Source organism: Choloepus didactylus, chromosome 6 (genome assembly GCF_015220235.1).
Source record: "Choloepus didactylus isolate mChoDid1 chromosome 6, mChoDid1.pri, whole genome shotgun sequence".
Taxonomy (NCBI): Eukaryota; Metazoa; Chordata; class Mammalia; order Pilosa; family Megalonychidae; genus Choloepus; species Choloepus didactylus.
Window position 1 is genome coordinate 137,268,842 of NC_051312.1, and position 144,179 is coordinate 137,413,020.

A 144,179-nucleotide genomic window follows, 5' to 3' on the forward strand; every position below is an offset into this window, starting at 1 on the left:
TCCTTCTTGGTGCCCCCATCCCTCTGCCGAATCTAATCTGACTGTTCTATTTATAATTCTTGAACAAGATGAATCTAGTCTTTGTGTTTCTTTCTGAGCTACAGCCTCCCCTCCCTAGGACTTGAGCCATTTAACCTCTGCAAGAATCTCTTTAATTTCTCTGCAGATTGCCAGAAAGCAGGCTGCTGAAACCCTATCAGGTCCTGGATCATATCAGACCTGCTTTAAACTGGCACACTCCTCTATCCCCCCCACCTCCTGGGAGCCGATTGAGGAACAGGGCTGTGCAGAGCAATTCCCAGCAGCACTTTGGTGACGCCAGGGCAGTCTGGGAAGTCTGACGGGGAGGGGCTCACTCTCTGGAGCACAGAGAGGCTCTAAGGTGGAAACTGCCCATTTTTAACTATGCCCTCGTTCTTCCCATATCCTTTGACACTTATGTATACATTACGCACTGTTTACCTTTAAACTTAGACTCATCAAATTATTTTTTCCCAGAATCTAGCCCAAACCTCTTGTTTTACAGGAAAGAAAATGGAGACTAAAAGAAGGGAACTGGCTGACCGAAAGTCACAAAGCTAGTTATTTCAAGAGTTTAGACTTTCGTGTAGGTATATTACCTTCTACCTCCATGAACTTGTGAAGGCATTATTTTAATCTCATGTAGCTTCTTATATGTTCCCTTCTTCTGTTTCCTCTCTTGGTTCCCTGTTTCCTCTACTTCATTTCTTCCCAGTTCTCTCTCCTATGCCCATTATAGCTCTCTCTGTTCTCAGGGGCTCTTAACAGACCTGTTGGAATATAACTTCTACAGCCTGGATTGAGAAAATAGGTGACAAACCTCTGAATCCCAGATCTAGAGCTGGCAGGTCATTGTCTAGAGCTCTGCAGGGGCTTTGTCATGTCATGTGGCATGTGCATTCTCTACCCAAAGTTCCTTCTGGCTCTGAGTGGTTCCTGGTTCTGACCTCGGTGTGGAACATCTATCCATTTAGACGGTTCTTTTTAATTGGGGCTCATCCTGACCAACCTGACTTCTAGTCTCCCATTCGTTTGTAATAGGATATTCCGTCATACTCTTAAATTAGACCACATTTTGACCTCATTCCTCATGAGCTTCCCTGTACAATTAAAAAAGAAGGCAACAAAGTAATAACTTTGACCTCGTATAACATAATTGGTCTTCTTTTCTAGCAGGATAGACTAAGATGTACTTATAAGTTCTTAAGAACCAGGAATCATTGTGTCCCATTGAATATATAGAAGCACTTTTGCACCTTAAAACTACTGAGACCCATTTGACCATAACGGGATGGTACTTTACACCAAACTTAATTATATTTAATCCATCCTGAGATCCAGGTGGAGGGAGGGCTGTAACCAATGTCTTCCAAAGCTTATAACTTTCTTGGTATCCCTGCTTCCCTCTTTCCATAACATACCTTTTGCTGTTGGGTTTAAGTTCTTTGAGGGGCATGTGGTTGTTTTTTTTTTAATAATCTTGGCCTCCTTTATTTTATTTTTTTATTTTTTATTATTATTCAGTTTTATTGAGATATATTCACATACCACACAGTTATCCATGGTGTACAATCAACTGTTTACAGTACCATCATACAGCTGTGCATTCATCACCCCAATCTATTTTTTAACATTTTCCTTATGCCAGAAAGAATCAGAATAAGAATAAAAAATAAAAAAAGAACACCCAAATCATCCCCCCCATCCCACCCTATTTTTCATTTAGTTTTTGTCCCCATTTTTCTACTCATCCATCTATACACTGTTCACACTGTCACCCCTTGTAATCTATATTGTTAGACAATCGTCTTCAAAAGTCAAGGCTACTGGGTTGGAGTTTGGCTAGTTTCAGGTATTTACTTCTAGCTATTCCAATACATTAAACCTAAAAAAATTTATCTATATAGTGTGTAAGAATGTCCACCAGAGTGACCTCTCAACTCCATTTAAAATCTCTCAGCCACTGAAACTTTATTTTGTTTCATTTTGCATCCCCCTTTTGGTCGAGAAGATGCAGAACATTCTTTTTAAAAACTTGGACAGTCCCAGGCAAACTGGGACTTTTGGTCACCTTAGAAGAAGGCTTTATTTTTAAAAAGGGAATGTACTCTACTTGAGTCCAATCATAGCTGGATAATAATAAAAATAACTATCTCTACTTACCAAGCATTTTCTATGTACCAGACACTGTGTAAGTACTTTAAATACATTTTCTTATTTAATTTCTAAGGTAATTTTATGATAGGCATTTTATCCCCATAATAGAGATCAAGAAATACCTGATACCAATAGAGTTAAGAAACTTTGAGGGGCATGTGGTTTTAATTTGTATTTCCTTATTGACTGATTATGTTGAGCATCTTTTCTTTTGCTTAGTCATTCACATAACTTTGTGGGTGAAGTGTCTGTTCAAATCATTTGCTCATTAAAAAATTTTGTCTTCTTTATTTATGAGTTATAAGAGTTCTTTATAAATTCTTTTTTTTTTCTTTAGGGAAATGTAGGTTTACAGAACAATCATTCATAAAATACAGAATTCCCAAATACCACCCTATTATTAACAAAAACCTTAAAATGGTGTGGTACATTTGTTGCAGTTGATGAAAGCACATTTTTATAATTGTATTATTAACTATAGTCCATGGTTTAACTTAGGTTCATTGTGTTGTGAGGGTCCATGAATTTTTTTTTTTAAGTTTTATTCTCATATCATTATATACAAAATAAAAGTTCTTCTTTTAACCATGTTCAAATATATAATTCATTGCTGTTATTCACGTTCATGATGTTGTGCTACTATCACCACCAACCATTACTAAAACTTTCCTGTTGTCTCAAATTAAAAATCTGTATATTTTAAGCCTTAACCCCCTATTTCCTACCACCATACCACCACCCTGTCTCCTGGTAACTTGTATTCTGAATTCTGACTCTATAAGTTAGCTTATTCTAATTATTTCATATGATGAAGTCATATAATATTTGTCCATTTGTGTCTGGCTTATTTCACTCAACACGATGTCTTCAAGGTTCATCCATGTTGTCACATGTATCAGAAATTCATTCATTTTTTACAGCTGAATAATATTCCATAGATTCTTGATTCAAGTACCTTTTCAAATATTTGATTTGCAAATATTTTTAGCAGTCCATGGCTTGTAGTTCAACTTTCTTAATGGTGCCTCTTTAAGAGCAAAGGTTTTCAATTTTGATGACGTCCAATTCATCAGTTTTTAGTGGATCATGATTTTGGTGTCATATCTAAAAAATTTTTGTCCAACCCAAGGTCACAAAGATTTTCTCCTATGTTTTCTTTTAGAAGTTTTGTAGTTTTATTTCTTACATTTAAGCCTACGACCCATTTTGAGTTAATTTTTGAATATTTTTATATGTTTTGTAAAGTTCATTGTTTTGCATATGGATATCAAATTGTTCACAGAACCATTTGTTGAAATAGCTATTTTTCCTCATTGAGTACCTTGACAACTTTGTCAGAAATCAATTGACCATAAACTTATGGGTATTATTTTGAGATTCCTATTTCATTTTATTGATTTATCTGTCCATCTTCATGCCAGTACTATGCTCTACTGATTAATGTAGCTTTATGGTACATTTTGAAATTGAGTAGTGTAAGTCCTCCAACTTTGTTCTTATTTTTCAGAATTGTTTTGGTTCTTCCAGATCTTTGCATTTCCATATAAATTTAGGTGGACCAACTTGTCAACTTTTACAAAAGAAGTCTGCTGAGGTTTTGATAGGGATTTTATTGAAGATACAGGTCCATTTGCAGAGACATACATTTTAATGATATCAAGTGGTCTGATCCATGAACATAGGATATCATTCCACTTTTTTCAGATCTTTAATTTTGCACAGCAATATATTATAGTTTTCAGTGTTCAAGTGTTATACATTTTAAAGTCTAATTTATTAGTAAGATTTTTTTTTTCTATTTGATATTGTGAATGGAATAGTTTTATGTAATTTCATTTTTGGATTGTTTGTGCTAGTATATAGAAATACAATTTATTTTTTTTATATTGAGCTTGTATTCTGTGACCTTGATAAACTCATTTGTTAGTTCTAGTAGCTTTTGTGTAAATGCCTTAGGATTTTCTATATTCAGGATTATGTCTTCTGTGAATAAAGACAGTTTTACCTCTTTTTAATCTCTTTGCCTTTACTTTCTTTTTTCCCTTATTGTACTGGTTAGTTTGTTGATTCATTGTCATCATATTTTCCTTTAATTCCTTGAACATATTTAATACCTTCCTTGAAGTCTGTCTTTTTCCTCTCTATACAACATTTAGGTCCTCTCAGAGTTAGTTTCTATTGACTAACTTTTTAGTTCATGACTACTTTTTTTTTCCCTAAGTATGTATCACACTTTTCTATTTCTTTGCAAGTCTCTATTTTTGAAAGTGATCATTTTAGATAATATATTAGCAACTTTAGATTCTTTTGTTTTTTTTTCCCCCGAAGTCATTGTTACCTTTAGCAATTTCCTTGTACCAAAACTTGAATCTGTTTCCTTGAGATGTGTAGCCATTGATGAATCTGCTCAAGGTTTTTATTTATATTTTAATTTTTAGCCTGTTTTCCTAGAGCTCACCCCTGTGTCTGCATAGTTTAGTGGTTAGCTGTTGATTTAGGCAGAGATTATGCTTGAGACGGAAAGACTTTTACCCTCTGCTGATTGATCTGTGTGAGTTCAGTCTTGCACTCACAAGCCACTGTTGGCTTTTACTTTTCTGCAGTGTCTCTTGGGCCTGCCTCATGCATGTGTGTAGTTTCCCAGTCTGGAAAAGGTTTGTCTGAAGAGTTTACTTCAGTTCTTCTCTGGCTTTCCTGTTTCTAAGAATCTCCTCATTGAATTTCTGTCTGGTCTACTTACTCACCACTATTGGCATTGCAATCTTGGATAATAAGTGTTTGGGCTTTTTTCTCATTTATTTCCTACAGAATTCATCACATTTAGCTGGAAACACCCCAGGTTTTTGTCCTTCCTTCCCCAGAAATTAAGTCAGCTCTCTCTGGCAACAAAGCTTCTGATTTTGCAGCTAGCCCACTTCCCAGGCAAGAAGACCACAGACCCCCACTGTCATTACCACAATTTCTAGTAGTTTTTTGAAAATAAATGCTTCCCATTTTCTTGTCTGCCTTTGGTTGATTTCCTGAGCCACAAAGTGCTTGTTTTTGACAATTTTTCCCAGTCTTCTACTTGTTTATTTGGAGAGGATTTGCTGGCCTCTTCATCCTTTCATAATCAAAATCCCTCCAATGATGTCTATTTTGACAGATATTTTAATTTTAATGCAGTAAAATTGATCATTCTTTTCCTTTAATAGATGTTATGCTTTGAGTCTTAAAGGGATTCTTCCCCATCTCAAAATCTTAAGTATATTCTCCTATAATTACTTCCAAAATTTTTAATGTTTGTATTTTTGTTTCTATTGTAAATTGTTGTTAATGGGTGTGGAATGAGGTAGGGGTCTTTTCAATTATATGGATAATGGTTATCTTAGCATCAGATATTGCATAACCCATCATTTCCCCATGATGAGCAATGTTTTCTTGATTGTACATGAAGTTTACTCATACACACAGATCTGTTTTTGAGCTTTCTTGTCTATTGATTTTTCTATTTGTCAATCCCTTTTCCAATCTGACAGCATTATTATTCTTGAAATCTGTTAGGAAAAGTCATTTTTTGAGTGTGTCTTGGCCATCCCTTGACTCTTTACTCTCATAAAATTATAGAATTAAGCTATTAAAGTTCCATGAAAAATTCTGTTAGGATTTTGATTGGAATTTATTTGAATGTATAGATTCATTTGGGAAGACTTGACATATTTAACATATGGAGTCTTCTTATCTATGAACTTGGTACATTTTTCTATTTGTTTAGGTCTTTTTAATATTTTTCAATGATGTTTTATAATTTTCTCCCTAAATGTTATTTGTACATTTTCTGTGAGATTAATTATTTGGTACCTTATATTTGGTGTTGTTCATGATATTTAAAATTACATATACTTTTTTTGTTTGTTGTATAAAGGAATGCAATTAATTTTTGTATATTGATGCTATGTCCAGCAATCTCATTGAATACTCTAATTCTAATATGTTTTCTGCATATTCTTTTTTGTTCCATTTTCATATCATCTGCAAACAATGACCTTTTTTTTTTTTTTTTTAACAATTATGCCTGCTGTTTCTTTGATGTGTTTTTATTTTACTGTTCAGGACCTCTATTATAAATAAGAAGTACCAATAGTGGAAATTTCTGTATCTTTCCTATATGCTTTTAATAGATGATCATTAAAATGTCTCAGAGAAATTTTTGGTAGATATTAAAAATTCCCTTCTATTCTTTATTTTCTAAGTTTTTCTTTTTAGACCATAAATTGGTGTTGAGTTTTATCAATTTTAATGTTTTTTCTTGCATCTGTGGATCTATGGGTATTAGTATATAGATTTTATCATTTAATGTTCCTGTAATGAATTATATTAATCAAATTTATAATGTTATCCATATATGTAAACCTGGTGTAAACCCAACTTTATCATGATATGTTTTTTAATTCAGTTTTTGATTTGGATTGCTAATATTTTATTTAGTATCACTTTTACTAGTTCTTTTTCTGTACCATTGTCTGTTTCAACTTTCAGAATGATGACACATGATTTTTTTGATTATTGAATGAGTGATACTCTTCAACAACTTTATTAGGGTGGAAGCAGTAGAATTGGGGGCTTATGCAGAAGATAATAAAAAGGAAAAAGAGAAGAAATTTATTGAATATTAGATTTAGGAAGCAAGAACTTCAGTATGAATGCCATCAAAAACTCAGTGAGGAGGGGTGTAAATCTCCCTGGCAACACAAGATATGACTCCCAGGGATGAATCTGGACCTGGCATTGTGGGATTGAGAACATCTTCTTGACCAAAAGGGGGATGCAAAATGAAATGAAATAAAGCTTCAGTGGCTGAGAGATTTCAAATGGAGTCAAGCGGTCACTCTCTGACTGACCTGGTGGACATTCTTATGCATTATATGCATAACACTTTTTAGGTTTTAATGTACTGGAATAGCTAGAAGTAAATACCTGAAACTACCAAACTCCAACCCAGTAGCCGTGACTTTTGAAGATGATTGTATAACAATGTAGATTACAAGGCCTGACAGTGTGATTGTGAAAGCCTTGTGGATCACACTCCCTTTATCCAGTGTATGGATGGATGAGTAGAAAAATGGGGACACAAACTAAATGAAAAATAGGGTGGGATAGGGGGATGATTTGGGTGTTCTTTTTTATTTTTATTTTTTATTCTTATTCTGATTCTTTCTGGCATAGGGAAAATGTTCAAAAATAGATTGGGGTGATGAATGTACAACTATATGATGATACTATGAACAGTTGACTATCCACCATGGATGACTGTATGGTATGTGAATATATCTTAATAAAACTGAATTAAAAAAAAAAACTCAATGAGGAAAGTAAGGATCTGAAGAGGAGATTATGGTAAATAAGACTAGTAAAAAAAAGTGAAGATCTATTTTAGATATGGTTTTGAGATGTTGAGCTATCTAGTGGAACCATCCACTGGGCAGTTAGGATTTTTCATTTACATATTGAGAGGCTGTGGCTGGAAATACTGCATGGGAGGCACTGCACATAATCAGAGCTACGGAGGTGTGTGCAATCATCATGCAAGATGAGTACACAGGCAATAGGATAGAGGATGGAACCTTAGAGGTTGACCACAATGAGAGGATGGAGTGGAGGGCAGAGACAGCTAGTGAAGAAAAGAGCGAGAAGGAAAAAAAGGGAAGAATTTTCTGAGCCAGGGGTTAAAATAAAAAAGTGATAACAGATAGGGTCTTAGGGTCTTATACATCCTCATTTAGTAAACATACTTGAGAAAAGGGGACCATAGCATCTCTCAACAGAGTTTAGGAGGAAACTCTCTTAAAAACAGTGCCTGTATTCTTAGGCTCAAAGTTAACACAGAAAAATAGATCTCATGCCCCAGATCAAAGACAAACACATTCTATTATCTGCTGACCTAGAGCTTTTTTTTTTTAAACCATTTCAGTTTTCAGTCTAATCTTATGAAAAGTCAGTTCAAGTGTGACCTTGAAATCAGACAGTCAAATGTGTAATCAATCAAATGTGTAATCAAACAGGCCATCTTTTTTGGCACAAGTATCCTATAGGTTATAAGACCTTTTAGCCTTTTCTATATACATTGGCAGTACAGTCCATGTTTTCCTTTTTGAATGGATATTGTTGATGTACATCAATCGGCTAATGTAGGTACATAGAATTTCAAAGTTAAAAGTGGTGATGGAAAGCATCCCTCTAATTTCAGATGAGAACACTCAGGACCCAAGAGGTGCAATGACTTGACCCAGGTCACTTGTTGAGTTAGAGGCAGAACTTGAACTAGAACACAGATCTAACGTGTAGCCTTCATGCCTTACAAAGGGCAACACATGCATCAATCTTGCCTATGACAACACTCTGTTTTGAACAAATAATCTGATGATTTTATTGATGGTTGTTTCTTAGTTATGAGCTGTTAGTTTAATCAAGTGGTATTTGCTTGTGCCTACAAACACATTGTGATTGTATTCTAATTTTTCTAGAATTGTTTTCCCATGTTTAAAAAACGTGCTTTGGATATCTCGAGGGCTGATAATGGAGGGAGTTACATAAGCATGCCATTAGTTTGCAAACAGAGATGTCAACCAAGGCAGGATCCATTAATCTGTTGATAAGTGATTCACTGGGTGAGTGCTGCAGCATATTTACCAACCACCTTTAACTCATCCTTTCTAAAGCATGAATTGGGTTCTCAAAAACATATAAACTAATGTTTGTGCAGCATTCTGTATTTACTAAACTGAAAGCTCTTACTTCTACATTCTTTATCTCAGCAAGTAAGCCACATTGCCTACTGTGAGCTAGGCCCTTGAGATAGAACAGTGGGCAAGACGCACAAAGTCCTTGCCCTGGTGCAGCATGTACCGGTGGAGAGGCAGGCGATAATCATGTAGATGGATAAGTAATATATTTTTCAGGTGGTGACAGAGTAATGGGATATAGTGACCAGGGTAGGGATGGTTTTAAATTATCCAATATGACCAGGAAGGGCCCTGTTGCAGGTCAGATTCCCTGGGAAGTAGACTCAGAGATGGAAATTGGCACACAGAGAGTTCATTGCAGAGCGCTTTCAGGATCAGCATCCATGGGGGAGTTAAAAAGCAGTATTGGGCAGAGGGCAAAGTTGGGCAGTTATGTAGTCACAGCAAAGCCTCAGCTAACCCCACAGGGAGCTTTGGAGCTGGGGTATTCCTGCTAGAGCATCCTGAATTGGGGTTGGAGGGCTGGCCTTCTTACCTTCTTATTGGCCAGTGTTGCATGTAGGCTTCCTCTGGAATTGGGGGTGCGATCTTGGGTGAGGCAGGAAGCTGGGGGCCATCTCTGAAGGGGTGCTCAGCTGTAGAGTTGCCAGTTGTCAGCTCTTTCAGTGGCCAGGGGAATGGATGCTTCAGTACTGAATGAGGGGATCTGAGTGACACTCTATAGTATCCACTGTGGCACCTCTGAGCAGGGGAAATTTGATCTGAGACCTGAATGATGTGATTTTATTTAATCCTGAGGTTGATACTGTTATTCCTATTTTGCATCCACATTTGCCTTTCCGAAACTCAGAGATAAAGTGACTTGCTCCAAGTCACATAGCTATCAAGAAGCAATACTTTGTGCCTCCTAGTCCAGGGCTTCTTCCAGTGTGACCTTCCCTATATCTTGCTCCATTAATGCCTGTACTTGTGAAAGTGCCAACTGCACGAATTTCTGTAAACACTTTCGTAAATGGGCTTGGGTACATTGCCAGCAGAGTGGAGGATAAGGCTTTGTATACTTCACTATAAACTGTGGCGTCAGGGCAAAACCCTCAAGGTCATGTTTGCATCTTTGTTCAGACTAGTCATTAGATATCTCTCTGCAAAGTAGATCTTGAGCATTTAAAAACAGTTTTCTAATAATATGCTGACAACTTAGTTAAAAGAAAAAACAATGGAACTTATATCACTAGAAGTTACTGGTTCCAAAAGTCAAAAGGCTAACTACAGCCATGCCAAACATCTGCAAATGTTTTCAGCCTTCTAATCCCTAATTTCTCTTTGGCTTCAGGTATGAGTAGGGAGTACAGTGATACTACGGGTTTGCTGTCAATTGCTCAAGGTTTTCTCCTTGCCTGGCTTACAGCCTTTTCCCTTGTAGGCCCCTCGCCTGTCTGGACTGGGCTTCAGGCAGACAATGTCTTACCTTTCACGGTCCTTTGCAGTTTTCAAAGTGCTTTTACCTAAGTTGATTCATTCATTCCTGGCAAAAATGCTGGGAGGTATGAATCTTTACCCCCTTTCATTGATAGAGAAACCAAGAAGTTAACAAAGGTGTTAAGTGACACAAGTGCAAAACTTGAACTCAAGTCCTTTGATTACAAGATCACATTACTCATTGAGCTCTGAGCTGGGCTTCTTGGGGCTGGGAGGGCATGTAAGAGAATAAAGATACATAAGAATGAGGAGGAAATAGCAGATGATTGTTTTTATCTATCTGGGCAACTCATATAATTTCCTGAGGCCTCAGTTTTCTCATTGAAAAAGTGACAGAACTATGCTTGATGGCTGTCTAGGATTTTTCTCAGCTTTAAATTGCTTTGGTTTTTAAGGAAAGGGAGAGAGAGGAAAAAGACAAAATAAAATAACATGAAAGCAACAACAACAAAGAACCACCATGCTGCCCAGGTTTGTAGCCACCATTACGACTGTATCGTGACTCTTTCCTTTGGACTTACCCCATGACTGGGACGTCTTCATTTTGAACACTCCATTACTCAGGGAGCTGCTGGTTTCCTGGTACCAGTATCACTGTTTCAACATAATGGTGAACAGACTGAAGAGATCAAATTAAATCCATTTCCACTTTAGGATGGGAAATCTGTTTGGAACAATCAGGCGGATTTGGAGCAGCAAAGCATGGGTTTTTCAATTGCTATCAAATGGTAAATTGCTTCATGTCAATTGGCATTAAGTGGACCGATTTGTACCCAATTAATATACCATGGTTGGAAAGGAGGAAAACAATTTCATTAAGCTGGATTGCTTCTCTCTAGATTCTTCCTGCATGGAGCTCTGAGCAGTTTGCAGACGTTCTGTCTTGTTTCATCAATCCTCTACCTGTTTGAGTCACATCTTCTCTTGTGAATGACAGACTTGGAGAAGCTCCCTTGCATTTTTTCTGGGCCCCAGAGTGCCATTTAGGGAATGGCTACTGCAGTGCCGCAAATGAAACACAATAGTTTGTAAAAGAGTTAATGTGGCTTTCAGAAGCATTTCTTTTCCGACCGGAGCTCAGCTGTGGCCCTGGACAAAGCTGGCTTACTAGCCATTGGGCAGAATTATTGGGACAAGTCACTCCCATCATCTGCCAGGAAGACTCCTGCTGGGGAATGCAAGGGATCAATGCTGGGGTGACACGTCAGAGGCTCCAAGACCTCAGTGGGTCCTTAAGATCCCGAAAGGCCCCCAACACTGACAAACAACTACAGAGGAAACACAGAGCACCCGATCTCTGCCAGCCAAAATGCTGGCACACATCAGCTCAGCTGAATCCATGCTCGAGAGACTCCCCAAATGAGAGAAAACCATGAGAGCCCCCACTGGCCAATAGGAGCCAGATCAGGGGAGATAGTAGCCTCATTTTCACATCCATAGATTTTATGCTCCCTTTGGTTGTAATTTACATTTATATAGAACTCTTTCAAACTCTGGGCTCTAAAATGGCTTTGCTGGTTTATATGTATAGGGCATCCTTTGTATAAGCAGTTGGTTCTGTATACATAAACAAAACCTGGCCATCTGTATTTAAATAAAGCATGTGGCTTTCATTTAAATAATAAATTTCACTTGGTCATTTTAAGCCATACCATACCTCAGTGAACTTCTCTGAAAAATTTTAAGGGCATATAAATAGGCTGTATTGCGCTACCCGATGGACTCTTTAATTTGACTCCGTTTTGGTGCAAGGCGGCTTTGTAGCTGTGCTTTCTCCATGATTTATATATGGCAAAAATACAGGCAATGATGCTTTCCTTCCTTTAATATAAATCCAGAGTATATCTTCCACATCTTTTCATGCACTTGCCAAAAGAAATAATGAAGGAGGAAAAGGATGTACATATAACATCATGTTGTAAATTGTAAAGCTCTTTAAGGTATCTGTTGTTGCTGTGAGAGAAGCAGCTTCTTGCAGTAGAAAGGATTCTGTATTTCGAATCAGAAGGCCTGGACTTGAGCCAAAAAGACAGTGCACGTTAGAAGCAGTGAGATCTTAGGCATGTCACTATACCTCAGTTATTTATATTAGCAGCATCCTTGGCTTCTACCCACTATATGCCAGTAGTACCCTCTCCTAGTCGTGACATTCAAAACTGTCTCCAGATATTGCCAAATGCTCCCTGGGTGGTGATGGGGGACAAAATTTTCCCTGGTTGAGACCCCCTGATTTAGACTTTAAGTTCCATGAAAGCAAGTTTTAGCTATTTATTTTTTAAGCTATGTCCTTGCACCAATTAACATTAGTAGGCTCTCAATAAAAAGTGGTTGGGTGGAATTAAATTAAACAGCAAACTTTCACTTTGGTATAAAATCTACCTCCTGCCAATTTTTAAGCCTCAGTTAGAGGCCAAATTGAAAAGCAGACGAAGCATGTTGTAGCTGTTAAGCAGGCCCCAGGCTCAGTGGGGAAACACTTGTCAGCAAAGAATATATGTTCACAGCCTTACCTGATGCAGATTTAGAAGAGGTAGTTGAAACTATCCCAGATTGCCTCAGGGTGCCAGAGCACTCTGGTATTGAGAGAACTGGGGATTCATTTGCACCTGTCTGCAGGTTTTCATGTCCCGCCCCACCCCCTTCCTTTTCTCCATCCTCCTCAGGCCAGAGGGTTGCTCATAATATAATTTTCCTATCAGTTTTGTGCTCTTGGACTTTTCAAATCTCAGATTTCTTACAGGTTTTCTGTGCCTGCAGACCAGGCAGGAGGAGAAGATGGTTACAGTAAGCATTGGTGTTTTGTCATTCTAACTGACAAGGGGCTATTGACTTGAGGTCTTCCAGGGAAGCTGTATCTTTTGTGATTTTAGTGGGTAGATGGAGCAGCAATTGGAGGTTCTCAACCACATGCATATCTTCTAGCCTTTGGAGCATCTGTGCACAGTCGAGGCTGCACTCAGAGAAGGCAATGAGTCCTCTTCTGTAGGGGTTCTTCAGCTAAAGCAGAGAAGGGCAGGGTTTTTTAAGCCAGCATCCCTTTCCCTGCTCTCCTCTACAGCAAAATGACTTGAAAGAGTGGATGATATTAGCTGCACCAATTCCCTCTATACCACTTGCCCTTGAACCTACCATAGTTGGAATTGTACCCTCATCAACCTACAGAAAGTTGCTCTTGTCAAGGTCACAGTGACCTGCCCATTGCAAGCACAGTGGTCAACTTGCATCCTCATCTTTCTTGATCTATCAGTAGCTTTTAACTTGGGTTGTTACCTTTGAAACACTTCCTGCACTTGGGTCTCAAGACACCATACTCCCCTGGTTCTCCTCCTGCCTCACAAGGTCATTCCTTCTCTAAGATCATTGCTGCCCTTGTCTCATCTCCCACCACACTAGGTCTCTATTCTTTAATCCTCTCCTTGACTGTCCTCTCCTCTCTTCTGTGCACTAGTCTCATGACTTTAAATACTATTTGTTGCCAACTCATAAATTTATATATTATACCTGAACTTCTTCTCTGAACTCCAATTCCATCTAAGATGCCTTCTTAGCATCTCTACTAAGTATCTCAAACTTAACCCATCCAAAACCAAACTCCTAATCTCCCTCACCCCCAAACCAATTCCCATAATCTACTTCAGCTAAGTAATGGTGACTTTATTCTTCCAGTTTCTCACCCCAAGAAACTTGGAGTCTCTTTATCTCACATTTCATATTCCATCCTTTAGCAAAGCCTGGAGTGCTGTCTTCAATATATTCAGAACCCAATCACTTCTCACCACCTTTACCACTAAGCACCCTAATTCAAGCCACCAGCATCCTGGATTATTACAATAGCCCCAAACTGGCTTCATTGTCTCCAGTCTTGCCCACCATTCCTACTACCTCCAAGTCTATTTTCAACATAGCTAGAGGGATGCTTTTGAAATGTAGGTCATTTCCATTTTCCATGTTAAGTGAATGTCGCACTTTAGTACCACATCCTCCAGCAAGAGCATTCCTCTTACAGAAAAATCCGAAAGTCTTACCATTGCCTGCAAGTCCTTATATCTCTCCCACTGCTAATTTGCTTACCTCAACTCTTGCCACTCACCCTTATCCTGTCTCTTCTCACTCCTCTCCTACAACAATGACGTCCTTGTTATTTTGTTCCCCAGACACACCAAGCATTTTCCTGTCTCAGAGCCTTTGCAAATGCTGTTCCTTTTGTCTGGAATGCTTGTCCCTCATATGTTTGTATCAGTCACTCACTCAGTCCTTCATGTCAAAAAATTGTCTCCTCCAAAAAGCCTTCCCTGACCATCCTATCTAAAATATAAATTGCCCATTACCTTTGATATCATCACCCTGATTTATTTTCTTTATATTACTGAAACCATATTTATTATTTGTTTACTTTCTTACCTGTTTCCTTCTCTAGTATATGACCTCCTTGAATTTAAGAACCTTGCCTTTTTCCATTGATGCAATCTCAGAAACTTTGATAGCTCTTACTTGGACTATAGTTGTTGTTCATGCTCAGTAAATGTTTTTTGAATGAATGAATGAATCTATACCTACAGCTACAAAGATTCAACGTAACAAAAGGGTCTTTGTCAACAAATTCCTGAAAAATTATAAGATAGTGATGCTTCTTTATTAAAGTAAAACATCTGAGATTCAGAGTGAGATTGCACATACTCCTGTTCCCCTTCTGAATGTAAAATTTTTTTTTTTCAGCTCAAAAATGAGAGACTTAAGTTTGGAGATCATTTCCAACTCTGCTAATGTGGTAATGCAACAAGGTGTCAGTTTAATTCAACAGCTGTTGATTGTTACCCATCATATACAAAGTTCTGTGCTGGGAGACAGATAAGCAGATTACTTAGACACGATCCTGCCCTCAGATGCTCACAAATATTTGATGATAAGGAATATGGGCTATAATCTGTGCTTTCAAATTTAAAAACAAAAATTGAGAAACTATAAAATGTTTCAATTTGTATCAAGAGAGTTAAGTAGAATGAGAACATTAATTTCCTTGAGCAGATTATATATCCACCTTCCTCTGAGGGAAAGTGCCAGGATTGGATAGATTCATGTGGTCCAAAGAACACAGCCTTTGATAAATGCCTTAAGGAAGAGGAAAACAAAGTGCTATGGGAGTCAGAAATGGGAACAATCACTTCTTTGGGGGGATATCCCGGATGGCTCCATGAAAGAGACCACAGCTGAGCTTGGCCTTGACAATCAGGTAGCATTTTAATGGGCAGTAAAAGCAAGGAGTGCCTTTCAGACAGAGGGAAGAAGGACACGAGCACAGATATGCAGGTGGGAGACTCCAAGTCCTTTCCTAGAAGTGGTTACAGCCACTTGTGTTTAGGAGTATGGAGCAGAAACAGGTCAATAGATGGAAACAGGGCTTGAGAGGAAAGCCAAGTCACATTTGGTAGTATTATTTGCTTTGTTTTGTTTTGTTTTTCCAAAAGAACCAGGTTTGATAAACAAAAGCCCTTGGTTTTGCAACAAAGAACAAAAATGATATTCCAAATATGATAATTCTTGCCTGCTATGCAATGCCCTTTCAAAGGATTTTGGAATCTTCTGAGAAGATTAATTTATTTATAGCGTCTTTTTGGTGGATTTCCATGTTTCTTTAATTCTTTGAAAATCGATAAGTCCATGCAGCATCTATAAAGACTATATTAACCGGCCTCTTCTGCCAACCTATTTATAAAGACTGTCTATTTACCACCTACCAGAACAACCTATTGCCCTCCTCTGATGGATAACAGAGTTTACTGTAAATGCATTTTCACGATCATGATGGACTTTCCCTCATTCTTTCCCTTTTCCCATAAAGAGCACATCTGCTGACCTCCAGGGTTTGATAAAAGGTCTCTCTCATTAGCTCAAGCTCTGTCTGTACAGGATTCCAGTAAGGATGGCTGCAGAGTGAATAACTCAAATGCTTAAAGGAGCACAGCCTCTTGGTAGTAAGGCAGCAGGCATACCTAGAACTATTATAAAATATTATAGCCAAAAATGTAGATCGTTAGGACAATAATTCAGAGATCTGGCCTCCTTAAAAAACAGAGCTGACGTTTATGTGTATCCACAGTCCATTTTAGTAGATGTGGCTCACAAAGGGAGACATGAGTGGTCATTTGGTTCAATTATCAATGAGGAAATTGAGATCAGAAGAGGTTACAGCCTGCCAAAGAGCACCCAACTAGTTAAGAGCAGAACTTGAACCAGTACTTAAGAGGACAGTTATTTCCACAAGGGAAGGGACCTTCTGTAGGAGAGTTTCCTTGATGGCCAGGTTTTTGGATCCCATGTTCTTTGAGGGCCTCTATAACTCTCACCCTATACTGCTGTGCTCTGTCTTCACCGACTTTTTAGGTCTGTGCACTGTATAGGTGTTTAGCAGCAGCCAGAACCCTTAGGCTACAGGTAAACTCTAAGGGTGCAGGGACCTTGTCTGTTGAATTTTGGTGCCTAGTAGTTCCTTTCCTTTTTATTGCAAAATGTACTTGTTCAAGTGCATTGATGAGGTTGGGGAAGAGCATATAGGTTTTATGGTCACAAGTGATCATGTAAACCACCAAGTGTGAGAAGTTTGGAGAAGAAAGCAATTATCAGGTGGGGATGGGAGAGTAAATGGAAAGAAAGACAAAGGGTGGGAGAGAAAGTCAGGAAAAGATCACATTTAAAAGCATGAAACTAGTTTCTGTTTAAATGCAAAAGTGTGTTCAGAGTGTGTCACAATGTGTTCTGCCTGTGCAGGTGATTATGCACATTAATTAAAAAGGGGAGGGGAGGATGTGTCCAAGGGGAAGTGCTCCCCAAAAGCCCTCAGGATGCCTTCTCCCCCAACAGTATTTTGAGAAGCATATTCCATTTGTGCTGGTGCTTTAAAAAAGAGAAGGTATTAGCTAGCCCTGAGTAGTCACAGGGAGACTGTTTTTTTCACGGTGGGGCCACATGGGGTGTCTCACCCACACAATGCAGGTAGGGTCAGCTCCCATGGTACATGTATTAGCCCAGCAGGTGTCCAGGGGGCTTGAGTCACAGCTGCTCCCTCATTTGCCTGGAGACCTCTGGAAAGTCCAAGCCACCCGTGGGGCTCAGGCTGCTCTAGCAAGCCGTGGGGCAGAGTGCAGTCTGACTTCCCGTCTTCAGCTGGTGTTCCAGAGGGAGTCGGAGAGCAGGTAAATCTTGACTATAAGTTGGGGGGTGGAGGTGCCCTCTTGGCTGCGGCAGCCACCTCTGCTGAGTCTTTGTCCTTGCTCCCCAAGCACGGCCCTGTCGAACCTGGACAAGTTGGGGCCGGGGCCCAGACACCGGCAATGCTTGCGGAGTGTACCCCTCCGAGTCCCTGGCACCAGGCCAGTCCAGAGCAGCCTGCTGTGTGCAGGAAATATTGAACATTCTGAGTCTTAAAAGAGGGATCTTGGAACAGTTCCAAGATTACACTTAATACATCTGCTGGGAGCTGCAGCAAAGGGAGAGCAGGGGAAGCTGCAAAAATAACCCTTGCAGGGCCAGGAGAGCACATGGCAGCAATGTGGCATGAGTAAGGACTGAGAATAAGACTCATCCCTTACCCGAGGTGACACATGCTGTTTCCAAAGCTCATTCACACGTATGATCTCTTTGTTCTTCCTTAGGATTCCGGGAGCAGGGCAGGGCAGGCAGGGAACATGATTTTAAGCAAACTACTAGATTATGCATCTATATGCCTCCCATAGCACCTAACCTTGTTGGTTGTCCAGTAAACTGTGAGTAAATAAGTGGATGAGCAAGTGGAAGGCTTCTATTTTATAGCTTAGGAAACTGATTTGAAATGGTTAAGGTGATTGAAAAGCATCTAATAACTTTACGGAGTTGGACTCTGGTAAGACAGGGTGCCTTCACCTGACGAGCACGCAGAGAGTGGGACAGGCCAGAAACAAGTACCTAATAAGTAATTATGCAACCCGAGAAGTACTGTATTTGCGACAGTTACAAAAGGCTATGAGACAGAGCAGAGAGAGACAGATTCCAAGCAAGAAGACGTAAGAGTGACTTTGCCTGACTTCGTCAGAAGTGGCACTGAGGCTGCTATTCAGGAGTTCAGATGTCTTTCTTTTTTCTTTTCCCTGACCAGGAAAGCCAGAGAGTTTCTATCCTATTCCACTAGCCCCCAAATCTACCCTTGACTCATTTCTTGTTGACTTCTGAAGTTCTACCATTATCAGGACATTATCTTCAGCTTTAGGCTGTAATAGCTGTCTAAATGAAAATATTTCTTGGAAAGGACATTTATGTGAATTACGGTTAAGAGAGCAAGATTTAATGGGGGTGGAGGAGGATACAGAGATGGGGGGCTTGAGGACTCAGTTCTCTGGGGGATTTTGTGAGATAAGAAGGTGATTTGGGAAGAGAAGAGAAAGAGAGAAGTAACTGGGGACTGCCAAAGGGAGGCACTGCCTTCACATTACAATTTTGTTTTCTCCTTCTAGTAGATTCCTCCATCATTGTAAATACACTACATACACCACACACAATCCACATACATATGCACCACACAGTCTTTAAACCTATCTGTCACCAAACTGGGATGCAAAGTTTTATCAGAGCTTCTTACACTAAGCAATACTGTAGTGACGTTTGACAGGTCTTTATGTGCATGAGGCTTCATATAGCTTGACAGCTGTGGGTTTCAAATTTTATTAAACTTCTGCCTTGTTCACAGTCTGATTTCTTTGGGCCACAGGGGTTACCAACTTGGCCGTGTACAAAGATATAAATTTCACCACATACCTGAGGCCGAGTAATAAACTAAGGTATAATAGCAAAGAACTTTGATGATCTGTGTCCTTGCAGAAGAAGACTAACTCATGAAAATAATGATTACCTGATCCATGCTTGCATTATTTACAAGGCACATGCATGTGCTCCTTTCAACAAAGGCTATTGGCCATTTGGATATAATCAGCAGAAATCCAGGTATTTCCAAATAGCTACATGTGTGCTGACATGTAGACCAAGAATCTGGGTTGTTGATTGAAAAATGTGATTTTCAGCAGACCATGGAGTACCAAGTGCCTGTAACTGAGGTGTGATAATCAGTTGCTTCTTCTGAGAAGGCTTCATGATTCTTCTGTCTGATTCAGCTGCCCACCCCCTTATGTCTCCAGAGTACTGTAAATGTGAATTTACTTGCTCATTTCTCCCCACAGCCATGGGAGCATCTTGAGGAAAGTGATGGGTTTTATTCATCTTTTGACTCCCAGATATAGTTGAATGAATGAATGAAGAGCCTACCATGCACTCATGCACCTATGAATCTGGTTTGGTAACTTGCACACAGCAGAAACCATAAATATTGAATGAACATCTATGTTTGTGGGTAGTGAGATTCAGATCAGCTGCGTAGCATTAGACAGTTTTGTGTTTAAATGTCTTGAAGCCTGCAAAGTCATTTTTACACTGCCTCCTCTAGCCCAAGGGGGAAAATAGATTAAAAAAAAATGCAGAAATTGAGGCACCAGGAGAGGGGGTATGAATTCCCTGTGTTCACTCCGGGAAATGAGGCACAGAGCCAAAGGTTTGGATTTCACTTCCCTCCACTCTTTCCCTCCTGCAAACGTGCCTCCCTTGGCCTTTCTCTCCCCATTAGAAATCTGCCGAGTATTTATGTATTCCAGGGCCTCTCTATGTAAATCCACATTCCATAAATCCCAAAGCTTTCCTTCTGTTTCAGAGCAAGAGGCTGAACAAGATATATGTTTTTTTTCTTTCTTTTTTTCTTTTTTTTTGGTAACCAGCAAATGGCTTTTTTATCGATCTACCTCTTCTAACAGCAGGTTTGTCTTCCTGCAGACCTTAGGACTCTGTGGGTCTCTCTCTCCTCTCTCTTCAGCATCCCCCTCCCTTAAGTTCAGAGAGACTAATTGTTTACTCTCCTTCATCTCTATCTTCCCACAGGTTTATCTGATCTCAGCTCTGTTCATAAAACACCAGTTTCTCCAGAGTCTTGTATTTCCCGCCTGCTGCGGCTGGAATTTTATGGCGCTAATCAGATTTTGCTGTTTTTCTTCACGCCGTGTTCCTTCAACATCTCTTCTGCCCTCTTGACTCTTATACCCCCCACCCTCACCTTCATGGTGCATGGGCCTATTAAATAGTGTCCAGTCCCATTTCTGGCACCCAATAAATCTAAATTTTCAAGCTTGGGAAGCCAGGCTCACCCACTGGCACCCAGATAAATGAGTCTTCCATGAGAAACCTACACTGGTCATTACTCAAGACTCCCCCGAATCCTCAGCACAGGATTTCCTGCCCGAGCAAGTCAAAGTCCCCCTTTCCTCCCTCACCCTCTGTAAAAGAAAATGCTCCCCAGCCTGGGGACTTAAGTCTCCATCTCGGTGCCCTCTCCCCTCGGTACAGAAGCTCAAACCAGTTGTGAGCTCCTGCTCCCAGCACCCAGCTGGCTCCCGTGTCATTCCGCCACAGCAGCATCTTTGAAATGAGACTTAATATCCAGCACACGCACGTGCACTGTTCAGCTCACCCGCGCTCCGAGTGTGGAGCTGAACAAAGAACTTCCAGGCGGAGGTTTCATTGTTCGCCTCAAGCACAACCAGGGAGGGCGTCTCTCACCAGCCTGTGGGGTGGCAACCATCTCTCCTAATTTGGGGAGTACAGTTTCAGCACCCTGAACCTTCCTCTTAAAAACCAGTTTTTCCATCCAAATGATAAACCCCTTAATATCGTCTCATATGGGAGGAGGATGAGACTGTTGGGACTGGGGGCATTTCAAACGAGGTGAGCTTCCTGGAAAACTAGTGGGAGCGGGGACCCCAGAGCCAGTGGTCGGGGGGAAATGGAGGTTAGGGTCTCTGCTCCATTCAGAGAGGCGAGACCTGGAGACAGTGATCTGCTCTTGGAAAGTTGAGGACTATTTGTATTTACTTATTTGTTATTTTGACTGGTGAAATTACCCCCTTTTGCTCTGCCAGCCTTCTGCCTCTGCACAATAAAAATTAATTACAATGAATTAGGACCTTTTGAAATCACCCTTAACAGTACAATGGCAAGGAGACAGCCCCTCCTCTGGCCTCTCACTGTGTGTACAGCTTAAAATTGGACCAGGAAATAATAACAATTCCAAAGATAAATGTCTGTAAAAGAAGACCTGCTTTTGGCTGCTATGGAATAAATCCAGGATCTAATTTAGTATTTAGAAATCCTATGCTGAATTTAAACTGTTCATTGGTAAGCACCCAGAGAGCAGGTTGACCCCTCTTATATGTCTTTATTTCCTAAGCACATAGCACAGTGCTCTGTACATGGTGGGAGCTTAATAAACATTTGTTGAAGTGAATGGGAACCCAAAGTGGTCCCATAATGCTCTCTGCAACTTCTGCTACTACACTTTCAGGTCAAGTGGAAATATTTGCTCCTTCTCCTCCACAGAGGACTAATCAGTCATACTTCAGAGTCCAGCTCTTCTCAGGACCTTCTTACAACATTGTCGATTACTGATCCCCCTCATCATTCTCTACATTTGAAAGCTGATGAATGAACCACATCCTCCCCCAAATCCTCACTGCAGGGGTTCAGGCATATAGCTTACTTTTGTCACCTCAACACTTTACATGGGAGTTGTTAGGTTTATGTTAGTTGTATTTTTCAGGCTTGGAATCTTAAAATGCCCCCCCCCCCCCCCCACCAACTCTTTCTCATTAGCTTGTGGACCTCTCAGGAAATCCCAGGCTCTGATGTCATGAAACATGCATCGCTGTTGGAATCAATTAGATCTAACTTGAGTCCTGGTTTTCATGCAAGTGTTGAGAACCTGGTGGAGCCATGTAATGTAACTTATCTGAGCCTCAGTTTCCTCATTAGTGAAATGGAGGTAAAATGCCTCATAGGAACATGTGAAGAATAAATGAAACAATTACCAAAAAGATTAGCACCAGTACACGTTTCTCCTAATGGAATACACTGTGGAACTATAAAATATAAAGCAGCTAAGAGAAGAGTTCCTCTGTTTGGCTTTAAGCAAACCCTCCCACTTGAGCACTAGAACACCTGCCCTCTGCCCTATTCAGCACTTCTCCTTCTGTCTCCTATGTCAACACTGAACGTTAATCTAGTAGATCATCCCTGCCGCCCTGAACATGATAGAATAGCCCCCGTCTTGAAACCAACCAGTCAACCAAACAAGCAAGAAAGAACATCTTCCTTGACCATATAACCTCCTGTAGTTACTACCCCATTTTTGTGCACAAAGACAGATTTACCTGTACTTTCTGTCTCCACAGGCTGTGTTCCTACTATTACACTCTTACTCTAGTTAAGGTCACAAAAGACTTTACCACTACAAGAAGTCAGGTTGATTCTCACTCACCATCTTGCTTGATCTATCAGCCATGTTGGCTGCAGTTGATCACACCTTCACCTCGAAGTACGTTGTTTACTAGTTGTTGGGGCACCTGTCTTGGTTCTCCTTCTCGCTCACTGGAAGTTCCTCCTCAATCTTTTTTTTTTTTTTTAAATTTCACTTGTTTTCTTTATTGGAGAAGTTGTAGGTTTACTGAACAATCATGCATAAAATACAGGATTTCCATATACCACCGTTTTATTAACACTTTGCATTGATGTGGGACATTTAACACAATTGGCGATAGCACATTTTTATAACTGTGTATTTTGTGCTGTTCTTCCTTATCTCTTTGACCTGTAAATTTTGGAGTCCCCAAAGCTCAGCTCTCAATCTACATACCATAAGTGGGGAAGAGGTTTCATGGTTTTAAATATCACACTTACACATTGATAACTGCCTAATTTATATACCCATTTATACACCCATTTATTGGTCCTCTGTCTCAAATGCCGGACTAATATAGCCAACTGCTTACTTATCATCTCTGTTTGGATGTTTAATGGCTGTCTCAAACTCACCATATCCAAAAATGAACTCCTGATTTTCCTCTGAATCTGCTATTCTAAGTTTTCTCCATTTCAATGAATGGCAAATCCGTTCTATAAGTTACTCATCCATATAACCTTGGAATCATCTTTGATACTTCTCATTTATTATCATTCCCTACATCCAGTGGTAAATGCTATAGGGTCTACCTTCAAAATATATAGAGAATCCAATCACTTCTTAGCCATTCTACTCCCTCTCTGAATGTAGTCCAATTCACCATCCTCTCACACACAGATTATTTTAATAGCCTCTTGTCTCCCTACTTCCGCCTCTGCTCAACTACAGCTTATTCTCAGCACAATATCCAGAAGGTGATTCTTTTAAAATATCGGTAATGTCACTTCTCTCCCCTGCTCAAAACCTTCCAACAGCTTCCCATCCCACTCAGAATAAAAGGCAAAGGTCCCAAATAATCTGTCTCTTAGCAAACTTTTTGAGCTTAATTTCTACTACTTTCCCTATTCAACCCTTAGTAGGATCACTCTGCTCCTTGCAGTTTCTCAAAGATGGTGAAAGATGCTCCTGCCTCAGGGCCTTTACAGATGCTGTTCCCCCCACTTGGAACATTTTTTCCTGGATATCCACATAAATCCTCCAGATATTCACATGGATCGTTCCCTCCCTTAAGTCTTTGATTAAAGAAGACCTTCCCAGAGATCTGAATCTGACACCCTCTATAAAAGCAAGCACTCTCCTCATCTCTTTATAGCCTCCTCAGCCCAGTTTATTTTTTATAGCATTCATCAATACCTGAAAAATTATAAATTCTTTCCTTTATTTATTTGTTATTTGTACCCTGACAATGTAAGTTCTATGACAACAAAGGCATCATCTCTTTTGTCCACTGTGTATTCACTGGCACCGAGTATGGTGCTTGACACATGGTAGATTCCTAATATCTATTTGTTGACTGACTGACTGACTGAATGAATGAATGAAGTTGACAAGCCAAGAGCCCCAGTCAGTGTAACCTCCACCCATTGTCTCAGAATCCATCCTCTGTAAAGCTATCCTGCTCTTTCTCCCAGATCTTTGCTTCTTCATGGTAAATGACTCTGGTTTTTTCCATGGTTCTTTAATTAAAATGGTGGATCTGACAGCATGTCTGAGTTTCTTTAGCACCCCACAACATGGTCTGGTTAGTGGTCTGGTTTTAGGCATTTGGACACCTCAAATAAATTCATTGTTTTCAGACAATTTTCTTATCCTCCTTGGACTTCATTCCATTACAGCCGTGCTGGTTCCACCCATTGATATTTGAAAATGGGAGTCTCTTGATGGAGAGCAGCAAGTTTGGGACTTTGAACTCACAAATAGTGCATTTAAATCTGAATCCTGTCAGTTTCCTCATCTGTAAATTTTGCTGAATAGATAACCTCGTGTGGCTAACGTGAGATTTATTGTCTATTAAGAGCTAACACAGTGCCGGGCACATAGCAAGCTCTTAATAAATGCCAAGGTTCCCTTGACCTTCTCTATCTGATGTCGAATTACATCTTTGCTTTCAAGCAGTGGATCTACGCTTTCCAGCTTCTTCTTGCTCCATGTGAAGCTTTGACAAAACTCTTCTTTTCTATACCCTGCGTAAGTTGGGCTTGTTGAAAAAAGTAAATAAATTTTCCAAAAGCACATGTATATAGAAGGAATGAAATTGCAGTAAGAGAGATTTGGGGGATGGAATTAAAGAAGGTCAAATGATAAAAATAACTTAAAAGCTTTGAAGCACGTATTACATGCTTTGGGTCAGTTGTTACTGTGCTTAAAGATTAAGATGAATTTGTATTTGGATGACTTAAGTGTAGTTTGATTAGAAGGAGGTGGCTAATAAAGAATCCCTCTAGAAACAGTTTATCACCCATGGAGAAGTTTATAGCCCATGCACACAATGGATGCAAAATTGTTTCCTAAAAGTCTATTTAAAACTTAACATGGTAGTGGTTACAGTGGTAGGGGTAGGGGCAGAGGACTGATAGCATATTCAGACGGGACAGTTGAGGAGAGTTTAATAAGGGACTATTTACAAAGGTGTGGAAGGGATTAAAATAAACCAACCTGGGACCAACCTGAATCAACCTGGGACAAGCCAGAGCAGGGAACTGTGACTTCATAATCCAGAAGAGACAAGGGTTGGCTGCCCGAGATGCAGCCCATGCCAAGGAAACCCAGCAGGGAAAGAGCATGGAATAAATACCCCACCTCACGCACTACCCTCCTGCTCTCTAATCTACAGCTAGTGCCTTCCTTCAGCAGAACCCACGTGGGTGTTAGAGAGCAATGGAACCCTTGACATAGTACATAAAGGTCATCCTTCTGGGGCACAGAGCAGAGTGGAGAGGGGGGCGAGCATGGATCAGAAGGAGTAGATGGGAAATACCCAGCAGGATTTGCTTGAAGGCTGACTACTGAAGAGGGGTGGAGATGAAGGCTTTTCTATAATGTCTGAAATATCTAACAGTGTGTATGTATTATTTTTAATAATTGTTCAAACTTTAAGAGGGATTTTCTTTGGGTGGTGGGCTTCTGGATTTACTGCTTTTGTTTTGCTTTTTTGTATTAAAAATAATGCATACTGTTATTTCAAAAGCAATATACGCCTGTATGATACCAGTCTACAGAAATCAGCACAGTGGTTCCCTCTTGGAAAGGGGATGGGTGTTGACTGGTAAGGGACACAGGAAACCTTTCTGGGATATGTTCTGTATCTTGAATTGTGTGGCGATTACATGGGTGTATATAGGTTAAAAAAAAAAAAGGTAAAAAAATCATTGAACGACACACTAAACGTTTATGTATTTCACTGAATGTAAATTACACCTTGATAAAAAAGAAAAAGAAAACTGTATGGCTATATCCTTGGAAGTGCAATGTTTGCATGCAATATTTTTATATGTTTATATTACTTGCATGCACATTTGTAGGCCAGATCTGCATTGTCTTATCTGCTCTCTGTACACTTGTAACCAGCACTCAGTTTTTCAAGGGGCATAGGTAGGGGTGGGGTGTAGACTAGTCTCAGAGAAAGCTACAGACAATTACCCTCCGTTGAAAATAAACATAATAAAACTATAGAAGTCTAATTTTTGCAACTTGAGAGGGTTTTCTCTGCTGCTATTCACTTCTAATAACTCTCACCTAATAAATGAATAGAATAGCTAATGTGATTAGACTAATTCACTATTCATCAAGAATATTAAATGAATAGAATATTTTGCATTTCACCAGTCACACATCTTGAGTATTTACCTGATATTACAATCAGACATGTGTTAGATTTTCACTCCGCTTCTGGGCCATAGCTCATGGATAATTATAGTGTTTAATTAGCCCCACACAGCACTTGGCTCTCCTGTGTGGATGGAAATTACAGGATGTAGAAAGAACAAATCAAAGGCTGTAAAAGAAAGTAGCCCTTTGCTGTATTCCCGCAGAAGCATTAGCTGGGGCCGTGGGCAGTGCAGGATGAATTGTGTTCTTCCACTTGAATAGAGAAAAAGTTGTTTTTCATAAAGATTTTTAAAGTACATTTTCTTTTTGAAAAGCAGGTAATGAACATGAAATGGAAAATAGGTAGTGGGTTTAATCTACTCATAAATAGGATTTTTTTTCCTAACCATCCTTGACTGCCCCTTAAATTTGACAAATTCGTAGATTCCTTGGTTGATTGGGAGCTTCCCCTAAGCAAGCTGCACAGGGGACTGTAGTCTCAGGCCATTGAGCCTTCCTGAGGCTCAGGTGACTGCTGCTCAGTCCCATGGTCTGAAAGTGCAACAAAGCAGTGCACTGGCTAAATGCTCAGTTTCCCGATTAAATGCAGTAATTCAGATTAATCGAATCCCATCTCTCAAAAATTTAATGAGACTCTTCTCCATGTAAGACATGGTGCTAAATGCTTTAGAGGATAGAAAGATAAATAAGACAAAACCATACCCTCTGAGGTTGGGAAGGGTGGGGTGGGGTGGGGGGAGGTAGAGGTAAGAAAGTATGCAGGGATTGCCACACAGGATAGGACCCTTGTAGGAGGTCAAAGGCAGATGTGGTCACCCATGGTATGGGAGAATCAATAAATATTTGGCAATGAAGATGGTCTTTCAGATGGATCTTGAAGGATGGGTAGGATTTTGAGAAGTTGAAGTGACAGGACAGGTGGAGAGTGCGACAGGAACAAAGATGTGGAAGTGGTGATCTAATTTGGCTTGTGGACGAACAGGTAGGGAGGCAAAACATCTGGTTTCCATCAAGGCTGAATACACTTGACCCAAACTTACTCTATAGCCCCTGCGAAGAAAGAAAATTATATAGTACGTTTGAATATCTCTCCTCTATCATGGCCTTCCTTTGACCTCGCCTCAATGTTGCCTGACTTTGCTTATGCTCCGAGGAGAGTGATGAGGTTATCTGAACCCTCTCTTCTTCAGTCTGTTTTTCCAGTAAAAAAATGCCATGTGGAGAAAATCATGCATGGACAGTGAAATTAATTTGACATTTTCCACTAGTTATTCATTCAACAGATATTCATTGGATGCTTATTTTGTTCCTGGCACTGTTAATCTAGGCTCTGGGCACATGGCAGTGAACCAGCGAAGTCCCTTCCGTCATGGAGCTAACGTTTTAATATGGGAGATGGGAAATAAATACATATAATTTAATATTTCATATATCAGGGAGTGATAAGTGTAACAAGTAAAACAGGGTGGGGGGATAGAGAGTCCCAAGGGTGGTGTCATGGAAATTTCCTCTGATAAGATGATGTTTTGAGCAGGGAGAGGCAGGAAGTGAGGACATGAGCCTGCTGGGTGATTGGAAGAAGAGCACTATGGGCAGTAGAGAAAGCATGTGTAAAGGCCCTGGGGGAGGACCACGCTGGGCATGTAATGGGGGCACTGAGGAGGATATTGTGGTTGAAGTGGAGTGAGCAGAGCAGGGTTGGAGATGAGCAGCATGACTGGAGATGGGATCAGAGGAGGAGCAGGTGTCAGGTCACCAAGTAAACACCTGGCATTTTCTCGAGGTGAAATGGGAAGATGTCAGAGAGTTTTTGGCAGAGAGAAGGCATGGTATAGTTTATGTTTTAAAAGGATCACTCTAGCTGATGTGTAGAGAATCAGTTGGAACAAGGGATAAAGGTGGAAAGAAATATGTAGGGAAGTTAGGTGTCTGCTCCAAAAACCCAGGCAAGGTACGGTGGTGGCTTGTTAACAGTAGAGGTGACCGATGGCCAGATTCTGTATGTATTTTGAAGGTAGAGACAACAGGCACTGCTGATAGATTGGTGGGGAAGAGGGGTTAAAGAAGAATCCAGGGTTAGTGGCCTGAAAATTGGTAGAACAGAGGAGTTGACATTTTCTGAGTTGGGGAGGATTTGGAGAGGGACAGCTTGGTCAGAATCATGTCTATTTTTGAAAATGTTAAGTCTGCAATTCTCCTGGATAGCAAGTAGAGATACCAAGGAAGCAATTGACTATGGTAGTCAGGAGATGGGGGGAGAGGCCTGGGTGTGCTGGTTTGGATGTATTATGTCCCCCAGACGCCATTATCTTTGATGCGGTCTTGTGCGGGCAGAAAACGTATTGGTGTTGATTGGGTTGGAGACTTTTGATTGGATGTTTCTGTGGAGATGTGATCACTCAACTTGGGTGAGATCTTTCATTGGATAATTTCCATGGAGGTGTGGCCCCGCCCATTCAGCATGGGCCTTGATTAGTTTACTGGAGCTCTATATAAGCTCAGACAGAAGGAGCAAGCTTGTTACAGCCAAGAGGGACACTTTGAAGAAAGCACAGGAGCTGAGAGAGGAGCTGCAGCTTACAGAGACATTTTGGAGACAGCCTTTGAAAGCAGACTTTTGCTCTGGAGAAGCTAAGAGAGGACAAATACCCCAAGAGCAACAGTGACATTTTGGAGAGAAGCTGCAGCCTAGAGAGAAACATCCTGGGAGAAAGCCATTTTGAAACCAGAACTCCGGAGCAGATGCCAGCTATGTGCCTTCCCAGCTAACAGAGATTTAGCCACTGGCCATCCTCCAGTGAAGGTACCCAATTGTTGATGTGTTACCTTGGACGATTTATGGCCTTAAGACTGTAACTTTGTAAGCAAATAAACCCTCTTTATAAAAGCCAATCCATTTCTGGTGTTTTGCATCCTGGCAGCATTAGCAAACCAGAACACTGGGCTAGAGAGAAAATTTGGTAGGAATCATGTATAGATAGTGCTTAAAACCCTGGAATTGGATGCCATCACTGGGGAATAATGTAAATAAAGAGAAGAGGTTGGAGTCAGGGGTGTGGTGGGAGCTGCAACACCTAGAGGTTGAGGGGATGAGGAGGAACCAATACAGCAGCTTAAGGAGGAGTGGCCAGGGAATTAGGGGAAGATCCAAAAAGAGTGGCTTCTCAGAGGACAAGTGAAGGGTTTCTTCAGTGGAAGGGAGAAATCATCTCTTGTAAGGAAATTTTCTAGTCCATACTATAACTATGCAAATGGAGTATGCTGTTGTCAGGTATGATAGGCAGAGTTCTCAGGTGGCCCCCCAAGATTTCCCAGCCCCCTGGTGAACACGCCCTGCATAATCCATGGGACTGTGAAGATGATGGGCTTTACTTTATTGATTAGATTGTGCTCTGTGACCTAGCTGACTTTAAGAGAGAGAGAGAGTATTCCTGTGGCCATCACCTAATCACATGAGCCTTTTAATAGCAGAGAGTTTTCTCCAGCTAATGGCAGAGGAGGAAGTCAGAGAGACACACACACTATAGCTGGCCTGGAAGAAATCAAACATCCATACTATGAACTGTCCTTGGAAGGGTGGGTAGGTAGGAGACCCACATAGCAAGGAACTGGGGCAACCTGTAGGAGTTGAAAGCAGTCCTTGGCCAACAGCTGGCACAAAAATGGGCACCTTTCTTCTGCCACCTCAAGGATATGAATTTTGCCAACAACCAGTGAACTTGGAAGAGGACCCAGATGAGAACTGCAGCCCCAGCCAGCACTTTGATTTCAGCCCAGCAAGACCCTGAACAGAGAATCCAGCCATGCCTTGCCTAGACTTCTGATCTACAGAAACTGTGAGATAACAAATTTGTGTAATTCTAAGTTGTTAATTTTGTGATAATTTTAAATGCAGCAATAGAAAACCAATACACCAAGCAAGCTTTAGAATTTAAAAGCCCATGATAAAGGGAGAGAGAGTGAAGTGGGGAGAAGAGGGAGGTAGGAGATGGGAGGGGAAAGAGAGAGGGGGAGGGAGAGGGAGAGAGGAGAGAGAGGAGAGATGATTATGAAATGCACCGACATGAACATTTTCAGGGAGCCATTAATCATATGGTAAATAACTCTCCTCATGCTCGATGCAGAGAAGGAATTTAGGAAAGGAAACAACGATTTATTACTGAATGCATCAGGGTTTCAAGTAAATGCTAGGCCAGACTAGCAGGGGACCTCTGCTTCCCTCTGTACAGTAAAGGCTTCAGGACTTTCTTCCTAAATAGTCAATGGCCTGGGTTGGGATTTCGAGGGTCATGATTTCCATTTTTGCTATCGTGAAGAATTGCCTCCACAAATCTTTACTTTTTCTCATGCACCCCTATCTGTGTCTTATTACTGACTTTTTCTTATGCACCCCTACCTGTGACTTATTACTGACTTTTTCTCATTCACCCCTACCTGTGATTTATTACTGATTTCCAAAGGGAAAGCCCTGCTGTTCATGGCACATTACAGGATTTTTTTGTTTTTTCTGGGCTATTTGGAACTAGTCAAGGATAGGCCATAGCTTCAGAAGAGCCGGACGTTTGTTTTGGCTCCATCATCTCTAGCTGTATGCTGGGCTTGTTGGCGTCTCAAGTCTCACCACTTGAAATTTTGGGAAGAGATCTGACTTGTTCCTACCACAGAGAATTGTGACGATGAAGTGAGAAACAGATGTGTAAGAGCCCTGAAAAATGTGGAGAGTCATACCAAGTATTATTACTATTTCAGCATTCACTGCAAGCTCAGTAGCTTAAAAGTTATTTTCATTCCAAAAGTTACACATTAAAGACTGTTAACATCCTAGTCACATAGGGCCTACACTTAAATATCACAATGTTAGGATGTTTCTTCCAGTAATTAGAGACATAGAGAATTGGGGAGTGAGATTGGTTACCACTGAAGATAAAGTTATCATAGAGGTAAAATTCCATCACAATGAATATTATTACAGTATTATGCTTCAATACTATCTTTTTTTTTTTTTTTTTTTTTTTTTTTTTTAATCATCATTTTATTGAGATATATTCACATACCACGCAGTCATACAAAACAAATTGTACTTTCGATTGTTTACAGTACCATTGCATAGTTGTACATTCATCACCTAAATCAATCCCTGACACCTTCATTAGCACACACACAAAAATAACAAGAATAATAATTAGAGTGAAAAAGAGCAATTGAAGTAAAAAAGAACACTGGGTACCTTGTCTGTTTGTTTCCTTCCCCTACTTTTCTACACATCCATCCATAAACTGGACAAAGTGGTGTTTGGTCCTTATGGCTTTCCCAATCCCATTGTCACCCCTCATAAGCTACATTTTTATACAATTGTCTTCGAGATTCATGGGTTCTGGGTTGTAGTTTGATAGTTTCAGGTATCCACCACCAGCTACCCCAATTCTTTAGAACCTAAAAAGGGTTGTCTAAAGTGTGCATAAGAGTGCCCACCAGAGTGACCTCTCGGCTCCTTTTGGAATCTCTCTGCCACTGAAGCTTATTTCATTTCCTTTCACATCCCCCTTTTGGTCAAGAAGATGTTCTCCGTCCCACGGTGCCAGGTCTACATTCCTCCCTGGGAGTCATATTCCACGTTGCCAGGGAGATTCACTTCCCTGGGTGTCTGATCCCACGTAGGGGGGAGGGCAGTGATTTCACCTTTCAAGTTGGCTTAGCCAGAGAGAGAGGGCCACATCTGAGCAACAAAGAGGCATTCAGGAGGAGACTCTTAGGCACAAATACAGGGAGGCCTAGCCTCTCCTTTGTAGCAACCGTCTTCCCAAGGGTAAAACTTATGGTAGAGGGCTCAACCCATCAAACCACCAGTCCCCTATGTCTGTGGTCATGTTAGCAACCATGGAGGTGGGGTAGGCGAATACCCCTGCATTCTCCACAGGCTCCTCAAGGGGGCACTACATCTTTTTTTTTTTTTTTTTTTTTTTCCCTTGTTTGTCTTTTTTCTTTTTTTTTTTTTTTTTTTTTTTAACTTTCCCTTCTTTTTTCAAATCACCTGTATGAAAAAAAAAGTTAAAAAGAAAACAAACATACAATAAAAGAGCATTTCAAAGAGACCATAGCAAGGGAGTAAGAAAAAGACAACTAACCTAAGATAACTGCTTAACTTCCAACATGTTCCTACTTTACCCCAAGAAAGTTACATAATATAGCAACATTTCAGTGAACTTGTTCCTACTACAACCATCAGAAATTAACAGACCATAGTCATTTCTGGGCATCCCCAGAACGTTAAATAGCTTATCTGTTCTTCCTGGATTATTGTTCCCCCTTCCTTAATTGCTCTCTACTGCTAGTTCCCCTACATTCTACATTATAAACCATTTGTTTTACATTTTTCAAAGTTCACATTAGTGGTAGCATATAATATTTCTCTTTTTGTGCCTGGCTTATTTCGCTCAGCATTATGTCTTCAAGGTTCATCCATGTTGTCATATGTTTCACCAGATCGTTCCTTCTTACTGCCGCGTAGTATTCCATCGTGTGTATATACCACATTTTATTTATCCACTCATCTGTTGAAGGACATTTGGGTTGTTTCCATCTCTTGGCAATTGTGAATAATGCTGCTATGAACATTGGCGTGCAGATATCTGTTCGTGTCACTGCTTTCCGATCTTCCGGGTATATACCGAGGAGTGCAATCGCTGGATCGAATGGTAGCTCTATATCTAGTTTTCTAAGGAACTGCCAGACTGACTTCCAGAGTGGCTGAACCATTATACAGTCCCACCAACAATGAATAAGAGTTCCAATTTCTCCACATCCCCTCCAGCATTTGTAGTTTCCTGTTTGTTTAATGGCAGCCATTCTAACCGGTGTTAGATGGTATCTCATTGTGGTCTTAATTTGCATCTCTCTAATAGCTAGTGAAGCTGAACATTTTTTCATGTGTTTCTTGGTCATTTGTATTTCCTCTTCAGAGAACTGTCTTTTCATATCTTTTGCCCATTTTATAATTGGGCTGTCTGTACTATTGTCATTGAGTTGTAGGATTTCTTTGTATATGCAAGATATCAGTCTTTTGTCAGATACATGGTTTCCAAAAATTTTTTCCCATTGAGTTGGCTGCCTCTTTACCTTTTTGAGAAATTCCTTTGAGGTGCAGAAACTTCTAAGCTTGAGGAGTTCCCATTTATCTATTTTCTCTTTTGTTGCTTGTGCTTTGGGTGTAAAGTCTAGGAAGTGGCCTCCTAATACAAGGTCTTGAAGATGTTTTCCTACATTATCTTCTAGGAGTTTTATGGTACTTTCTTTTATATTGAGATCTTTGGTCCATTTTGAGTTAATTTTTGTGTAGGGGGTGAGGTAGGGGTCCTCTTTCATTCTTTTGGATATGGATATCCAACTCTCCCAGCCCCATTTGTTGAAAAGACCATTATGGCTCAGTTCGGTGACTTTGGGGGCCTTATCAAAGATCAGTCGGCCATAGATCTGAGGGTCTATCTCTGAATTCTCAATTCGATTCCATTGATCTATATGTCTATCTTTGTGCCAGTACCATGCTGTCTTGGCAACTGTGGCTTTATAATAAGCTTCAAAGTCAGGGAGTGTAAGTCCTCCCACTTCGTTTTTCTTTTTTAGAGTGTCTTTAGCAATTCGAGGCATCTTCCCTTTCCAAATAAATTTGATAACTAGCTTTTCCAAGTCTGCAAAGTAGGTTGTTGGAATTTTGATTGGGATTGCATTGAATCTGTAGATGAGTTTGGGTAGAATTGACATCTTAATGACATTTAGTCTTCCTATCCATGAACATGGAATATTTTTCCATCTTTAAGGTCCCCTTCTATTTCTTTTAGTAGAGTTATGTAGTTTTCTTTGTATAGGTCTTTTACATCTTTGGTTAAGTTGATTCCTAGGTACTTGATTTTTTTAGTTGCTATTGAAAATGGTATCTTTTTCTTGAGTGTCTCTTCAGTTTGTTCATTTCTAGCATATAGAAACATTACTGACTTATGTGCATTAATCTTGTATCCCGCTACTTTGCTAAATTTGTTTATTAGCTCTAGTAGGTGTATCGTTGATTTCTCAGGGTTTTCTAGATATAAGATCATATCATCTGCAAACAATGACAGTTTTACTTCTTCTTTTCCAATTTGGATGCCTTTTATTTCTTTGTCTTGCCGGATTGCCCTGGCTAGCACTTCCAGCACCATGTTGAATAACAGTGGTGACAGCGGGCATCCTTGTCTTGTTCCTGATCTTAGAGGGAAGGCTTTCAGTCTCTCACCATTGAGTACTATGCTGGCTGTGGGTTTTTCATATATGCTCTTTATCATGTTGAGGAAGTTTCCTTCAATTCCTACCTTTTGAAGTGTTTTTATCAAAAAGGGATGTTGGATTTTGTCAAATGCTTTTTCAGCATCTATTGAGATGATCAATTGATTTTTCCCTTTCGAGTTTTTAATGTGTTGTAATACATTGATTGTTTTTCTGATGTTGAACCATCCTTGCATGCCTGGAATGAACCCCACTTGGTCATGGTGTATGATTTTTTTAATGTGTCTTTGGATTCGCTTTGCAAGTATTTTGTTGAGGATTTTTGCATCTATATTCATTAGGGAGATTGGCCGGTAGTTTTCCTTTTTTGTAGCATCTTTGCCTGGTTTTGGTATTAGATTGATGTTAGCTTCATAAAATGAGTTAGGTAGTGTTCCATTTTTTTCAATGTTTTGAAAGAGTTTGAGTAAGATTGGTGTCAGTTCTTTCTGGAAAGTTTGGTAGAATTCCCCTGTGAAGCCATCTGGCCCTGGGCATTTATTTGTGGGAAGATTTTTGATGACTGATTGGATCTCTTTGCTTGTGATGGGTTGGTTGAGGTCTTCTATTTCTTCTCTGGTCAGTCTAGGTTGTTCATATGTTTCCAGGAAATTGTCCATTTCTTCTACATTATCCAGTTTGTTGCCATACAGTTGTTCATAATATCCTCTTATAATTTTTTTAATTTCTTCAGGATCTGCAGTTATGTCACCTTTTTCATTCATTATTTTGTTTATATGGGTCTTCTCTCTTTTTGATTTTGTCAGTCTAGCTAGGGGCTTGTCAATCTTGTTGATCTTCTCAAAGAACCAACTTTTGGTGATATTTATCCTTTCTATTGTTTTTTTGTTCTCTATGTCATTTATTTCTGCTTTAATCCTTGTTATTTCTTTTCTTCTACTTGGTTTAGGATTGGTTTGCTGTTCATTTTCTAGCTTCTTCAGTTGATCCATTAGTTCTTTGATTTTGGCTCTTTCTTCCTTTTTAATATATGCGTTTAGTGCTATAAATTTCCCCCTTAGCACTGCTTTTGCTGCATCCCATAGGTTTTGGTATGTTGTGTTCTCATTTTCATTCGTCTCTATATATTTAGCAATTTCTCTTGCTATTTCTTCTTTAACCCACTGATTGTTTAGGAGTGTGTTGTTTAACCTCCAGGTATTTGTGACTTTTCTAAGTCTCTGATGGTTATTGACTTCTAATTGTATTCCATTGTGGTCAGAGAATGTGCTTTGAATAATTTCAATCTTTTTAAATTTATTGAGGCTTGTTTTATGTCCCAGCATATGATCTATTCTGGAGAAAGTTCCGTGAGCACTAGAAAAGTATGTGTATCCTGGTGATTTGGGATGTAAAGTCCTGTAGATGTCTGTTAAATCTAATTCATTTATCAGATTGTTTAGGTTTTCAATTTCCTTATTGGTCTTCTGTCTGGTTGATGTATCTATAGGAGAGAGTGATGTGTTGAAGTCTCCCACAATTATTGTGGAAACATCAATTGCTTCCTTTAGTTTTGCCAATGTTTCTCTCATGTATTTTGTGGCACCTTGATTGGGTGCATAGACATTTACGATTGTTATTTCTTCTTGCTGAATTGCCCCTTTTATTAGTATGTAGTGGCCTTCTTTGTCTCTCAAAACATCCCTGCATTTGAAGTCTATTTTATCTGAGATTAATATTGCTACACCTGCTTTCTTTTGGCTGTAGCTTGCATGAAATATTTTTTTCCATCCTTTCACTTTCAATTTCTTTGTGTCCCTGTGTCTAAGATGAGTCTCTTGTATGCAACATATTGATGGTTCATTTTTTTTGATCCATTCTGCGAATCTATATCTTTTAATTGGGGAGTTTAATCCATTTACATTCAACGTTAAAACCGTGAAGGCATTTCTTGAATCGGCCATCTTATCCTTTGGATTATGTTTGCCATATTTTTCCCTCTCTCTATTAATATCCTTTATTGTACCCATACTGAATCTCTTTAGTACTGAACCTTTCTCCAAGTCTCTCTGTCCTGTCTTTGTTTCTCTGTCTGTAGGGCTCCCTTTAGTATCTCCAGTAGGGCAGGTCTCTTGTTAGCAAATTCTCTCAGCATTTCTTTGTCTGTGAAAAATTTAAGCTCTCCCTCAAATTTGAAGGAGAGCTTTGCTGGATAAAGTATTCTTGGCTGGAAATTCCTCTCTCTCAGAATTTTAAATATATCGTGCCATTGCCTTCTCGCCTCCATGGTGGCTGCTGAGTAGTCACTACTTAGTCTTATGCTGTTTCCTTTGTATGTGGTGAATTGCTTTTCTCTTGCTGCTTTCAGAACTTGCTCCTTCTCTTCTATGTTTGACAGTGTGATCAGTATATGTCTCGGAGTGGGTTTTTTTGGATTTATTCTATTTGGAGTTCGCTGAGCATTTATGATTTGTGTATTTATGTTGTTTAGAAGATTTGGGAAGTTTTCCCCAACAATTTCTTTGAATACTCTTCCTAGACCTTTACCCTTTTCTTCCCCTTCTGGGACACCAATGAGTCTTATATTCGGACGTTTCATATTATCTATCATATCCCTGAGGTCCATTTCGAGTTTTTCAATTTTTTTCCCCATTCTTTCTTTTATGCTTTCATTTTCCATTCTGTCATCTTCCAGGTCACTGATTCGTTGTTCAACTTCCTCTAGTCTTGTACTATGAGTGTCCAGAATCTTTTTAATTTGGTCAACAGTTTCTTTAATTTCCATAAGATCATCCATTTTTTTATTTAGTCTTGCAATGTCTTCTTTATGCTCTTCTAGGGTCTTCTTGATTTCCTTCATATCCCGTACTAGGGTCTCATTGTTCATCTTTAGTTCTTTGAGTAGCTGCTCTAGGTGTGTCTCTTCTGGTCTTTTGATTTGGGTGCTTGGGCTTGGGTTATCCATATCGTCTGGTTTTTTCATATGCTTTATAATTTTCTGTTGTTTTTGGCCTCGTGGCATTTGCTGTCCTTGATAGGGTTCTTTTAGGGTTTGTAGACCAGTTGAAGTCCTTATCTCTAATTTATCAGATCTACAGCTTCGTGGAGTACACTTTCTCTAACTAACCAGCAGGTGGCGTCCACGAGCCACCTGTTCTCCACAAGCCAGATCTCCCCTGCTTAGCCTTTTTGGTGAGTGGGGGAGTGAGTCTTGTGGGGCCCAATTGGTGTCCCAAGCTTGCGTGTGTAGTTGGTGTTGCCTGCCCTGTATGTGGGGCGTGTTTTCTGGGCAGTCGGGGAGGGGGGGTGGCCCTAACAATCAAATCTCCCTGATGATCCTAGAGTTTTAAAGCTACTGCAATAGTCTAATCCTTCAGTTCAGTCCTGCCACAGTTTGTCTCTGCCACTGACCCACAAGTCTTTGGTATTGGCGTATGGCTCCTGAGACTTGCAAGTGGGCCCCTCTTCCAGGCTGTGCACCCCGGGTCCTCTGTTGAGGGATGACTGTGCTATGTCACAGGTGAGTGCCGTCCCCCCAGGGCAGTTCTGGGCTGCTGGGCTGTGTTGGGAGGCTCCCAGTCTGCTCAAATGATGGCTGAATGGGGCTCTGTCAATTCACACTGCTCCCCCTTCCCAGCTCTGGGACATTCAGCTGAGGTTGCAGGGAAGGCTAATGTCCACGCCCAGTTTTGTGGTGTGTGCCTGTTATTTGAAGCACTTCCGTCACACTGGGTTGTCTGGGGCAGCTCTGGGCTATGGGGCTGGCGATGGGCAGGAGTGTTTCCTGTCCACCAGGATGGTGGCTGTGAGCGGACACCCCCCTTTTCTTGGGAAGTTGTGTTGTTTAGTGAATTTTCTCAGCCACTGGATTATTGCCTTTTGTCTCAGAGCTCTCTTAGTTCTGCTCTTGACTTGACGTGCCCAAATTTCAATTCTTTGAAGCTTTCTGTATTGAGCTTCTTAGAGTAATTGTTTTAGAAAAAGCAAAAAGGATTTAAAAAAAAAAAAAAAAAAAAAAAAAAAACGGCCCTCCTCAGAGATCTAATGGGTTATTGAAATGCTAATAGACAAAGCAACCAGGGCCATTAAGGAAAGGTGCCCTGGGCAGAGAGATCAGCCTTGCTTCGGGATTTGCATATGCGCCTCAAGGCCTGATCTCCGCCCTTCCCCTTTCTGTGTTCACCAGAACTCCAAAAATCCTCTGCTTTTACTTTGGAGCTTCTCGTGTTGTTTTCCTTCTATGCCCGTCTCCTCTCTGCTGGGCTGGCTGCTCTCAGAGTCTCTGGTGTCTGGCCTCAGTCTATCTATGGTTGGAGTTTGAATCAGTAGAATGAGTTTCCGATGAGAGCAGCCACTGCAATTCTCCCTTCTCCTTCCTGGAGCTGACAGCCCCTCCTCCCCCGGGACTGAGCCTGGCAGGGAGGGGCGCGGGTCCCCTGGCCGCAAAAACTTACAGATTTCGCTGATCTCAGCAGTTCCACGTTTTCATGAGTGTTGTATGAAGTATGCCCAAAGACAGATTGCTCTGTGGTGTCCAGTCCACGCAGTTCCTGGCTTTTTACCTACTTTCCTGGAGGAGTAACTAAAACATACAGCTCACCAGTCTGCCATCTTGCCCCGCCTCCCAATACTATCTTAAAAAGAGTACTCTCTCCACCTAATTATCAAAACCAAAAAAAAAAAAAAAAAAAAGCCCATATAAGAGAGTGAATGGTCTTCCTTCATAATGAAAGTGTTTGATCCTGCTATAGACGAGGACAACCTGAATTGAGTTGTTTATACCTCTTTTGTCCTGCTGTGAGGTAAATATTAACCTTTAGGGTATCTTGGTTTCCCTCCTCCAGTATCACAGTGGCTGAAACAATATTTTACTTTAACTTCCAAACCACCCTACCAAAATCGAGTGGTGAAGAGGAGGAAAGCGAAAGAGGAGGTGGAGGTAGAATCACGACACCTTCCTCCCGGTCCGTGGAAAGCTCTCCTTTTAAGGTTTCAGTTCACTGAGGAGAGAATGGACACAGCTGAGTTTTCTCTCCAGCTCCTGCAAGTAGGAAAAGTAGCAATGTGCCATTCTAACAAAACCCCATGGCGTGCACGCACACACAAAGACATAAAAGAAAAAAAGAAAAGGCAATATCACAGCTTTTATCACAGAAGAACCCTTCTAGAACACAGCACTGTGTAAAAGGTTGATGAAATTATCTGATTCTTTAAGCAAAACTAAAGGAAAGGTAGGGACGAATTTGGTTTCTATGACTGTGTGTAGTGGTCAGGTTCATTTATTCAACAGATATTAGTTAAGCCTTGATAGCCCGCCCCGGGGATATAGCAGTGCATGATGCAGAAGCTTCCTGCTCTCATGGAGTTTACTTTCTAGTCAGGAGGACAGGACAGATGAATTAACAAATATGTAACATGTCAGGTGGTGACGGTGTAGATGTGACTGCCAGAGGGGTCATTGCTATTTATGTAGAGTGGGTAGTGAAGTTCATGCTCATAAGTGAACATTTGAGCCAAGAACTGAAAGAAGTGTTGAGGGAGCAAGCTATTTAACAATTTGGGGGAAAATCATTCTAGACAGAGGGGACAGAAAATGCAAACTCCCTGAGACAAGAGCTTACTTGGCCTTCAATCACATATTCATTGATTCATTCTTACATTCTCTCATTCCTTCATTCAACAATAATTACTAACATCAATTACTTACTCCTAGGGAGCACCTTTTTGTTAAATTTGTATTTCATTTTGGTAATGAAATGCATAGTCATTGAGTACCTAATATTTGCTAAGCATTGGAACAAAATAGAGATGACAGGCAAGACTCATGTTAAAAAAAGCACAGCCCAACCTAAGAGAAAGAAACATCAACACATAAACAAATAATTGTAGTATTCCATGAAGCTTCATGGTATTGGGAAAATAGCACGGACTTTGGAGACAGATGTCCTAGCCCAGCCATTTATAACACACCCATGGGCAGTTTGCTTTCTTCTTTGAGCTATAGAACATGTGACAAGCAATATCTACTATGTAGAAATCTTCTGAGGGTTAAATGTGATGACATATGGAAAGAATACAGCATAGAGTAGATGTTCAATTAAAGTAATTTCTCTTCCCCCTTTCTTATTATAGTGCTATGATATGGCTACTAGTTGAACACATACTATGAACCGTATATGTTCATAATCCTAGCACTTGGCACATTGTATTACGGTTAACTGATTCAGAAGATACCATATTAAGCCAAGATTTTCTTGAAGATAAGCAACATTTGTTGACAACAATTTGTTTCTGTTGGCCCCAGCTAAATGGTAAGCTATTCAATAAACGTTTATTGAGTAAGTCAGGTTAACGATTGATCAGAACAAGTGTTGTCGGGATCATTATCTGCCATAGATAAATACATGGAAATAGAGAAAGCTGAAGTTACTTATTCTTGATTATCCAGCAGTGGTCACAAGTTAAGTGTTATATATGGTTTAGGGCCTGGACCATTTAACTTACTTAAGATGCTTCTGAGTAGGAAATGTTTCAGAGGCCAACCTATACTTGCAACCAAACAGGGCTTTGTTTTACAATGTGTTTAAATAATAAAGAAATGGTAAGCTATTTATTCTTATGGTAATGGACACATAATTGGAACCAATGGTTGATACAGAAGACCATATTGTCCATTAGTTTCAACTTCTCCTAAGTGGACCTATTTAATTTCATTTTCTCCTCCTATTCTTGCTCACCTTGAGGCAGAAAAACTGATCAGCTTTGAATTATGCCAGGCACCCAGTGGACACTCTGTAAATATTTGTCCAATGAATGTACTCTTTTACCCACAATCACTTTGTATGACCTTTACTTTCAAGATCCTAACACACTAACCCTTCCATTTATCCATTTTACTGAATCCATGTCCCTGGCCAGATTCAACACATACTCATCGTCATCACTGCATACCTCACCCCCTCATTTCCTTATTCCTTTAGCCTGCTGTGGTGTTTGCCCAAACTGGGTCAATCCCAATTCAGCTCCTCAGTGGTGCAGCATCATTTGGGAAGGTCTCAAAATGCTGACGACCTGCACCATTACCCACTAGGCCATCTGACTTCACTGGGTCCTTGCTGGTAATCCTGTTGTTCACATCTTGCATATTTCCTGTTATTGTCTCCGCACAGATCTCCAAAGTTCTCCATGTTACTTAAGCCACAGTCTTATTTCCTCCCAGTTATTAGTCTCATTTGGTACTTAACTAGGAGTCTGGAAGCCAGCAGTGTCAACCTCAGCACAGCTCAGATCATATCTGCCACATGTGCCTTCTGATCTCTCCACTGACTTGCTTACTCATTTGTCTCTGCCCATCCCTGATCCTCCCTGAGCTGTCCTTGCATTGTGACTTTTCTTTCTGTTGATTGCTTGTAGAATTTGTCTTGCTCTTGGCTCTGCTTCTGCCTATGCTTGCAGTTCTCTCTTGCTGGATATCAAACTACCCTGCACCTTTAGAGGCTTTATACAACTGTACTTTATTTAACACAATTCTATGGGTCAGGTATTGGGGCAGGGCTTGGCTGCGTGGCAATAACTGGTTGCTTGGTGGTATTCAGCTGGTGGCTGGCCTGAAGAGTCCCATGTCTGGCACCTTGGAGAGGATGGCTGGAAGGTTCAGCTGGGTTCCTTGCCATATCCAAGTCGTCTCAGAGCCTCTCTGTGTGATCTTTCCAGCAGGGTAGTTGGACTTCTTATTTGACAGCTCAGGGCTCCCAGAGATCAAGGTGAAAGCTGACAGTTCTCTGGCTTACTGTCTCTTCTGACATACTCTAGAGATCAAACCAGTTGTAGGTCAGCCCAGTTTCAAAGGAAGGGGAAAGAGACTCCACCTCTGCAGGGGAGGTGTGTCAAAGAATTTGCTGCCATTTTAAATTTTTTATAGCCATATTGGGATTTGGAATTTCTCTTCTGTGGACCCCTTGGAGTCTGACTTTGGCCCAGATAGCCTGTGCTTGGCTTTGTTGCTCCCACATTGGCGCTCACATGGTGAAAAGACAACACTCTGCTCTGTGGCCTGTGTTATGAGATTTGACATGACTTTTTCTTCTATTTCTGTGTGGTAGACATGGAGATACACTGGCTAGATCCCTCTTTAAGGAAGGATTTACTGTCCATTTGTGGGAAATGCAGATAACAACTCCAGCTATGAGCATTGTCAGGGTCTGCCTCAGCTGTAGAAAGGTTCCTCCCTGGAGATCATGCCTTCCCCGGGCAGCCCACATCCAGGGACTGGACAAGGCAGGGCTATAAAGGCCTGACCATTTCAGTCCAGTTATTTCCACTGACATGAGACCACTAACTAGTGATACTCACTCCAGAGTGCTCTACTGGGTTGACTGAGGCTTTGTCAGGCCTGCACTGCAATTTTGCTTTTCCTTCTGACAAATGTGGCTTCCTTCCTGCCTTCTTTCACAGATGCTGATCCTCAATAAGCACCTTACTGCCAAACTCTCTCTGCTTCCAGAGTACCCAGCTTGAGACATGCCTCTTTACATAGTCACATATATTTACATATACACAGATACATACATGCACGTACATGCATACAAACACACATATGTTATATACTTTCACCCTCATCCCAGCATCATAAGAGGTGCCTCTGTTCCACTCCAGGGCTAACCAGGTCTAGTTGACATGGGTTGTTTCTGTCTTCCCAGTACATCGTTTCTCCCTAGTCTTGTGGTCAAAGTACCCTGCCATTTGTGGGGCAGTGAGAAAGAGATCCCCCTTCATCTACCCATATATTTCTAATGGGAACCAGCAGTTACAATACTCCATCTTCTCAGTCTTTCCCCAACCATAGGCTGGGCACAAAACTCAGTCTAAGCTGATCAGAATCCTCATGGCATGTAACTGGAGCTGGGGAGAAGCCCTTCTTTTCTGACAATAAAGTTGAAAAGATGTCCCAGGAGTGGCCTAAGGTATGGGTCTAGCCTGTGCTTGTCTTTCTAGAAGAGAATATAGAAATCACATAGAGAGAAGCAGAGATGACATGAAGGTCCTGGAAGCATCAAGCTTCTGGGTACAGGCAACTCCAGGTGTACCCCTACTCTGGCTGGTCATGTCAGCCAATATCTTCCTCTTTTGGCTTAAGTTAGTTCAGGAAATGTTCTGTCACTGCAGTCAAATGAGTCCTGATGACTAAGCCTCCCCAGTTTTGATTCTATTCTATGTCTTCCTGTCCCTTACAGGACCTTTCTTCCTCAATTAGCCCATCTCCTAGTATCTTTTCTTCTGTTTCTGTCTTCTGGCTATTTCATCGACAGTAGAGAGAAGACCTCCTGTTGAGCCCTCAGACTCTTTAGCTACATTTCTACTCTCATAGTTTGTTACATGGCTAAATTTCTTTTAATAATGGGCTGTACATACCCTTGAATCCTTACTACCATTCCCTTAACCTCCTATAATCTGTCTCTTGTTCTCACCTCTCTACCAAAACAACAATGTTGAAACCAGTTATATGCTAATGGCATAAAAACATTTCCTCTGTTCTCTTTATCTTGGATTTATTTCTGGCATTTGATGCTATTAATCACTGACAGTCTGCACCCTCTGGCGAAACATAGTCTTGAAGTCTGTTCTTGGAGGCCATACACTCCATTAGCATTCCTAAGGAGTGAGTTTCCGGTGGAGTCATGAGGGAATTGCTTTAGAGCACAGGGAAGGAACAGTGGATGGAAATTGACAGAAATCGGTTGGGTGATTTGGTTCTCAGTAAAGTAACAGTCAGGGCCATCTGCTGAAAGGGCAGAAGACTAGAGGAAATGTCAGTCTTGAAGAAAATGGATATGTTAATAGCCCACTATTAAAAGAAATTTAGCCATGTAGCAAACCAGCAGCAAGATCAGATAGATAGCTTGGATTCAATCAGCACAATTTCACAGCTTTTGTCAAAATTCATATTTAGGAAGACCAGTTAAGTGTCAATTGCAGGCTTAGGGGCATCATGGAAATGGCTGACCAGGGCTCAGGCTGGATGAAGGTGAGGCCAGAAGAGGCTCTAGACCTCTAGACCGTGGCAAATATTAGCCCAGCAAATTTGAAGGAATAGGAGAAGTGATGGAAAGGATTTGATCTGAGAAGGCAAAGCAGAGAGAACTTAGAGTAGAATAGTTCCAATTGATAATGTGGTCCATGGTGTGGCCATGCTTTGCAGCAGTGGTTCCCAAATTTTGGTGGCTCAGAATCCCTTGGAGGATCTGTTAAAAGCACAGACTGCTGGGTTCCACTCCTAGAGATTCTGATTCAATAGGTCTAGAATAGTTCCTGAGAATTAGCATTTCTAAAAGTTTCCAGGTGATGCTGATGCTGCTGGCCCAAAGACCATGCTTTGATAACCACCACCTTGGAATGAGAAACCTAGAGGAGAAGAAGATCTTTGCTGTTGAGGGGTTGAGATCCTGAGATGCTAAGGTCATCAATCATCAATACAAGTCTAGTGTGTTGATGGAGTCTAAGGTGAACAGATGCTCAGCGTGTTAAGGGTGTGCGAGTCAGAAGACACTACCAAGGAGTGAGGGAAGAGATATGTAAATGAGAGGGGTTCCTGTGCAATGGCTGCAGAACAATGCTCTGCAAGGGAGGTTAAGAGCAAGTGTGACCTTCCATGAGTTGAGGCAGGGGAAGAGCTTCTTAGGGAAAAGTGTTTGAGAACTATTGTATAATTTAGGGAAATTCATGTTTCAGTTTAGACAGAGGGGTGGAAAGAATGCTTGAGTAAGGGTTTGAGGCTCTGTGAGAGTTTGCTTATGAAAGAGATCAGGATTCCACAGGACTCTAAGAAGAGTCTAGTTGAGGAGATAGTATAGAATATGGGAGTGGATGGAAATTGGTTTGGATCTAAGTGAGGCTGAGTGAATGAGACAGTAAGGAGAAAAATGCAAGGTGGGAGAGATCTGTGGTCAGGCTAGAAGTATGGACACCAGGGCTGAAGGAAGACTAAGTTTGGGGCCAGAGTTAGCTTGAGGATTTGTGTTAGTCATCAAGGAAGGAGAGTGTTGACTGTACATTCTACCTTCATTGTGGGAATTTGGGTCATCCCGCTCTTGCATTATGTGAATATCTGTGAGGCTGTGCAGAACTTTGTCTGTATTTGCCTTAACAATATCTTCTTAGCTTCTTATGATGGGAGGGTGATTAGGTAGTAGGTAGGGAAAGGGGATTGTGAGGGAGGACAGGAAGCCAGGCTAAGGCTATGTCAGTATGGATTTTTTTTTTACCCTAAGAACTTTGTAGTATGTAGACACAAGTAGATATTTCTTGAATGAATGGATCCACACAATTGATACCTTTCTCTGTCATCATCCTTGCATGGTAGGGATTGTGTCTAATTGCATATGGCATTGGGTTGAGAACTGTAACAAGAGAATGCTAGACTCACTGCAGAAGTTTAGAACAAATATTTTGAAGCAGACATAGTATTGGCCACTCTGCTATACTGGAAAATGACTGAGCTGAGAATCAAGATTCTTATTTCCATTCTTTTTGTGACTTTGGTGGTTTTTGGCTCTATGGTTTCTGTAGTAGGTTGAATAGTACCCCAGCCCCCAATTTCATGTCCACATGGAACCTCAGAATGTGAACTTATTTGGAAATAGGAGTTTTTTTTTCTGTAATATGATTAGTTAAGATGAGATCATACTGAATCAGGGTGAACCCTAATCCAATTTCTCTTGTCCTTATAAAATGAGAAGAACATGTTGGAAGCAATGTAGTTATTTTAGGTTATTTATTTTTCTTATTCCTTTGTTTTGGTTTTGTTTGAAATGTCTTTTTATTGTTTATTTTTTAATTTTTTGATAAATAAAGTTAAAAAATTTTTTTAAAAAAGATGAGAAGACACACAGAGATGCACACAGAGAAGAAGGGCATGTGAAGTATAGGCAGAATGGATTTATTCCGCCACAAGTCAAAGAAAGCCTGGGGCCACCAGAAGCTGCAAGAGGAAGGGAAGGAACCTCCACTAGAGCTTTGAGAGGCAGCACGGGCCTACTGACGCCTTGATTTCAGACTCCGAGCCTCCAGAACTATGAAATAATAAATTTCTGTTGTTTTTAGCCACCTAGTGTGGGCCAATTGTTACAGCAGTTCTAGAAAGCTAATACAGTTTCTAAAGACCCTCACGGTTGGATACCGTATTATATAGTGGAAAGTAGGGTGCTCTAAAATTAGATAGATAGGATTATCCCAGCTGAGCCCCTTAGTCCTTTGAGAGGTTACCCAACCCCTCTGATCCTCAAAGTCCTCATCTTTAAATGAAGAAAAATAAAGATTGATATCTCGTGGGGTCATTGCAAAGATTACCTGAGAAAACATGTAAAAAGTTCTTAACACCTCCCTTCAACATGCGCAGTGCTCAATAGCATTACTTAGCTTTTTTCTTTCCTTCTGCAATCTTCTCTTTTAGTTTTATCATTCTATACTTTGTTTTCAGGGGAGTACAAGGTATAGATGAGCTAAACACCACCTGAAGTTCCTACTTCTCAACTGCTGTGGGAGTCATTTCCTTGTTTGGCAGGGAAGTCTCCTCCATACAATTAGTTCCTTTTTCATGCTGTATGTGCTTGTAAAGCAGGACTTGGATGTTCTGGAAAGGGAAAGCTCCTCAGTAAAAAAAAGTGAAACAGGAATTACATTTCCCTCTACATATATGTGAGTTTGAAATGAAGAGGAAAAGGCGTCTGCCAAGTCTGCATCGTGCTCGGACACTTGTGGACCTGAGAGTTTTGGCAGCTCTCACAGTGTGCACATCTGTTAATCTGTCCCTGGACGGGATGTACATTGGAAATTTATAGCTTATTTTACCAATGCTTCACCGTTATGCATTTCCCTGATGGTGTTTATTAGTAAAAAAGTGGAAGGGCTATATTTCCAATGTTCCCCATTCCATGGTGAAAGCAAGCTGGCAATAACTCTTTCTCTGACAGTGTGAATACTTTGAAACTTCATTTCTAAACAGGTTGAAGAGAACCCTATTTATAACGACCTATGTGTATACTCTGAGCCTCCCAGAAGAAACTTGAGTGAAAGTCACCAAAATGAACTGATAAGTGGGGAAGGCACAGTTTTGCTCTTTCTGTATTTTGTTCCTAGCTTGGGAACTTTGGGAGAAGAGTTACTCCCTGTGGAGTAAAAACTAGGGTGTCCTAAGGTTTTTTCACAGTATGTTGCTATGATAAAATGAAGACTCCAGAAGAAATCTTCTACACACATAAGAATCGAGTGAGCTAACATCCTCTTTCACTTAATATGTAGATGCCAGCACTGTCAGTGCGTGATTTACTTAGGCCTTTCTTATTTTGTTCCTGTCATAGAATGTTTCTCTTTTTAGATTCATTGAGTCAGATGCTGCAAATTGGGGAAAATAAATTTGCATTGCATGAAGGAGTCATCTGGGTGCTTTTCTTTCTTATAGAGTGAGTGCGTGTGTGTGTGTGTGTGTGTACATTTGCCAAAGGATATGACCCTGATTCTGGGGATTATTTTCTTTATGTTTTTGTGAGAAAGTGGGGGGAACAAAAAAGTTGGAAAAGTAGACTTTACTTTCTCTTCATGGAGTACACGTTGAAGAGAACACTTTGTCTTCATTCCTTCTCCAAAATGGTGTTTTGTCATAGTGCATCTTCACAACTGGCAGCCAGATTTTGCCATGTCTACAATACCCAGTATGATGCTTTGCTGGTTTTGATGTATTATGTCCCCCAAAACGCCATTATCTTTGATGCAGTCATGTGTGGGCAGACATATTAGTGTTGATTAGATTTTGGAATCCTTTGAGTGTTTCCATGGAGATGTGATTCAATCAATTGTGGACAAGACTTTTGGTTGGATAATGTCCATGGAGGTGTTGCCCTGCCCATTCAGGGTGGGTTTGAATTAAATTACAGGGTCATTATATAGACAGAAGGAGCAAGCTTGCTACAGCCAAGAGGGACACTTTGAAGAATGCACAGGAGCTGAGATTGGAACTGCAGTTTACAGAGACATTTTGGAGATGGCCTTTGAAAGCAGACTTTTGATCTGGAGAAGCTAAGAGAGGACAAATGCCCCAAGAGCAACTGCGAGTGACATTTTGGAGAGAAGCTGAAGCCTAGATAGGAACATCCTGGGAGAAAGCCATTTTGAAACCAGAACTCTAGAACAGATGCCAGCCATGTGCCTTCCCAGCTAACAGATTTTCCAGACACCACTGGCCGTTCTCCAGTGAAGGTACCCAATTGTTGATGCATTACCTTGGACACTTTATGGCCTTAGGACTATAACTGTGTAACCAAATAAACCCCCTTTTATAAAAGCCGATCCATTTCTGGTGTTTTGCATTCTGGCAGCATTAGCAAACTAGAATAGATGCTTTGTGTTCTTAAGAGAAAAATCTAAAGGAACAACAAAAACCCCACGGTGTATAGGGTTAGATGTGTAAGGTAGGAGTAGAACCATTTGAGGCATTAGGAAGGAGGCTTCATGTAAAACGGGAACAAAGTTCAGGATAAGCAGCCTCACTCCGGGCTATTTGCATCCTGCCTTTATCATTGAGCTGCTCTTGTCCTTGCCATTTGCTTCTTGGCTGGTTTCTGGAGCCCCTGCACACGCTTGTCCCCACAGACTGAGGAGAAGCTCGTATTTGCTTAGTGAGTCTTGTCTTATTTCTATAATCTCCATTCCCAGACAGGTGGCCTCGATCACGTTCCTCCATTCAAGGAGTACCAAAAAAATCCATATTTTCACCCCAAGGTCTCGTGGGAGCCTATGGCCAGGCAGGCCATCCTGCCGATCTTTCTGAGGAGGCAGCGTTCAACATCACGAGCCAACATCCGGGCAGTCTGCTATTGTCTAACATTCGTCAGTCTGCAAAACACAGCAAATATGCCTTCCTCCATTATGACGCGGGAGATGGGGTGGGGGTTGGGGGAGTGGTGTAGATCATGAATATTTGATCGGGAAAAAAACTAGGAGCACCTTATTTGGATAAACTACTTAACGGCAGTGCTAGCCCCTCTTCAGATGGGGGGGGTAGATGCTGCATTGCCAGCCTAGGACCAAACGTTTGCACGCTTTCATCTTTAATCATCTCTTCTCGGTTTCCTTTGAGTGGGGATATAGGAAGGCTCCTGTCTCTCCATCAAACCGCATCTCTAATTTAAACAGCTCTTAATAAGGGTTAAATCTGCAGGCTGAGCTGGCCCTTCACTTGTAACTTGCAAAGGGGGAAAAATCAATGGAGCAGGAAGCCAGAGGGGCGTCCATTTTGAAAAGCCGTAATGAATTACGTTTGCTTAGTAAAGCTGGCAACCTTCATTCCGGCTCCCCCAGCCTCCCTTTCACATGTCCAAGCCCTCTGTGACACATCAAATTTAATGAGACTGCACAGCTCTCAAATAAGCAATGGTAACGCTGCTGCCAGCGCACTTTATTAAGGAGGATCAGAGGAAACTCGCTTGCTTTTAAGAAGACTCCTTAAAGGCAAAGGATGTTTTGGGGGGAGTGAAAGGAGGTCCCTGATTTCAATGTTTCATGTCCCTCTGGAGTCTTTTAACAGCCTAATTCAATGTGAGCTTTTGGGTCTCAGCATTAACAAATAGGTCCCCAAACCTCTGGACCATTGAAAACCAAGTGTATTGTGCTAGGTTATTAGGAACCTTTTGACTTAGTTGTTCCTTCCCCCCTCCCAAGGCCATTAGAAACCAACAGAGAGAGAAGCTCTGTAACTGTCTTCCGTGTGATGAATTATTGTCATCACCATATTTTCCAAATCAATAATTAGATCACTTATTTGACCAATAGGGCTGCACTTACGCAGACAATGGAGAAGAAGATCTGAAATAGAGACAATCCTGTATATGTGTTGACTATAGATATAGGAAGCAAAGCATTATTTGGGCATCAAGAAACTTTGGTTCAAGTATCAGTGTTGTGGCTTGTCTACAAAGCTTCTGTCATAAAATACTATGAAATAAAATAAAGTAAAACGAGAGGGTGGGAATAATTCTATACTGAGACACAGAGCCCTGGGTCTCTCTTGAAAAATAAAAGAGATGATGATGCTAAACCAAGAAAACTTTCATGAGGTAGACACATCTCCAGAGAAAAGCAACATGTCTCTTTGGTGAATATCTTCTAAACCATCCCAGAAGAACTATTCTGGCATGCAAACCTCCTGATATTACATTCCAGAACCTCTTTTTCCTCTTCTAATCTCTATTGACAAGAAGATTTTTCTTAGGCCCTGCCTAAGAAAAATAATAAAATGATAGCTGACATTTACAATAGTATTACCACATGCCAGACACTGGGCTGAGTGATTTATGAGCATTATATTGAGAGGCATGATAGACAAGAGCACAGGCTGGGAGCAGGACTTCCTGGGTTCAGATCACCACACTGTCATTTTCTAGCTGTCTGACCTTGGGCAAGTTTTTTATTAATGATATCTCGCATGTAGTAGTGCGATACAAGTGCTACTATTGTGATCTCATTTAAACCTCACAACATTCCTATGAGGTAGGTATGATTATCCCCATTTTATAGACAATGCGTCTGCTGCTCAATGACTTACATGAGGTCAATGAGCTGGGAATTAAAATCAGGTCTGTCTGCCTGGAAAACCTGAGATCCTAACTGCTCTGCACTGTGCTCTAGATTTGGTCTTTTAAAAAGTCGTCTTTATGCTTTGGTGGGAACAAAATCAACCACCATTTCTGGAGTAGGAACTTTTATTCTACCTTCTACCTCTCCACCTCGTAGCTCTTGGGCTTCTTGTTGCTCAGCCTCCCCAGACTTTCCTTTTATCCCACTTTCTGTAGATTGCATGGTAGTTCCCATTTCAATTTCTTCCCTTATTTTTGAGGACTTCACTTCAGGTCATCACATCTTTTCCTTTTGAGACCTGCTCCAGATATCCCCTTCTGTGCCACTGATTGGGTAATGAGGGAAGGAGGCCAGCAAAAGGGGTGAGCATGGGCTCAGGTCTCCTAATTGGGATTGAAAGGGAACCAACCCATCAGGTAGGCCAAGGTTGCTGTCCATCCTGAATGTCAGCTTCTTGGGACACAGAGGCTCAGGGGAAATGACAGTTGAAAGGAAGGATAGCAAAGAGATTCCATGTGGATGTAGGGGATAAAAAACCCTGGAGTATTGGTAGGTGAGATCAGAGCACGTGGCAATAACATTGTGAACTTAGGAGAATTCTCTGGAGGAGAGCAGAAATTATAGTCTTTAATCTTTGGGGACAATATTTTGCTCATTTTCCTTCCCTGTGGGATATTAATATGGATTCAAACCAAAGAATCCTGAAAGGTATACTAAAGTGATAAAATCAGCTTTGAGTCCATCTAACTCTCAGGCCCCATACATTAGCTTTAGGGTCTAATTTCATCTCTGGGTAGACAGAAGAGAGATAACTTATGTGTCTAGCTTGCAATTTATTTATGTAAAGTCATGTTTTCTTTGTGTCCTGTGTCTTTTTATGGTGGTGCATCGTGTCTCTGCTCTCACCTCCATCTTAGTCTTGAGGCTCCCTTTGTCTCTTCTTTCTCCTGGCCTTCTGGCACTTGCTGTGGTAAAAGGCAAGATCTGCATTGACTGTTTGCTTAGAAGAGTCTTTCTTGGAGTAACTGAGTTTCCAGAGAGGTATTTCCTCTTTCCTCTGCCCTTTAGCTTCTCAGCATCCAAACTGGGCTGTTACAGACTCTGACAATACATTGAGCCAGAATTATTCAACTTGTGATGAACAAACCTTGCATTAAGGGGTAAGATTGAATTAACCATTGTGGGTTGTAGCAAGGGCCTTCACCGGATCTGGAGAGCTAGGCATGGGGCTTTTTCTGAACCTCAGCTAGAAATGGGGCCAACAATAGAAATCTGATATACAGTTCAGGAATACCCTAACAATTTCCAATAAATTGGTGCAACATGGGGACTCCCATATGAAGTTCTCCACTCAACTCTGAAGCACTGAAGGATATATGGCTCAGAATTTGCTTTGGCAATATTGTTATGACCAACAAAGTGGGGGATGAAAAAGTAGAGAAATTTCAAGGATGCAGATAGACTTAACACCAGTGAAGTCTGGGTTTCTAGACATAAGAAACTATCCAACATGGAACCGGTGTGCCGGCTCCTGGAACAGAGTAAACATTGACACAAGGGCACCTGCAGATGTACCACACCCATCCATACATCTTCTTTCTCAAATGGAGTTGAGAGGCTCATGATTTGAGCCATGAGAAAGTCGGTTTTTTAGCTGACAGAGGATGGGGAATGTGTGTATTTGTACCTTCAGAGTCATGAATGGGTTTGTAGTCCCCAGTTGTGGCACTAAGATCTGAAGTGGGCTGCCCAAAAAGTTCACTGCTAGCTTCTTGCAGAATCACTACTCTGATCTGGTTTGAGGAGTGGTGCATGGGTTTCTGAAATCAGCAGATTTCGGAGGAATCATAATACAGCCTGCCGTGATGGTCTGTTGGTCTTCATTTAAAAATTTACCTCTTGGGAAGTGGACAGTTGCTGGTATCCATTCAGTATTCACTGTGTGATTGTGGGCAGGCTGATGATATATGCCAAGTGGTAGCTGGAAGGATAACGGAGAGAATGTTCTGCTTCTGACAAGGTACTTAAAGACATAGGTGAATAATCATAGACATCAGGCAAACAATTTAATCTATGTAGACCTCAGTCTCCTCATCTTTAAGATTAATTAGTATAGTGCTCGCTTCATAGGATTATTTTGAAGATTAAATAAGCAATGTATATAAAGCTTGATACATAGGAAGAGCTCACTAAGTGCAATAATAATCATTATTGTATGTTCCAGTTGCTAATGCTGCTGGGATGCAAAACACCATAAATGGATTGGCTTTTATAATGGGGGTTTATTTGCTTACAAAGTTACAGTCTTAAGGCCATAAAGTGTCCAAGGTTATGCATCAACAATTGGTTTGAGAACCCTCACTAGAGGATGGCCAATGGGGTCCAGAAAACTTCTGTTAGCTGGGAAGGCACATGGCTGTTGTCTGCTCCAGAGTTCTGGTTTCACAATGGCTTTCTCCCAGGATGTTGCTCTCTGGGCCACAGCTCCTTCTCAAAATGTCACTCTCAGTTGCTCTTGGAGGTTTTTCCTCCCTTAGCTTCTCCGGAGCAAAATCTGCTTTCAACGGCCGTCTTCAAACTGTCTCTCATCCGCAGCTCTTCTCTCTGCTCCTGTGTGTTCTTCAAAGTGTCCCACTTGGCTGTAGCAAGCTCACTCCTTCTGTCTGAGTTTGTATAGTGCTCTAGTACACTAATCAAGGCCCATGCTGAATGGACAGGCCACACCTCCACGGAAATTATCCAATTAGAGTTATCACCCACAGTTGGGTGGTGTGCATTTCCATGGAAACAACCTAATCCAAAGGTTCCAACTTAATTCCCACTGATATGTCTGTCCCTACAAGATTGCATCAAAGAACATGGCTTTTTCTGGGGGACGTAATACAAACAAACCAGTACATTATAGAATGCAGAAAGGATGGAATATAACCAGATAGCCATAGACAAATTCTTTTAAAGAGCTTCTTGCTAAAGAAACATGGAAGTCCAGATCAACTTGGGGTTTAAGACTAAACTCAGGCTTTATGATGACAAAAACAAATATAAGACAAAACAAAACACAAAACTAATGGATCAATTCTGTGAATTCACAACTGGTAGGTTTTGGAGAAAAATACTTCTTTGTGCAAAATCACACTTGTTGGCTCTCTCACAGTGATTGAAAATCTTCAGTGAAACACAGCCTTTTGGGTGGATGCAAGTGTGTGCACGTGACTCTCCTGGTCTGGTCTATGCCAAGATGGTGAACTTCAGCAAGTCCACTGGGCGGGACCCACGATGGTTAAGAGTAGAGGCAAAGCTATAAAAAGCATTTAAAATTAAAAAAAAAAAACACAAAAAAAACAGCAAACTTGGCTGGCAGTAAACTGAGGAACTCAGCCTTGGTAAACACTTGTCCACAAGGACAAGTTCTATAAGGGCAATTACAAGGTTGCAAGGAAACAACTCCACAATAAGCCCTTTTGCTACTCCAAGCCAACACTTGAAAACTGTGTTCAGTGCCAAAGCCTGGGGACAAGTCTGGGGACAAAGATTAGATTTTAGCTTTGCAAAGCTATTTCAACAAATATAGCAATAAGGAACTGGGAAAAGAGAAACCATCACCTGTGGCCCCCTCCCTGTGGTCCCCTCATGAAAAAATGAAATAAGAAAGCAAAAATGATGAGAGGGAAAGAGGGAGGGAGGGAGGAAGGGGGAGAGGGAGGAAGGAAGGAATGCAAGCAGGCATTTGAATGACTTATAAAGCTTAAGTCAGAGAAAGGCAAGTTGAGGGTTAAACAAAATTCTAAAAGAATGTAAAACATCAAGACTCAATATGCCAAGGGATTAGGATTGTTGAGAAGCCTAGGACAGTTGACTGGGTGTGTGGTGAGGGGAAGAGGTATTAAATCCAGGCATTTCGACTCTGCAACTTTGGACAAACTTCAAAACCAGTAGGCTAGAGCCTGACGGCGGTGCAGAACAGGGCGGTGTATCTGACAATCCTGGGTCTGCCCGCCCTCCCCCTCCCCTGATTCCCTCGTGACACCCCCACCCCCACCGCGCCAGGCAGTGAAGGAATGTAAGTGGAATCTGCAGGGGCTGGGGCTCCACCAGGGGTAACAGAATCCACAGCCCGCGAGAGGCTCAGAGAGACAAAGGGTTGCAAGATGGGGAAAGTATTAACCACCTTGTTTCTGGGTTCTGGGCCTGACTTCAAAATTTCAAAAAGTTTTAATGTTTTCCCTTGGGTTTTCCACCCATTTCCTATATTATCCATTTCCTCCTTTTAATTTGCTGTGCTTTCCGGAAAGTTTCTCAGCTCAGGGAAGTAGACAGGTGGGGGTGGTTGGGGATGAAGACAGGAGAGGATCCATGGAGCCGGAAGGGAGAACTCAACAGCTCAGCCTTCCGGGGTGCATAAAAAAATAATTCCAGATTTGAAAATGGCTTTGGTGAGATCCATTGTTGGGGGAGGGGGGAGAGGATGCTGTGACTTTGCCAAACAAGATCTTTTGTCTCTCTCTCCCCTCATTCCCAGGTCTCTAAGTCCCCCTGAGCCCCGCTGCCTTTGAAGAGTTAAATCTGAGGGAAAACACAGTCTGGAAGGTATTTCACAAAGGGAGCGGAGAAGAAGCTGCCTGATATTTATGTAATCTGGCAAAAGGGAGGCGGTGTCATGAGACAGAAGCCAGTACTTAGGGAATAAAGAAAGAAAAAGGGAGCGAGAAAGAGGAAGGAAGGAAGGGGAAGGAAGGAAGGGAGGGAAGGAAGGAGGGAAAGAGAGGGCAAATGAACCATTGCTTGAGGTTCCAGAAGGATAAACAAATGGGGGAAAGAAGTAAAAAGAACTAATATAGATATAAACATTTTAAATTTGCCTATCACTGTCTGTTAGAATTATTGAGCTCCGAACAAATAGCCTAGCAGAGACATGAACTTAACTGGCAGAAACAGGCAGGTTGGAAGCATATAAAACATTTTTGAAAACAACAATCCCCCCCTTGATTGTGCAGTGAGATTCCCCTGAGGACTTGAGCTTCATACTCCCAGCAACAAGAAGTCAATAGTTGAAATGTCTATCAGTAAGAACAGATGAAAGCAACAGCATCTGATTTAAATGAAAATAGGATACAGCAATACACTATTGTTTGTGCCACAGCAGACTGACTTCTGATGCGGTTATTATTGTCAACCCAACTCAATCTACCTCATAAAAACTTGAAACTGAACTCCCAGGCTGTTTTCATGAGGAAAATCCCTTTAAAACCTTTCTCTTCCTACAGGGCCATAAAGTAAGAGTTTAGAATGTATAAGGCTGTTATTAGGAAAATATTCTGAGGCATAATTTATGAATGTACACACATAAGTGCCGATACATTTGTGCCCCTAGGCTGTGTCCTTCACAAACTCATGAACCCACATATGTATACATCACACAAACACAAATGTGCACACACGGGGAAATGTCTAGGGTCCCTGAGGGCTTTTATGGTGTTTCTAACAGTTCTGCATTCCAGCATGAATAAAAGGTAGAAAAGAGAGAAATAAATGAAGGGAAAACCTGCTGCTTACTGGGGTGGCCATAAAACCTGCTACCCCTTCTACAGGTGATGCAGTGAGCCAAGTGCTTCTATATTGAACATCCCAATTTATTTAGTTTGATCGCTGCGTTTAGAATCGTGTTTTAACACATGGTGCATCTGAAACCATTTCTTCTGGTAAACTGTCATAGAGAGAGGCCATTTCTATTTGAAAAGCCAGCTGTGAAGAGCTGGAAGGTGCACAGCTGCTGGCAGCTGGAGGGCTGGTACTCTAACGGGATCCGCTGAGAAGTGAACTTGGGCTCATCTGCCTGGGGGTCGCATCTGGGAAAGCCTGTCAGCAGAGAAGAGTCTGCTTCTGCCTTTGCTTGTTCAGGGCTTCCTTAGCCTTCATCATTTATCTGATGGAACCGAACCAATCAATAAGACTTCCAGAACCAAATTACAGAAGGACCAGAGCAGGTTCCCCTGAGCCCTCCTCCCACCATTTTATAGATTCCCATTTGCAGAATTTCCATTCTGTCCCCCTGTGACCCTCTTTGGTTCCCTTTGACTTATGGATGCATGGAGACTCTCAAGACCCAGAAGATGCTTTTGTGTGCTCCAGCAGAAGTGAACGGAAAGTCCCTCGAAGGCAAAGAAGGTTCTGATAGAATGTTTGACAGTAGGTGAAGGAAGCCCTCTCCCAAAAGCCAGTGAACATTTGCCCCAGACCAGAGAAGGTGTTTTAGTTTCTCGACTACTAAAACAAATACCATGCATTTGGTCAGCTTAACAACAGGAATTGATTGGCTCTTGGTTTCAGAGGGGAGAAGGCTTGCTTCCTCCTGGGGTTGGTATCTTCTGGCTGGCAATCTTTGAGGTTCCTTAGCTTTTCTGTCTCATGGCAACGCACATGGTGGTGTCTTCTCCTTTCTCGTCTGAGTTCCACTGACTTCAAGCTCCATGTGTCTCCTGTGCCTTCTCTCCTTCTGTGTCCAACTTCCTTTGCTTATAAGGACTTCAGCCGTATTGGATTAAGGCCCACCCTCGTTCAGTTTGGGCACAGTTTAACTAATTACATCTTCAAAAGTCCTATTTACAAATAGATTCACACTCTTAAGATCCAAGGGTTGGGACCGGGACATATCTTTTATGGAGTCTATGATTCAATACACAACAGAAGGGAATCTGTCCTTGTTTCTTTCCACTCAATTTTTCCAGAAAAAAAAAAAAACAGTGGCATGAACTGTGGAAACATTGCCCAGTGATTTGACCTTTATGGGGATTTGCTCATCGTAAATATAAAAAATAATATAGCTAGAGAAAGCTAATAACCATTCCCAGCATGAATTGTCCCAGGCTTTGCTTTTGAGCTTTGTCATAGTGACTTATCTTTGGGTAGCAGAAAGTGCTTTTAAAACATATTCTGAGCAAGGAGAACAGAAAATAATAGGCCAATAAATGACTGAGAGTGGAGGTCCTCATTTGACTGTCTGGTGGGGCCCATACTTTGGGTCTGTAGATTCACCTCCTGCCACATAAGAAGTGCCCAGAAAAGCCTAGTTTCCTGCCACTCTTACTGTTCAAAGGTAGCAGTGCTGGAGGAACAATAACAAATGTCAGCTATGAGGGGAGGATTTCAGACTACAGACAGGAAGTCAGTCTAGAAGTTAAGGGCCAAGGAGAGCAGAAATAGGCCAAGAAGTAGAACATGAGAGAAAAAGGTTCAGAACATAAGTGGAGAACCTGGCAAGAGTGAGTTACAGCCTGTTCTTACCAGATGTTGGCAACCTGGAGGTGTGTCGGGTCCAACCCGATTTTTATCTTCTACATCATGGGAAATCACCTACTGCCTGGAAAGTGGGGACTAATAATGCTTTATACTTGTGTTATTGCTTTGTAGTTTACAAACTCTCTTTGCATAAATAATCTAATTTGAGCCTTACAATAACTCATGAAGTAAGCAGAACAGGTGGTGGTGGTCCCATTTAATAGATATTGAAAATCAGACTGAGATTAAGAGATTTGCTGGCAGCTATTCAAGGTATTGAAAAGCCTAGGACTCAGGTCTGTTAATGCTCAGTCCAAGGCTCTCCCATATCACAGGACCCAAAAACATTATTTAGAAAGAAATGAAACACAAGATAAATCAGGAATTGGGAAGTAAGCCTCTAGCTGTTGAAAATACCATGATTCAGACAAATTACATCCTAAGTACTGGGTAAATTCTAGCTGAATATAGTGATCTTCAGGGTTCAAAATTATTAAGGAATTAGGAAGTGTAGGAAAAACATTAGCAAGAGGCAGTGTTGTTCTGTCTTCTTAAAGGGGAAGATTCCACAAACTATACATAATTAATTTGAAATTGTCACCCAGGACATTTTACAAGAGATTATTAAATGGACAATTTTCCAACAATCAGAAAAGAGGTCCCTGGAAATGTTAGATTTTATATACGGTAACAGAATAAAAATTAAAAAAAAAAAAAAACCATGGACCCACACTACACAGTGAATCTTAAGTTAAACCATGGACTTTAATTATAAAATTGTGCTATCATCAGTTGTAACAAATGTTCCACACCAATGCAAGGTGGTGGTGGTGGGGAGATGTATGGGAATCTTGGAATTTAAGCATGATTGTTCTGTAAACCCACAACTTCTCTAATAATGGAAAAAAACAAACAAACAAACAAATAAAAAACTATGAGAGGTCCCTCGCAAGGGGAGCAAGCATGGGTTCACCAGAAGCAATTAATGCAGCCATGAGCTGTTATCATTTTAATAGAGTCATTAGACTGACAGATTAAGAAAATTGTTAGACAATGTAGATCTTGGAATTTTGGAAAGCATTGGGAAAATGCCTTTCTGGCATCATGGTACAGGAAATTGGGAAATGCGGGCCACATGGTGGCAGAATTAGTTGTATTTGTACTTGTTTAACGGGAACAAAAAATCCTCAATATGTACTGAGTTAATGGAAACTGAGAAACCCCGTGGAGAAAGGCGCCTTCCACGGCCGATGGGGCATCAGTGCAGGCACAATGTAACAAGTCCAGGAGGTCTGGGGAAAAATGATGTGCAAGTTGAACACACCCACATGTCTGATAGATCTGAGCAAAGATCATTTCAGGGTTTCTGGCTTGTGGCTGTTCTGTCAAGTGAGAACTCAGGTTTTTGAATTTGAGATTTGAGAGAATGCCAGGAAGCAGGTCCAAACTCTAGAGAAAAGGTCTGGGAAGAACCAGTCTGGGCTTCTAGTGACTTCAGACTGTGACTGCAGTTTTGAGCTTGGGTTTTTGACTCCACGGCGGAGGGCTGGGCAGATATTGGTAGAAGGGTGCATTTTGCTCAACAAAAGGGGAATCAGCAATGCTTTTGATGGCACTTCCATTCCTATTTATGTCCGGATACTTGGATGCCAGCTAAAGGGATAACACCACTGACACATACCAGGCTGAGTCTCATGGATTGTGGGAGGGGTCTGATGACCAGTCAACACAGCTGCAGGAGGCAAGATGGATGTGGGTGTCCCACCAACTGCAGGGCCACCTTCAGTGGGGGAGAGAGATGGCGTTTCTCCCTGGGATTGAACTGGGTGACCTCTGAGGTTTTTCCCAACTCTGTGATGCTCTCTCAAGGAATGGAAAGCTCATTTTAGGCATTCCTTGTGTGTCAGCTATTAACCCCTAACAACTTTTTGTCCTGAATTTAGTTGAAAAGTCATCATTCATTCTTTCCTGTTTTCTGCACTGTAGGAGGAGCAGCTCACAGTTACATTAAACTGTGATGGAATGGAAAGAGTGCTGAAATAGAATTCTGAAGCCTGGGTTCTAGTTATGACTTCGCCCACTTAACAGTTTTATACAACTTTCTTTTAAACTTCCTTGGACCTTAGATTTCTTTTCATTTTAAAAATTCATTTTATTATGAAATATTCCATACATATTCCATGTGATATATACATACACACACACAAACATATATATACCTATGTTTATGTACCTATTTCTATTTGACCACGTCAATACACATTCCAAATAGTTTCCCCCAGAGGGAATAATCCCACAGTCTCATAAAGACAGGTGAATTCTACAGAACCCACCACGGAAAATGATGACTCTAATAATGATGATTAACATAATGTTAATGGCAACACAGAGCAATGGAATCCTACCTTGTGTTTCTGATGGGAGGTAGTTCTATAGCTGCCTTTGTGACCTGAGTTTCCAAATCTTCCATGAGGTTTCACTTAAACACACAACAGATGCACTCAAAGCCTCAGCATTTGCCAAACTATATTATTTTAACTAGCAAACCAAATCTGAAAGCCGCAGGCAAAAGTTCTCACAAAGCTTATTGGGAAAAACACCAGCTTAGATGATGGTAGAAGTTTTGATTAGGGGTTTGCCCACATTTTAAATAAATAAATAGTGACCCTCCTTACCACCCAGAATGGTTTTTCCTTGAGTGGAATTATTACTCAATGGAAAGACAAACATTTAAATTTGAAGCAGACGTTTTCTATGCATTGATATTAAACTATAAGAAATGAACCAGGAAAACAAGAAGAGGAAGCAGAAGAAGATTCTTGTAGTCTGCTGCTTTTCCTTGGTGTCCACACCCATAATTCCTTCATGCTATTTTACAAGCTCTTCCCTCTGCCTGGAATGGACCCTCTGCCATCACTCAGCCTCCTGGTAAATTCATCCCCAACCTTCCAATATCTAAGTCTCTATGAATCTCCTTCTGGCTCTCCAATCACTGCCCTTCTGTCCCAGCACCGTGTGTCTGCCTCTGTTACCATCATCTCAGAAGGCAAGTGCAGTAGCCCTGGAAGCAGGACGTCAGGATTCAAATCCAGGTTTCCCCTCATTTGGGCTGGTTATTTAACCTCTGTGCCTCATCCCTAAAACTGGGGTAATAATAATACCTGCTTCATCAAGGTGTTGTGAAGAATCAAAGAGACAATCTGTTTGCAGGCCTTTGTGCTGTGCATGGGAAAAATAACCAGGCAACAAGTTGCTTGCTTTCCCCATTTTTTTGTTTTTGTTTTTGTTTGAATTTCTATGTTCAGGTATGTTTTGTTCAACTCTGAATCCTTAGCACCTAACATGATTCCTAGCACAGTTTAGGCACTCAAATTTTCTTCACTTAATAAATTAACGAATGTGTACATTGCTTCACACTTTAAAAAGCTCTGTCACAGTGTGGGCTCACTTGCTCCTTACAGTAATCCTCGGAGAGAGGTAAGGCAGACCCACGATTCCTTCCTTGTGAGAAAGGCCCTCTCTGTCTTCATGTACGTCTGCCAGGGAGCCAGTCACAGGACACCTTCTGAGCTCAAGGAAGATCACATGACGAGGTTGGGCCAAATAGATTATTTCTTTTGATTTTGCATTTTGAAGAATATACCGAGGGGCAGAAAACTGCTGGAGCTGAACCAGTCGTTAGAAACACTACCAAAAAAGACAGTTTGCCAACTCCTGGCACTGAAATTCTAGAAGCTATCTGTATCTGTCAGAGGTCTCCAGAGAAACAGAACCGATAAGATATATAGAGAGAGTTTTTTTTTTTTTTTTTTTTTTATTTCTTTTTAAGAAACAGGCTCACGCAGTTGTGGGGACTGGCAAGTCTGAAATCTGTAGTTGAGGTCAGCAGACTGGAAACTCAGGCAGGACTTTTATGCTGAAAGTTTAAGAAGAATTTCTTCTTTTCCAAGAAACCTCAATTTTTGCTTTTAAGGCTTTCACTAATTAGGTGAGGCCCACTCACATTATGAGAGTATTCTCCTTTACTTAAAGTCAACAGATGTTAGATGTTAACCACATGTACAAAATAATATCTAGACTAGTGTGTGATTAAATAACAGAGTTTTGGAGCCCAGCCAAGTTGACACATAAAACAAACCATCGCACTGCCCTGATTCAGTGCTTCCTTTGAATCTGTGAACTACCCTAGGCCCTTCTAGTAAATGTATTTCTTTATAAGCCCAAGATCAGTTTCTGTTGCTTACAATCATAGAACCCTAATGTATAAAATCAATAATTCTAATTTACAGCTAGGAAAACTAAGGCTTTATATACAGCTGCTATTGATATAAAGTCCAAAAACATACAGAATTTAGTAACATGTTGTTTAGGAACAGAGACATATTTTATAACATCATAATAAAAAGAAAAGAGATGATAAATATTAAATTATCAGAGTGATTATACTTGGGGCCAAGGGAAAGGAAAATGATCAAGAGAATCGGATAAAAATCAAAAAGGCACTGGTAATGTCCTCTTTTAAGATAAGGGATGAGTACAAGGTCATATGTTGCATTATTCGTATATATTTTCCATATAGGTATACGTGTGTATATATATGTGTTTGCATGCATATATCATATGGAATATTATGGAATATTTCATAATAAAATGAAGTTTTTAAATGATAAGAAATCTAAGGTCCAAGAAAGTTATAAAAGAAAGTTGTATAAAACTGATATATATGTATATATGCAGAAGGCAAAAAGGAATCCAGGAAAATAAACATGGAAGTATTATGTGTGCAAGGAGCATGATGTATATAACCTACTCTAAAATGTTTAGAAAGTAGATAATAGGTAGGTAGGTAGGTAGGTAGAAAGATAGATAAATAGATTGGGTATATAGATAGATGGAATGATACAGAAAATGTGGCAGAATGTCAAAATTGGTGGGGGAGATGTTGGAGTTCTCTGTATGGGTTTTGTATTATTCTTGCAACTGTCTTGTAATTGTGAAATTATTTCAAAATAAATGTTTAAGAAAAAAGAATCTAGGAAACTTTGAAATTAGGAGGTTGAATATTTATGGGAGTTTAATTTGTAAGAAACATTGTATCAGGCTTGAGAAATGATGTGGAGTGAGGAAGCAAACATCTTACTAGCATGTTTACATAATTTTTATCCTCATTTGAACTTCCACTGTTAATTTTGAAATTTATCTTTTAACTCTTTACCATTTAAATCATCTTTACAAGAAATAATAATAAAAATGACTACTTTGTGCCATAAAAAGTTCTGGTAAAAGGTCAGTGTTTCCCATTTTTGTTTTGGGAGATAAGGCTTATGCTTGTCCTTATCAGACTCCAGAAACAAAGGTTCAGAGGTTCAGTGATTTGGACAAAATCACTGAAGAAATTAACCAAAAAATATGGAACTGAAATTCAGGTCTTATGTGCTTTTGTGCGTGTGTGTGTGTGTGTGTGTGTGTGTGTGTGTGCGCGCGCGCGCCCAAGAGATCTTGCCACCAGTGTGTATCTTGCTTTCATTTATTTGGAAAACCTGTTTGCAGGATGAGGGATTTCAGGTAGAAATATGATTGCAGAATAATTCTACACTTGTAGAACCTATTCATAAGAGCAGAATCTCCCTCCCTGGAGACTGATAAGAAAAGTTCTCTTCTGGATGTTATTTAAATGAAGCCCATCCTATCCTGAAGCAGGGGTACATATAAAATGATCTTGATTATTACTGTCGATCCTGAGATTCTGTTGAGTAGGGGTTTTTTGTCTTCACGATCATATTGAAAACAGAGTAGAGCAAAGCACTCAGCCCTTCTATTTTATCTCTGTTAACCCAAGGAAAGCATCAGCCTTCTACTGCTCTTCCATTTTTTTTTTTCTATTGCCTCTACCAGTTGTATGTTCTTAATGTTTTGGCTTAAAGGAGTCCAATTAGGAATGCAAGTTTCAGAATGTAAAACTTCACTTAGCTGGTTTTTTTCTGGACACTGAGTTTAGAAGAATAGAATTAAAATGCATAGCAGTATCAGTTTCTCTCTTTCTCTCTCTCTCTCTTTCCTCCATCACTACTCTTTTCTCAACTATCCAAACACAGTGATTACTCCTGACTCAATATGCCATCTTGCCTGCTGGGTTTTCATCTCAACTCATTCTTTTTTCACAGATAGTCTTTTCCACAGGTAATGTGAAGCAGATATCTTCTAAAATTTTCATCTGTTTTGTGTAATAAATCATTTCCAGAGGCAAACTCTTCTCTTTTTCTTTGTAAGATTTTTCCCTGCTCAGTCTCATGTTGATCCTTTCATAAATCCAACCATCCATTCATCTATCCATCTTAAATAATAATTAATCAAGAACAAAACTATTCAGACCAAGTGTTACCAACACACAAGATTTATTTTTGCACTCACCCCTTTCAGTATCCAAGCTAGTGCTCAGTTTTTAGCAGAATGCCCATAGTAGACCCTTCGTAATTGTGAAATTTCTGGTGTTGATGTTATTAGATTTCTCTGGAGGTATATAAATCTGAGAGAGATTTTTTTTTTTAAATGTTAATCCCCACCCTCTCTCTGGGAGTGGATCTATTAGGAAATCATGGACCAATTTGAAATAGTGCATAATATGTAATTTGATTTATAAAAGGAGGTGTGCCAACCTAAAAGACTATGAACACTTATGGAAGGTTTGCATTGATCGAAGATAGCTTACTAAAGAATTAAGATGGGTTTGAAATGTGGGTAATATTTGGGTAATTTAAGAGAAGGATAAAGGATAATAATGTGGCAAATTTACTATTTTCTAGCAGTGTTCTAAGTAGTTATACACACACACACACATACACACACTCAATTAATCCTTATAGAAACCTATTGTGTGGTACTATTTTTAATGTATCTGCTTTGTGGATGAATAAACTAAAGAACAGAAAGGTTACATAACACACTAGTACTGGCAGTCAGGATTTCACCCTAGACAGACTAGACCTAGGACATGTGTTCTTAACCATTGTGCAATAGGACTCAGGCAGATTGAATTATGTACCCCAATTTAGACATGTTCTTAATCTTAATCCACATTTCTGTGGGTATGAACCCATTATAAATAGGACCTCTTGAAGATGTTTTTAGTTAAGAGGAAGCCCAACTGAATGAGGGTTGGTCATAATCCAGGCTACTGGAACCTTATAAAGAGAAGCTGGAAGAGCAGAAGAGAAAGAAGAGGACATTGCCATGTGACAGGAAAACCAAAGAACCTCAAGGATTGTCGGCAGACAGCACCAGAATGCTTCCATCCCCAGGAGAAAGCATGGTTTTGCCAATGCCCTGATTTGGACTTCTGGTGTCTGAGATGGTGAGCCAATAAATTCCTGAGGTTTAGGCCAACTCATTGTGTGGTATTTGACATAGCAGCGCAAGGAAACTAAGACAGATTCCTAAGTGCAGACAAGATAAGTGGACTAGTAAAATAAATAGCTCAAAGTTGGAAATGAGCAAGGAATTTTTGCAAGATAGTGAGGAGATGAGCTTGCCTGGAAAGGCACCTTCATATTTGGAGATAATAGGGGATTGGCAAGATGCAGTCAGAGCATGGAGAGTCTTGACGGCCACAGCAAGTAGTTTGATCTTTGCATTGAATATTAATAATCATGGAATAGCTAAGGAATCTGGAAGGAGGCTATGGCATTAATCTACATGGGAGCTGACTAGTACTAGCAACTATGGTCTGGAGAGGAAAGGCTAGATGGGAAGGGAGAAGCCTGTGAAAGAAAGAATTAACTGTGACTGAGTGAAACTGGGATGTTAACATTTTTCATTTCACTGAATAAATAAATCATCTCAAAGATTAAAAAAACTCTGCCATTTACCTGATTTTTCAAAGGAATATCTGGTGATTCTTCACAAGCTCTGCCCTAAGGAGCCACAGCAATGGGTTAAATTTTTTCTGGATTGTTATATTTTTTTTCCCTGGTAAAAATAATATTTAATACAGAGCTTAGACCTTATGATTTATTGCTTGTTTAAAAAATCCTTTTCATCACTGTATATTTTACCAGTAAATATTTAATCATTGGCACCAAATGCCACCCTGTTTATTAACTTTAGACTTCATATTTTATAGTGAAACAAATTCTAAAATATCTCACAAAGATGAGCGTTTCCTTTAGATGGTCCACTAAGAGATTGTGGCAAAAAGAACTACAGAGAATATTACTTGGTCACCTGTTTAGTTTCTGGAAAGCTTGATCACTATAAAAGGAAGCTTTCCTTCTCAATAATGTCTACATTACATTATATATGCTGAGGAATCCTGGGTTTTCATCCCAAACAATTTTCTTTTGCCTAAATATATGTTCAAAATAAATGGTCTGGCTGGAGGCTGCACCTCTTTGCATGGGTGGCCCCATCTGCTGGAGGATTCTGTTTTTCTGTCTTTCAGGCTATAGTTTCAAAAACTTACAACCACCAGACCCAGAAAAGATAACCCTTTCTCAGTTCACTTCAGAAAATCTAAACCAAATAAAATCCACGTTGGTGGTTTCTGGAGAGAGTTACTCATCTGTCTCTCAGGAGTGGATCTTTCAGGCTTTTATTAATTCCCTCCTAGGCTCTTGGAGTCGTGTTCTACAGCTTGATCCTAAACCATCTCTCCTCTGTGCCTTCCCTCTCATTTCTGCACATACTCTCTACCTCAAAGCATAATCCATACTTTCTTATATTCTGTCTATGCCATTTACTTTGGAGGAAATACCTTTCTTTCTCACCCTCCCCCCAGTTATTTAAATCATATCCATTCTTAAAAGTCCAACTCAAATGATAACCCATTTATGAAGTCCTTGATCATATGTACTTTCACCCTCTTTTGAATGGCTGTGGTACTTAGCACTTCCTCAAAGGGCTTTACTATCTTCCACTTGGTGATACAGTCTTTTGTATGCTTGTTTTCCCTTCTGTATAAGAATGTGGTACATTTGAGGATGTCCACTATGTCTTGGTCATTTTTTTTTTGTAACACTCCATGGTACTGAGCAGCATCTTGCCTTGTGGTATGCACTCTAAATTTTGTTGAATTAAATTAAAATTTAATAGTGAATGCAAAACCAAATAAATGAATTTGGCTGTCTTATTGTTGACCATTTTCCAAACCTAATAAAGTATGTTCTAGCCAACTAAGTTAATTTTTGTGTGTATAACTCCATTAGTGTTTTTGGTCTTTTATAGGTACAGGAGATGGGCCTTCATACATTGATAGGATGATCCTTTTGTCAAGGGGTCATTGGTGATTGAAAGTAGGCAGTTGATCTAGAGAGATTGTTTGGATATATGTAAAAACAACTATCATTACCTTTCTTCTTTTCAGGTCATCACTATTATTTTACTCAAAGTTTAATAGTGAGTCCTCATCTTTCATGAAGTCTTCTCTGATTTTAAGATATTAAATACACATTGTAAGTATACTTCTAAGTATCTTAATACTCTATCACCTTTTCTACCATATCAAATGTTCTCATTTCCTTGTATTTACCAAAATCCTCAAATTGTCTCAGTTTTTGAAAGGGAGAAGATTTCCAGAAAGTTGTTTGGAGAAAGATCATAACTATAAAATACCCCAATCTTTATAAAATGACAGTGAAGTAAAAATAAAGAGAAATAATTTAAAACAAAACCAACCATTCTTGATTGGTACATTCAACAAACACATGAAACAAAGGATTTGCCAAGAGTTGTATGTGCATGTATGCACATGCATGATATGGTAAATGAGTACATGTTTTAAACTATAAAATATTTTATAAATAATCATCATTAATATTATTATGTATAGTAAGAGCTCCTTTAACATTCCTCTCCTTAGTTGTCTTGTTGGATTAATGAATGTTCATCATTCCTTCTGTAAAATATTCTGACAGATACCAATAGCACAGCGACTCCAACTAGTAGCTTCTTTTTGTAAACCAACACAGTTCTGCTCCTGCTAGGAAAATTGTGTGCTCAACAAGAGTCAGCTAAGTTTATTCCCAAACCTGTTCATGCCAGTTGCACTTGCACCTCTAATTATGAAATTAAATTCAATATTACATAAATGACTGGACTGTGAATGCGAAAAAGTGTGTTTCTTATTTGGAAAAATGTTGAAATACCTTTGAACCACTCAGTAAAGGTGGATTGTTTAAAAATTTGCTACTTATTATATTTGGGTGAGACAACTAAAAAATTCTAACAAAAAGAATCTTCATATGTATTTTAAGAGTATAATCAAGCATTAAAAACTATGCAGAATTCTGATCAGTAGATGCATACTTAAAGCAGAGGTCTTGGCCTCATATTAAAAGATTGAAAAATAAATTCACGGTCCATATGCTTTAAGTTAAAATAAAGATTTACAGTATTTTTAATGAGTCTGTATTCACATGTCCTCACTTTAAATAACTTTTTTTTATTAATTTCTAAACTAAAGGTTTCTACTAGAGCATGTTTCCAGTTAGCTGTCAATGTTGGATAGTGCTTAGTGGTAATGAGGCTAACCCTGTCTGATACCTTCTGACCAATGACTCTTTAGTTACAGGGATAACTGGGCACCAGTTGGAGGGAATAGCAAGCCTATTAACCTAAGATCTAAGAACAAAACAACAAGGGTCCAAAGAAGGCTGTCTCCCTCGTGAAATAGCCCTCTTTATGTTCTGGCATAGTATGACTCCTTAAACCTGGTCTAGATAAAAACTAATGGGAACTTTAGCAGCCCAGGTTAGCACTGAAGCCCGGGAGCACAGATGCCAAGCCAAATCAGGTAAGATGTTGATCCAGGATGATTGAAGGCTTTGGAACTGGAGGGAAAATGTGAATCATGGTTGAAGAGAGAATCAAAAGGTCATATCCATGAAAGTTGTGCCAAATGTTGGGTCTAAGGACTAAATGAAATTGTAGATGGAAAGATGAGTCAAAGGCACAAAGCACAGAGGATCAAAGGCAGGATGGAAAGGTTTATATGAGATCAATCAGGGTGAAGGCTGTGTTCAGTCAGCGCAGGGGTTATAGAGACCTGATTTTTTCCCTGTCAGTTTTGGCTTAGGAACTAGGTAGGTAGAGAGAGATGAAGGAAACCTAAAGCTTATAATCCTTTTTGGACAGCATTTATATATTTAATACTTTAGTATATATATATATATAAGCAATTTATTGACAAACTGCATTTTGTTGAGGACATAAATTTCCTGTGTCACACTGAATCCTCCATTCATTCAGGGTAGTGGTTCACTTAATGATATCTTGGCCCTCTCTATTCTATAACTTCTGCTGCTTTTGGTTATTTAAATGTTTTTATATCCGTTTCCGATATCCAATACTTTCATCTCAAAACCTCAATCTCATTCAAGTGGTTCTTTTCCCTTCTGCCCAGTGTCGGGGGTTTAGTGACTTGAAGTGATGGTGAGGGTTGTGTGATCTGACTCAAGTGTCTCTTCCCTCTTCTTGGCAATGCTTTCTCAGATGTTGGACAAGAGATGGTAAAAGAGGACAATTTTACTTCAAATCTGAGCAATGTTTCCCTTGTATAGTCATGATGGTTCTTTTAGCTACAGACTCTAAGTGTACAGACAGTTGCTCAAACATGCCTTACTGTTGAGGAACTCTCCCCAGAGCAGTTTCCCTAAGCATTGGTGATACCTAGTAAGATTTAGCCACAACTTTGTGCTCGCTCCCAGGAGGCAGCATCATGCTTCACTCCTCTGATGTGCCCCTGATGTGCACACTCATGAATGTAGGCATGTATGAGAAGATTTTCTGAATCCCTCCAAAACATGGAACTAAGGATGGCAATCCTGTTCCCACGCATCACTGGCAGTTTCTTCCTATGTTATCTGTCACCAGTTGTTACTTCCACTGCATCCAGTATCCCAAGGGAGTCTTCTGGTGAAGCACGTTCCAAACAAGGAAAGAAATACCAGTCTTCCCATTTTGCTGACACCTTCAAAATTTACAAGGTGATTTTCTCTTGGGTATGGGGAAGGAAAGTCTCCTAAGATGAGGCAGGGGATAATTTTTCTTCACAAGCCCTGCAATAAGCCCAAACAATTTCTTGCAGTAAATTCTTTCCTCATATTTTCAGAACTGAATAGTTGCACTGGTTTCTTGGTAGGGCTGGTCTCTGAATTGACAGTTTTCCTTAAGTCTTGATTGGGGTAGATGCTCCCCAATGCTCAGCGATTCTCTGAAATTAGAAACGGGGTGCTCGTTCTTTTCTTGTTCTTAACCATGAATCCTAGCCAATAAGAAAAGCCCAACTTGATTTTCTCTGACACACACTTTGGTAGTAGGGAGTTGGAATTTTTCCCCCCTTTCTCACTGGTGTGGTAAAGGTGTTTCTTGGTTCCAGATAATTTTATGGTTCCAGATTATACAGATAATTCAGATAATCCCCAGTCAGATATACTTCAAATGAATTCCACTAACCCTAACTGAGAATAAGCAAATATACATTGCTCAGCATAGACCAATTCATTGTACATTTCTGGAATTCAATTTAGTAAACTTTTTTTTTTTCTTTTTCTTTCCTGCTGCACATAAGTGCTGTGGGGTGGCAAACAAGAGTCAGATATGGGTCCAGGTTTCAAACTATTCTAGGTAGGAAGAAATCACTTTTCACAAACATACAAGGTAGTGTTTTTGGAAAAGTCACTGTAAAGGCAGTCAGGAGTCATCATCTTTTGCTGTCACAAATGGTGAGGCTATATACTTTTAGCACATTACATCAGCACTCTTTGCCATAGCTTCCTTATTTATAGTGTGAAAGTACTGGGCAAAGTGCTTTCTAAGAGGTCAGCTGTGAAATTCCTTAATAATATGAGCCATATAGACCTGTTTTCTCCTGCTCACACCCTCTTCCATTAAGGGTACCCTCTATATTTCCTCTCTGACTTAAACATTTTACCATTCTCTTGAAGCAAATGTAATTTTAAAAAAAGGATTAAAAATCCCTGCACTAAACATTCTCCCTAAACAATAAAAAGAAAAGATGTCTTGGAGATTTATTTGTAATTTTTTTAAAATAAATTTTGTTTATAGGCTATTGGAGAGAATGAAAATCTTAACAAGTATTAAGTCTTCCAATCCATGAACATTACATACACCTCCATTTATGTAGGTCTTCTTTGATTTCTTTCACAATGTTTTGTAATTTTCAGAATATAGATTAAGCACATTTTTAAACACATACCTATGTATTATTTTTGTTATTTTTGTAAATACTGTTTAAAAATTCAACTTTCAATAATTCTTTACTAGTAATTAGAAAAAAAAATTGATTTTCATATATTAACCTGCAACCTTGCTAAACTCACACGTTAATTCTGGTAGGTGTTTTGTAGATTCTTTGAAAGTTTCTATGCAGACAATCATTTCATATGTAAATAGAGACAATTTTATTTCTTCCTTCCAATCTATGCACCTTTAATTTTTTTTCTTGCCTTATTGCACTGGCTGTGGGAATTTCAGTATGATGCTAAGTAGAAATAGTGAGAGAAGACAGTCTTGCCTTATTTCCAAATTTTGGGGGATGGACATTAAGTCTCTCATCATTAAGCATGAATTCAATTGCAGGATTTTTTAGATAGGTGCCATTTATCAGACAAAGGCAGTTTCTTTGTATTTCTGGCAATTTTTCTACACCTATTGAGAGGATTATCTATTTTTTACATGATTTATATTTGAATTTTGAGCCAGCTTTGCATTTCTGAGTAAAATTTCTCTTGATCATGGGTATTATCCTCTTTCTATATTGTTGTATTTGCTTTCCTAATTTTTGCTAAGGATTTTTGAATTTTTGCTCATGGTATTTGTTGATGTGTGGTTTTCCTTTCTTTAAATGTTTGTTTTGGTGTCTGGCGATGCTGACTACATGAAGTGAATTGGGTGGTATTCCTTTTGCTTCAGTTTTTTGGAAGAATTTGTGCAGGATTTATATTATTTATTCCTTAAACCTACTAAGTTTTAAAGATGGACTCTAATATCAGTTACAAAAGTTGAAAATATATACCTCATTTATTTTTCTTGCTTTATTGAATTGGCTCTATATTCAAGAAAGATACTGTTTTCCATTTAAGGAGAGCATATCCAGGATTTCACCATTAAATGTGTTGAAGCATCAGCTTGGTTTGATATTTTATCATGTATCAAATTCCACTTTGCAAAAGTTTATTTCTACCATGAATAGATTTAGAATTTTATCAAATGACTTTATGGCATTTATTTTTAACAGCTTTATTGAGATATAATTCACTTGCCATAAAATTTACCCATTTGAAGTGTACAATTCAGTGGTTTTTAGTTTTTTCACAGATACATTCAACAACCACCACAATCTAGTTTTAGAACTGTTGCATTATCTAAGAAAGAAAACCCATACACATTTGTGGTCATTCTTGTTTCCTCCCACCCTTCCCCCCAGGCAACCACTAATCTACTGTTTGTCCCCATAGATTTGCCTATTCTGGGCATTACATATATGTAGAATCATACAATATATGGTCTTTTGTGCCTGGCTTCTTTCACTTAGCATAATGTTTTCAAAGACATCCGTGCTGTTGCATGAATCATTACTTCTTTCTTTTTTATGGCATACTAATGTATCCTTGTGTGGATAAAGTACATTTTATTTATCCATCAGTTGATGGACATTTGGATTGTTTCTTGTTTTTGGTTATGCAGCTTGAACATTCGTGTACATGTCTTTGTAGTGATGTAAATTTTCATTTCTCTTGCATAGGTATCTGGGAATGGAATTGCTGGTCCTATGGTAAATTTATGTTTACATCTTGAGGTAGTTCCAAACTGTTTTACAAAGTGTCTGCGTCATTTAAATATTCCCCAGCATATATGAGGGTTCTAATTTCTCCACATCCTTGCTGACACTAGTCTCTCTTTGACTTTAGCCACCTGAGCGGATATGTAGTGGTATGGTTTTGACTTGTATTTCTCTAATGGCTAATGATGATGAGCTTCTTTTCATTTGTATATTCTCTTTGGAGAAATATCTGTTGAGATCCTTTGACCTTTCAAAATCGGATTTTTTTATCTTTTATTCTTGAGTTATAAGGGTTATTTAAATATTCTAGAATCAAGCCTCTTATCAGATATATGATTTGAAAATATTTTTCCCATTTTGTAGGCTTCTTTTCACTTTCTGATGATAACCTTTACTGCACAAAAGTGTTTTTAATTTTGATGAAGTCCAAATTTATGTTTTCTTTTGTTGCTTTTGGTGTTGTATCTAAGAAAACATTGCTTAAACCAAGGTCACAAAGATTTACTAGGCTTTCTCGTAAGAGTTTTAGTCTATTTCTTACATTCAGGTCTATGATCAGTTTTTGTAAGGAAGGGGTAAGTCTTCATTCTTTTGCATGTAGATATCCAGTTGTCCTCAGCACCATTTATTGAAACAGAATTTGGTGATGCACCACCATAGATGCTTTCATTTTCCTTCATTCAATCTTCAAATCAGAAGAAAGTCCTCGTAATCTGGGGCTGTAAGTCAACTAAAGCCAAGTGAGAAATCAAATTCAATTCACTGCAGTTTTAATTCTGTGAGTTGTATGGTCTAGTAATATTGAATAAAGCAAAACCCCATCAAACTCAAAGGACTTTGTTCTTAGGTTATGCAGGCCATCCCTTCCATGAAAAATTCTTAAAACTTCAAAGACATGACAGAGTAGCAGATAGAAACCAGAAACATAGAAAGGGAAGCTGTGTATAGAAATTTCTTTTGCCCTAAGGGCATCTTTGCACCTTTAAACTATCACTTTGATGACCTTGTGATGTACAAGGTATAGAAATAAAAACCAAGGGCCCAAACAGTTTGAGGAGTCTAATAGGAGGCAATTCAGGATGGTTCTGGACTGGTGGTGCTCTTGGATACATGACAGAGGAATTTGCACATATTCTTTGGAGAAGGCCTCAGATAATTCTTTTTGTTTGTTTGTTTGTTTTTCATTTTTATTGAGATTGTTCAGATACCATACAATTATCCAAAGATCCAAAGTGTACAATCACTTGCCCTTGGGTAACCTCATACAATTGTGCATCCATCACCACACTTAATTTTTGTTCAATTTTTAGAAACTTTTCATTACTCCAGACAAGAAATAAAGTGAAAGATGAAAAAAGAAAAACAGAAAAGGAAACTTCAATCCTCCCCATCCCTAACCAACCCCCCTCAATTGTTGACTCATGGTGTTGGTATAGTACATTTGTTACTGTTTATGAAAAAATGTTGAAATACTACTAACTGTAGTATATAGTTTGTAATAGGTATATATTTCTTCCCTATATGCCCCTCTATTATTAACTTCTAATTGTATTGTCATACATTTGTTCTAGTTCATGGAAGCGATTTCTAGTATTTGTACAGTTGATCATGGACATTGCCCACCATAGGATTCAGTTTTATACATTCCCATCTTTTGACCTCCAACTTTCCTTCTGGTGACATATATGACTCTGAGTTTCCCCTTTCCACCTCATTCACACACCATTCGGTGCTGTTAGTTATTCTCACATCTTGCTACCAACACCCCTGTTCATTTCCAAACATTTAAGTTCATCCTAATTGAACATTCTGCTCATACTAAGCAACCACTCCCCATTCTTAAGCCTCATCCTATATCTTGGTACCTTATATTTCATGTCTATGAGTTTACATATTATAACTAGTTCCTATCAGTGAGACCTTGCAATAATTTTCCTTTTGTGTCTGGCTTATTTCACTCAGTATATTGCCCTCAAGGTTTTGTCATCAACCCATTTTTTTTTTTTTTTAATATGGTTTTGTTCACTCAACATACATTCCATCCCAAGTAAATAATCGATGGTTCTCTGCATGGTCATACATTTATGTGTTCACCACCTTCACCACTATCTATATAAGGGCATCTACGTTTCTTCCACAAGGCAGGAGGGAGAGTCCAAAGAAGGTAGAGAGGCAAAAGAAAGGGGAAAAAAAATGACAGCTAGGAAGCAGCAAAAGGAAAAATAACCTTAAATCAAACTAGAATAAAGAATCAGACAATACCACCAATGTCAGGTGTCTAACATGCCTCCCCTATCCCCCCCCTTATCTGCATTTACCTTGGTATATCACCTTTGTTACATTAAAGGAAGCATAATACAATGATTCTATTAGTTACAGTCTCTAGTTTATGCTGATTGCATCCCTCCCCAATGCCTCCCCATTTTTGACACCTTGCAAGGTTGGCATTTGCTTGTTCTCCCTCGTAAAAGAACATATTTGTACATTTTATCACAATTGTTGAATACTCTAGATTTCACCAAGTTACACAGTCCCAGTCTTTATCTTTCCTCCTTTCTTGTGGTGTCTCACATGCTCCCCACCTTCCTCTCTCAACCATATTCATAGTTATCTTTGTTCAGTGTACTTACATTGTTGTGCTACCATCTCCCAAAATTGTGTTGCAAACCACGCACTCCTGTCCTCTATCACTCTGTAGTGCTCCCTTTAGTATTTCCTGTAGGGTGGGTGTCTTGTTCACAGAGTCTCTCATTGTCTGTTTGTCAGAAAATATTTTGAGCTCTCCCTCATATTGGAAGGACAGCTTTGCTGGATATAGGATTCTTGGTTGGCGGTTTTTCTCTTTCAGTATCTTAAATACATCACACCACTTCCTTCTTGCCTCCATGGTTTCTGCTGAGAGATCCGCACATAGTCTTATTAAGCTTCCTTTGTATGTAATGGATCGCTTTTGTCTTGCTGCTTTCAGGATTCTCTCTCTGTCTTTGACATTTGATAATCTGATTGTTAAGTGTCTTGACGTAGGCCTATTCAGATCTCTTCTGTTTGGAGTACGTTGCACTTCTTGGATCTGTAATTTTATGTCTTTCATAAGAGATGGGAAATTTTCATTAATTATTTCCTCTATTATTGCTTCTGCCCCTTTTCCCTTCTCTTCTCCTTCTGGGACACCAATGATACGTACATTATTGTACTTTGTTTCATCCTTGAGTTCCCAGAGATGTTGCTCATATTTTTTCATTCTTTCCTCCATCTGCTCCTTTGCATGTAGGCTTTCAGGTGTTTTATTCTCCAGTTCCTGAGTGTTTTCTTCTGCCTCTTGAGATCTGCTCTTGTATGTTTCCATTGTGTCTTTCATCTCTTGTGTTGTGCCTTTCATTTCCACAGATTTTACTAGTTGTTTTTTTGAACTTTCGATTTCTGCCTTATATATGCCCAGTGTTTCCTTTACAGCCTCTATCTCTTTTGCAATATCTTCTCTAAACTTTTTGAATTGATTTAGCATTAGTTGTTTAAATTCCTGTATCTCTGTTGAAGTGTATGTTTTTTTCTTTGCCTGGGCCATAACTTTGTTTTTCTTAGTGTAGGTTGTAATTTTCTGTTGTCTAGGCATGGTTTCCTTGGTTATCCAAATCAGGTTTTCCCAGACCAGAACAGGCTCAGGTCCCAGAGGGAAGAAATATTCAGTGTCTGGTTTCCCTGAGGGTGTGTCTTAGAAAATTGCTCCATCCTTTGATGCCTCAGGTCACTGTGCTTTTCTGCCCAGCAGGTGATGCCTGTGCCTATAATTCTTGACTGGTGTGAGGAGGTATGGCTGTGTTCCCCCAGTCTCTGGGGTCTGGTTCTGAATGGAAAGGGCCCTACCCCTTTCCTCCTAGAGAAGACAGACCCCCCAGGTGGAGGTCATTAGCATTTCAATGGTCTCTCTCTCTGCTTGTGCTGTCTCCACCCTTACCCGAGTCAAAGCCCTGGAAACTGAAAATGGCTGGGGCTTTCTCCACTGAGCCAAAAAAGAAACAGATAGTCCCCTTCAGACCCAGTCCAAGGCGACCCTCCAGCTCTCCAAGGTCAGTCGTCACCCAAAGCCTCTGTCTGTTTTTTGGGGATTCGTACCTGTAGTGAGCAGTTCACACTTGCTACTTAAAACCCCAGTTGGAGCTCAGCTGAGCTATACTCGCTTGCTGGGAGAGAGCTTCTCTCTGGCACCACGAGGCTTTGCAGCTTGGGCTATGGGGGAGGGGGTCTCGCGACTGGATCCACAGGTTTTACTGACAGATTTTATACTGTGTTCTCTGGCATTCCTCCCAATTCAGGTTGGTGTATGATGAGTGGATGGTCTCATTTGTCCCCCTGCAGTTTTTCTGGATTATTTACTAGTTGTTTCTGGTTTTTTGTAGTTGTTCCAGGGGGACTACTTAGCTTCCACTCCTCTCTATGCCCAACCTCCCAGGCCTCAGATAATTCTTACAACATTTTTTTTAAGTATGAAGACTAGGACACTGCCAAAGACAACCAAGCATATGAGAGGAGACACTAGTAAGAACCAACAGAAACCAAAACAAAGGGAAAACACCTGCAAAGGCTACAGGTATTGCAATATCAGACACAGCCCATAAAACAACCATTCTTAATATGCTTAAAGAAATAGTTTGGAAGTGGCTTCCACCAATAGGATACTATAAAAAAAATAGACATCACAAATTTGAAAAAGTACACCAAATAGAAAACCCCTAGAAATAAATATGCCGTAACTGTAATTATAATCTTAATGGCTTTTGGTGATTAGCCACAACTGAAGAAACATTTAGTAAAGTGCAAGACAAGCCAGAAGAAATTATATATTATGCAGTATTGAGTAATAAAAAGATGGTCAAACACAGAAGTCCTGGTAAGAAATGCAGAAGACAGTGTGAGAAGGGCTAATACCTCTAATGAGTCCCGAATGAGAGAAAAGAAAACAAATGGGATAGAGGCAATATTTGAAGAGATAATTGCCAAGAATTTTCCAGAACATCTGAAGGACACCAAGCTACAGTTTTAAAAGGACGAATGAATCCCAACAGCCACCCATACCTAGATCTAGTCACATCTTAGTAAAAACACCAAAACAACAACAACAAAAGTTTAAAAGCTGCCAGAAAAAGAGATATTACCTTGAAAGCAATAAGAGTTAATCTGAAGTTAACTTCTCAGTAGCAACAATGGAAACCACAGAGTAATGGAATATTGTACTCAATTTGATACAAAAACTGCCAACAAGAATTCCTTACTTACCACATAAGATAAAGTAAATAAGTCATTTTCAAACAAATAAAAACCAAGTTGTCACTGAAACATTTTCTTGGTAGGAAATGTTTTTTCATGCAGAAGGAAAATTGATTTTAGATAGAAGATCTAAGATGCAAGAAAGAAGAGTAAAGAAATTATTAAGTGTCTGGGCAAACGTGAATTAATTTTGCATGAAACAATAATAGTATTGCTTTGTGGAGATTAAAAAAAATCACAGAATTTAAAAAAACATGACAACATTAACACATAAATTGGAAGATGAATAAAGTTAAGATGCCCATTGGTCCTTCTATTGCCCAGGAAGACAACAAAGATATTAATTTTGGATTTTTATAAGTTAAATGTGCAAACTATAGGTTCTAAGGTAATTGCTAAAAGAAAAAGAAGTCCAATTTAAGAACAGGAAGCAGGAATGAAATGGAATGATAAAATATAATCTGTCTAAATGAATATAAGAAAGGAGAGGGAGAGAAAAATTAATTTTGGACAAACTTAAGATGTTAAGTTTAAACCCAACTATATTAGTAATTAAATTTAAACTGGATTATTTCTCCAAATGAAAAAATAATTTTAGTAAGAGAGACAAATCTCAAAACATAAGGCTATAGAAAGATTAAAAGATTGGAAAAAGATATACCATGAAAATCATGTAGATGCTATCCGAAAGAAAGATTGGATAGCTTTGTTAATATTGACAAAATAGACTTTAAGTTAGAAAGTATTAGAAGAGATGGAGAGAGCACCTCCCTTTGAAAGGTTTAAATTTAAATTACTCATGAAAACAATGATTTGAAATTTATATGCACCTAATAATATAAACTTAAAATAAATAAAGTTAAAATCTACAGAACTACAAGGAGAAATCAATAATAAATCTATGACTATAGAGAAATATTGCAATATTTAAGGAAATAAAACGCATAATATTAACATTTTATATTAACAAAGAATCTGTGTATATAAGATATTTTATGTTTTACGGAATTTGGATCTTAGTTTAATAGCCTTATAACTCCAATGTAAATAATATAATTGAGTAAATAATTTAGACTTGTAGGTTTAAATTGAAATGTTTTACAAAGTATTGGGCCATATAAGATGATTTTAGGTTTACCATATTTTAAAATTTTAATATATGAAATATATTAAATAATATATATGAAATAATATAATTAACTATATTTATATCTAATTAACTCTGTTTATAAATGGGATCAAACTACTTACAAATTCTTAAAAGATCTTTTTAAAATTTACCAGACTTATAAGTGAAAAATAAGATTTGTTACTTAAACTTAATGAGGTGTTTGAATTTATGATTAAATAAATTTAATACCAGTCAAAAATTTTAAGCTAAAAAAATATTTTCTGTGAGCAACAGCCCTCTCAAGAACATTAAAAAATTCTCATATAAAGATGTCTGAATGTCCCTTTCTTGCCTCTTAACAATATCTTGGTCACATGCTGCCTTTTTTCACTTTCAATTATTAATATGTCCATTCCAACTGAAGGATTTAGTTCGTTTTAAAATTTCAGTTTCATTTCCAGTTTAATGTTCATCTCCAGCCCTCTCTGCCCCACAACAGTGATGCTTTAGAACAAGGGACTGTTCTTTCTTTCCTCCTCTCTTACCTCCCTTGGAGCGCCCTCATCTGGTTTGATGGGGGAAGTAGGTGCCCTCTCCCAAGAGGAAGGGAGAAAAAAAGCCACACCCTCCCTAAGAAAGCTATGAACCATGTTCTAGTCAATTCTTTGACTCCTGACCAAGGTCCCCCTTCCTCTTAGAGATCTGTCTGTACACCAGTTTATATGGCATGTTGTTGTTGGTGGGGATGGTGGTGATGCTGTCTGTGTGCATGTGAGTGTGTGTGTATGTGATGGTTGGGGCAGTAGAACCCTGAGGAAGTAACTGGCCACAAATTTTTTCAGTTTTTCTTGGAACATGGGGTTACTGATTTCAGTGTGTCTTCAGTAAGGGTTAAGCTGCCAATTAGGAAGAAACCTGCATTTTAACAATTTTATTATCTCTGATGGGTTGGCTTGTTGGTGATTTTTACTTTATGAAGAAATTTTAAAAGTAGGAATTAAAAACAGATAAAAAAAACTTGAGTCTTTTTTAAATAATCATAGAAATTGTATATATGGTCAAGTATGAAAGTATTTTAACTTGATGAGAAAAAACATCTTGTATGCTCTGAAGTTGGGAGACATCTTCTCTTTGGTATTTCGTGAAGAGAATCTTGGGTCTCCAGTCAACCAAACATGCCCAAGTGATTGAAGGAGACCCTCACAGACCTGAAGTGATTATCTTTGGAAGGAATTTGTGAGGGGAACTTCGAGAGATGCAAAACAGCAGTTTCCTGATTGAATGGCTGGCAGATTGGAGGAGAAGGCTAACATGTTCTTGACAAGAGGTTTTTTTCATCAGGGCAAGGGGTGTGGATTAATTAATTGCATCATCTGACAGGACTAGAAATTTGGAAGCAGGTGGGGATGGAATGAAGGCACCCAGAACACCTAATACAACCCCAGGAATTACTCATCTATGTGTATGGACTCTGTGACAGGAGAGTTATTTCCTGTCTCGTTTTCAACTACTTTGTGGTCCACGTTGAAGGGTGCTGGAGAAAAGGGACAGTAAACAGACTGATATAAAAGGGCTACAAGAGGATGACACATCAGCAACACAAACATTAGTTTCAGGCTGACTGGCTCTGAGTGTGAAAATGTCAAAAGTGAGCTCTGCCTCAAGATGTTGAGGAGGTGTGATGTTAAAGCTGATGATACAGACGAAGTCAGCAAGAAGCTGTGGCAGCAAACTCCCAAACACAGCTCCAGCTTTCTTCAGTGTATTTATGATGGTTTGAGTAGGTGTTACAGAGATGACTGAACAAAGTTCCGCCCCTAATCTTGTGGTTTCCAGTTGTGGATCCAACTGTTCAAGCAGATTCCTAAAGTCAGAATTTGTCCAACTCTTTTAGGGATGTGTTGGATTGTGGTGGGGAAAGCACTTAATTTTAAATTACAATTGTCTGATTACTTTACTATCTCCTTCAGTATACTATAAACTCCTTGAGGCAAGGAGAGTATTCTTGTATTTTTATCCCCTGGTACACAGTAAGTGATCAATTGCAGCTTTTTTTTTTAAAGCAAGTAAACAAATGAGCTGACTGCTCCCTCCCCTTAGGGTGGCAATGGTTGGAAATTTTGGGTTTCAAATTTAATTATATATAGCATCTTTGGCATCTGTATTTTTTCTTCCTTTCAGCACCTCCAGAGAGAGAGGGGTCATATGGTATTATAAAAATATGAAAAAATATGATACATTTTGGCCTTCTAGGGAGTTATTTACCAGAGTCAGGAAGTTGCTTTGTACTAAAAATGCTAGTCTTTTTTAGCATCAGCAATGTACGAGGTGGGCCTGTTCATCAGTTTTAGCCTAACAACTAGCCAGGCAGTCCAACTTGTCAACATTAATATGTATTAAAAAGCCAGATTCAACTGACTTTCCACTGGGGAATTGAAAACTGACTGCTTTATCAGCCAAGAAGCTACCTAGTGACATTGGAGAGAATGAAAATAATGTCACTGGGCTGATGCCACTTAATAGACTTCTAAGGTTGGAACCTAATGCCTCCCAAGGGACTGAAAAGAAGAAGAGTATTTTTGTGGGAAGAAAGCATTGGTACCAGTGATTAGGAGAGTCACCCCCCACCCCATGACCAATTCTGGAAATGAGTTTATTTTCTCCTTCTTAACAATCTCAAATGATTTGGTCACCATTGGTAGGATTATGCTATGGTTTTTCAGGAATGCCAAGGATTAGTCTCCTTAATTGGGGTCATCATCAATTTAACATGGCCTTCGTTTTTAAGTGAATCATCAGACTTGGATAGACAAAGCAGATGAATTTTCTTATGGAATTTGCTCCTTTATCTGTATTCTGGTTCCAAAGTGAGAATGAGTACCAATGATGAAGATCCAGAAGAAGAAAAGTTGCCAGTCCAAGCAGTGGTTGAATTCCAGAAGCAAAGGTTTCAAGGAGAAAAGAATATATAACTCTTGAAGATTTAAATGAGATCATGCTCTGTCTTACCGGCCCTTCAGGGAAATACTGAGAAGTCATCCTCTAGACATTTTAAGACGGTCAGAAAAACACATCCTTTTTTTCCTTTTTATATGTTTTTATATTTTACTGTTAATCACAGTCATAGTTCACTACAAGATTCACTGTTACACTTTCCTATGGAAAATGCATACTTTTAATACATAAAACCAACTCTTATTCTGAGTCAATTTGTGGGAGTGAAAAGTGTTTTAGAGTTAAAACATTTTAACTTTATTTTAGAGCAGAAGACATGTAGGCCCAGAGATTTTAAATGACTCGCCCACTACTTCAGTGCTCAAGTTATGATAAGAACCTAGATTCACAGTCCATTGCTTCATTCCTGATACCTGCTAATTTTCCATTTTTACAAAGATGTTTCAGAACCCTGCATAGGCTAGGAAAAAAGACTGAAAAAGCAATGGGGCATTTATTTTCTTAAAAGGCTAGGGGAGGAAGTGTGATAGGGAGGTAGGAGTGTGGTTAAACATGTGCTCTGACAGCTGTATACTTAACAGTATAACCTCAGGTGAGTTTTTAAATCTCTCTAGACCTAAACTTCCTGTGAAATGGGGACAGTGACCTATGTCAGGGTTATGAGACTTAAATGAGACAATGTATGCAAAATGGGGAGCACCGCATCTGGCATGCATCATCTCACTCAATATGTTAGCCATTTTTCTATGTGCATGTACATTTCGATGGACCAAGAAGTCTTGATTTATGCATTTGTTGACTTGTGAATCTATGCAACCACCACTCTTTTTTAGCCTCTTTCACACTGCCATGCCTGTAATGGCCTGAACACTTGTTGGGTGTCCTCCCTTAACAAATTAATGATGGTTGGCTACAACCAAGAGGGAAGGGTGGGCAATTACTTGAGATATTTAATTGTGAAATAATAAACAGTTTGAAATTTAGAGTTGAAGTTGGCCTTATAGGTTATGCAGCTTAGTGCTGTATGAGATGGAAATATCTTCTCTGTAATAATCAAGAGTGACAAAAAGAACACATCTGATGTCTTAAGTCCCCTTCCACAATTCAGTCCAACCTTGTTTATGCCACAACCAACATTTATTGAGCACCTACTTTGTTTTGGGCCCTGTATTACATATTCTACATGTATGATTTCAGTTAATCTTTGCAATAACCTTATAAAATTGTACAATTTTCATCCCATTTTAAAGACATGCACATTGGGATTCAGAGAAGTTAAATAATTTGCCTTTGGACACACAACAGCACTGTGATTTGAAGCTAGCTCAACTTGACTTTAAAGCCTATGCTGTTAACCACTCTCTATGCAGAGAGTAACATCCAAATCTGTCCTTCTGGATCATATAGATGTTTCTTTGCTTGAATATGCCCATTCTTGATAAATTCAGATAGATGAAATTGCACTAAGGCAACTTAAAGAGGTTTTCACCTGTTGCCTAAGGGCAACATTTCCCTTTACCTGTCAACAGATAGCCATAACATTGGCTCATAGCACTGTAACAAGTTAAAAAAAAAAACATGCACAAAACTTTGCTTTGTTACTATATTTTCACTTTCTTCATGCTTTTCTTCCTTGACTCTAAAGAGGATGTTGATGCCAAAGCATTTGGACAGAAACTCAAAGAAAAAAAACACTTTGTCAACTATTTGGAATCTTCTAATTTCCCAAATATTTGACCTCATGTAGCCCACACATCTAGATAATTAACCAAAGCAGCGTCTACCCACATGGCAATCAAATTGCTACCAGGCCATTTCAGCCAAACCAATCAGCCCTGGCACCAGAATGACAGTGATTTTTTTTTGACCCTTGCTAATTCCACCATTGTGTGGTGGAACCAAGAGGATCCATCCACCGGATTTGGTTCGTTTCACCTTCTGAAAAAGCTCTGTTTCTCTCCTTTGGGTAATTATTCTGCCGTTGTGCCTAGAGGCACATCTGAATTTTCATATTTTTATCGGCGTTCGGGTAAAGCAAGCAAGGCAAGCAGTCCCTCCTGTCCCGCTGTTCTACTGACCCCACCCCTTGGAATGCCACACAGCTCTCAACTTCCTCCCTATGGGGTGTTCAGACATTCTATCCCCCAAACTCTGGCCTTTCGCATTCCTCTTCAGTCCCATTTTTTTCATGCTATGAAAATTGTTTAATCCGCTTCTAAGCACCACTCTTGGTTGCCTTGCCTTTCTCTGCCACAGTAACATGTCAAGATAAATCTTAACACAATCCCTTTTCTCGTCTTTGTGATTTTCTTTCCTTGACATTAAGGTTAAGGTGTTTTTCTTTTAAAACAACTCCTGGCAATTCTCTGCCCTTTGTTCCACTTGGATCTGAACACCCTGTCATTTCTTTGCTGTCCTCAGTTTTATTTTCGCTCTGGCATCCCTGGAAATGATGGCGTCTCACTTAGTAATGTTTGCTATGAAGAGCTCATGAGCCACTTCATCCTCTTTCCAGCCAACTGCCAAGGAAACCCAAACTCCTCTGACACTGCTGTCCTTGCTGCCATCAAGGTTACTGGCTCTGGTTCTCCACAGTGTCCTCTCTCAGTGCCTTTTCCAGCATTTTACTTCACTGGAATAGGGGTCTCCCGGCATTTTGCACTATAGTTTTTTGTACTTCAGGATCTGCTCGACTGCTCCTGAATACTTATTAGCCAGCTCAGCCTTTCTTAGCTAGCACACCTGGTTCCAGCATCTTGGGCTGGTCAGTTTCCCTTGGTCTCCCTGTTCTTCCTGCTCATGAGTTTGCAGCATGGGACCATGGACCAGTGGATGGAGCACTAGCTGGGTCAGAATCAGGACACCCTTCATCTTCTGCCATAATGTCTGCATGACACTGGGCAAATTATAGTACCTCCTGGGCCTTTGTTTTTTCTTTACATGGACTGGATCACATTATCTTTAAGGGGCCCTGCCTCCTGGGGAGTAATGCTATGAAATTTTGGGAGCCTGTCAAAAGCCCTGGAATGTACTACTCATTGGAAAATTAGTTGAATCAGTTTGTGGTAGTCCATGATGACAACAATTACAATGACCTTGATTTCTGACTAACTGGACTGATTATTTTCTTCAGCAATTTTGTTCATGCCACTTTAAGATAGACTGAGTTGTTTAATCCATTTTATTTTATTACCTTCTCCAACCCTTCTATATTGGTTGGCCCAACCCCCCTGACTAATGAAAGAGAACTTCTTTTAAGATGTCTGCCATCCGTCCATCTACCCATCCGTCCACTCATTTGTTCACTGAGGGACTATACTAGACACTATCTGTATACTCAAGGAATTTATACTAGAGGTAAATTATTTCATTGTTTAAAATCTGTTTAGAAACAGGGTCAATTTTTTCTGGATGTGCCAGTTTTTCTTTTGAAGCAGTCCTTTGCCTCCTTGGGTTAGTAGAAAGAAGAAATTAAAAAGAAAACAAAACTCAGCAAAGATGAGTTCAGTTTGGGGTGGCTCTGGCTCGTCATGTAAATGGTATGATTCAGCTCTTTAAGATTAATATTAAGGGTTTACTTGGACTCGCTAGAATCTCAATTGACGTACTCTGAAGATGTTACTTTTTATTATTGACATAATGAGAAATAGGCTATATAGGTTTGTGATTTTGACACGAAGGAAAACAAGACATTTATTTTTTAGTTAGATTTTTCTTAGGCCTCCTCATCAGCAGAAAAGGGAATGGAATAGAAAATACATGTGAAAATGTGCATTGATGGTAAAGTGTCATTATCATTTAAGGTAGTGAGGTTCGGTTGTGGAGGTTTGGTCTCAGGTGCCAACTTCACATTTCCAAGAGATGTAACCTTGACTTTAAGGAAAATGATCCTGACCAGAGATAGAAATGAAATAAGATAGCCTGGAAGATAACAGGTTAAAATAACTCCTTACCTAAGTAAGGAGTGAGAAAGTAACTGCAATAAAATTATAATCTACTTGCAAAATAAAGCACAATTAAAGCCCTTCACGTGTGTTTCCTTCCACCGCAGCCCACAGCCCTGTACTATTATTCTCACGTCCTTTCAGGCTGGTTTTCTCCACTCTAGCCAGGGACACTCGCAGCCAGCTTTGCTAACTACTGCCTCGGAATCTTCATCTCCAGCTGGAATGCTGTCCCTATTTCCAGTCACGACTCCAACAACTCACCCTTTCCTATGAAAACCCTGTAGGACTTCCCTAAAAATAGTAGCTTTATGTGGATTTGTAGGTATCTGTCACAGATACTAGCTGTATCTTTCCCACTAGACTTTCAATACCTGGAGAAATGGAACCACCGTTCCTCTTTATCTTCCCTTACCACATTTAGTCCTGCTTTTCGCATAGTTGGTGGGCAATATTTTTAACAGAAAAACAGATTTCTGACCAGTTAAGTTCCAGCCAGATACAATCCCAATCCCAGGCTGCGCAGTGCCTTAAAATGCCTGCCGGTAGAAAGGAAACAAAACGGCATTTTGGGGTGACATTTGACCCCCCCCCCCAACCCTGCTTATGCTAGAAATACAAAGGAGTCTAAATGTCGACCAAGTTTTAGGTTACTTACAGACAAGCTTTCCACTTCAGTGATTTCAGAAATTGGGTGGATTGTTCTTTGTCTCATAAAGAATTCATTTTTAAGATGCTGATGGCCTCAGCTCTGGCTAGTAGCCAGCTTCAGGAAGTGTGGTTCACAAGCCATCAAGGCCTGTGCATACTCTGCATTCCTTGGGTAATGCAATTCTGGACCCAAATCGATTCCAGAAGTCTGTTCTTCCAAGAGGGGCCAGTGCTCTAAGCTCACTGAACAACCCCTTCAGCTTCCCCTGCCCACCACCCCAGTCAGCCTGGAAGGGTTAACCAGCCAATCAAGGAGCCAAGCCAACAGTTTGGTGAGACCAAAGTTGCAGGGATCTGAACAAGTTGATGAGCTTGGCAGCTTGTGTTTGAAGAATTTGTTTCATGTTTTGGATAAAGTCTGGGAATTTATCCTTCAAAATTCCTTAGATTTAGTAACATGTCAATGCACTGTGTTAATGCATGGAGTTCTCTTTTTCTTTTTCCTTTCTTTTTCTTTTCTTTTTTTTTTTTAAGGTTAAAAGCCGCCTTCCTTTTTAAGTATGAGTAATCCATCCAAATCCTGCCTAATGGAACAAAAGGGGTGCCGGTAATTTTCTCTTTCACAAAATGCAGAGACTTCCTCTCTGTCCTCTCCAAGTACTATTCTATGAACTGAAGGGAAATTACACTCCTCACCATTGAAAAAGAGATTATGCAAAACGAGAAGGTAAAGCCAATAGCGATAATACAAATACAAATACCAGCTTAATTCCTTGCATCAGAGAGCCCTGCGCTTTTTCTTTCCAGATGTGAGTGTATATCCACATCTGTCTTTTTTATTTATTTTTTTAAATCTATTATCTGGTATTTTAAGAGTTCATACAAAATAGAATCCTCCATAGGAAAAACATGGGCCCCATCTCTACACTTCAGAGCTTGCTAAACTCTCCCCTTGCCCTTATAGAGGGAACATCTTTGTTGAATCATCTCGTCAGGGGCACCAAAATCCAAGGGAGTATTTTTGGGTAGTCCTTCCCACCTGGTGACTTGGGAAAAGTTTATTCAATTCTCCTTTCCTCCCTAACTCAGGCACACATGCAGTTGGGGTGATTTTACCATTCAGCATGACAGGGTAGCAGAAGCCTCTTCTATGCCCAACCCAGGCATTGGCTAGCTTGTGCGCCTTCACATGTCCTGGGGAATGTCCCAAGGTTTGTGTCGGAACCACATCAAGGAAGAAAATCTTAAGTTGTCTCATGGGTCAATTCAAGCCCCTCTTGGAGCTGGGGCTAATGGAAGGAAGCTTGAAAAGTCAAAAGGAGTGAGTTCAAACATATTATTTTGTTGTCGTTGTTGGAGAAAAATGTTTCCTTCTAACTCTGCTTTTCCATGGTCAACTCAAGTCAGTTTGCAGTCTTTAGAGTTAATACCAATGTGCTGAAGAGGATGAGGGGTAGCAGGTGGAGGCCAGCATGGGGTTAAATAGTAGTCCCAAATTATTTAAAATATTGATTCAATCAATTATGAATGAATTTGCAACGTTGGTTGAGGTTCTCCTGTTCAGGGGGCACTATGCAAGGGGTTGGGGATAATGGCAAATTTGAATCGTCCCGTGCCCTCAAATTGCATTTAGTGTAGTGGAAAGGCCATAGTTAGTGAGATACGGTGTGGCCTGTGCTGTAATGCAGTATTGTTGTTTTGGAGAGAATATATAACAAAAGTAAATAGCTCAGGTTTTGGAGTCTATATGTGTTAGGGACCAGGCTCAGCTGTGACTGACACAATAACCCGGAATAAAAATGGCATAAACAGGACAGACATTTATTTTTCTCACACACAAATACGTCTGTGGATAAGAAGCCCAAGGCTGCTATTAGAGCTTCAGAAGTCAGTAGAGACCAGGGCTCCTTCTGTTTCTTTCCACAAATTTATAGCATCTACTCCATGATCCAAGATAACTACATGAGCTCCAGCCATCACATTCTCATTTCAGCCACTAGGGAGGAGGAAGAGGAAAAGGACAGGACCACCCATCTCTTTAACAATAATTCTCAATAGTATGCTAACACCTGATTGGCTAGAAATTGGTCACATGGTCACACCCAGCTGCAAAGGAAGCTGGGAAATGCAGTCTCTCTGGGTGGGTCTACAATTAAGGAAGAAGGGGGAATTATCTCTGCCACAGAGTCAGTCTCAGAGTTGAATCCCAGCTGTGCCATTTCCCAACTCTGTGACTTCAGGATAATTAGTCATTTGAACCTCAATTTTCTTATCCCTAAAGTGGGAAGATAATGTCAATCTTATAAAGTTATTGTGGGGATTAAATAATACATGACTTTATAGTATCTAGCACATAGCTTAAAAGTAGTTGCTCCATAAATGGCAGCTGCTGTTTTCACAGGGTGTGATAGAGGGATAAAGAAGGGGGTGCCATACCTGGAAATATCAGGAAAGGTTCCATAGAAGTCATCAAGAACAACTGAAATACTTAAAAGTAGGATCCTATTGTGACTTTTATTTAGTCAAAAACCACATCTTCAACCAGAACCGCTACTGTTGGTAATTATTTCTTACTTCTTTTCCACCTCTTATATGGGTGCTATAGCTTATGAACCAATTCAAGTTTATTAGCTTCCTAGCTTCTGCCATTCTTTTACTATCTATAGCTGTCCCTCGACTTCAGGCCCTTATTATCCCCATCCAGACGGTTGTAAAAGCCTCTTAACTGGTCTGTCTACCTCCAATTTGTTTTTATATCTTCAGGTTGCTCTCCACGCCCCCACTCCCCTCCCCCAGAGTGATCTCCTAAAATTGTGGACCTTGTTCCTATAACATGTATGATTCTTCGTGACAGAACTCCTGATCCTAGAATTCAGAGCTCCAATCTACCTTTCTGATCTCACCTCCCACTTCTCTCCACAGCCTACCATCCTGAGCACCGTGGCCTTGCCTGCTTTTTACATTCGCTCACGGTGTTCCTCAGTCTACACTGCCCTCCCTTCTCTTCTGATGAGCTAAATCCTACTCATGCTTGAAGACTGAGCACCATGCTACCACCTCCTTGAAGCTTTCCCCTTATCTGCTTGCTTAGATTTAGATATTTGTTTTTCTGTATTTTCACCATATACAGTTTGAATCCCCTTAAATTCAACAGATTTTTATTGAGGGTTTTTCCATATATTAGATAATGAACATACTCCTTGCCCGGAAGGAGCTTATAATTTATTGAGGGAGAAGGAAATGTAAACAAATAACTTATTCTACAACATGATCGTACATACCAGAACTATATATAAGTTGAGTAGGTTTTATAGAAGAGGGAGTGACTATTTGGGGGACAACTGGTGGCAGAAGAAGATAGGATGCAGGGAAATCTTCCCAGAGTAGATAGTGTCTGTGTTGTGTTTCGAAGAATGCATGAGTTAACCAATCAGAAATGGATGCAAGACAGGAGGCCAAGGAGAACATCCCAGCCAGAGGAAATTGTTGGATAACATCATGTTTGGGGAATTGTAAGTAGCTCAGCAAGATTTGATATCTCACATAGTTACCATTCACAGAACACTATATGCCAAGCCCTGGGCAAGGCGTATTATGTCCGTTATATACTTTTACCTTACAAACTCTTTGAAAAGAGTTTATCTCTAGTTTGTAAAGGTAGACACTGAAGTTGAGAGGGGTTAAATCATTTGTTCAGACATTTAGAAAGTAGATATGGCATTCAAATTTGGGGATATGCAGTTTTAATGCTACTGGGGGTGAGGTGCAGTAGGATGATGGGACTGTAGAATCCAGTAGGAACCAGAGGATGCCAAACAAAGGGATATGGACTTTATCCTCCAGGTAATAGGTGATGGGAAGAATGTATAGTGCTCTGTGTGTGTGTGTGTGTGTGTGTGTGTGTGTGTGTGTGTGTGTGGAGGGGGGGAGGGTTGATTAGAATTTTAGAATGATTACTTTGTTGGCTGTGTAGAGGATGTATCAGAAGGGTGTGATTTCATATCTTTATTTACTACCTATATCATTCTAGTTTATAATAAAGTTGGTGGTTTTGTAGCTACTTTTCTGGTGGATGGAGTCTATGTTTCATTCCTCTTTTGATCCCTCCCATAGCAATGCTAATGAAGGAATGAATGAAGTAATTAATTCATACAGTTTTAACTTAAAAAGTTTCTGTGTAGGGCAAGGATACAAAATAGCCACTTACCTGATTCCGTTTGCTGTCCTCTAAAAATATTGTCATCACTGTAAATGAAAGATGGGCACCAACTTTGGGGAGAAGTCTTATGAAATATGAAAATACAACTCATAGTAGGAGAAAGTTTGATGAAATGAGAAAGAAAAACCTAGTTTTTAGGAGGTTTGGATTCAAATCCTAGCTTTGCCATTTATTAACTGTGTACTTGGACAAATCACTTCACCTTCTGAGCTGGAACTTTCTCATCTACATAATGAGAATAACTTTGGGGAGGACATGTATTCGGGAGGGGGATGCACAAAGGGGACTTTTGAGTAGTGATGTTCTATTTATTGATCTGGATAATGGTTGTATGGAGATGTTCACTTTGTGAAAAGGCATCAATTACACAGTTAGTTATATGTATATTTTTCTGTATGTATTTTATATGTCAATAAAAAGTTTATTAATGAAAATGAAATGAGGAGAATTAGAGGTAACCTTATCATTGTTTTTCCAGTGTGAGTAGTCACTAGTTGTAATTACTGATCCTTGACAGATATAAAAGTGTAGATATTGACATATCAAAACACACATATTGTGAGAAGTTAGTCTGTGAGCTCTCTGGAGCAGCTATTTAAGAAATTAAAAGAAATAAACTGGAATAGGGGTACTGCTGATTAAACCTGGCAGAACGAATACAAATGTTTATTACCACTTTTTCTGAAAGCTCACTGAAAGGACAGTAAAATAATACAAAAACCACAAACCTACTATGACAAAGAAATTGGGAGAGTAGATGCTGAAAATAGAAGTCAAAAATGCTTTACAATTTATTTTATTATTACTATTTTATTTTTGGAATAATTTAAGAGTCATGAGAAGTTGCAAAAAATAATACAGAAAGTTCCCATGTATTCTTTATCCAGTTTCCCCCAAGGACAGCATCTGACATTAGCCATTATACATCACAAAAACCAGGAAATTGACATTGACACAATACTATTACTCAAGTATAGACCTTATTTGGACTTTATCAGTTTTCACCTGCACCTTTTTTTTTGGGGGGGGGGTACAATTCTATGAAATTTTATCAAATGTGTAGATTTGATTAACAATCACCACAGTCAGAAGACAGAACTGTCCCACCACCACCATAAAGAAATTCCCTCATGTTATCCCTTAATAGTCATATCTTTCCCCCAACTCCTGCAAACCACTGATCTGTTCACTATTGCTAAAATTTTGTCAATATGAGAATATATATAAATAGAAGCATATAGTATGCAACTTTGATATTGACTTTTTTTTCAATCAGCCTAATGCCTTTGAGATCCATCTAAGTTGTTTCATGTATCAGTAGTTTGTTCCTTTTTATTGCTGAGTAGTATTCCATGATATGGATGTACCACGGTTTCTTTATCCATTGACCTGTTGTAGTACATTTGGATTGTTTTCAGTCTGTGGCCATTATGAGAAAAGCTACTACGAACATTTATATAAAGGTACTTGTGTGAACATAATGTTTCATTTCTCTAGGATAAATACCCAGGAGTATTATTGCTGGGGCATGTGCTAAGAGTGTGTTTAACTTTATAAGCAACTGCCAGACTTTTCCATGGGCTATACCAGCAATGTGTGAGAGATCCAGTTGCTCTACTAGCACTAGGTGTTATCACTATTTTTATCATCAGTATTATCAGTAGTTTTTATTACAGCCATTCTAATATGCCTGTAATGATATTTCATTGGCCTGGTTGGGGTGACAAGATAGGATGGGACAGACCCAGCTGGCAGGCCAGGGGCAGGCAGGGCCCTGGACCTGAGTGTTTATGGGGGATGTCCCCTATAGACTTGAGGAACTGCAGCTGCCAAGGCTTTCCCTTTGCAGAGCTCCATGCACCTCAACAATGCCTGACCACCTGTCACCCTAGGGCTATGCTCAAGATGTGTGAGGGGGGCTGTGTGGCCTCTACCCTCCACTATTGTGTGATGGTTAGCAGCATGTGGTTCTTGTGGCTGGGACACTCTGCTTTGTGGAGTAAAGGGACTGCAGGTGCCCACCCCAGCCAGCTAGCCCCACCCACCAGGCACCCCACACCTGAGGCCCCAATCCTTGCTCAGGACGGTCAGCTTCTTCTGCTGCAATGCCCATGCCCTGCTCCTGCTCTTCACCTGGTGTAGTCCATCAAGGTCAGGACCCTGGGGGAAGCTCAGATAGGACCCATACCACTCTTGAAGGAGAACTGCAGGACCCCAAGTTGGTTGCCATCCCCATGTACAAGAGGACATAGCCCGCTAACTGTGGCTGAGGGGGCCCTGACACCACTGCATACCCCACGGAGGACGACCTGAAGTGCAGTGCCTCAGGAGATGCCCCACTTGGGACCCCCTTCCCCAGTCTGCCTTCACCCAGCTACTAAAGCATCACCCTTGCTCTTGATGCCATTTCTGGAGAGACACCTGGGGCTGCATCCGTCCACCCAGACAGGGAAGGAAGTTGAAGGCTCCTGGCAGGCCCTGAAACCAGAGAACAGAAACGTGGGAGCCTCTTCCAGTGTCTAGTACAGTGCCTGGTATGCAGTAAGCACTCAATAAATGTTTGTTGCTGAAAAAAAACCCTGTATTACTTGAGGTTTATAAATTTTATTAATATTTATTGATTTTTTCTTTTTTTTTTTGGTTTACAGTTTATGGATTTTTGCTGTTTTCTTTATTCTTTCCTTCCTTCTGCTTGCTTTGCTTTGGCTTTATTTTATTATTCTTTTTCTAGTTTCTTGAGGTAGAATTGTAGATTATTAATTTGATGTGTTTCTGTTTTTCCAATATAAGAATTTACTGCTATAAAATTTCCCTCTCAGGACTTCTTTAGCTGCGTCTCACAGATCTTAATGTCATATTTTCATTTTAATCCAGTTCAAAATATTTTTATTTAAGATTTCCTGGTTGAGTATGGATTATTTAAAATGTGTTTTCAACTTCAAAGTTTTTGGATTTTTCTGTTATCTTTCTTTTGTTGATTTCTAGTTTAATTCCATGATGGTAAGTTAATATACTTTGCAATATTTCAATTCTCTTAAATTTGTTAAAGTTTGTTTTTTTGACTTAAGATATGATCTGTCTTCCTGAGTATCCCATGCACATTTGAAAAGAATGTGTTTTCTGTTATGGTTGGGTGGAGTATTTATAAATGTCAGTTTCACCTTGTTAGTTGAAGACATTATTCAGCTCTTCAATATCAATGATGACATTTTATCAAATGATTCTATCAATTACAGAGAGAGGGATTTTGAAGTCTCCAACTATTATTGTGGATGTTTCTATTTATCCTTTAAATTCTACTAGCTTTTGCTTCATGGATTTTGCAGCCCTATTATTTTGTGCATATACATTTAAGATTGTTTTGTCTTCTTAGAGATTTGACACTTTTGTCATTATGTAACATGTCTATTTATCCCTGGTTATTTTATTTGATTGGAAGTCTGTTATCTCAGGTATTAATATAGGCACTTCAGCATTCTTTCAATTAGTGTTTGCATGGTATTTCTTTGTCCAGTCTTTTAAATCTACCCATCATTGTATGTGAAGAGAATTTGTCATAGGCGGTATATAGTTGGATCACGTTCGTTTTGTTGTTTCCATTTTAATTCATTTGGCAATTTCTGTCTTTTAATTGGTATCTCTAGACCATTTACATTTAATGGATTTTTAAAATAACTTAGGATTTAAATCTCCTGCTTTATGTTTTTTTTTTTTTTCCCTTTTATTCCCTCTGGTTTTCATTCATCTGTTTCTTTTTCTGTCTTTCTGTGGGATAGTTAAACTTTTTTTTAGAATTCTATTTTGATTTCTCTGTAGTATTTTTTTAGTATATCACTTTCCCTGTTTTTTTTTAATGGTTGCTTCAAGGATTATATTATATGTACGTAACTTATTGCAGTCTACATGTATCAACATGTTACCACTTCAAACTGAATGTAAATACCTTATCACCATTAGGTCCCTTTCTTCTCCCCCTTTATGATATAGTTTCCTTAAATATTAACTCTCTATATACAGAGAAACATATAAGATAGTGTTATAAACATAATAACAAAATAACATAATTAAAAAATCTCAAGAAGAAGAATAGACTATTACATTTATCCATATTTTACTTTTCCATTGTTTTCATTCCTGATGTTCAAATACTCCTTTTATTGCCACTTTCTTTGTGTCTAAAGAACTTTCTTAACCATTCTTTTTTAGTGTATCTGTTGGCAACAAATGCTCTTTGCTTTCCTCCATCTGAGAATATCTTTATTTTGCCTTTATTTCTGAAGGATATTTTCACTGGATATAGAATTCTGGGTTGACAATTATTTTTTTTCAGCTCTTGAAAACTGTGCCACTTCCTTGTGGCCGCCATGATTTCTGATGAGATATCTATTGTTATTCAAATTGTTTTTCCCCTACTGATAATGCATAATTTATATCTGGGCTGCTTTCAAGATTATTATCTTTGTCTTTGGTTATCAAATGTTTGATTATGATGTGTTTTGACATAGATTTCTTTAGGTTTATTTTGTCTGGAGTTTGCTCAGCTTCTTAAATCTGTCAGTTTGTGTCCTTTGCCAAATTTGGCACATTTTCAGCCATATTTCTGCAAATAGTTTTTTTAGTCCCATTCTCTTTCTCCTTGTGTAGTCTCACCCTAAACGACACAGCCTAAATTTCAGACAAACTTCATTCAAGAAGACCTCTTTACAGATTTCTGGAGCTCTTTCTCAGCACAACTCTCTTCTCTCAAGTACTCCAATCTGCATATTCAAATCAGCCCAACCTCCCCAAACTTGGACCTATGTCATCTCAACTCAGCAAGAGCTCTTCACTCTGTCTGCTTAGGAACCAAGCTCCCACTTTTGTATTCTGGACTGTGCCTCCAGGCAAAAAGCCAAGGCAATTGCTGGGCTTTCTGCATTTTCATCTCTTCTCTCTGAGATTGTAGTCTGTGTGTGCACTACATTTGTTTTCAGTATTTTGACCAATTTTCTGGCTGTTCAACAGGAGAGTGCTAGTCTGAAATCTCTGGTAGCAACATTTTTAGTGTCTGTAACAAGGGCTACTGACATATATTCTTCTTTTATATCCTCAATTCTTTTTACCTTTGTAGAACTATCTCTAAATTAGGATTTGCCAGGGTTTAAACTCCTCATATTATTTTGAAGCAAATACCAGACATTTTTCATTTGTAAATATTTTATTGTATTCTTTTAAAAGATAAGAACCCTATTCCCCAGTGTGCACCCTTTTCCTCCAGTATCACAGCTAAAAAATTCAATGATAATTCCTTAATATCAAATATTTGATGTTCAAATTTCCAACTATTTTGTAGACTTAAATTTATTACAATTATTTAAAACCATAATTCAAATAACATTCACAAATTGTAATTATTGATATGTTTTTTAAGACTTTTAATATCTGTGTTAATTCTCCACTTCTTTTGTTTTCCTTTTAAAATACATTTTTTTTTTTTTTTTTAAGAATCTGGATTGTTTGCCCTATAGCATTTCCCACATTCTGGATTTTGCTGATTGTATTCCTATGGTATAGTTTAACATGTTCCTTTTGAAATGTTTCCTGTAAATTGGTAGTTGGATCTAAAGACTTCTTGAGATTGTGGTTCACTTTGCTTGTTTTAAAAGACTACTTCATAGATGTTATTCTTCCATTAGGAGATTTGGGATGACTGGTTGTCTTTCTTTTTGTGAAGCCAGCAGACATTGATCTCAATGTCTAGATCCTTTAGTTAATTAGAAGTTGGTAAAAGGTGATATTTCAACTTTACCATTCCTTCTTCATTTATTTGGCTTAATTAATTCTATAAAGAGAGATTTTCTATCATGCCTTGCTTAGCTGCCAGTGGTACAATTTATTTTGGAATAGCAGGATAAATGCTTGATACTTCTCTCTTTTTTTTTTTTTTAATTCAGTTTTATTGAAATACATTCACATACCATACAATCATCCATGGTATACAATCAACTGTTCACAGTATGATCATACAGTTATGCGTTCATCACCACAATCTATTTCTGAACATTTTCCTTACATCAGAAAGAATCAGAATAAGGATAAAAAATAAAAGTGAAAAAAAGAGCACCCAAACCATCCCCCCATCCCACCCTATTTGTCATTTAGTTTTTATCCCCATTTTTCTACTCTTGATACTTATCTTTTATTGACCAGTTTACAAAATAATGGATTGATTTCTTGTTCTAGTTCTCATTTTGCAGATGAAAATTGTACTTCCTGGGTGACTTTCTATACTGTTGCCTTGTTGACATCTCCAATTCTCTAATGTGGAGCTTGAGGGTAGTACTGTTACACCAGCACAGAGGATTGTGAAATCACAGATGGCTATACCTGAAAGGACTTCTGTTTTTCTCATGGGAAGCCATTACAACGCATTCACTTTTTAATGCCTAACTGCTTAACTGAAAGCTACGAACATGGTAGATACTCAAATAGGTGTCAGTTGAATTGGGATCTACTGAATCTCATTTTATGGATGAGAAAATGAAAGCTCATAGCAAACTGACTTGCTTGGTTTTGAAAGGTAGGAGATTTGCCACTAGAACTCAGATTTTCACTGTTGGTCCTATGCTTTTTACTTGTGCTCAGCTCATCTGAATGCAGTTAATTTCCATCAAATTCAATTTTTGATTTGTTAAACACCTACCATGTATTAGATTTGTGGTAGACCCTGAGTGGAATAACAAAGAGGAATGAAAAATAATTTCCATTTTCAGGGAGATTATATGAATTAGAGAGTGCAGATATCTCTATAAATGACTACTCAAAAATTGGACTTATTCTTATAATTTGTTCATTTGGTTTTTTTTTTCTGTTTACTTGCTAAGAGATCTTTTCTGAAAACTGCTAGCTCATATCCTATACCCATTTTAATTAAGATCGTTTGCCTTTGTAAAGTTACTATGTAATAATTTTTATATATTTTTTGTACTAATATTTTACCTATTATATGTGTCTGAATAGTTCCTTCTAATTGGATCCATGTCTTTTAACAGATTTTTCTATCTGTTATCATAATTTGATTTTTACTGTCTCATTTAAAAGTCTTTCTTCACTATAAACTCAGATCGATTCTCCTCTGTTTTCTTCTGATGTGTTTATGAATTGTCATTTATATTTTAATAACCTAATTAAATAATTTGCATACAGCTCTTTAACTTGTATAACATTTTAAAGCTTTATTAAGGTATAATTTACATACCATAAAATCAATTCATTTTAAATGCAAAATTAACTGATATTTAGCAAAATTAAACAGTTGTGCAACCATCACTGTAATCTAGCTTTACTACATTTCCTTCTTTCCATTTGCAGTCAATTCTCATTCCCAACCCCAGCCCTAGCCCACCACTAATCTATTTTCAGTCACTGAAAATTTCATATTAATGGAATCATGTAATATGTGGTCTTCGTATCTTGTGCCTTTTACTTAGCATGTTTTTGAGATTCATCCATATTGTAGCATGTATCAGTATTTCAATCATCTTTATTGCTGAATTGCAATTCATTTCATGGATACATCACATTTTGTTTATCCATTCACCATGGATAATCCATAATTATTTCCACTTTTGGCTATTATGAATAATGTTGCCATGAGCATTTGCTAACCTGTGTTTGTGGGAACATATGTTTTCATTTCTTTTAGGAAGATACCTAGGAGTGAAATCACTGGGTCATTTGGTAAATTTAGGTTAGCTCTTTAAGAAATTGGCTGACAAGGGTGTGATATCCAGAATATATATAGAAATCCTACAACGTAACAATAAAAAGACAAACAACCCAATTAAAAATGGGCAAATGATATGAATAGACATTTTTCCAAAGAGAAAATACAAATGGCTAAAAAGATGCTCATCTTCACTAGCTATTAGGGAAATGCAAATCAAAACCACAATGAGATATCATTTCACACCTACTAGAATGGCCGCTATTAAACAAACAGGAAACCACAAGTGTTGGAGAGGATGTGGAGAAATAGGAAGACTTATTCAGTGCCAGTGCAAATGTAAAATGGTACAACCACAGTGGAAGAAATTTTGGCAGTGCCTCAGAAAGCTAACTATAGAGTTGCCTTCTGATCTGGCAATCCTGCAACTCAGTATGTACCCAGAAGTTCTCAAAGCAGGGATGCAAACGGACCCTTGCACACTGATGGCCATAGAGGCATTATTCACAGTTGCCAAAAGATGGAAGAAACCCAAGTATCCATCAATAAATGAATGGATAAACAAAATGTGGTATATACATACGATGGACTATTATTCAGCAGAAGGAAGAAATGAAGTCCTGAAGCACGCGACAACATGGATGAACCTTGACTACATTATATTGAGTGAAATAAGTTGGACACAAAAGGACAAATATTGTATGATCTCACTAATATGAACTAATTATAATATGTAAACTCATAGACATAAAATCTAGAATATAGGTTACCAAGGGATAGAATGAGGCTAGAGAATGGGGAGCGGTTACTTAATACGTGCAGAATGTTTAACTAAGTTGACCATAGATGTTTGGAAACAGATAGAGGCAATGGTAGCATGTTATTGTGAGTAAAATTAATAGTGCAGAATTGTGAGTGAATGTGGTTGAAAGGGGTAGTTTAGAGTCATGTATGTCACCAGAAGAAAAGCTAGCAGTTAAAATATGGGAATGTAAAGCACAGTGTGGTGGATGATGACTGTGATTAACAACACAAATATAAAAAAAGGTTTTTCATGAACTAGAACAAATGAATGACACTATTACAAGGAGTTAATAATAGAGTGGTATACTGGAGAAAATGTACCTATTGCAAACTATGGACTGTAGTTGATATCTTAATATCTTAATATTCTTTCATCCACAGTAACAAATGTACTACACCAATGCTAGGGGTCAATAAGGGAGGGGATAAAGGGTATGGGATGTTTTGGACTTTCTTTTATATTTTTAGTTTACATTATTTTTATTATTTTGGTGTAATAAAACGGTTCTAAAATTGTGGTGATGATTGCACAACTATGTGATGATACTGGGAGCCATTGATGGTGTTCTTTGGATTGATTGTATGCTGTGTGAATAGATCTCAATAAATTTCCATTAAACAACAACAAAAAAAGAAATTGCCAAAATGTTTTCCCAAGTATTTGAATCATTCTACATTTCCACCAGCAATATATGAGGGTTCCAGTTTCTCCACAACCTTGATAACACTTGTTATTTCCTGTCTCTTTAATTATAACCATTGTTCTGGTTTGCTAAAGCTACCAGAATGCAAAATACCAGAAGTGGATTGGCTTTATTAGGTTACAAATTTACAGTTCTAAGCCCATGAAAATGTACCAGTTAAGGCATCAGTACCTTCACTGAAGAAAAGTGGATGGCATCTGGGGTTCCTCTGTCACATGGGAAGGCACATGACCAGAGTCTGCTGGGCCTCTCCCAGGTTTAGCTTCTGGTTTCTGTTGCTTTCTCCAAAATGTCTCTGGGCTTCTGTATTAGCTTCTCTCTCTCAGCTCCTGGGCATCCTTGCTTGTTTGTCCCAGGGCATTTCTATCTAAGCACCTGGGGGTCCTCTCTTAGTTTCTCCAGGGCAGACTCTGGATTTCATCTCTTCGCTTCTCTCCTGGTTCTGGTTTCAAGGGCTGTCTTCAAAATGTCTCTGGGCATTTTCTCTCTAAGCATCTGAGCTCTCTTCAAAATGTCTCTGCCTTTTATCCTCTCATAGAGGATGCTAGTAAACTACTTAAGACCCACCTTGAATGGGCGGGGTCACATCTCCATGTCAACAATCTAAACAAAAGGTCTCACACACAATAGGTCTGCACCCTCAAGATTGGATTAAAGAACATAATCTTTTATGGGGTGCATAACCGATTCAAACCAGCACAGCCATTCTAGGGGGTCTGAAGTAGTATTTCTTTGTTGTTTTAATTTGCATTTTCATATTGACTAATGATGTTGAGCATCTTTTCATGTTGAGCAGGGATTTTTTTATCTTCTTTGGTGAAATGTTTATTTGAATCTTCTGGCATTTTAATATTTTGATATTTTAATTGGGTTGTTTGTTTTGTTATTATTGAGTTGTGAAAGTTCTTCATATATTATAGCACTTAATTTTGTGACTAGTTTGAATCAGGCATATAACATCTTTTATTTATACATGACTAATTTATTGCCCTCAAAACATGTATTATATTGTCTGTCGCTTCCCCACTGATTTGAAATGTTTCCTTCAATACATACCAAATTCACAAGTATAGATTTTGTTGGTAGACTCTCTCTTTTCTATCAATCTTTTTGTCTTTTCTTGTACCAGTATCATACAACTTAAATTACATTAGCTTTATAATCTATTTTGATATATATTAATGCAAATTCCTTCTTCCTTTATGTCAGGGTTGGCGAAAATTTTTTGTAGATGGGCAAATAGTAAAAATTCTAGGCTTTTGGGGCAACATACTATCTCTGTCCAATATTCCTTGGTTTTCTTTTTTTTTCAACCACTTAAAAATGTAAGAACATTTTTAGTTTGAGGGTCATACAAAGTTTGGCTGCAGGCTAGATTTGGCTCATGGACTATAGTTTACTGATCCCTTCTGTATTTGAAGGCCATTTTCACTATTTTGATTATTTACTTTTGCATATTAATTTTAGAATTCCACTTCCCAAGTCTTGCAAAAATGCCTCATGGTGATTCAAATAAGATTGTATTTGAGTGTATAGATTAATTTGGTAGAGAATTGACAATATACAACAATGCATATTGCCATTCCTAAACATGTTGTCTTTCTCCATTTTTTAAGTTCTATGTTTTTCATCCTTTCCAAAGTTTTATGGGTTTTGTCTGTAAGTAAATTGGCCATTTCTTGGTCTTACTCTTTGGTTCTTTCTAGTTTTTTCTCTTGCTGTTGTATTTAGCCTACATTTTAACTTTCTCCAGTTAGTTGGTTTGCAGTTGGCCTTGCGATTATTGGGCAAGCCTCACTGTCTAGGTCCCCCTGCAGGATAGGCAGCCATATAATGTTGGATGATCTGTTCGTAACATGGAAATGCTTTCTGAAGGATCCTCAAATAAACGTGAAGGCCAGTGAGTGCAATGCACATGTTGAAACTGGAGATGAACCTTTAAGAAGGCCTCTTGTCTGGGTGACTTAAATTAATTGCAATTTATTGTCTTACAGTTTTGGAGGCTTGTTGGCAGGGCCATGCTTCCTTTCTAAAGTTTGTTGGGTTCTGGCAATAGCTTGCCAGTGATCTGTGGTGTTCTTTGGCTTGTAGCATAAAGTGTTCTCTACTTCTGTCATATGGCTGTCTTCTGTCTTTGCCCAGATTTCCTCTCCTTATAAGTTTGGCCTCTTTTTAACTAATAATATCTTCAAAGATCCTATTTCCAAATAGAATCACATTCACAGGACTGGGGGTTAGAACTCAAACATATCTTTTTGGGGAACAACGTTGAATCCATAACAAGAATTAACAGATTCAGTTTGAGAGTCCAAGAGGCCTTCTTAAGGGTTCATCTCCAGTTTCAAGCCAACACAGTGCACTGTCAGAGTCCTGGATTTCAATCTGAAGACCTGCAGTCAGCTTTGGCTCTCTGTCCAAGGTTTGGTAAGCCACAGCTGCCTGAACCTTTATTTTTGTATCTTCGGCATTAATAATTATACCTGTTTTGGCCAATTCATGGAATTGTTGGGAAGAATACGTGGGTTGATGTTTTTGAAATTGCTCCATAGCAGTGCTGTCCAGTAGAAACACAATGTGAGCCAAATTTGTAATTTAACTTTTTCTAATAGCCACATTAACGTAAAAAGAAACTAGCAAACTTAATTTTAATTATATATTTTAATTAACCTAACATATCAAAAATATTATTTCAATAAGTAATCATAAGAAGAATAAATGAGATATTTTGCATTTTTTTTCAAAGTAAGTCTTTGAAGTCCAGTGTATTTGACACTTACAGCACATCTCAGTTCAGGTGCTTTTATTCAGAAATCCTTAAGTTGCATAATTTTGACTGTTGCAAAAGTAGATTGGCATTCCCAAATTTTCCCAAACTTAAAGTTTTTCAGTAATTGAATTGAGTATCAGTTTTCACCTTTAACTTTAAATTAATTAAAATGAAATGAAATATAAAATTTAGTTCTTCAATCACACCAGTCATATTTCAATTATGGCTAGTGGCTTTTGTATTGAAAAGTGCCACTCTATGAACTGTTGAGTACTAGGTGCATGAGAGTTTTTATTAGAGTTCTCAAATAACAGTTGGATATTATACTGTTTATTTCACTTTGGGCCTCCACATGAGAGAAATGAATTTCCTTTGCTTTGACCTACAAAGAATTTCCCAAGGAAAACCTCCCAGCTTTCCCGACAACTGGACAACAGATTGCTTCCATTTCAGTAATCAGAATTTATTTTGTCTAAGAGTCACCACACATTCTGGGAAATAAATACATCTCTTAGAGTGGGGGAAAGATGACCAAAATAGACTGTTTTTAAAGAGCTGAAAAATCGATTCCTGGTAGTAATGCAATCTGGACTACATGAACCATTAGCACAGGGGAGCCCACAGCGAGGTCAGGATCTATTCTGAGCCATAGAGAATCATGCTCCCACGTGATTATTAAGAGCAGACTGCAATTCCGGGGAAGGCCAAACCCCTCATCTCAAGGTGGAGAGCATTGAGGGGGTCACTTCATGTGGCTGGAATCTGGTAAGGAACATTAGTAAGGCTACTGGGGCAATGGTGCAGACTCCAAGCTTTTTTCTCTCCTTCTTATTTGGGTAACAGAATAGGTCTTTTCTTAGGCATTCCTTTGCTCCTGTAGAGCATCTCTGATCTGAAAAAACCTACTGCATCCAGACAACTTGGACTAGCACTTACCATGCCCCAAGCATTTTTCTAAGCACTTGACATATATTAACGAATTTAAGCCTCACGACAAGCTTATAACCCCCACTCTTTTGCCTATGAGGAAACTAAGGCAGAGAGAGGTTAAATAACTTGCACACAGGCACAATGCTATTGAGTGGTGGGGATGGGATATCAACCCAGGCAATTTAGGATTTGAGCAATCCCTCAACCCCATGGCTTATGCCACTGCTGGGTATGGATCAGAAGTGAGTCTGCCAAACCTAGTTGAGAGTACTGGGCCTTGCACCACATCACCAGGGATTTGGATGCCACCTTCTCTAGAAAAAACAGTGGAGAGCTCAGAAACCCATTTGACTTTATGTCTATGTCCCCCATTTCTAGAATCTCTCTGTCTTTGTGGCTTCCAGTCAAAATTCTATTCATCCTTCATGGCTCAGCTGAAACCAAAACTCCAATTGGTTGCTTAAATCTCCAGAGTCAAAAATTACTCTCTTTTTCATCTCTTCCCAACTTTTACTGCTAATATCTCTAATATGGCAGTTTTTCTAAAGCTTCCTTGAATTGCAGTGACGTCTCCTAGGCTGTGAGCCCCGGAGGATGGGAGCTACATCTTATTCATTTTTGTATCCCCCACAGCACTTAACATGGTGCCTTTTGCCTTCTGGGCACTCAATAAATATTCATTAACCTAATTTGGATTGAAATATAATATATAGGAAAATGCAGTGGATGGAGTTTCAAGAAACTTGAGTTCTAAATTTAGTTCTGTCACCAATTAGCTATACACATTTGGGCAATTTATTTAACCTCTCTGAGCCTTAGTTGTCTTGGCTGTAATTGGCTGAGATAATCTCTAAGGCCTCATGACTTTTATGGAACAGGCTATTATTTGCTTTGAATTTATATACACAAAAGGTTTTTAAACAAGTCCCTAAAGGGTGTTTAATATATTCTGGGATTGCTCCTGAGCTATTGGAGTGGGGGCATTTCCAAAGAGGAAGACATGAGAGGGGTCAGCAGAAGTAGCCCCTTGGGATAGTCCAAGCTGGCTGACTGATGGGGCTTTAAAATTCCAGCCTGCCTAAGAACCTGAGTTTTTAAGGAAAGGGCTCTATATTACATGCTGGATACAGTTGAAGGCACCTTCAGAAAACAAAAGAGTTGGCCCTGCCCTCAGAGTGCTTAATCTGTGGTAGGGATCATCTCTGGTTAGGGAACACTCAGGAAGTGGCACCAGGAAAGAGGAAAGCATAGTTGAGTGACAAGGTGGTCAGAATTGGGACTGGCTAGATCCCTTGCTTAGAATTACATTAGACTTTAACTGAACAAATGAAGAGACATAGAAAGCAGGAAATAGTGAGATTAGAAGAGTAAATATTTGGCTGGGCTACCTATCCTCAGAGTTCCCAAATGTAGAATATGGATTTTTAGAGTATAAAATATTAGTCCAAAGTGTATGTATTTTTAAATTACTTCTTAGTGATTTGTCCTAATTATCAGATCTGTGCAAGAGAGATTGGTTTCTTACAGTTCTCACCTCATAAAATAGCATAATAGTGCCCTCACCTTCAATCCCCCACTAGAATATAGTGGAACAAACTCTAGACTTTGAATCGGAGCACCTGAATTCCAGTCTTTACTCAGCTGCTCAGCCTAGAAAGTTGGAACTTAGGTAAACCATTTTGCCTTGTGGATCTTAGTTTCGGCATCTGTAAAATAAAGGGATTTACAGTAAATGATCTCTAAAAGCCCTTTCAGCTGGAAGAAAGCTTTATGAGAGAGCCCTTCCTCCCCTAGCCTTAAACTCCTCAAAGGCTGGGGCTGTGCTTTTCCCATCTTTGTACCCCAAATGCTAGCAAAGTGTCTTCCTCATAGTGGGGACTTCATAAATGGTTGAACTGAACTGAATTGAACATATTATATGAAGAAGTAGGAGGTGAGAGCCAGAAAGTTAAAAAAGTGAAAACAAGCCCTTCCTTCTATTAGTAGGTGAAAGCTAAGAAGAGACTATTTTGCTAAGTGGTAACAACCCCTGCTGAAGAAGATTGGCAGGGACATTCCACCACCAGGAACAGAAGGTGCTCCCCCTGAGCTGTGCAAATGTTTTGCAGAAGGTTACTGTTTATAAAGTAAGAGAATTCTGATGAATTATAAAGGATCAGTCTAATCAAAATACATGCATAAAGTTAAGCCTTGGGTCTATAACTACCTGTTAAACTGTATTTTGAAATTTATCATTTTTCTGTATATATGTAATATTTCACAATAAAAAATGTTTTTTTTTTTTAGAAAAAAAAGAAAAATAGAGGTCTTCCATGGGTTTGTCTTTACTAATGAAGCCATAGTCTTTTATTTATGTTTAAATTATCCTGTTGGTCCACTCTTTCGTGGGTTGTTTTTAAAAATAATTTAATATTTTTATATATATATATATTATAGTTCCACTTTGTAAAACAGAATTAATTGCAAGGAAATTCAGAAATTTGGGGAAAAAAAAGAGTTGAGCCTTGATATAAAACAATACGTTAAGAATTGGTGGAAAAGTTCCCAAGTGTTGTTTAGATTTTTAACACATAATTATTTTTGAGTAGGCAATGCATGCACATATTATAAAATTTACATGATTTTTAAAACATTTATTGGAAATATCTATTTTGTCTTTTAAAAGCCATTAGTTATTTGAACAAAAAGTTCAGTGCCATCTTTAAAATGAGCAATGAATGGAAATACCAGCTAGCCTGTCTGTTATTATAACACCTGGGACCGAAGGCAGCACCCTCCATGAAGCTGTGTCACCTGAGGGCAGGTGAAATGCAGCATCCGGATGCTGAACCAGTGGAGGGTGATGTTGTTAACCCCACTGTACAGAAGGGGAACCTGAGGCCCAGAAATGGGACATGATTGAGACAAGGTCACCTAGAAAGACAGTAGCTGAGCCGAGTTTGGAAAGCCAGCTATGTTGACTGCCGGGCCCTCAGCTGCCTTATCTAGCTTCTCGTCTTCCTGCCCAGGTGAGTTTCTTTGAAAGGGAAGCACATGGCAATGCTGGGTCAGGACAGTCTCACCTGATCCCTCAGCCCCCTCTGCAGAGGTAAGAATGTTTCTCTGGCCGAGGAGTATGACAGTTTCAGGGGAGAGTCAGGTTCCCTTTGGAGAGAAGCACATTGAGATCTTTGTTCCCAAACGGGTCACATTTCCTCATGTTTATTGATTTCTCTCAATCACAAACTTGATCTCTGGGTCCCAGGAAGGGGGACTCACTAAATAGAGAACATGCCAAGTTGAACTTTAGTTACTCTGGATAAGAGAATCCAAAGGAAGTTAACTTCTTACCCATTCTCATCCCAAAGCTATCAAAAGAATTATGAAATCTGTTCAAGATCAAACGCTGAGATTCTTCACAAACGTTGTCACAGTGAATTAATTTGCAGATCTTTCATCCTTTCTTTCCCACTCTGCAGAAATGAGGGGGATGGGTTTTTCTCCTCTCTGTGTGGTTTGGGAGGTAGAGGCTGCCACACGGCCCCTGCTCCCTGCACTTTTCATCTCCTCTGTCTTCTGCTCCATACCTGTCCACCTGGCAGAGTTTCAAGGCCAAACCCCAAAACATAGGTGTAGATGCCTACTTGTTCTGCCCAAATAAGCCTGATGAGGTAAGTTTTGAGGTGGTAATTCTGGAGAAAGACACCAACCCCTCCAGGAAGCCCAAGTCGGCTCCCCAAATTTCTCTCACCCTCCACAACAAAAGTGTCTGCACTTGTGGAGAATATGTTGTCTTTTTTATTAGTGCTCCCGACATGCTCCAATCAACACATTGCTTTAACTCCTTTAAAACAAGCTTGTTAGAGCTGTCTACGATGCCATGAGGTTCTAACTTCCTCCGATTAATTAGGAGGTTTTGAGAAGTGTGAGTGTGTTTTAGAGACTGTTCTGTGTGTAATGGTAGCACTGAGAAAGTTCATTTATTCAATATTTAATGTTGAGCTATTTTCTAGTTGAAAGGTAGATTGGGGAAGGGGCCATTTGCTCGCCATGAACACATATATATTCATCTCTAGTCCTTTTTGACATTGGTTGCTAATCTCCTTGCCCCCTTTTCAGCCAAATAAATTAGTGAAAAAAACAACAGCATGATAAAACTGTACCAAAAGGAAGCCTTACTACAATTAACCAGGTAACTTGGATCCCAGGCTCTTTTTAGAAAGGAAAGCTTTTGGGAGATGTGTCGTAATGATTTACCATAGGTGATGAAAATACTTGTTATCCAAAGCATTGTTGACCTTTCTGCTTACCCCTCTGGTGGAGCTATTGCTGAATGCCAGTACCTTCTGGTGAGCCTTGCCTGGGCTTGGGTGTTTCCACGTCTCTGTAACTACCCATTTGCTATCTGGTCTCCAGGTGGCCATTCTAATCTATTTTGTTTTGCACCTTATGTAATTTCACTGTCAGATGTAACCATGTCCCAAAGTCTGGGACTGTCACCCTTATGAAACTTCTCCAATTCCCTCTTTCTAGTTCATTGATTCACGTATCCAATAAATATCTTTTTATAACCTCTCTGCTAGGTGTTGGATATCCAAGGATGAATGAGATAAATGCATCCCCTACTTACCTTTGGAGTGTAACCTGAAAGATGAGCATTGAACAAGAAATTGGAGAAAAAGGGAGCTATGGGAACATACCTGGAGAGACCTAATCTAGAATGTGGACATGTCAGGAAAGGGTTAATGTGAGACCTGAAGGGTAAGAATGAGCAAGGAAAATATTCCAGGTAGAAAGGAATAGCTTGTGGGAAAGTTCTGAGTTAGAATGGAGAATGGAAATGGAAGAAGACCAGTGTGGCTGGAGAATAATAATTGTCAATATGAATTTGGCGTTTATTATGTTCCTGGCAATGTTCAAAGCATTTTACGTATATTCATTTATTTAACATTCACATTGACTCTGTGTTGAAGAAACTAAGAAAAGAGAGAAGTTAAGTGACTTGCCCAAGGTCACACAAGTAGGAAATTCCCTATCTGGGATACCAGCCAAGGCAGTCTGGCTCCAACTCCTGCCCTCAGAACCCAGGACCAAACCACATCACGTGAATCAGGAGAAGAGGAGGCAGATCATTTAAGTCAATTTAGACCACACGGAAAGGCTCCTAAATACCAACTGAAATTTCTTCATATGGAAGATTGGGGAACCCAGTGAGAGACTAGCCCTAGGTTAGGTGCTGTGAAGAAATCAAGAAGCAGTCAAATAGGCCTTCAAAGGACTTAGGAAATCCTCAAAAGGTTGAGGGAAGGAAGAGGTTAAGGTTGGGTGGAGAAGTTGAATTCATGGAGCAGGCCATACTTGAGGCAGCCTGGTAGGAATAATTAGGATATAGAGAGGGGAAGTAATGGAATGGTTTCCAAACCACTGTACATTCCTCCCTTCTTTCTTTCTTTCTTTCTCTTTCCTTCCTTCCTCCCTTCCTTCCTTCCTTCCTTCCTTCCTTCTACCAATCCTTAACATGCACCTTCTACCTGCCTGGTTTTTGGCAAGGAGTTTAGGATACAACAGTGAATTGGACAAATAATTGGCACTTTATTTGTTGATTCCAGCATGACCAGGAAGGTCTGCGACCAGGTGGTGGTTGAGTTTAAGAGGAAGGGTACATGGGGACAGGGGAGATAAAGCAATTAATGGTTGAAGCTTGCAACTGTCAGCATCAAGAGTGCACATTTTCTCTCTGATAGATAATGGGACACCATGGCAAGGTCTTGAGTAGGGAAGAGAAACAACTAAGGGGGTTTCTGGAAGGATTTGTCTGGTAGCCGTGTGTAGGCTCTATGGGAACGTCAGTGAGGGCCTGGTCTCAGTGCTTTGTCAAGTCAGCTAGAAGAAACCTCCAGGAACAAAAAAGTAGATTTCAACCTCATTTACTCTTGTTTCTCACTTACCCTGCAAATGCTTAAACATGAAAAGTTGCTGTGGATTCGTAGGTGCTATCATTCTTGAAGATCAGGGTTAAATCAGTTCCTCTTGGTCTCTAAAAGTAGACAGAGTTTCTGGCTGATAGCATGGACCCGTTTTATTAACCAAAAATTGCCTTAGTCTTGGCACCTCTTCAGGCAGAAACAAACACATTATTCACCCCGAGCTGCCCTGAAAGGGGTAAGAGAAATGAATGTAATTTAAGGAGCCCGTCCTTAATTAAAGGAGCCACTTTGTAAATTTCAATGGCTGCCTTGTTTTGGTTAGGCTTTTTTTTTTTTTTTTTTTTTTTTTAATTTTAATATACCTTTCTGAATCCTCTTGCTGTTGGAATGTTGATCACATTTGGGTTGTACCTGGTGAATTTCTATTTAATCTGCAGAGGATGCTGTGTCAGGTCAACTAGAATTTAGGGATTGGCATGCACATTGCATCTTAGCGCCAAAGCATGTGAGTCATTGGACGGCTCAGAAGCAGTGAATGCAACCTGTTGTACTGCTCTGAGTCTCAGGATGACCGTTCTGGGTCCTGGCATTTCAGTGCAGTCAGAGGGTCAAATTGGGTGGATTGCTTTTCTGTTTTGCTGGCCTGTGCTGTTTAGGGCCTACCTCCTCCAAGTAGCCAGTCGGAGTGGACTTTTCTTCATTCTACATGTATATTTTCACCGTTAACTTGATACTACACATTTTGTTATGTGTTGCCCGTATGTAGTGTAGGGGCAGAGGGTCTGCAGCCATGAGTGCTGCCCCCACCAAACAGATCACAGCTGTTTGAAGTGAACACCCTCCGTTGCCCACTTTCCCCTTGCAAAGCTAAAAGGACATGTGCATGCACACACACACACTCGCACACAAACACACAATCTTTTGTCTTCAAAAGCGTTTTTAAAGAGAATTCCAGAATTCTGGAAATGGAAGGAACTTTATAAATGATAAAGTTCATCCCCATTATTTTACAGACAAGGAAATTGAGGCTTACACAGGTGAAGGGGTATAGGTATCAAAGCCCACAGGTCTAGCCAGGAAGTGCATGGATTAGAATATACATTTTCAGACTCTAGCCTGGTGCTGTCTGTATATCTCACCACCAAAATTCTCACATTTTATAAAGAAGGAAGCACAGGCTTGCCAACTTGGTAATCTATATTGTTGTAGTTAAAAAGCAATCCACTTAGAGGCCTTTAACTTAGGGCTCTGGATTCCCAGACCAAGATCACTCCTTGGAAGAGGTACTGGGGAGCTGTTTGGTTATACTTGGAAATGCAGGGGTAGAATTGAAACAGTTTAAGATAGAATCAGAATAAAAAAATTCTTGGGACACCATGTCCTGTGAATCCTGGCCTCCTTCATCCCCAGAAAGATTGCTGACTATTTCTCTTTAAAAATGTCAAGAGACTGCACAAAGCATAGATATTCAAACATGGCATTTCCAGGCATGGTAGAAGCCTTTCTTCACAAACCTATTAATTACTTCCAGTATGCAGACTAAGTGCAGCCCATGAATCAGTTCAGAACCAGTTCTTGGAAACTGGGCTTTGATAACGAGAGCTTTGGGAGGCTGGAGTCACAGTGATGGGGAAGCAGCCCAGTGGGATCCCATTCCCTTGGGACCCCATCGCCACGGTCAGGAAGAGAAATGAGCAGGAAGAGAAATGGGTGACTGGAGCCTGCAGCCTCTGACCCTCTCATTGTAGATGCCCCATCAGCCCCACCAAGTAGCAGCTGACTGGGACCTTGTTCCCATCTGCCCTTTCTTGACAACACCCTCTCTGCCCTGAAATTTTCTTTGCCAACTACTCTCAGTGCCCTTTCTTCCAGTTAAACTGGGCAGTTTTGAGTTCTAGTTCATCACGCCCTGTTGCCTGCTTTCTGTCGTGACAGTCAGGAACCTCTTTCATTGGTCTGTTTGAGGACATTCACAGTGAATATGTGTGATTCCTACCAGAGGTGGTTCCACTCTAATAAAAGACAACTGTAGCCTGTCTTGCTTTGCTAGGCCTACTTTAAAACAACAAAGCATTTTATTGTCCCACAGTTCTGGAAACTCAAATTCTAAATCAAGGTGCAGGCTGGGTTGTGCTTCCTCTGAAGTCTGCAGGGCTCTGGTGGTGGCTTGCTGGCAGTTCATGATGCTCTTTGGCTTGTGGCCTAATTCAGTCTCTGCCTCCATCACTTGGCTGTCTGTGGCCTAATTCCCTCTCTTTATAAGGATACCATTCAGGCCTCATCCTTTTATTTAAAATTATATAAAAAGATTTATTGAAATTTGTCAATGACAAACAGACATAAAACTCAAAAGTTTGGCTGTCCTGAGGGGGAAGAGAAAAAACTGGTGGAGATGTTCTTTTATACAGATGAAACATGGGCTGGGAAGTAACATCACTTCTAAAGCAATCCAGAAGAGGAACATAAGAGCAACCCTATACATTCACTAGGAATTTGCAGTCATTTCAGATTTCTACTAGGTAAGAAAGTACAATTTTGCATTAGTTTTTCTGTGCTTGGGTGTATGAAAAAAAAAAAAAAAAAAAAAAAAAACTCAGCTGACATGCAGCAATATCTCCTGCTCTTAAGTCTGCAAAAATGTTCTAAGCACAGAAGTAGATGTGGAAGAATTCTCTTGTCATTTTGTAAAACAAAGCTTTCTAGTATTTTACAGGCCAAGATAGGGCAATATTTTGTTTTGTTTTAAAGAGGTTGAAGTTTGAGGGTTTGCATTTCTCTCATAATTATCAAATTTACTTTCCTTGTGACTGACAGCCTGCCATTTTCAGCTCTCTGGCTCTTTTAAGAGTAACATCAAAGTCTCTTTGTAGAGCGAAGTCCGCCACCATCTGTGAAAGGGAAAGGGGGATGAGAGACAGGGAATAGCTCCAAACCAGTGCCAAAATGTACCTTTAGATTGCTATTCACAAATGAGGGTGTTTGATGCCTCTAACAGGCCCAGAAAATGCAGAAATCACATGAACCAGAACAAGACATAAGACATGCCTGGCGCTCAGCCTGTGCTGGGCTTTGCCTGAGTAACCAAAATGAGGTCAGCCATGGCCTTCCAACCAACAAGAGTGGGGAAATACCAGGAATTGCAAAGACTCCAAACCATCCTTTCTGAGAGTAAGGAACAAACGCTCACTTGGTGTGTACTCAGAATCACACAAAGAAAACAGTAGGGGGAAAAAATAAAGAGTGCCGTAAAAATATTATTTTATTCCACCCCCTCCCTCCCTCCCTCCCTGCGCAACCCCCAGTACACTTTTCCCCTCTTGTTCCCACAGCAACGTTACAATCAGAAAAAAAGTAAGTTCCAGGGGGCGGGATTTGGAGTGGGGTGGGGGGTGGAATACAGGTAAAAACAGTCAAATCACAATAGGAATTTTTCAAAATAGATTATTCCACTTAGTCATCATCTTCTCCCTCATCTTCAGCTTCTCGTTTTTGCTTTTGACCCTTTTCTTCTTCACCAAGATCTTCTTCATCTTCCTTGTCATCTATATTCCCCATCCTTATAGCCTTCTTCATCTTCTCTTCTCCACTCACATCCTCCTCTTCACCTTCTTCCTCATCTTCCACTGCCTAGCATCTTCATCATACTCTTCCTCATCCTCATCTTCTTCCTCATCATCCAGGCCCTCCACACAGCCCTCAGCATCCGAGTCAGGGGCCTCCTTGGCATCCCGGTCGTAGCCATCCTGATCACGTGAATTGCGATCGGAGCTTGAACACGTTTTCTCAGTAGTCATTCAAGTTGGTTATCTCACAGTTAAAAAGGGCTAAGCCCTTGAGGTTTTCCAACTTCTTCAGGGGCTCTGTTGTGCTGAGGTCTTTAATTTTGTTGCCACTTAATTTTATAGGCGTGAGGTTCGGACACTTTTCTGCCAATATTTCCAGGCCCCCTGAGATTCTGTTATCACTTAGTTCAAGCTTCTTAGTTTGTTTGACTTTGGTAAGTTTGCAACTGATGTGAGGCCTATGTTGATTGTACTTAAGAACTCCAGTTGTTCAGATTTATCTGTGAGGCCTTCAATTTTGCCTTCATTTGACCAACAGTTGTCTAGGACAAGCTCTTTCACATCAGAGGATGTTCTGTTCTGCAGCTCTAAATGAATCCGTTTGTCCATCTCTCTTTCTCTCTCTCTCTTCGTTTCTCTCTCTTTCTCTCTCTCTCTCTCTCTCTGCAGAGGCTCCCATGCCAGCAGAATTCAGTCAATAAACCTCGAACTAATGGCCGCATGTTTTAGGACTTTGAAGGCTCAACCAGCTCCACTTGGTTCCCAAGCCCCCAGAACCCACTGTGCACACTGACTTGATCCTCAGGCCTCATCTTAACTAATGACATCTTCAAGGATCCTATTTCCAAATAGGATCTCATTCAAGAGACCAGGGCCAGGACTTGAACATATCTTTGGGGGGACCCGATTCAACCCACACCATAGCCCATCCCAGAGGGGTGGCTCTGCAGGACAAATAGCATGAGGCACCTCCAAACCATGTAGACATGTTTTGGACAGAATCTGTTACTTCTCAAAGCACATCTCTTAGGCTGCCTACAAATAAAGCTGGATCTGAAGAAAAAAAAAAATTTGTTCCAAATCTCCATGTCATGGGTAAGTAGAATAATAAAATCTCCAGGATTGCAACTTTCGAAGCTGCCAGGGTGGCACTTGCAGTAGGTATGGGGAGTTACCAAAACAATGTGCCTGCATTCCTCAGGAGTCAGTTACATTTTGTTTGGCCACTTGAATTTCCATTTTAAATATTTAATTTTAGATGTAGGGATATATATGTGTATATATATTATATATATATGGGTAACTGTATTGTATACAAATGAAAATGTATGTGCATGTGTGTGTGTTGTGCATGTATATATGTGTGGAAAAATTTCTCCTGCCAGGAGCCTTAAGAAGGTTACAGGAAGTTCATGGATTAGGTCAAAATATTGAAACAAAAGCCATTATAGTGAGGGGCTCAGTTATAGACTGGGGCTGTGATGCAGTGACATTGAGTCAAGTACCGCTGTATTTGGTACTATAACACATTAATAAGATCCAGCATTTAATGAACAACAACCTTGGTCAATCCTCCTTGTGACTCTAAGAGGTGTTATATAAGCTCCATTTTATACAGAAGAAACTGAGTCATAGAGAAGTAACTTACTTAAGGTCACAAAACTGTAAGTGGGGAAGGTGGAACTCACATCCAGGTCTGTCTGAGATCAGAATCCAGATACATTTGTGGTCTATCTGAAAAGACAAAATACAAGTGCCTCAAACTGATCAACAGAGGCGAGCCTGTGTAGTTGAGTCCGTGCTGTGGCATTCCAAAGGCCATGTGAGAAGTTTTAAGATGAGTTGTTGGAGAAAGCCATGTAAATGAGATATCATCTGAACTAAGATTTGAGGCATAGGTAGAGTTTAGAGAGGGGCAGAGGTGAGCAACAGAGAGGTACAGAACTGGAGGCAGATATGGTCAAATGAGGGCAGGAAAGAACAAGAAAATTGGTATGCCTTTATCTGAGGGTTTGGAAGTAAGAGTGAAAAGAGAAGGTGTGCTTGTATTTGTCAAGGTTGGTGCTAGTCTCAGTCTTGAAGGGGATGCAAAGCTGGAGTTGAATCTTAAGAGGGTGGGCAGGATTTGGAACTGGTAAATTTTCATGGTGGTAGTTCACCTGGATCCTGGAAGTGAGTTCTAGGATTCTCACAACCAGTGAGAATGTGCATATTGAAATTATTTTAATAGCAAATATCCACCAACCCTTTTACCTATGGAAAATATTAAGTGACAGAAAGGTACAAGAGAAAGCTATTTGCATTTTTGTAGCTTTGCTTTCCCTTGGGTGCAAACAGACTTGTGTGCAATGGTTCCAATTTATGGTAGAGTCACAGTCTGAGTGAAAGCATGGGTCACAGTTCTAGATCTTCTTTGAGACAGAAAAATTTCTACACAGTCAAACATCTTATGCTCTCACTGAAAAACAAGTTTGACATTGTCAGTGCAGACTTTGAGACTGCAATTTTACGTGCCCAATTACCTTGAAGTCACTTAGCTTCCATCTAAATGGGAGATGAAGATTTATATAAACAGGACTTCAGAATTGTTTTCCAACACACAGTGTCCTTTTCTTCATGGGTTTAGTCATGTCTCTGGAAATATCTGGCGTGTTTCCAACCAAAGGCAGCTTTTTGTATGCTTCTGGAGCTCTTCTATAGAGTCAGTGGTCACAGTGTTTTCTTCCCTTCTCTAGATTTCTCCCTACTTAGAGATGAAGGGTTAGGAGAGGATGGAGGATGTGGAAGAAAAGGTTTGTCATGAGGGCATTTTGAGCCCAAGAAATTATCTCATGGAAGTGGTATCAGAAGTGTCAGGAGGAAGGTGCTCTTTGGCGTCAGAGAGCACTGAAGTCATTGTGTCGGATGTGGGGAGTATGGACAAGCTGGACAGGGAAAGCTGCCTGGCAAGTTCCCAAATTTCCAGTCTCTATGGCAAGTCTTCAAGGGCTGAGTGTTTATAGATTGGTAGGCTTCTTACTAAGAAGGAATCATGCATTAGTAGCGCTTCTCCAATGTGTCATCCTGTAAATATGACAGAACACAAACTATCATAGCATCATCCTCCACAGCAGACATTTTCTAAGCACTTTTAATATGCCAGGGAGAGGATCAAGAAGTAATGGTCCCAGGTTTCATGGTGATCATGGTTTACTCTGGGAGGCTAGATCCAATTCAAGAAAAATTAACACACAATACACAGCAAATTATAAACAAATCACACAGAGTTCAGTGGTTCTCAAATAGTATCTATGCATCAGAATCAGCTGTGAGATTGAGATTTTCAGGCCCTATTCCTAGAAGTTCTGATTTGGTGCAAATGAGTTTAGGCCTTTGCATCTGGGCCTTTTAGCAAGTTCCATGTCAGCTACATAATCTTCGGTGTAGACAGTAAGGAGAGAGAGTGGCAATTGCCACGGGATGGGAGCGGAAGGGGAGCTCCCAGCACTAAGGGAAGAGGTGAAACAGGCAAAGTTCATGGAGCCAAGGGCGTATCAATTGGAGTTGATTGGGATGGAGTTGCAGTTTTTAACAGAAGGTGATGTCCATTGGGTAGATGCCTGCATGGCCTGTGCAGTAGTCCCACCCAGTGAGTTCAGGGAGATAAGAATGGGTCAGTACCTTTAAATAAGGGTCCTGGTGAAGAAGGCGATGGGTTTGAGAGGCAGGTGGTGGGTAGAGAAAAGTGAGTTTTGCATCATCAGTTGGGCACCTCTGCTAACGAGGGCCCTTCGAGAAGAAAGAAAGGTGGTGTGGATGCTTGTGTTCTTTCCCCTCCGGTCTGCTCTGTAAAGCTAACTGATTTTGAGCACAATCCAGGGTGCACTTTAAACAAAACACTAGATTAGCCAATCCACTTACCTCCTCCAGAGGAGATCATTCACCCAGAGGAAGCCTGACAAATGATCGTGTGAAATATTATGCTTTTAAGAAGGTCCCTTGTATCTCTCAGAGAGTCAATATAGTCCATTATGTCAGTTCCTAGCCACTGGCTTCTTTATCAGCTGTTTATATTTCCATTTAGTTGAAGCTTAGGCAAAGCTCACCAAGGCCCAGAAAATTAAAGTTATCAGAGACTCGTTAGTTATCTTTTCTAAAACCATCTATCTCCTTCAGTCTCCTCACTCCAGGCCTGGAGCTTTGCCTCTCGCTTCTCACTTCCTTCTGAGCCTTTCCAAAGTGAGATGCTGCTTTGATCTGATGTTTCCATCCCTGTGCTTTTGACAGTATCTTTTCCTCCTCTGATTTTTCTTCCTGTTTTTGTTCTTTTTCTAGGGGTGGGGGTGGGGTTGGGGAGGGAAAGCCGGCCTATTCCTCCTGTGTGCTCTTGTTTTACTTTTCTCTCTTGTGCCATTCTGTTTACATTTTATACCCTCTACACCCTACCAGTCTAATCCTCCTTAAATACCACTTATAGACTATTAGGAGAGATAAGGCAGATGTAAACTGATGCCGAGATAAGCTGACAGTGTCTAGCAAGATAAAGTAAGAGAGTGAGAAGAGATACTGGGGAGAAAGGGAAGAAAAGAAGGGGGTGCTGAGAAGGGGATGGGAAAGGCCAGCATAATAATATAATAATGATATTGGTATTATAATTATTACTTTATTGCTGTGTATTAAGTACCCGATATGTGCCAGGCAGTGTGATAACATAAATCACTTAATCCCTACAACGCTCCATTGACAGTATGTTGTTTCTTCATTTGTAAAATAGGAATAATGAATCTCAGAAAGGTGAACCATATTTCCCAAGGTCCTGCGGCTAGTAAGAAGCACAACTTGAATTCAAACTCAGTCTTTCTTTCCCCATTACACCAAGAATTAAGCAGTTGGTTTCTTTTAGATTCAGGCTTAAGATATGTTTTAAGGCAAACTTTTCAAGATACAACTATTTTTAAATAAAGATAATTTTACACACGCATATACTCACACATTTACATATACACAAACACATAAATCAAGACTAAAAGTTGTTATTTAGTTTGATAATATTCTTTCACTTTATCCTATAATCTTAGAATTGGAGGGACCACAGGATTCTTCAAGTCCAATGGCAGAAATCTCTTTATGCTATTCCTTATTCTACTTTACTTAAGTACTTTCAGAGAAAGGGGAACTTGCCACCACAAAAGGCATTCTGTCCCATTGTTGGGTAGCTCAGATGTTTACATAATTATTCCTCCTAGGGGGCTGGAGGATTATTTCCAAGTTGCCCGACTATTCTTGCCCTCTGAAGATATACAGAATGTATCAAATCCTTCTTCACTTGATCGTTATTCATATATGTGTGTATGTGCATGAGCTAAGAATTCCTGCACATAATCAGGCTTCAAGTCTCCTCTTTTCAGCTAAACACCTCTAGGTCTTACAGTTGGGCTTACTTGAAATAGTTTTCGTCATGCTTATCGTCCCCTTGGCGCAAATTGGTCATAAAAATGTTTTACCCTGAATTGATTATGGAACTCAAGATAGGATCAGAACAGCAGAGCTTAGAGAGAGACTTTTCTTTGCTGATGTTGGCCACCATGCTTTTGTTGAGACAGTCTAGGTTACCTTAGCATTGTGAAAGTCAAGTGACATTTTGAGTCATGTCGTACTTGTGGGCAACTGAGGCCTGTTAATGTTAAATTTCAATGTTAAATTTAATCTTGTTAGTTTGTCCCTTGTGCTGTTTTGGCAAGATCATTCTAGATCACTCTGGATTGTGATTCTTTCATATAATACGCTGGCTCTCCTCCCTAGTTTTGTGGCCTCTGGAATTTAATAAGCATATTTTAAATTTTTGTTCATAATGTATCATTAAATATAAATTAAAAGTAAAAAAACTTTTATAGTGTGATATTGTATTTAAAATGCCCATTTTTTTGGTACTAAAATGATTCTGACTGGATATATACCAAAATGTTAGCAGTCCTTATTTCAAAGTGATTAAGTGATTTATGATTTTAAAATTTTTGCTTATATGTATATTTTTTTCTAATGTAAAAAATGAATTTGATTATACAACAAAATATTAATATATATGAATAATAATCTATTATTTCAAAAGGAGTTTCTTTACCTGAAAAGGCTGGAAACTACTGATTTATTCCACATCTTTTCATTTAAAATTTATGATATTATAATATAATATGCCATGTATGCCTTGACTCCACAATTTAGTTCAAAGCTTCTTGAGGACAGGGCAACCATACTTTTGTCATCTCTCATGCAGCTGACCCTGTGCTCGATTGCTTGGTTCCCTTTTTTTTTTTTTTTTTTTTTTTTTTTTTTTTTTTTTTAATCATCATTTTATTGAGATATATTCACATACCACGCAGTCATACAAAACAAATTGTACTTTCGGTTGTTTACAGTACCATTACATAGTTGTACATTCATCACCTAAATCAATCCCTGACACCTTCATTAGCACACACACAAAAATAACAAGAATAATAATTAGAGTGAAAAAGAGCAATTGAAGTAAAAAAGAACACTGGGTACCTTTGTCTGTTTGTTTCCTTCCCCTACTTTTCTACACATCCATCCATAAACTAGACAAAGTGGTGTTTGGTCCTTATGGCTTTCCCAATCCCATTGTCACCCCTCATAAGCTACATTTTTATACAACTGTCTTCGAGATTCATGGGTTCTGGGTTGTAGTTTGATAGTTTCAGGTATCCACCACCAGCTACCCCAATTCTTTAGAACCTAAAAAGGGTTGTCTAAAGTGTGCATAAGAGTGCCCACCAGAGTGACCTCTCGGCTCCTTTTGGAATCTCTCTGCCACTGAAGCTTATTTCATTTCCTTTCACATCCCCCTTTTGGTCAAGAAGATGTTCTCCGTCCCACGGTGCCAGGTCTACATTCCTCCCTGGGAGTCATATTCCACGTTGCCAGGGAGATTCACTTCCCTGGGTGTCTGATCCCACGTAGGGGGGAGGGCAGTGATTTCACCTTTCAAGTTGGCTTAGCCAGAGAGAGAGGGCCACATCTGAGCAACAAAGAGGCATTCAGGAGGAGACTCTTAGGCACAAATACAGGGAGGCCTAGCCTCTCCTTTGCAGCAACCGTCTTCCCAAGGGTAAAACTTATGGTAGAGGGCTCAACCCATCAAACCACCAGTCCCCTATGTCTGTGGTCATGTTAGCAACCATGGAGGTGGGGTAGGCGAATACCCCTGCATTCTCCACAGGCTCCTCAAGGGGGCACTACATCTTTTTTTTTTTTTTTTTTTTTTTTTTTCCCTTGTTTGTCTTTTTTCTTTTCTTTTCTTTTTTTTTTTTTTTTTTTTTAACTTTCCCTTCTTTTTTCAAATCACCTGTATGAAAAAAAAAGTTAAAAAGAAAACAAACATACAATAAAAGAGCATTTCAAAGAGACCATAGCAAGGGAGTAAGAAAAAGACAACTAACCTAAGATAACTGCTTAACTTCCAACATGTTCCTACTTTACCCCAAGAAAGTTACATAATATAGCAACATTTGCTTGGTTCCCTTTTAAATTAAATTGCCCTTCATCCAGCACTGAATTCGTGACCTTTGTTTGACTTTATCTTATCATATTGGTTCATAGCAATATCTTAAGATGGTGGGAATATGATGTTTCAACTGTAACCTATACTTAAACAAATTAGGCTGATTGATTTACTGGTGAATAATTATTCACCATGTTAACAAATCTATTTAGCCAATTGAAATTCAATTATTTTGATTTACTATGGTTGGTTGAATAATTGTACAATGTAAACATAAATACTGGAATAATTTTGGTGAGGGAGGAATATTGGCGAACCCTCTAAGTAATTATTTATTGAGACTGGCGCTGTGCAAAGTATTCCTTCAAATGCAGACAAAGTCATGACTCTTGATTTCACGGTGCTTGCAGCAGGGTAGAGATAAGACTCTGAATAGCAAAAACGTGCCAGGATGCATATTGGGACAGTGGTTGGTGTTTGACTCCATCTCAAGGCCGTTACATTTCTTTCATCTATAGAATATTTGCTAATGGAGAAGTAGGGATGGGGCTGAGATCTCCTGTTGTGGCCATTGGAACATAATGTGTCTAAGATGCATGAAAAGCTGTTCATATAAAGTATCTCATGATTCTATATCTTTTACAAAAATGTAGAAACTACAAATTTTCTGCAAGGTAGAAATCATTTACTATGGCTAAGTAATCTTCCTGCTCTCCCCCTCCCCCTGCTTTATGTCTATGAGGCAGACCCAGCATCCCTCCGCCTCCCACCCCTCCATTGCCCTGCACCATACAGCAAGAGAGGGGCAGAGCTGGGACTTAAATGCAAATCTTTCCATCTCAACATCAATCTTTTGACAAAACCTGTTTACTTTATGTCTATGAGACAGACTCAACAGACCCCAGCTCTTCCATCTTTGACCATTGCCCAGGACACCCTGATTTCCCCATTGTCTGGTATCTCAGGGAGACTTGGGCTAAGCAGATCTTTCATCACTCAGTGACCAAACATAAATTACAAGGAAAATCTGGGCATGAAAAGCCCTGTGTGATCGCAAAGGGCAAAGACTATGAGTAGGTACCATGAAATTATGGTATCTCTGTACTTCTCTGTGTAATAAACTTTTGGCCCATATGCTAGTTCCAATTCTTCACTCTTAATGTCTGGCTACGCCTTCTTGAACAAGGATGTTTTTCTTAGCTATTTTCTTCTTCAATCCTATCTATTGTTCTAGCTTCTGGAAACCCTAACCTGGCCTAGGTAGCAAATGACTTTCTCTCCCCCTCTTGCATTATTTTATCATTCTATTAATCCTCCAAACCATCCCTTTGTAGAAAAATTACATTTTCCTTAGAAATGAAAAATCTGACACTCAAAGAGGAGAAGATATTTTCCCAAGGTCATACAGCTAGAGAGGGGCAGAGCCAGGACTTAAACATAAATCTTTCCACCCCAAGGTCAACATCAGTCCCTTGACAAAGCGTTTGGTTCCTGGAGGCCAGGGACTGGTCCCTATTTGTCTTTGTCTCTCTAGGACATGGTATAGGTCTCTGCACAGCATGGACACCAATACATTTTCATTGACTTGTATGTTAGGTTGGCTCTTGGAACCCCAAATTGGGAGAGGCCTCAGAGGTCATCTGGAACTTCATTCGGATGAGACAAAAACCACCTGACAGCCTGGCAGAGGTAGGTCCCAGAAACACCCCACTCCCCACCCGCAACCCTCCTTGCTCTTCCCAGGGATTCCACATACTTCTTCTGGTCAGCTTTCCATGCTGTACAAATCAAGGAGCACACCCATTTGCCTTTTAAATAATTTTTTACTCTAAATAAAATTAATATATCTTCATTGTAGAAGCTAGAAAAACATAGTTCCATGAAAAGAAAATTAAAAGCCACACATGATTCCACTAAGTGATAACCACCATTATCTCTGCATTTCTTTCCAGTATTTGTTCTACACAAATATTTTTAAACAAAAAGTCAGATCATATTGTGAGAACTTTTATAACCAATTTTTTCGCCCAATAATATATGTAAACATTTTCTATGCCAGTGAGTATGGATGACTGTCACCTTCAGTGACTCCATAGCTTTGCAGGTATTGGATGGATAGGTGGATGGATCATTATTCATCAGCCAGTTCCCTACAGTTTGATACTTAGATCACACCTCTTTTAAAACTTTCAAATAAATGGTTTCTTGATGATGTCATACCTGCAGAGATTTGCTAGCAGGAGTCATTTATGTCTTATGTTTGCGTCACTTAAATCTAAACCATGCTATACATCCACAATGGTCCTTGGAGGAAATTTCATTATCTTCCCGCTACTTGGTTGTACATTCAGCTAATGGCAAAGCAAGATCACTGGTTCTGATTCAGTCAGCGCTCTGGTAACCCACTTGGATCTGTCAAAGAGAACAATGGTAATCATGAAAAAGGCCTTTCCTTCCATACCCAGCCTCAGTTGCATGGGGGAGGTAGGCGTTTTCCTTGTCACTTGGTCCTGTGTAAATGGGGCCTGGGTTTTCTCTGTCATTTATGGTGGTCTAAGGTATAGGAAGACTGGTGAAAGGCACAGAACTGGAGAGATGGAGGATTATGCTCCAATCAGTGAGCTTAGATCTCTTCTATCCACCCTGTCCATTCTCCCACCCCAGGCCCCAAGAGAACAAGTGCAGGACTGGGGCTTGGGCTAGGCATAGAGCTCTCAGGTAGGCCAGTAGGTCCAGACTTCTAACCCTAACATCTGAAACCCCCAAATACCAGGGCAAGGATGGTGATAAGAGTCTTCAATTAACTTCCCTGAATAACCAGTTCCCCAAGCCAACCACATTCAACTCCCATCCCTCAGCCAGACAGAGGGTACAAACTTTGGCCCAGGTTGAGATTTTGAAAATTGAGCCCTGGGGAAGGACATAGAGAGGCGAAAATGAAATACATCTATTCCTCCAGCTTTGAAAACTTCAGACATGGACTTGGAGAGAATGGATTACTGCAGAAGACTCAATCCGTTCATTTATTCATTTGAAAAATATTGAGTGCCTATTATGAGTTGTTCACTCTGTGAATAATCACTGCAAAAGAAGCTATAACGCAAGCAGGAACCACCCCTCACTCAAACTTCTGTGAGATCCCTCCTTCCAGTGCCTTCCCCTCACCCTTGAACACCATGTGAGGTAAACTTGATTCTACTTTACAGCGAGGTAAACTGAGGCTTAGTGATAATCATGGACTTTCCAAGTTAATACTGGGAGTTAAAGGCCACATCGGAATGAGAATCCTGAGCTCATTAATGGAGATTGCCTTCCTCCTTCTCATTCTCTCCCACTCATTCTCTCTCATTACACCCACAGTTGAGTAAAGCCAAGTGCAGAGCATGGTCACAAGAGTCTTTAGTGTTGACCTGTGGCCCGGAGAGTAAAGACATTGACCTAGCAGGTTTTGACCTGATGGCCTCAGGATGAGATGTCCTTGACCACCCAGCTAATGTTCCTAGAGGTCCATGTAGAGCAGATGCGTCTGGAAAATCAAAGCCTGTTTGAGCAGGGCTGCTGCCTGGGGTAGCTGAGGTGATGTCTGCCCACAGTTATGCCTGGGACAGACTGTCCAGCTCTGACAGTGAGTTCAGCAGGAGGGGTAGGGCCAGCTAGCTCCTTGAGGTTGGAGGGAGACTTGCTCTTCTTGTTGGTAGATGACCAGCAATGTTCCTGTTCTCCTTTGATCCCGTCCCTTGGGTCCTATGGTAACAGTAATTCAGTGGTTTTGTGGTCTATACCAGAAAGTTCTGGGCAGAGATGTTTCTTTAAATCCAGTCATTGACCGTCTATGCTGGTCTTCAGAGGCCAGAAGAAGATTCCTAGCCAAAAGTAGGTTTTGTCACTTCAATTCGCTCTGGCCTGGGACCTCATGGGCTTCTACCATGTCATAATGGTAGGCCTTGTCATAGTCAGGGTGTTATACAAATGCTGGAGTTTGAACAGGTACAAAACTTTCTCTTAGGATTTTCTTGTGATTGTCCACTGAGGAGATATTGAAGAAAAGGTGGGTCTGGTTGACATGCCCCTTCTTCTCCAAAATACTGAAGCATATTGCCTGAGAAGGTGTTAGGGTTATTGTTGGCCCTGTTGGGTGGACCCTCTAGAAGAGGTCCATCATGAAGATGAGTGGACATCAGGGTGGGTTTTCTGTGGTGCAGCAACTTAGCTGTGAACATATCCAGCTCCAACTTCATCACCAACTTCAGCACCAGCTCCTCCTTCAGCTAGGCCTGCTCCCTGGCAGTAAGTGCCTCCAGGCCACAGAGCAGCAGGGCCAAGCCAGCCCAGTGATTCACTGCATGCAGCAACAAGGACAGCCACTCTGGCACTGGCCTCATGTCCTCTGGAAGCACATGCCTTTTTGCACAGAGTTCAGACATGAATGGATGAGTAAAAGAATTAATGAATCTTGGTTGTGTCCAGAAAATGTGTCTTTGCTCCTAACAATTACTGTAAAGTATTCTAAGACTCTTTCTGTTGCTAAAATATCCTTTGCCTTGCCCTCCTACTTCCTAGGATCACAGTTGGAAGGAGGGACCATTGAATTACAGAATCCCCTAGTAATTGAGAAAAGGGAAAAAGCATTATGTTGAGACTTTGAAATTACATGGGACTTAAAGGGAATGTTGATTTTAGATAGCAGAGAGATTGGGGAAACTATTCCACCAGGAAAATCAACAAGAACAAAGGCATGGTGGTAAGAAAGAATATGGTAGTGTGAAAGATAGGAGACCAGCTTGACTGAAGCACTTAGTGTTGTTGGAAACCATGAGCAAAAAGATCTTGTAGGATATTTTGTTGACTGGTGGAAGATCTTCACTGTTAGGTTCAGGAGACTAAATGTCATTGCTTTTGTATCGTCAGTGCCCTGCCGAGAACCCAGTGCAGAATAGGCACTTGGTAAATATTGAATGAGTGAATGAATAAATGAATGGATGAATAAATATATATATGAATAAATCTGATGGGGGAGGAAGGGTTCAAGCTGAAGTCAATGAGCCTAGAAGGATATTGATGCTATTTATAGAAATGGGAAGTTTAGACATGGCAAGTGAGAGATAACGCTAGAATTTGCAGGTGGAAATCTGCCATGGGAAGGTATTTGGAACTAAGATGAGCATGTATCTAGGAGTACAATGGTAACTGAAACCATGTGTCTGGATAAACTGTAGAGGGTTAATGTTAATGTAAAGGCTGAAAAGCATAAGGCAAGGACTGAGCAGTAAGGTCTCCACTTTAAGCAGTGGTAGAAAAAGAAGATTGAGAAGAAACCATTGAGTTTGGAGAACCTGAAGAGTAGTCTGAAAGAAACCAAGATAGATAATTTTTAAAAGAAGAGGTAAGAAGGAAGGATGCCTGAGAAACAATATGAAAAGGCTCAGAGACTGAGTAGGGAGAAAAGGAAGGGCCAGCTCCTTAGACAACCAGAGATGGCACTGATGGAAGGTAGAAGCTGTGTTGGAGGCTGGCTGATGAGCATACTGGTGGGAAACCACCATGATACCGAGAGAGGACAAGACACTGGCAGCCGGAGCCAAGGAGATTTCTCTGTCAGAGACATTTGCAGACCTGAAGTTTAAAGCCCCATGGATGATCTTTTGGAGCCTGAAATGGAAGTGCTCTCAGTTAGAGAAGTTGACCAGGCACAAAGGAATGAAGAAATACAAAAGAAACCCATACTTACAAGAGAGGCTCAGACCAGGCCTAAGAATCTCACCTTTAGCAGCTCTTTCAAGCTGAATCTCTCCCAGATTTGATACAAGCAGACAAATCAATTAAGATAGAACTTCAGACACAAGTGAGAAAGGAAATCACTAAAAATCAATAATAAAAAAAATTTTTTTTTTTAAATAAAAGATCAAGAACTCCAATCGTGGTGACAATGGGATTGGGAAAGCCATAAGTACCACACTCCAGCTTGTCTAGTTTATGGATGGATGAGTAGAAAAATAGGGGAAGGAAACAAACAAACAGACAAAGGTACCCAGTGTTCTTGTTTACTTCAATTGCTCTTTTTCACTCTAATTATTATTCTTATTATTTTTATGTGTGTGCTAATGAAGGTGTCAAGGATTGATTTTGGTGATGAATGTACAACTATGTAATGGTACTGTGAACAATCGAAAGTACGATTTGTTTTGTATGACTGCGTGGTATATGAATATATCTCAATAAAATGAAGATAAAAAAAAAAAAAAAAAAAGAACTCCAATCGTTGGATCAATTACCATAAAAACCCTGAAAAAAAATGGTTATTTTTGGTTGTCCGTTTTCCTACAATGGTGCTCATTTGGGGCTAAAATAGGAAAGACGGGCACCAAGGAAAATGGGCCCTGTTCCATTGTCAGTCTTAGAGGGGAAAGAGCCCTGAGGGTAGGTGTTGTGTTTCAAAAACGGGAGGGAAGAGATAGCCGAAGAGACTGTGAGGCCTGCAGGAAGGAATAAAAGATGTGTAGGAACCAGCTCAGGACTAGAAAAACAACTCAAAGGCTTAGCCATCTGCCCTTGCGCACATGAGATCTGTATCAATGCCAATAGCAGTTATCCACAGCAGTTCACGGTCCTATAGATCTGGAGTGAAATTCTGCTGTTTTTGCTGACCAACTGTGCCTCTTGGGAAAGTTACTTAATCCCCAGTTTTTCACCTATAAAATAATAGTAATAACAATAACAACAACAACAGTAATAGGACCTACCTCTTACAGTTCTTGTAAGAATTAGTGTGCAATAGTTAAATGAATAATAGAGGGGATGGGAAGGTGATGGGATGTTTTGGGTGCTCTTTTTCACTTTTATCTGTATTCTTTTTTGTTTTTGGAAACAATCAAAAATTGATTGTGATGAATACACAACTATATATGATGGTACTGTGAACAGTTGACTGTACACTGTGGATGATTGTATGGTATGTGAATATATCTCAATAAAACTGAATTTAAAAAAAAAGAATTAATGTGCCTAATACAGGACTTAACAGTCAATAAATTGTTTATTTTAGAAAAGTAGGTTCTTACCTGAGTTATATGAACTCTTTTGGATCCCAGTGGTCTTATGGATAAACTGCAGCTCCAGCACTCACTCACCTAAGTCCTAGCCCTCCAGCCTGCAGAGCAGACCCTGAGCACTAGAATATTTTTCATGCCAGGTCATGAGAAGGGTATGTGAGTTCTTTTCCAAGATGTTAGTCAATCTATGGGGTGCCATTTAAAGTCAAGAAACTCAAACAAGACCCAAAGGAGAGAAATCTGCTAATGAGCCCATTGAGATAAAGAGGCTTCTGACCATCTGTCTTGTTCTGGCAGCTTGTGCTGTCCAGAACCCAGCCCCTGTGCCTCATCCGAAACTTGCCAATGCCATTGATTTGTATTAATCTGATTGAGCATTCATTACCCCAAGTACCAGCCTGTCACTGTGTGCTTAGCTTGCATGAAATCAGAGCTACACAAAAATCAATGTGTGAAATCTTTGTATCAACATATAAGAAATAAAAAGGTTTATGCTGACAGATGCAGGTTTTTAGACAGATTAAAACTGACAAATTGGCATGATCCGTGATGAAGGCAATGATGAGGTGTGGTGAAATGGCAAAGGTTTTGAAAATGGCATGCTGAGGAAAGAAATGCATTATTATCGGGGAAAAAAGAAAAGGAGATGGCTGTTCATTATTAAGTATATTTGGGTTTGCACAAGTGCTGATGACTTTTTCTGGAGAGCTGACTTGTGTTCAGTAGGGATGGTGCTGTGTTGTTGTCCTCTAGGAACCAGTAAGCAAAGACAAGGGGTTATAATTTGACCAAGTTCATGGTGTGCAGTGGCAGCACCAGGACAGAATAAAGGAGCCTGGACACCCAATTCCCCCAATCACCAAACCCTCTGATCCTCAGAGGGAGAGACCCTCACTTCTTGTCTGCCATACAAACACCCCCTCCAAGAAAGGATAATGGCAACTCATCTCATTCAGTCAATGGCAAGCTCCCAACAGAATCCTGAAGCAGAGGGATCAGAGCAGACACTTGTGTGTTTTGCACGACTCTATGTTCCGTATTTCAACTTACTCGTGCATCAGGGTGAAATGTCTTAGCTTTTATTGAAAGAACACCTTTGATAAGGATGACTAATGACTTAAAGAAGTACAGGCTACGTTTGTTTAGGACATATACTATGTTATATGTATATTCATAGCACCCTAGCACTCCATAATCGGTGACAACATTTTCTTTTAATTTTGATTCCCCATGTCTCACAACATACTTGTGGACCATCTGTTTTTAACAACGTTGGGTTGTGTATGCTTCAGGAATGCAAACTCTTTTTTTTTTTTAAATAGCACCAAGGAAGGTAAATATACTGCTGCAGAAGGAAAAAGAATCTGCTGCAAACATCTAAAAAAAAAAGAAAAAAAATTAATATCACATGTGTGCCCAAAGCAAAGAGAAACCATTTTGGCAATTGCGGATGATGCAGCATAAAGAGAATGAGTTTGGAATCAGAACTGAGTTTGAGTCTTGCCCCTACCACTCATTGCTTTGGGGCTTTTATCAATTTTCTAGACCTTTTTCTGATCCTGTGAAATGGGAGTGAGAACATTTATCTGATAGAAGTTTTATGAGAATTAGGTGATAAAAAGTATGTGAAAGGTCTATATGTTGCCTAAACCATACTAGGCTCTCAGTGCAGATTTGTTTCCAGTGGCTTGTTCATCATTAGGAATGATAACCTGCATCTCCTCCTCTATCTGTGAGGATGGATTCTATAGAAATGCTAGGATTACTACTTAATACTTATAACTTGATTATAAATAGATGCACAAAATATTTCCTAGCCCTAAAATTCTCACCCTACAGAGCAATTGAGACACCATTTCTATCATTTGGACAGGATTCATGCACGGGCATGTTGGTTGACACACCAGTGAATCTTTCTTCCATTGATCCTTTATTTTTCTAGTAATATTCTGCTGCATAACAAGCCACCCCAAGCTTAATAACTTGAAACAGCAATAATCATTTATTTTGCTTACAAATTTGCAACTTGGGAAGAACTTGGTAGGAGGTTGTTTTTGATCCATGTGGAGCGGCTCAACTGAAGGGTCAGCTGAGGGACTGAAGGATCTACTTTCACATAGCTGGTAAGTTGGTGCTCTCTGTTGGCTGGAAGCTCAGCTAGGACCAGGGCTAGGGTCTTCGGTTCCTCCCAGGTGGGTCTCTCTATGTGGCCTGGTCTTTCTCACAGCATGATGGATGGCTTAGAAGGGTGGGACTGAGAGAGAACCAGGTGGAAGCTATATCATTATTTATGCCCTAGCCTTGGAAGTCATAGCATCACTTCTGTTGTACTCTATTAGTTGGGGCAGTCACAAAGGCTTGCCCAGTTTCAAGGGGAGGGGACATTGCACCTCTGGAAGAGCATGTGGACCAGGAAATATTGTTATGGCCATTTTGGAGAAGTATTATCTGCCACCTTCCTTTCTAGTCCTTCGATTACCATCTTTGTAACTAACTTGCCAGGGCTAGGACCCATTTCCTCCTTTCTATTTGCTCCTTTCTATTTGGTGTCTCCGTATTCCCTTCTATACTGCACTCCACTATCAGAGTACGAAGGGACATTCTGATTATTCCCTTGTACCCCCCTTCCCCATTCTAAAATCCTCTGTGATATGATGCTTTTGGAATAAGCTTCAAATCTCTGAACATGGTACTTTGTGAATCCATGTACTGCATGATCTGGATACAATGTTGCAGCTCTAGCTCATTCTAGTCTAATACATATACCCGAATGTCTCAGTGAAATTGGACTGTATTCCACTTTCCAGAGGCAACATCGTAAGGAAGACAGAGCATGGACTTTGTGGACTTTGGACTCAGTCCAAACTGGGTTCATATCCTTCTCTTATCCCTTGTTTGGTGCTTAGCAGCTCTGAATCTTGGCTGTCATGTTTGTAAAATGAGCTTAATAATTCTCACCTTGCAGAATTGTTGTGGGGATTAAACAAATAAAATGATGTATGTAAAATAAATGGCACAGAGTAGTCTTTAAACGAATGTTTTCTTTCCTTTCCACTTTCCCCCAGGCATCTAATTTAAGCACCTGTTTGCAAGGAGCATGCTGCCCAAGCAGGTTAGGGACTGGATTTCCCAGACCCAATACTTCCCTCTCAGCCCTGGGCATTGCCAGCCTGAGCAGGGGCAGCAGGCAGTGCAGCTCAGCCTGTGAAACTATGTGGCTCCGTTTCAGCAACCACAGGCACCCACATTGCGAGCTGGCGGCACTGATGCACAGGCTGGACTTCCCGCAATCCTTCAGTCTGGGCAACGAAAACGGCTTGTCATATACGGACAAGAAATGCATCCTCATTTACATACCTTGGGAAATAGTTGTGGTGTTGTGGCTTGTCTTCCACAGATCCACACTAGATTGGGCACATGTCAAAAGCACTGTCTCCACAGTCCCTAAGAACATCTAGTAATTTCCTTCTCGGTCTTTTTACTCTTTGGGGCCTGTTTATAACCAGCCCCCACCCCCACCCCAATCAATTAGGGCACTTTTTGGTTACTTCTGTCATTTTGTCCAATCAGTTCACTAATTAATTCCATTAAATGTATACCTTTCCAATGAGATTGCCATTTAGCAGATGATTTATTTAACCAATCAATAGGAAAGTTCCAAGAATTGCAATCTCCAATAATTTATAGAGTCTTAGAGGGGTCATCTTTCTCATCTGTATCAGAAGCAGAAGATCTATGGCAAGCAAACCAAATTATTAAACTTATCTTTGAAGAAGCTATCCACACTAAGACTAGCTCCACATTACAGCATACTCAATTTTTAATGGAGTTATACTGAAGCTATTCTTCATTCTAGGATAGAATTTGCTTTAATTCTGGCAACCCCCTGTGAATCCTGTAAGAAAGCCATCCACAGCTTCTCCTATGACGTTCTGCTATTTTAGTGATCCACAGTGTGGCCTAAACTCTGAAAGTCCATGGAAACAGATGATTTAGGCACTCACATTTAAAGACTTAGATATCTATGCCACTGGGCAAAGAGGGCAAAGAAACAAATGCCCTTTTTTTTAAATCTTCACCAAGTCCCAATCCTGCATTTAAATTCCTTCTGTAGTTCCACTTCCTCCATGAAACCATTCCTAAATTAACTCCTGTCAGTTTCATTGCTCTATTCCCTCCATAACGCAAAGTTACTTAGTCACATTTGTTTAGCTCTTCCTATCTGTTAGGCCCTCTGCTAAGCACTTTATATTAATTATTGCATTACTCCTCAAAATAACCGTGTGAGCATGGTATCATTGTTCTCATTTCATCGTGATGATACTGAAACTCAGAGACGAGTATACTTGTCCAGCGTCATACAGCACTTAGAGCCGAGGCTGCAAATCAGGTCTGTCTGCCTCTAAGTCCTCCTGTTGACCACCCTGTGAGTTGCCTGCACCGCAAACTTCTCTGCTCTTCTCCCACCACCACTTCCCACTACCAGTTCAACAGTTCTTCGTAGTTTTCAGTGCATCTTTGTTCTCATTTCCTTGTGTATCTGCCTCTCATGCTCATTAAATGAAGACTTGTGAAGACAGGAAATAGATGGACCAGAGCTTTATTTACTCCCTAGGAAGGAACTCTGGTGTAGTGGAAAGAGCACTCAATTTGAAGTATCATGATTTGAAGGTCAGGTCTCAGCTTCCCCTCTTCTTATCTGTGCAAACTTTGGTTGAATCCATCTTGCTGAACCTGTTTCTTTATCTTCAAATTGATGGTTATGGTAATACCTGAAGTATGATTTATGTATGCACAAATGCTAGGTAAAGCCCTATAAAAATGGAGGGCATTCTTTTCTGTCATCTCTCAGAGCCCCTCACAGAGAAGTTTGTTTTCAGAGAGTGATAAGTTACTTGTGTTAATTATAGGGTTCTGGGGGAGGGTATCAACTGGAAATATTTGGGCAATTTTAGCAATGCCCCAAGTAAGTACCTGGTGTAGCAGTAAAGGACTCTTTGAGAAGCCTGGGGTTCTGGCCTGGGCTTCTGTTGGGTTGTGGGGAGCCCATCAACAAACTGCCCAGAGCCCTTTCCTCTCCTAAACAGCGGTGTGACTGGCAGGGTGCCCAGCATCTGCTCTTCTAGTCCTTGGAAGATAACAATGGTCTCACATTGCAGGGAGAGGGATTTAAGTTAAACTTGAGAAAGTATTTCCTGAGTATAGGCACTGGAGACTCTGGAATGCAGGCAAGGGAGGCTGGAATGGCCTTCTCTGGAAATGCTGAAAAAAGATGAATTTAAAAAAACCTAATCCATTTGAATGCTGTGTTGCCTGGAGGCAGAAGAATGGATTAATTCCTTTCAGACCAAGGAATTAATGTTGAGAAAAGAGATCTGCTTCTTGTCTCATCTCACATTGCATAACAGGCTATTTCTTTTCCATGCTTGCAAGAAGTGACACACACAGATCCTATCCTGATAATCACCCCCAGGCCTCCCACCTTTCCCAAACATCTGGTCCACTGCTCTGTGCTCTATCTACATTGTCCCATGGATGGGGCTGACTTCTTGACAAATGGAGTTCTTCAGGAAGCACATGCTTCAGTAATAAAAGCCTGACACCTATGAAAGCTTCAAGTGTCCAAATATACCACGGAATACCCTTCATGAGTGCCACGGGAACCACCTTCCCAAGCTTGTGTTCATAAGCAGCACTTAAGTGTAGGTTTAACTTTGCATCTACAAACTTAAATGCTCCACCTATCAATCAGAGACTAACAAATACATACTGTTGGCTTTGTGCAACAAGAATGTACAAATCCCTCTCTCTTTGTTGTCTTATTCTTGCCAACAGAGAATACACTTAATTAAAAGTCATTGGGAAATTCTCCAAACAAAAGAAAAATGAAGCTTTTGAAAGGTGCAACGTGTAGCTTGGCCCAGAAAATCATTAACCTTCAGACAACTAGGAGTTGCCAACACAATGGGGAAGAGTGTGGCATCTCTGCACACAATGTGGCAAGCATGTCAAGGAAATATTCAGCCCCACAAAATAACTTGCAAGGATGGCCCATTTTCTTTCAGTGTTTTTAACCTTCTGAGTGTCCCTGAGATACTGTTGTTTCAGGTAGATTTTGAGAGCATGTGTGGTGCTACAATTTAAAATAAAATTCCCAGTTTCCAAGGCTTGATGTTTTTCCCAAGGCCAGATTAATTTTAATTGTCGTTTCAGTCCATGGACCAAGGACCATTTGCTCAGTCCTCAAGAATAAGATTAAAGCAGGGATTCTTTACTTGGAATCCTTGGATGAGTTTCAGGAGTCTTTGAACCTATTAAAATTATGTGCAAAACATCATATAACTTAATTATTAACTTATTTGTACCGAAAATGTTAATGTTTTCACCATGTAGATAGCTCTTTTCTTGAGGAGATAGTTTAAAGCTTTCTTTAGATTCTCTTATGGTTTTTGACCCTAAGGCATAAAGAGCTACTGCATTCAAGGCAAACACTCTTCAATCAGGCCTTGGCCAGCAGGGCTTCTCTGCCCCATGGCCTGTAGTTCTCTTGTCATTGATTTGCTGAGGGAGCTCCTTATTTTTCATTGTCATTTCCAAGAGGAAGCAGTAGCATTGCATATCAGGCAAGCTGGAAGGGGGTTTGTCATCAGATGTGGCAGAAATGTTGGTCTAGATGATCTCTAGAGTCTTTCTACTCCAAGGGTCTTGGACTCGGTGAAATCTGACCCAGAAATGGGAACTTTGGGCTACATAAGACATTTTATTCCTGATTTTCCTTTAAGGTAAAATGTCATTGTCATTGTCTTCCTAGTCTTCAGGGGCCTGCATCTGAGAAGCAGAGTAGGAAATGGTATATGTTGGCTGTAGGTAGGTACTGGGGGGTCTCAGAGCAGAGGATGTGGGAAGTAGAAGGATAGATGGGATTCCCAAGGGGTAAAGCAGATGGTCTTGGAAAATGTGGGTGGTGCTGATGTGACATCTCTGAACAGGAGAATGCCTGTGGTCTAGCCATGTTTGGGAAACCTCTGTGTGACTTTTTGGGTCTCTCCAGACTTTTAAAGAGTTAGAAAGCCGTTACCTCCCCCCGTCTCTTCATTAAATGAAGCTAAGTATTGATTTGTTCATAGTCTCCACATGCCACTTCTTGTCCCATTTGGTCTTGGTAGGAACAGAGCTTCCATAACAAAATCAACAGCAATAAGGTAACATGATTTAGTTACCGCATCTGTATCTAAACTTTCCTCCCTTTCTGGGCTCCCAGATCTGAGCCTGGGGGCAGTGGGGCACTTACCAAGCAATGACTGAATAGGTAGCCACAGCCCAGCAACCGCCAGCAGAGGAGATCAGTGGAAAGTTACAACAAACCCCTGTTGCTTGCTGGAGGAAACAACAAAAGCCTTGCATGAGACAGACAGGATGTTGAGTAACTTAATTATTAATTAACTAATTTGTTCAGAAAATGTTAATATTTTCACCATGTAGATAGCTCTGCAGCACCACATGAGCCACTGTGGGAGAATCTGTCCTCAAGGAACTTGTAAGCCACTTACACAATCCATAATACTTTGAAAGATGAAGTGCAAAGAGCCCAATTTCCATTAATCCTTCTGCTGATGCCCTTGCTGGATCTTGCATTTAGCCATTTCTTGTTTATTTTCTCATTCTGTAAGAGCACACCCTCCACTTGTTTCTTAAGAATTAGTATGGGGAAGCTACATTTTTTTGGATTTTGGATGTCTGAAAATATCTTTACCTTGACTCTTTATTGCTGATTCAGAATAGAAGTTTAGACTGGAAATAATTTCCCCTCAAAATCTTGAAGGTATTTTTCAGGTGTGTTTCCAGCTTCCAGTGTTGCTATGAGAAGTCCTATGTTATTTAGATCTGCCTTCCTTTGTAGTTTCCCAGATTTTTTTTCTCTCTAGAAGCTTGTAAGAATGTTCTCTTAACCATGATCATCCATTTTGCTAGTTATTTGAAGCCATTTCTATCTGGAAACTCATGTTATTCAGTTCTGGAATTATTTTTGAACTTCTCTTTAGTAATTTTCTCTCCTCTGTTTTCTCCATTCTTTCTGGAACTCTTCTTATTCAAATGACTGATGTTCACTAATCCTCTAATTTTCTTAAGTTTTTTTTTTTCTATTTTCCGCCTCTTTTCTTTTTGTTCCACCATCCTTATTTACCTCAACCTTATTTTCCAGTTCTTATATTGAACGTTTTATCCCTGCTATCCTTTTAAATATACTTATCTTTGCTACTTTCTTATTATTTCTGAGGTTATTAATTATTGTTTTCCTTCTCCTCCTCCTCTTTCTTCTTCTCCGCCTCTTCCTTCTATAGCTCCTGGCATTTTCTCTATTTCTTCTGAGCTCCTTTTCTCCACTAATTTGTTTTGGTCTCTTCCTTTTCAGTTGAGAGTTGGCCTCACATACCTGATGATCCTTGACTGTCTCTTCCTATTTTTGGTAATCCTATTATAACCTCATTTTACTCCAGTGAGGCATGTCTACTGGTGAACTTCATTGGCGGTTAATCCATTGTGAGAAACCCAAATGGTCCTAATTTCTAGGTCTTTTATCCTTGGGTTGGTGAGTTTGCTTACCAGAGAGGACCTCTCCAGATTCTTGACCTGCGGAGAGAGAGGGTTTCTGGCCCTAAGCCTTGCTGTTAGCATTCACTGAGCCTAATGGGAAAGGGCCCAGGGATTTCTCTGTTCAGTGTGCAGATTTTTATTTCCTTCCCTCTGTTTTCAGTAACATGTTCCCATCCTCAGCTTGCCTGCTATTCCTTGGCCAGAGCCCCCTGCTTCGTCCTTTCCAAAAGAATACACCATTAATCTTCTGCCAAACTAGGGGTAGAGCAGCTACTGCTTCTAATACAGGCTTTCAGTTAGTCCTCCTTTTTCAATTCCATCTTCTACCCCACCCCTCACTTAATGGAGGCCATAAAAGGGGTACAAAGCAGTTTCACCTTTGTAAATCATCTCTGTCAGCTTTGCAGCTCCAGAAAACTCAAGGCTGTGTCTCCTTTTCCAGTCCTTTAAGGATTTCCTTTGCTATTGTTTTTGTGAAATTTTAAGAGGCAGCAGGGTTTTGTTTTGTTTTTTCAATTCGGTTTTATTGAGATATATTCATATACCTTACAGTCATCCGTGGTGTACAATCTGCTGTTCACAGTGCCATCATATAGTTGTGCATTCATCACCCCAATCTATTTTTGAACATGTTCCTTACACCAGAAAGAATCAGAATAAGAATAAGAAATAAAAATAAAAAAGAACACCTAAATCATCCCCCCATCCCACCCTGTTTTTCATTTAGCTTTTGTCTCCGTTTATCTATTCATCCATCCGTACTCTGGATAAGAGGAGGGCGATGCACAGGGTTTTCAAAATCATACTGTCACCCTTGTAAGCTACATTGTTATTCAGTTGTCTTCATGAGTCCAGACTACTGGGTTGGATTTTGTTAGTTTCAGATATTTACTTCTAGCTATTCCAATACATTAAAACCTAAGAAGTGCCTAAGAGTGTCCCCCAGAGTGACCTCTTGACTGCATTTGAAATCCTTCCGCCACTGAAGCTTCATTTTGTTTCATTTCGCATCCCCCTTTTGGTCAAGAAAATGTTCTCAATCCCACAATGCCGGGTCCAGATTCATCCCCGGGAGTCATCTCCTGCGTTGCCACGGAGATTTACACCCCTGGAAGTCAGGTCCCATGTAAGGGGGGAGGGCAGTGAGATCACCGGTAGCAGGGGTTTTAATCCATCACTTTGATCTAGACCTCAGAACAACTTTTATACATAAAAGAAACTCAACGTTTGAAAGACAGTGATATATACCTGTGCCAGACATGCTCTTTATGGGTAAGTTGAGGTACATGTACAGATGTGTATACTTGTGTTTTATTTACCTTAACTCCTCAGAATCACAAGCTGGCAGGTATTGCCACAAGCAACTGGGAGCCACTGAAGGCTTTTGAGAGTGTGACATGAAAAAAAGCAGGGGTTTTAGAAGATGGATCTGAAAGTGGGGCAAAGGATAAATTGGATATAGGAAAGCCTAGAGGTAGGGAGACAAGAACAGAAGCTTTTTCAATAGCTGGGCAGAGGATAATAAGGTCTACGCAGGGAGATAAGAGTCATTCATTCATTCATTTATTCATTCAAATATATATATATGACCATTAAGTGCCAGGCATTTTTGCCAAGTACTGGGGTTTAAATTGTGACAAATGGCATTTCCCAAAGATGGTTGCATTATTGTACCCCATCCCACATGTTCTTCTTACATGTGATGATACCACTTCACCATGGGGTGGGGGTTGTTTATATTCCCTCCTTGAATCTGGGTGGGTCTAATTATAGTGAAGGAGGTGCTGTGTGATTTCCAAGGTTAAATGACGAAAAGCCATACATTTCCTGTTTCTTAGTTTGGTCTCTCTTGGTTTACTTGCCTTTGGAGCCCTGAGAGGCATGTAAGAGGTCCAGCTCCCCCAAGACTACTGTGAGGGAGAGAGCATGAGGAGAGAGCACATGGAGATAAGGAGACGCCCAAAGAACCCCAACTGTTGCAGGGCCCCAGATGTTTGAGTTTTCCGTGCCCAGGTTCCAAACACGTGAATGAAGAAGACTTTGAGGTGATCCCAGCCCCAGCTGGACAGCAGTGAAGAGACCCCATCTGAGAGCTGCCAGGCTGAGTCCAGCGAAACTCCAGAATCGTGAGATAAAAACGACAGTAACTGCCATTGTTGTACGAAGTGACCAAGTGTTGGGGTGGTTTGTTATGCAGCCAGAGATGACTAATCCAATGAAAGAAACATGATTTCTGCCCTTAAGTAACTCAGACTATGGACTGGGTAGACAGAAGGAGAAATAAATAATTACAGTACAGTGTGATAAGTCTTATAACAGATACGTGGACATTGTACCTGATTCTGCCAGCCCAGTGTGGGAAGGAAGGTGGTGAGGTCAGGGAAGTGTTTACAGGAGAGGTGAACTGTGAGCTGAAACTTGAAGGATGAGTAGGTGCATGTCGACTCTGTAGAGGAAACAAAGAGAAAGGGACAGATATAAGCAGGAAAAGAAAGAATTGACAGCATTTTGAGACTGCCTCACTGTGGGGCTGGGAACAAAGGAAGAGACTATAAATGACCACGAGGTCTTGACTCTCTTCTTTTTCTGGTATTCATTTAAAGATATTTTGGTGCCAGTGGCCACTGCCTACATAGCCTCTTTGCCTTGTTTAATATAATTTTATTCAATTGTATCAAAATGTACAGTGTTCAGTAAAAGTCTTTATTGGTACAAGCAAGGCAAAGCCTGCAATCTACAGGTAGGAGAGTGATATCCTCCAATAACTTGCACGTGAGATTAAAGAAGCAGCTGAAGATAAGCAGCTCAGCATGACTGCATCTGTGGTTCATGTTCCCATCATGCTTCTCTCGCCTGCTAGTGTGCTTGCTTTGTTCCTCCCTAGCGCACACACCTGCATACAAATTTAAATAAAGGGGATGAGCTCCACAGTCTTTTGCTTACTTACTTCTCTGCATTAGCCCATTGCTAGGTGACATGTTGGGGGTAGGGAAGAGGGGGGTGGTGCCTGTGAAGGAGAAGAAAGAAGACAGCAGCATTTTCCCGGAAAAGGACTTCTTGGTATTCTCTTCCGATCAAGAGCAAGGAAGACAATTTAATTAAGAGACAGTGCTTAATGACAAGGAAGGAAATCTTGTAGATTCCTGTGCTAATGGAAATTCCCAGTCTCTCCTACCCAAGTAGATTGCTAAGCTGGAAGGATTCACTGCTTTGAACATTTCAACATCCAATTGGAAGGCAGTTGCTTCCATGATGTGGGCAGATTGGACCTTTCCCACCCTTTTGGACACTCCTTTATTACAGAAACATGCATGTATCCAGAACTTCCCCAGAAGAATGAAGGTATTTGCATGGCCACATTTCCTTGCCATACTCTGCACTCCCCTCCCCACCATGGACCCTGCAGGAGCCATGTTTATTCCTGAAACATATGGTACACATTCATGCCTTTCTTACTTGTACTGCTCTTTCTGTCTGGATGTCTCTTCCTCCTTTTCTTTATCTAGCAAACTCATCCTCATCCTGGGAAGCTGACTTCAGTGATACCTTCTCTGTGAAAGCTTCCCGAGGTAGAATTGATAGCTTTGACTCAATGTGACTTCAGCGTGTTGGCAGTAAAGCATTGAAGCTATGAGTATGGATTTTAGGGTCGAATAATGTGGGTTCAAATTCTAGCCCTAAAGAGCATTAATTGTTTGATTTTGGACAAGGCAGTTAAACTTTCTAAGCTTTAGTTTCCTTATCTGCAAATTGGGGGATATCATAGTGTCAAAGTCAAAGAAGTATTGTGGGAATTCAACGAAATATGCATCTGAAGTGTTAGACATGATGCTTGACCAGTAGCCCTAAAAAGGGAGTCCTTATTATTAAGGAAAACATCCCGTAAGGGGAGGGGCAGTTCAACTCTGTATTCTCAAATCCTGTCCTCCAAGATGAACCTTCGTCTTGAAATTTCTCACTAACTCACTGCTACCACCATATGTACAAAAATCCTTCTGAGGCCTGGGTAGTGGGGCAATGTAATAAAAGATCTGCAAAGGGAAGATGACTTCAGAGAAGAGAAGTTGAGGCATGGTCTGACTTTTCCTTACATGTCAATCCATGACTGATTAAAGTTTGATTTTATGAACAGAACTGGCAAGTTTCCTTACACTAAAGACAGGCACCATTTGAAGGAGATGCCACCAGCTTGACTTTATTTCCTTCTTGTGTGATTCATGAAAAAGACTCATTATTTGAGGGGTTTCCTAGGAAATTCCTTGACTCCTGGCTTGAAGATTCCCAAGTTTTTCAGCTCCTGAGGCACTGAGCAAAGCTCATGCTCTTCCAAGACTTCCATGGCTATGGTCCAAACCCAGTGACATTGACCAGCCCTCAGGAAGAAGTGCTGAGAGTGAAAATCCGCATGACCAGCATCTTTATGTCTGACCTTCCCAGGCCTAAGGAAAATTCCCAGAGCCCTGACAATTCCTTCAGGTCAGTGCTCAAATGAAAGCCATCAGCAAAAATTTATTTCATCTGGGGAGCACTTCTGGTCCAGGCTCTGCTGCCTTTGCTACATGCTCATTCCTTGGCCTTCAAACTCAGTAATAGTCAAAGCAATAAAGGCTAATTTTATGCTCTGGAACCTGACAGTGAAAAATAGTTTAGGTGATGGTCTGTGACTGGTTGATTTAGGAAGCCAACAAACCTGACAGCTGAACATAACACAACACTCCAGGAGTGATAGAATGATCTTATGTTCTGTTTTGTGCCATGTGAGGCAACTGAAATGCAATCCAGCAGGTCACATGTAATTGTTGGTGTTTGCTCGTTATTCTCTTAGAAAATTAATACTTCAAACTATTTCCAGTATATCCCCTAATATAGGTCAGGTTTTAAAAATATTATAATTGATTTTTGCACAGCTAAAATACAAGCTTTTGATTCTGAATGCCTGGGTTCAGATTAACACTCAGTTGTTTGCTGACTGTGGCCTGGGGCAGAGCATTTATAGTATTTGTGCCTCAGTTTCTTCAGCTGTAAAATGAAGGTTGTAATAGTACTGACCTCATAGGGTTGGTGTAATCATTAAGTCAAGAAAAATACTTAGCACAGCACCTGGCACAGAATAAATGCTCAGTGTTAACTATTTTATTCATACCCCCCTCCCTTCCTCCTCCCTTCCCTCCCACCTTCCCTCCCTTCTTTCCTTCTTTCCTTTGTTTGCTTCCTTCCCAGTTCATTTGTAAACTACACACAAGGCTTGGAGTGTAAAGATGAATTAGAAATGATTCCTGCCCTTGAGGGGTTTATGGCATAGTATGGGAGGACAAGTGTATGAACAAAACCATGTAAAAAGATTCTGTATATAGATTCAGTGCCAGAAGTACTTACAGCCTTCTGTGGGGCATTAAAGGAGAGTTATTTGGCAAATAGAGCTTCCTCATAGCTTGTCATTTTTATATAAGGTGGGGATAGAGTTCCCCATCTGGCAATTACTTACCCTGTGGTATGGGGACAGGATGGGATAGCAACTGATGGCTCCCTCTCAGCTCTCCCCTACTCCTTCCTTTTCAGGCTCCTAAAAATGTTCTGTCTACATCCTGTCTCCCCACTGCTGAATTTTCCCACACTCCCAAACCTACTGCAATCAAGTTTCCATTTCCACTTCTCCACTAAAGCTTCAATGGCCTCTTTTAAATTTTCTTACTCTGATTTTTTTTTTTGTTGAATTTTTGACCTCCTCTTTTTGAAGCTGTGCTGCTTGGCTTCTTTTCTCCTCTCTCTCCAACTTCCTTTCCCTTCCACCCATGCACGTGTTGCATCTCTCCATGGTTCCTCTTTTGACTATCTCTTCTTCTTGGCCTAGGCACACTTCCAGGCTACTCTCAATGCTGAACTCAACTATGACCTGTGTGCTTGACCTTCAACTTAGTTGTCTCTCCTGGACTGAATATCGATAACTCCTGAGTGTTTCCTCCTATACACCTAGGTGTTCCCACACCTCTTTTGTGGGTAACACACGCTCAGTGTTATTGATTGAATTGTGTTCCCCAAAAGACATACTCAAGTCCTAAACCCTGATCCTGTAAATATGAACGTATTTGTAAGTAGGATTTTGAAGATGTTGTTAGTTAAGATGATGCTAAGATGGATTAGGGTGGGCCCTAATCTGATATGATTGGTGTCTTTGTAAGGAGAGGAAATTTGGACACAGAGAGAGAATAGAGAGAGATATAGTCATGTGATGGAAGTAGAGATTCAGTTATGCTGTCACAAGCCAAGGCACTCCATGCATTTGTGGCCACTCACCCAAAGCTAGGCAAAAGGCATTGAAAAGATTATCTCTTTTAAAGATTATCTCTTTATCCCTTCCAACACCTTGATTTCAGACTTATAGGCTCCAGAACCTTGGGACAATAAATTTCTGTTGTTTGAGCTAACTGGTCTATGGTATTTTGTCACAGCAGCCATGACAAACTAAGACACTCAACATGTATCTTTTTTAAGTTCATGACATCACCATCCTCAGACAACCGAGCTAGAAAATGGAGAGTCATATGCCTTTCATCCCTTTGGTCATCAAGTCCTCTCAATTCTGTGAAAAAAATGTCTTTCATATTTGTAATTTCTTTCCCACTCCCTTTGGTAGTGTCTTCACTTAGACCTTCGCCAACTTTCACTCGACTTGCTGCGATAAACTCCTGACTGGCTTTAACCCAGTGTCTCCTTGGTCTGGCCTCCAGCCATATACTGGCTCTGATCAAGGCACACCCTTGTGTAAATCCCTCTTGTGTTGCCCATTAGTTCAGGAAAAAATCCAAATTCCTTAATTCAGCCTACAAAGTTCCTTGCAATCTGGCTCCTACCTACCTTGCCAGCCAAAATCCTGATATATAAAAGCTTGTAAAATATACCACTCAGTCTGGACTACTTTGTTTTTGGAACATGCCGTCTCTTTGCTTATGCAGTTGCTTCTGCTGGGTGTGCCTTTCTAGCCAATATTTATTGTTGGAAATATTTTATCCCT

At 39.9% G+C, this 144,179-nt stretch overlaps 1 pseudogene; it reads right to left on the reverse strand.

Moving 5' to 3' along the window:
• Positions 1 to 113,912: 113,912 nt before the first annotated feature.
• On the reverse strand, positions 113,913 to 114,634 carry LOC119538633 (annotated as a pseudogene).
• Positions 114,635 to 144,179: the final 29,545 nt, after the last annotated feature.